Source organism: Rhopalosiphum maidis, chromosome 3, assembly GCF_003676215.2.
Source record: "Rhopalosiphum maidis isolate BTI-1 chromosome 3, ASM367621v3, whole genome shotgun sequence".
In the NCBI taxonomy this organism is placed as follows: domain Eukaryota; kingdom Metazoa; phylum Arthropoda; class Insecta; order Hemiptera; family Aphididae; genus Rhopalosiphum; species Rhopalosiphum maidis.
Window position 1 is genome coordinate 25908520 of NC_040879.1, and position 144179 is coordinate 26052698.

A 144179-nucleotide genomic window follows, 5' to 3' on the forward strand; every position below is an offset into this window, starting at 1 on the left:
ACATTTAGGAATATCTATAAATATATATATTTGCGTATGAGTATCCATTTGATAATCCTTTGTTATATTATTATTACATGGATATGTAATGTATATATAGTTTAATAGGTAAATTGTACACCCAACTAATAAGTAAGAAAAAAAATTTATCATTTTGATACATCATGAATACCTATATGCGAATAACATTTGATCGAGCAGAAAACTTAATAAACAAATTTTCAGATAATCGATAATGATATTGATATATGGTATCTATGTTATTAATTGACATCATAAATTTGTTTTTTTTTTTATTTAATTTTTTTTAGAGGAGCTAGGAGGAGGGCTAGTATATTCAAAATAAAGTGGTCTATATCCAGATTACTATTTAAATGGTCCTCAAATAAATATTTGAGAAGCAGTCTTAGCTCTCGGAACTAAGAAGCTCCCTCATTATTCGCCTGTTATTATTATTTATAATAATACTGAATAGACCTTGATAAGTTTAAAATATAACGAATGAACAAATTTTATATTAATGGATATAATTTTTAAGACGTTATTGTCTTACGAGAAATAATTATACGAAACACAGTTACAGTCATGGCCGTAATAATAATGATTAATAAAGGTACCTATATTATATACGCATCGTATGGTGAAACACGTTTTTATTAGCAAAATTAGTTTAATCTACTAAATTAAGAAATTATTAATATAAATATAAATTTGAATGTCATATATTATGTATATTGTATAATGTACATGGTATAGATACTATTCTTAGAAGTATAGAGGCTGTTCCAACGTTACGGCGTCACGTGTGTAAAGTTGGCCTCCCACAATGGCTAAACAATCATTCCAAACAAATTGTAAATTCTTAGAATTAAATTTAGAATATTCATCACTGCAGTGTCGTTTTTTGTATTCAATGATTTATCATTGTATATCAATTTAATACATTCATAAATCTTAATCGATTACAGTGTCTTATTAAATGATGAGAATATATACACTATATTATAGCAGATCAACAGATTGATTTCTATAATTTTTAGATTCTCAGAGGAGCGACGAATACATCGACTCTAAAAGATGTATTTTTCTGTGTATGTGTAACTAGTCGATAAAATGCTTCAATTTTAAATTTTAATGGTAGGTAGTTTTGAATAGAAAATTGGATCTAGAATGTACTTTAAAGAGATTAAAATTAGAAATTCTTTGTAATTTTTTTTATAATCAACCTCTCCCTCAAAAAAAAAAGTTAATGTATAACAGGAATTTTTATGTAAATTCAATTTTTAATTCAGAAACGAATAACTGTAGGTACTTGAACTTTTCATCAGATGTTTATATTATAATTTTCATATTTTATTAAATTTTATAATCTTTTTAAAGTTAGAATTTTGATGAGATTCGAGATTTCTAAATTGAATAAAAGATTTCTGATAAGTAATTCATATTGGAACCATTAAATCCATAATATATATATAAAGACAATAATAAATTAACCTAGTTTTACAGAAATATGTTATTACATTTTGAGTTACATAGGTCTATATAAGTATATAAGTTGATATGTGTTAAAAATATATATTATTATAATAATTAAATTATATTAATAATAAATGCAATATTTTTAGAAATTATTTTCTTGTATTTTATGGACATTCATAAAATTTTGAGATTTGTATGAACTAGAAGTCTTAGTCTTAATAATTATATTAAACGCATATAAAAAAATATATTAAATTATAGAGCTTAAAATAAGGAGCAAAAATATCATTGTATATAAAATACTATAAAATATAGCGAGCGGGTGCCCTTCCTTTCAAATTACGCCTATAGTGATATGTTTGAGAATTTCTGTCTAATGTGTTATACTCATATATTATACTTGTGTGCTATAATATAATAATGTATTGCAGGTAAGTACTATACATCCGACAACCGTACATGATTACAGTCAAATCAAATATTATTCGAACATGAGTATTATGACATGATTAACATGAAGCAGTACAGGAAATAAGACAATTTATCATATATTATTAAGAATGTTATTTAAATTTTTAATGATGATTGTCATAATACTTTATTTTCAAAGAAATAGTGAGCACATATATTTTGTATCGAAAATCTTCGGACTGAGAACCGTGTCTAGTGGTGTATACAATTCTCCCGTATACAATTTACAATTGACTATAATTATGATTATTGTGTGCTGCACCTATTCTATAAACTAATGTTCATTTAGTCTATTCGTTTGATGGCTACAAGTTAACTATTATAATTTGTTTTTACTTGCTGGAAATATTGGAAATGTAATAAATCGTATTCGTTTAATATAAACATAATAATAAAAACATCACGTTAATTTAATTTACATTATTTTCAATAATCCAAAGTGACTCAATTTACATTATCATTTATTATACACAATGCTATATAATAGGGGTGGGATTGGGTATAGGACACACAATATACGAGAAAACATATACTGTATGGTGACCCACGTTGTATGTATCTATACAGTATTTATATTAAGAATTATGATTATATTAGTACCTACTTACGATTCAGGAAAATTATGTTAATTTCGTTTTATTTTATTTATCTATTTAAAGGTTTATTGTGAAATAAATAAGAGTCTATCATTTACAAATTACGTTTGGGTGCCAGTAATGAATTTAGGTTTTTCTACTCAAATTTCATTAAACAAATAACTTCAAAATCAAATATTGTAATCTACACAAATATATTTGACAAAATAAAGATAAGATCTAAATTTGTAGTTCACAAAATAATAAAAGAACCCTTCTTAAAACTTAAAATACAAAACTATGTATACTCATTAAATTATCTTCCAAAAAATCTACACGGAAAACCAACATTTTCACCTTAGACGATTTTGTTGTAATGGAAGCAAACACAGCTTTTAAGTCTTTAAAAATGTATATAATATAAAGAGAAAATTCAAAAAAAGAAGGAACCATTGGTGTTTAATGGTGTTTCAAAAACCAATACAAGTATTGGATTTGCACTGATTATTGACAATATAATTCACACATACAAAATACCAACAATAAATAACATCATTAGCGTTGATGCCTTACCTATCAAATATTTAATCAAATTATCACCAAAATATTTGAAATATATTTAAATTTTTAATATATTTACGGAAACTCACTGACTCACTTAGCTCACTAAAGACTAGAGAGTATTCAGAACTTAAAAAACACAAACAATAAATCATAATAATAACGTCAATCTTCTTATTCTTCAAGTAAACAAATAACATTAACGTGGATACCAATAATAGCTATGTAGAAATATAGACGAGAATGAAAGAGTTAACTTAGCAATAAAATATGTAGTCAGTGACATTAATGTTGAAACCAAAAATATATTTTCAAAAAATTATCTAAAAAAAGTGACAATCAAATTAATTTCAAACCAATATGGTATAAAGAATAGTTTTCACTTAGAGAGACATAAATAAAAGAAATAAAACAGTCCATAGAAAAGTGGAAAACTTAACTATTTAACAAACCAATAAGGTTTAATTATAACATATTTAATAATAAATCTCACCTGGCTCACCTATAATTATTTAATGAACAAAACTTAGCTTTGCATAGTAAGCGGAACCGAAGAACGAAGTTTGAATGTATTCCAACATACCAACAAATGTACAACACACTAAAATGTATCAATGACACTATTATCCAACTTTAATACAATTATTTGAAAACAAATTATTGTACACTATTTTATAATTATTAGTGATATATTACATCTATATCCACAAGTTATTATGTACCCGCTCTCCCATTTCAGCTAATGACCTTTATAGTTGACAATAGCATAATTATAAATAATCTCATATTCTCAAACATACATCTAGCTTTCGTTACACCACTCAATATTTCGAAAGTATATTAACGTAAATTCAAATAATTTTTAGCATAATTTGAGTTTGCTGAATATTTTCAAAAAATTATATCTCTTATTATTTTGTATCGCTATTGTTTTTCATACACCACTTGTTTTTTGGAAGACTGCATAATAATTTTAAATTTTAATAAAATATTCCAAAGTAGAATAATTTTTTATACACACACAAATTACAAATTGAATTTCGAATGAGTAATTAATTTGTTCGATATAAGTATGTACAGCTTAGAAAATATTATAAATTATTTTATTTATACCTCATCAGTTCATCGCCGTATAATGTTGTAGGTAGGTACATTGCTTATTAAAATCTTAAATACTTATAAGTTATAACTAGGATTCCGAATTTCAATGTACAACTGTACAAGTCTTTTTTGAGTTATTAGTCGAGAACGTTCAAAGTTTATAATATGATTGAACTATTTTACAAGTAGGTACATATTACAAAAATTAAGCTTTTTTTTACATTTTGATGTTTTTCCTTTTTTTGAGCATTTTTGGTTAATTGAAAATATCATCTTAAACAATTTTGTTTTTATAATATTTCTATTAATAGGTTCTAAGATGTTTTTATTCGTATCTATTGTCAATCGTAAATATTAAAGTACTTATTATATTAATTTTTTTTAATGAAATAAAAATGCTCGTTTATTTTTAAAGGCATTACAACTTTATTGAGATTCAAAGATATTGTTATATTTTTTTATATTTTTCGGATAAATAATTAATTATTTGGTCAAAATTTGATTTTTGTATATCTAATAATTATTAGAACAGTATTCTGCTTAGGGACATAAAATTAAAAATAGTGGAAAACTTATAATTTTTTTTCAACAATGTTATTATACTTTTTGATATTCAGTGTTTATTGTTAAAATATAATAGCTATTAGTATATTTTATATAAGTATAAGCGCTCGTATAATTTTGTTTTATAGGTATAACAATTCATAAATAAGTAAGTACTTGCAGTTTATCTTGAAAATCATGTCTTGTCAATAAAGCGGACCATATACTTTTAAGTTATAGCGTGGTAGATATTAACATTTGGAAATATGGGAAAAGTATGAATAAGTCCGTGGCGGTAGCGTAAGGTGTAATGTCCTTTATTATATTATTCGTTCTTCAAGAGACGAACTTTCATCTAAAATATTATTATTATTAGGCGTAGTCAACAGTTATCATATTGATAATTGTGTTGAAATAATATAGAACGACAACAGCAAGAAAGGATATTTGAATAATGTATATGATATTAATAAAAATATAATGATAAAAACCAGAAAATCGTTTTAGGTAAATTTTATATAATATTTATATATATATTATATTTGAAAATATACACACATAGCTATTATTTCATATATATATATATACATTATACATATAAATTATAATAGTATAGAAAAATAACAATAACTCGATACTTGAAAAACATACGTACAATGTATTGATTTGTGCGATTTTTTGACATCGCATCTAGGCATTATACTTGTTCAAATATATATATTTATAGAGTTAAAAAAAAAATGTTATATTGTTCCTTGGCGGTGTCGATAATAAAATAATAATTTACGTAAAAAATAATGATTTTTCTTAAAATGTATATTAACTTATATCATAAACATAATATACTACATCATTTATGATATCTATTCTTATCATAGACTTATTATATTATTTAATAAAGATGTTATTATTAGTAAAATAAAAAAGAAAAAAATGTACACAACAACCTTACAGGAATAGTTTATAATATATTTAAATATACGCGTACGAAAATGTAATAAATAATAATAAAATTCTTCATAATAATAATAATAATAATAAGTTTAACAATACGGTGTTGATTTTTGTTTATCATAACATGCAAATTATTTCACCGTATCAATCAAAGCAATTGACATAGTTATATTTTAAGCTCGATAGAATTTCATAATACATACTTCATAATAATAATAATAATTATAATTATACATTATACATGGTAAGAAAAGCTCGATTACTAATTCGGCTAGAACGCGTTCAAAATTGGTGTAAAAATAAAATAAAAATAATGATAAAACTAGGTAAATAATATTATATACGTATAAATAATATATTAAACAACATGTGTTGACTACACAAAAAAAGGAAATGATAAAAAAATTACGTGTAACAATAATGATGTTTTATTTTTTTTTTTTTATCAAGTAGCTCGCAATCCCCGCGATCAATTCGATTATTTTTAAAATAATATTTACAATAATACACATTCAAGTGTACACAAATTTAATCTTTAATATAGTTATTATCGTTAATTTGTTTTAGTTAAAAAAAAAAAATTGTCGTTCGGCAGCTCAGTCTTTGCGATCGTATACAGTAGTAAAAACGACGGCTGTGAACACCATCATCTACTCATCGTCTTTGTTGTTGTTTCCGCACTCGGGTTTGAAATCAACTAAGGCGTGCAATTGTTGGGCACTATAGCTAAAAATAAAAACACGTATAAATACTTTTATTTTCAATCGGCGTTACTGAATTAATGCGACGAGACTAAAAGAACAATATAATAAGTTAACTTGTTGGCGAATATTAAGGGGTTGGTATAAAGCTCTAGGGATGCCACTGATTACCCATATATAGGAACTGTCTTACCACAGAATATTATAAAAATAACTTGTAGTTGTTTTATGTATACACACCTACTTTATACCTTAAGGTTAGGTTGAGTCTTAATTGGGGCTAGGGTCTTATCAATTTAAATTTAGTAAATTGGAATGAACTAAAAAATGAATAAAAAATAATGATCTCGATAGGGTGGCAGATGTCTTCCCCCATACACGCGTTTGTGTATAAGGCAATGCAGTATATTATATCAAAGAATATCGTTCGTATATACCTATAGGCTATAAGTAGATCTCTATCGATATAATAATAGTTTAAATTTATTTTTTTTTGATACCTATACACATATATTATACATGTTTATTATTTTCGTGTGTGTGAAAAAAAAAACAACAAACGAATTTTTTGTCACCAACCTTTCCGTACAAAATATATGGTTATATAAATTTATTTTAAATATAAATGTTTAGAAATTATATTGACGTAAGGTAATTTGATGTAAACTGAAAATCAAGTAAGAATACTCAATAATTGAGAATATCATAAATAAATACAATTTTACTTGAAGTTGAAAGGCATTAATTAATAATTATAAAGATTAAGAGAGTCATATAGAAAGAAAGTTATATAGAACGATTTACAAAACTGAATGATATTATAAGCATTATAGTAAGTATCGATAATGAACATTTCGTGATATTGAAAAGTACATTAAGTAATATATTTATTGACTATTGAATATTATTAATAGTATGAACGCCTAAAGCATATGTATGAAAATGCACTAGCGAATACATAGGATCTATCTAAATTACAAATATAATATATTATGGTATATTTGACATTTAATGTTGTAGTAATAAAATGTTTTTAATGCTAATATAAAATTAATAATTAATGTAGAACGTCTTTTAAATACCCATAACTCATAAGTTCAATAATTTTAGAATTTTCTGTCAGTAAAATATAACTATATAGTATAATAATAAAATATTGTCTTTCTATAGTTTATATTACACGTTTTTTGGACTGGATCTGCCTCTGTCGTCTATATATAAATAAAATTACAAAAAATATTTGTCTATTTTTAATAAAAAATTAACTAAAACAGCTATCTAAAAAATCTTAATCACATATATTATGTAACTTAAAAATTAGAAATAGGCGATTGTTTATTTATATTTGTAAGAATATTAAAAATGATAAATTTATTTCCATAAACAATCTATTTTTACTTTTAAGTTATTAGGAGTTTTTTCACGAGCAAATAATATGATTGCCAGTTGGACTGTATACTTAATATGTATAGTTAATTATAATAGCCACCTGTCAAGGTCGAAAACGTAATAAAAGTGATGATTTAGTCTTCATTTTAATTTATTTTTATTTAACAGCAAGCGCCAACCCCTTAAACATATAATTCTCGTATATTCCCATTAAAAACTACGCTCAGTTCCAAAGTTATATACGAAAAAAATTGTTAACAGCTATTATGCCATTGCAGCAGGGTCGCCAATCTATTTGTAATTGTGATTTCGTTTTTAAGAGTTTTAATAGATCTATACAATAAATTCAATCTGCGTGGCTCTTATATAGCTAAGTATCATAATATATTTACTTACCCAAGAAGGCTTTCGAGATCGCAAACGAATTTGTACACGTATCGTTTACCGGCCGTCTTATGTATGATGTTTTTGTCATAATAATACCTAAGACCACGGCTCAGTTTTTCGTAGTTCATTTTTGGTTTGTTCTTTCGCACGCCCCACCTGCGGGCCACCTCGTCCGGATCCGTAAGTTTAAATTCCCAGTCATCGCCCGTCCATGAAATGAACGCCTTACAGGCGCGATCTGTTAACAGCTCCAACAAAAACTGCCACAATTGTATGGGTCCGCTGCCGGTGAAACAAGGACCGCCATCTGTAACGAAAACGGTTTATATTATATATATTGCAGTGAATGTCAAGTGAAGTTTCTTGATATGAATTTTCAAGAACTTAAGTAAATAATATGTTTCATTTATACTTGAAGAAAAATAAATAATAGTTCCAGATAACAGTTTAAAATTAGTTCAACCCTTTAAAAAATATTTGATTTCATTCATGTTGTATGGTATATATAACAAATAATAATTTATTTTAGCATTTGAATAGTTAATTTTACTACCAGAATAACCGGGAAAAAAATAGTATTTTTGCGAATTAACCTATGTATGCGCTATGCTTAAAAAATGTTTTGAATAAAATATATATACACTCTATCGCAAAGAGCTCGTGGAGTTCTATATTACTCAAGGGGAACGACGTTTCTCTACCCTAAATTTTCGAGTCTGAATTATACGCCAAATGAATATATAGACGAACACGCAATAATTAATATGTTTACTACACAATAACGTTTTTAATGCACGTATATGTTTTTCTAAGAACAAACGTCGAAGAAATGTCTTGGAACTATGAGCATGAACATGAATTATTATAGTATATTATTAAACTATATAATATCATTACGTAGGCACAGCCGTCGTTGTATAACACGATGTTATAATAGAAGCACGCGAAAAAAGACGGGGCACTGGACCGCGGCAAACTGCAGTCGTAATGTTTGTTAGCTATAATCATGCTGTTGTGTCAAATCCCTCAAAATTACTGGTCCGTTTTTGAAATATATTTAAAAATAATAAAATTAGACCCACCACGTTAAGTTTAAAAAAAATTGTGTTGAATTCAAGACGGACAAAGTAATATTTTTCCAAATCCTGTAGTTACCTCAAAAAGATTTCCTACTGCTACATAAAAATACTTAAGATTGTATAAATAGTGCTCATTATACTAATGATCTTTTAACGTTATAATAATATAGTACGTCTATAAAAGGTCTGTTAAAAACCGTCCCAAAAACCACTCGGGATGTACCTTGGACGGTAAAACCATATTTTTTATTAACAAAAGTGAAGAATACTATAATATTAGTCGCAAAATATCGTTATCACGAGATTTTCCTAACAAATATAGCGTATGGTTTAAGCATATCAACTACTGCAGAAATTACTTACTTGGCGTATAACCGGTGATGAGCGGAGGAGCTTGTAACTGCAAACACGGTTTTATATCGACCGACATGTTGTTGTTGCCGCCGCCGGGCACCATCAAATGGTGCTGCTGCTGGTGTTGTTGTTGGACGTGCGGATTGTTATTGTTGTAATGGTGATGGTGGAGGTGTTGCTGCTGCTGCTGCTGTTGTTGGTGATGGTGTTGTTGCTGCTGTTGATGGCCGTGATGATGCTGTTGCTGCTGCTGTTGGTATTGCTGTTGTTGCTGGTGCATAAACTGCAGTTGCAGCGCCGAATCGGCACCGGCTGCAGCGGCGGCGGCTGCCCAGTGATCGACCGCGGCCAGTGCGGCGGCCGCTGTGGCAGCGGAGGTCTGATGAGCCGGCCCTGTCGTGGTGGTGGCACCGTTGGGCACGGTTTGTGCGGCAGACTGGGACGGCGGCACCGAAGAACCGGCGGTCAGATAAGGCGACGTAGTACCGCCGCCGGCGTCCAAGTACGGGCTGCCACTGGTCGTCGGGTACGGTTGCTGTTCGCCAGAATAGTTGTCCTGTTGTTGTTGCTGTATGTACCGGTGATCTGTAACGTCAATTCCGTTTTTGATTAAGCACCGCGTATTTTAATCAGATAATATTATTATAATGTATAGGTATTTAGGAACTGCCACTGCGGCGGGCTATAGTGACAATACGAGTCGTTGACCGTGATGGATTTATTTACACATTGTACAAAGTTGAGTTCAAGACGTCGTTTGTCGAGCTCGGCCCAATAACTCTAAACATTTCTGTACAGTATAGAGGGCATAATATCGTCGTGTTTGATGAATATAATAAAATGATACGGCGAGTCGATGATCGACACGACCAATTCGAATAAGATAAAGGGCACACAAAAGACGAATTAGCTATATAAACCCAGATCGAAGATACGGTCCATAAATCATTCGATATACCTGCAAATACCTATAGTAGCTACTGGATAATTTTTAAAAGGACAATACCTCACGACCTAATGGTGTGCGGATGTAATTTTCCAAGACATTATAATAATAATACCTAGGTGAATTATTGATTTCATATACATATATATATATATCTAACCTATAGGTTTACTATTCCGGTATTACACTAAAGTAATGTGTGTGAACGGATTATTATATTTGCAAAGCGTTTTCTGCAGAATTCATCATGAACAGTTCAAATCGCGTAGTATATTCACTTTGTCATAATATATTATTATGCACTTACTCTCTGGAAATTTACAAATTCCCTAGCTCTATACTCACGCACAAATTCAGTAATTTGTTTTTATTCGATCATCCAACGCTCATGAATGTGCACATAATATAATACCGATAGCGTAACCTGCCATTGTTCTTTAACATACGCACGCGTGTTACAGGACGATTTTATCACGCTGTCGTATAATGAGTTATTACTATACATCGTATATAGTGCTGGAAGTAAGTACTCTATCGTATTGTTATATAGTTTATTATATGCGCGTGGTGCTGTAGCAGGTATATTATAAGAGGTTGTAACCGCGAACACGGTTGAACACGAAATAGCGTTTATATTCTGGACACAGGACGAGGGCGTGGTTTAATGTAACTGCTGCTGATGAAGAAGCGAATTATATACATGTGTATATATAAACGTATTTTATGATGATTTTTGGGCAGGGCAGTGTATAAATAATAAGTTTACGCTCATACACATACACGCGAGTCGTGTATATACATCATACGTAGAGGCGTCGGAGGGGAGGGAAGAAAGAACGCTTAAGCAAACCGTGACGCGCGCGACTAGACAATAGACCGCGATGTATAAATATATATATATAAATGTGTATAGGTACTCTCCTGCTATTTTAGCGATGACGATTAAAAAACTTTATTTACGTTGTATTACGCGCACTAGCTCGTTATTGTATTGTTCTACGATACAATACAATATACCTATATATATATAGTTGGCCGTGTTCGACTACGTCCAATTATGAGTAGCTCGCGTGACCCCTCGTATAAAACGCGTACATGCGTTATATGTATGCGCGTTTACACTGATTCAAATTATATTATAGGAACGTCAATCGTATATAACAATCGTAAAAAAATCTATTCAAATGTTTTCCACGTAGTGATGATCTTAAGTATAAAATCCATCGAGGTCGATCAAATAATAATAACAATAATAATAAAAAATGGTGACAAAATATATTTTAAATATAATGTACTACGCAACGATCTGTAGGGCGCGTCGACAAGATACACCCGTTTAAATTTGAGTTATATAGTAGTTTATACATTTAGATCTGATATGTTAGAGGGTGGTTCTTGTGTCACGGGGGCGTATTTACTTGAGGCAGGGACCAGTGGTCCTACTCCACTCGTCGTGGGATATATGTATCGCACGCGTTATAATAAGAATTATTATTATCATAACCTACACGTTTATAAGAAATTGTTAAAGCGCACATTAGTGTTATTTCAATTTCATCAATCGTGTTAAATTATAATTAATGCGCATCAGCTTAATGCTCGTAATTATTGAATTGGCTTAATCTATAATGCGTATTAACGATTGCATACATAAATGCGGTATATAAAAATAGATTAATAATATATACTGCCATAAAATAACTTAGAGAATACTTGTGGAACATGGATATTTCAGTTAAAAAAATAGCAATAAAATGTATTGTTCTTCAATAAACTACAGTGATTTGGGATGACTATCTTGTTTTGACTTCTATCGCGGTATCTTATCGGTTATCGGAAACATTCATACGTGTAAATCGTGATGAAACGAACATAAATTATACAAGATGATTCATCAAGCATAATATGCTTATTTCCATGTTTATCTTTAACAATGAATTTAATTAAATCAAAATTTTTGAATTTATTTTATTTATTATTACCCATCTGCGGTAGATATTTCTATGATTCATTTATCTTTTACTAAGTCTATTTTTTAGGATCTTTTTATCACTTAAAAAACTTGAAAGAATATAATCAACCTATTAGAGATCTGATATGACGAGAGACTGAATCGTTAATCATAATAAACTCATAAATAATTATTAGAATCGGAAGAATTAGTACGAATAAGATTATGCCATAAAAATTCCAAAGACGCATTCAATTTCCATGATGTCATTATTTTTTTTTTTTATCGATATAAATATTTATCTATTTATCTATTTTATATTTTTTATTAAATTATGTAAACAAATTATACGATTATAGTTATCATATTATAGAAAATATAATCTAAACCGTTTTAGCCTTCTTCCCACAAGATTCACATCACGTGGTTTTTTTAAAAATATATGTACCGTATCCTGTGATGGGTGACTTACAATTGTTAATAATGCCGGATATAATGTATATATGATCAAAATTTAAGATCACTGTATTATAATATATTATATATATTATAAGATCTATAAATATGAATATTACGCTATAAATATATTATTGTATACGTAAAATGAGCTTAGGTATTAATGTCCGCGAGGAAAAAATGTGCATATGTATCGAAATGGCCAGAAGAAAACACATTATGGCCAAATATAAAAAAAGTCACCAAAACAAAAAACCATCATCCTGCAATATAATACTACGAGTCTTACAATGTACCACAGAATTATTTTTTGTAATGAATAACATTTTTCTATTTGCAAATTATATGCAATTTTTAATAGTATTCATACATTTACGTTATATAAATAGGTGAAAGGGCTAAGTAATGTATAAAATAAATAATAACCAAGTGTATAATGTATATCCATAGAATGATATTAAACCATTTTAATAGTCCATAATAGTTTTTAAAACCACCTCACACATAAAAAATAAAACACGTTTTGTACAGCGCGAACGTATTTAAAATTTAAAATTACGTTGAATTATGTATGTTCACAACAATCAAGACATAATTGACTTTAATTAGACAATACCGATTTAACCATACATAGTTAAATTCGACATTATAGAACTTGAGAAATACGACAGTGCGCGTAATCGGACTTAATGGAGTAATATATTAGGCACGACGTTTTCCATAAAGTTTTCGTCCAATCTAAATAAGCATTATTGCAGGTATTTGCAGGATCTAAACGTTTCCTAACCAACGGGGTAAAATAATTTGGTTTAAAATAAAGAAAACATCGCACATCGATATGGTACAATATTCTGAAATCTCATATTTTAAATATACATTTTTAAACGCACAGGGACGACTATATGGATTATTGATTTTAAAAATTATTTTCTGGGAAATTTTTACCAACCGACTACAACTTAAAAAAAAATGTAACTCATGTAATGTATATAAATTTATAATACACTCACTGGCTCGGTGCTGTTGCTGGTGGTGATAGTCTCTCTGCTGTTGGTATCTGTTTTGCTGCTGTTGCTGCATCAGCTGCTGTTGTTGTTGCTGTTGCTGTTGCTGCTGCTGCTGCTGCTGCTGCTGAATCAGAGGTATGGCGGTCGGCTGAGGCGCCGAGGGTTGCTGCGGATAGAGATCCGGGGGTGACGATACCGTCGACTCCATGGCGTTTTCGCCGCCGCCCGACACCATCAAACCGGAACCGGCGATGTTGTTGTCAGGCGTTGTGGAACCGCTGCCGCCGGTTTGGCTGGGCGGCGTGGTGGTCCCTAAGCTCGACGAGTAGGTGATCCCTGCGAAAAAGAAACGAACGACGTTTTAATACGTATATTCGTATTACTCGTGACGACAGTGTACGCCGCCGACGACGACGACGATTCCGGTCGATTACAATTCGTCACCTCTTCCGTTCGTCCGAACACGTATCGCTTAATACGTGAGCGTTGAACAACCACGAAACGTATACACAATGATGGTTTTACGATATTATATTATTACTATTAATATTATTATTATTATTATTATTATTACATTGACCATCGAACAGTTGTTTTTTTTTAACGGCTATTGTGCCGCGTAGAAAAATCACAAATATATATGGACAAGGTATAGGTACATATATACTGTATATAATGTGTGTGTGTATATATGTATATATACGCACACAAACGTACTGGGCCATGTAGAAATATATTATATATATATAATCGTAATAACGATGTGAAACAATGCTATGGACACTTTTACAAGGAGGGAGGGGATAATTATGACTACTACACACACTGTCATAATATAATATTATCATATTATATGTGTATGTACAACATAATAATATAATATACCCGATGGTAATGGTTGATAGGCTACATTATATTATGTAGAGGGACGTATATAATATTACGATATATAGATATACGCACACATACACACACACGATGTGCCTAAATATAATAATATAAATACACAATAAAGGGGGAGCTGCGGAAAGTCACGGTCATCGCCGCCGCCGCCGCCACCGAGCCATTATATTATTTAAAAATCGTTGCCACCGCGGCAGGCACGGCAAGTACTCACGGTACATTATTATTATGTATATATATATATATGCACATCTCACACACCGCGCGCGATATCCTGCTGCAGCAAGCCCATCCGCGTCGTCCTCGAATATATTTTATTATTATTATTATTATGTAATATAGCGATGGCGACGTGGAAATAAAAAATAATAAATATAATATATTATGTTCCGACTACATATTATCCTATGTGCAGCGTACCTATATATTATAATCTAAGATATACGCGTATAAGTGTACAAACCGTCACGTATATTTAATTATTGTATACCTACTTGACTGCATGCTGCAGAATATCAATAAGTCTGAGCCTATATGTATGTACACATAAAGTGCAGTAAATATATATATATCATAATATGTGCGCGATAACAAGACCACAAAACAATGGTGCCTATACAATACTATGTAGGTAGGTATATGTCATAATGCATTAAACTGTATCCAAACGTCATATATATATATATTAGTGTCCTATAATAATATTCCAGAGTATATATAATTTTTTTATATATTAAATATGTGCCATGTAATATAATAACTATACATGCTGTGTAATACGGTTCAATTTTTCTGTTATATATATATGTACGTATATAAGTACCTATTACTGATATTTCGACATCAATGTTATTGTTGATTGCCTGCTGCAGGCGATTGGGTGTGTTTATATACTATTTGGTGACAATAAATAGGTGTGCAGGCATGGTGGTCGCGGCGTTATTCGAATTTTAAATTAACAAAAACAAATACGTATATAATATAATCACGAAGACGCTTGTTACCAATATGGCAATATTATATAAATATATGCATATATAATATAGGTACAATCTTTAATATTTGTACATCTAACTCTCACACAGTTATCTATGCATGTATATTTATAAACACGGGACATATACTTCCTCAATATAAATGTATTAATTATCATTTTAAAATATATTATAAAATTATGAACAGGTATATATATATATATAATATACTAGTAGCTGTCAGTAGTACGTGTATCTATACTGTGTTCTGTTCTAACTTTTCAAGTATAAAAGAACTTTAAAAGAAAATTATTAAAAAATATTCAGTTTTGATAAAATGTCAAAATCATTAATCATAGTATGTATGACATATATCATTGTATAATAATGGGTATAATAAAACGCGGTAAAATTTATATAACACAAAACAAAAATATTATTTTACGATATCGACAAATCACAAAACTAAATAAGGTTGTAAACTAAATACAGTCTATAATATCTATGAATGTATTTTCAGTTATTTTTTTTTATTATTAAGCTGAACTTGTAAAATATATTCCCGATTTCTGATGGCGGGTATTAGGATTAAACGTGCATTATTGATAGCGAACCTTCAGTTTAGATTTAAAATCGTAACTCAAAATTAAACGGATACCTTGAACAAAAGCTAAATACCGTAAAATCAATTTCTGCGGAGTATACTCAAGGTTAAAACCGTGTACACCTATAGCTACATCAAATGATTTCGATGATCATAAGTTAATTCATGGAATACGAAAACGCCGAGGGAAAACGGATTTGTTTAGAAAAAAAAAATAAATAAAAAATGAGATACAACGAACGATTGATATCGCGAGACATTTATTATTATTTTAATCATTTCGCTCTGATTAGAATATAAAAACGATTTTAATTATTTATCGGGCCACTAAATATATATACCTATCTATACCCAGCAGGGTAAAACGGTAACAGATGATTAGAAAACCATTTGCATTTTGCATTGGTACTTGTTCATGCGCACAAAATATAGGCATCATCGTGCTGCAGCATGATGATGTAGGCATATATATCCTATGAAAATAAATACGCATCGCTTGCGCGTCGTTTTGCACAGGTCGGAATCGATTCCAAAATGGCTACGTAAAAAATATATTATAATGTCGTCTCGATTATTTTTTCATAGGTACCTATATACTTTATTTTAATTCACGGTTATTGTTGTTTTCTATGGCGTAGTAGCAGCAGTATACGCGATTCGTTGGACCGAATCGTTGATTTTTTTCTCCACCGTGTCGAAATTTATCATTTAGTCATTGTGTATGTGATGGGTTGGGTGCGGCGGTGAAAAATCGGTGTAAAAAAATCATCGGTGTGTAAAGTTAAAGCAGATAGGCCCGGAAGTGAGTTGTTCGACGACGATGACGACGACGACGACTACTATAATGTAATATACCGCTGCCGAGTGGGGTGGGCGCTGTGCAGTGATTGGTTGGTCGTTGTGCGACGCCTACTCGCCGCCCGACTAAACACGCGCGCTGATGTATATAAAATATTATATATTATACGCAGCGCAGGAGCGATACATTAACTATATACAAATATTATACGAAAACACACACATAATAATATATCGTATATTTGAAAACCCGCAAGCAATGTATTGTTACGATATGTAAATGTACGCGGCTGTATATAATATCTGCGGGACGGTGACGTTATATGTATAGGTATTATGTAACGATTGCCGTGCCGATAATTATGCAGATATAACGTGGTGGAGAAAAATTGCCGAATATCATTTAACACTATTTTCATATATTGTATTATTTTCTATACGATTTAATAGATACAAAGAAGTAGAATATGTACATATAATATAATAAAACATATCACGCGCGGTGGCAGGCAGGAAACGACAATATTATACATAAACCCTGCTGGGATGAGGTCCGATCGTACAATACACTACAGCATTATAATAAAATGTTTACTCATCCGCTACTATTTTCATTTTCGTATCGATACTTCTTGACCCGGATTATGAGGGTTTCATGTAGGAGTATTCTTATAAAAGGCAAAAAATCGTCTATCGTCTGATAAACAAAGAATAACTGCTACAACATATTCTATTCTTCAATATTGTATTTTACCAGTATTGTGTCTAATTTTCACGGACCTTAAAGCGATTTTGCTCCCCAAAAATAATATGCTCTTGGTTTGTTTCCGAGTATGTCGCACAGCTAAGAATTTTATGGTTATTATTATTGCCAAACGTCTAGGCGGGCGTCCGCCCTTTGAAATGAAATCTGAGCACGTACGTACCACGCGTCACACTGTCGGGGGGCAACGTCGCCGTCGTATAATATTCTAGGTGCTCTACGGGCGCACACGTGTCTCACACGGTACAGCGTTTATTGAATATCAATATCGGTCGAGCAGTTCTTAAAACATTAATCGAGAAAAAACGACAGTGACGCGCGTGCACAATATAATACAATTTATTATGAACGGGCGATCGGACGGATTAAACATTTTTTTTTTTTTTATTTTTAATTTCAAACTAACCGTTACGCGGTTTAATAATATATAGATATATTATTATTAATAACACCTAAGACAAAAAAAAAAAAACGGAAAGAAAGAAGAAAAAGACGTTACGAATATTAGCCGTTTATTAATCATATTAAACACGTGCTGCAGGCTGCAGGGGAGACCGACGACCAGCCGTCGTGGCTGTCGACGTTATCCAAAAGCAACAACAGAAGCCTGGAACAGCAGGTGTTTATATATATAATACACTACCTATATTATATACACAGCAGTAGAAGTACGTTAAGGAACCTACAAGTCTCCGGCGATTAAGCACGTGTATGTTGTATCTATAAAGACATTTATTCTATGTAGGTATGTAAACGATGACGCGCTTATAACAACATTAGGGTAGGTATATATTATATACCACACAGTTAACACGAGTATACAATGTAGTGTCAAACAATAATAAAATAAAACCCATTTCGAATTATACCATTTCCGGCCAAAATTCATGTAGACGACGCATTGTGGTGCGTGCTACTCTGCTATACCTGTAATACACGTATTGTATTCATCTTATGTTCGTCGGCGGACCATATAATGTGCGAAATATTCCGCCAACAATAATGATGAAAACAAGATAATAATAAACACTATAGATACAAAAGGTCAGTGGGTATATCGGTTAGATGGTACAATAAATGGGGTGGAAACATATAGGTGTCGTCCGGTAAAGCCACTCGTTCGTTATAAATCGTTTGTATTATTGTACTACCTATCAATATAAAGAAACGCTGTACACATTATAAAAATACTAATATATACGTATTGTGGAGAGGTCTTATTATATAGTATAATGACTGTACAGTGTAGGTACAACACACATGTGGTAGTAGGTACATTATTATAACATTACAACTTTATACAGTGTAAATTAATATAATATAGTGGTTTTAGGACACAAAGATGAAGGTATAGCGTCGTATTATTCGGTAAGTATATACGTATACATATAATATGCATTTTTAAATGTTCGTGCGTTATAGTATATATTTCAACATGGAACGTCTTTCACCCCATGTTATATATTATGTTATTGCGACGCACCTGTGACTGCTTGTTGCTCCCGTTTCCGTTGCGGAAACCCTCCTCCGCCTGCTGCACCCATCCGAGCAGTACACTTCATTTTACCCTTGTCTATAATACCATCGTCGCCCTCTTCGAGACGCGACGATTCCTTTCCGAGAAAACTTTTCTACATATACATATTATGCGTAGGTATATAACGTAATAAGAGCGTTGAATAAAACTCACTGTACGCGTTTACACGCCTTTTCGCATCGCCCGCAATCCGATTGAATGTATATATATATTATAATACAATATATGCGGAACGATATTTGACCAAATGAAACTATTTCCTATACTTAGATTATAGATAAAATTCGGCGTTCACCAAGAGAACGTTAATAAGTGGCTGGCTGACTATATTGCTGAGAGACAGCAGGTGGCTTTTAAACGCTACGAACTGCTGCTATCGCATCGTCCTCCAGCAGCAGCCAGACTACGACGACGGCGACGAAGGCGACTCTGCCACACGTCGTATATCTAACAGGTGGCCAACACCAGTCGTCTCGGTGGCACGAGCCACAGCCGTCGAATATAAAAAACAACCCGTGTATTTAACGTGCGTGCGCGCGTATAGGTACATGTATATATATATTAAACAGACTAGCTATCAATTAATTTCACGCATGTTCTTTAACAACAAAAAGCAGAAGACGAGAGAAAAAAAGCGGCGGTCTTTGGTCGTATAAACACAGCACGACAGTAGGTACAACATTTAGGTACATACGCACGTCCCTATACCGACACAATAAAATATCGTTATAATATTTTTACTCGCACACGTACAAACACATGCAATTTGCGATATATTCTATCGTTTCCCAATTCAGTATATATATATAGTAAACAACATGACAACGACAAGTGACGAAACAGTGACCTATAAATTTCACATCGAAAATCGAAAAAAATGTTCAGAACAGGTAAACATGTATAATGTTTTTGAATTTAAATGTGCGCGCCGGCACTCGCCTGCGACGCAAATCGAGAATGCGTACTTATATACTGTTACGGAAAATCATTCTCTATCCTCCGTGATGGTACCCAAATTATATATCCAAGTCCATCAAGATATGCAAACATATATTATTATCATAAAAGCGGTATCGAGAGCGGGCGATAAAACAAATCTAAACCGAGTATATTATTTATAAATATAGTATATATAGTACCATTTTTTAGAAAATATCTCCGTCGGTTGCCCGGAACGGACACGGTCATGTCATCGACCACGGCCGCGGCCGGGTGTAGCACCAGGTTGTTGTTGTTGTTGTTGTTGTTGTTGTTGTAATGGTTTTGGCTGTTGTATTGGTGGTGATAGGACGTGGACGACGCAGCGGCCGCGGCCGCCGTGACCACGAGATCGAAATAACCGGCGGCGTTGTCCAGCGCTGCGTTACCAGACGCAGATGAGCCGGCCGCGGTCGCGCAGCATTGGGTGGGCGATGACGCCAAGGGCTGTTGCTGGTGGTGGTGATTCCTGTGGTGCGCCGGGTGCTGCTGTTGGATGATGTGCTGTTGTTGTAGTAGCACCATCATTTGTCGGGTGATGTGCCGGTCGGCCGCCGGCACTGGACGGTGATGAGACGAGACTCGGTGGTCCGACGTGTATACCGAGAGTACGAAAAACGACGAGACGAGACGTGACGCAAACCGAACGAAAAGTGATACTGCGGTTATATCGTGCGCATAGGTTGTCTGCAGAACGAATTTCGGATTCGGCGAGATTATCACCCAACACGGTCGTCGACGTCGGCGATTCGAGAAAAACCGAAAAAAAAAATGTCACGACGTCCAGAACGAGAAGTGATGAAAAACGGCCAAGACCGACTACGAAAACACGATGATAGTATTATGTCGAAATAGAATACTGTTTCTTCCGGATGGGTAACGCGGACGAGACACAGTGATCAGACACGCAATGCGCCCCGCGACACGACAACCGTACTGAAGCGAATGAGCCGCAACTCTAGCAGTGGCGTGCGGTGGAGTGCGTGCGCGCGCGGCGCCCGGCGATACGCGTTTATCCCCACTGCCCGCCGGCAAACGTCGGCGGCGGGCGGGCCTGAACCCTCCGCGCTACCGCCCCACCATACCCCGCGTCACGGTCGTTTTCAGAGACTCCCGAGATCCAATGTTCCGACCAACAGAAATGGAAAAAACGGCGACTCTTCGAATACAATGATACATATTATATATTAGAATATATACACCTATAATACACGACAAATACACGCGCGTTACGACGGCATACACATATTATTATGTACCAACGTAAGGTGTTTGTAAATATTTGCAGGATACGACGAGCAATCGTCTGTCTATGTCAATGGATATTATCGCGGTCTATCGATGACGACCGTCAACGGATTATTGAAAAAAAAATTAACGAATAATAAACAATAATATATGGCAAAATGAGACGACGATACGCGCAAAACGTGTGTTATATAACAGTTTTTATCATATATATATATATTTGACCATAATTTACAGTTAAATGCGCGACAACTATATTAATATATAGTATTGTATTGTTGAAACTACTATAACTACGGTCGTATCCATTTCACTTGAGGTCAGTTATCTAACCATCATCTTGACACCCAAAATTTGTAGTATATGTTTTATTATAATAATTTAACTTCTATATACGCGCACGTCGACTTCGAAATACATCTATAGACTCATCGTGCTATATTGTATATATTATATGCGCGCTATATGTGCATCAGCTCTGTAAAATATTATGTACTATACGCTGCATGCTCAATTAACAAAACTCATCGTATACACCCCATAATCTTATTATTCGTATACATATGTGTAATATGTATAATAACATCCGTTAAGCATTAATAACGATAATGTGCACACTTTAAGTCGCTTGTTTAGTAGAATAGGTATTACAACACTTATTTAGCGTAAAGGTATTTACGAGTACATATAGGTCCTTTACGAGCGAAACAACATTAAAACTAGATATTATAATATTATGTAACCTATCCATAGAGCGCAGGTTTAATAAGGTATCTAATTATGTTAACCAGATGGCTATTTTTACAGACATAATAAGGCTAAATTGAAATTCAATGTTCGAACATATTTTCCATAATAAATCAATCAAAGCTCAACTCAATTACCTATACATTGTAATAAACATAATATACTATTATATTAGGAATTAAAGAATACAATACTTTACGTTTTAAAAATCTTAAATATGTTACATGAATACCGGAGTACATAAATACATTTTTCCTTTCTAAAATTGTAAGACTTCGGCTTTTATTATAAAGTTTATATTGTTTAGTAAATCGATTACCATACAATATGAGCTTGCATCAAGTGTATATTAAACAAGAAAAAAATTATTACGCACAATTTTAGAAGAAATAGTAGATACCGGAAATTTGTATGAATTGTTATATCAAGGCGATAACGTTCTATCGTGTTTTTATTTTAAAAAAAAGACATATATATATATATACTCATTTTGCGTCTATACGTTGCTATATAATTATTTAATCACTTATTTACGAAATACATATTTCAAACGTATTTCAACCAATATAATATAATATATATATTATATTATATAGTTATAGTACCAATACAAAACAATATTATTTTTACAATTTCACGTCTTAATTGTTTTTTTTTTCCATTCAAGACTACACTATTACAACTGCAATACCTAAATATGTATATAGGTATATATAATAACTAATAATACAAATATATACCAAGGCTGGTAACGCTGATGACGGTTCTTGTGTTGTTATACTACTAAACATATATAGACGTTGGTTTTATATTATTATAGTATAATAGAGTATAGGTACTCTAGAAGAATAATCGGAACTTCATTTATTGTATTCAAGTTTTAAGAGGAGGAGAAGAAGGAGGAGGTGGTATTGCTTGTTGTACATCCGGTGGGCGTGTAATATACGCGCGAGTCTTGTTCTTCTTAGCCCGTGCTATGCCATGTACCGCTTTTATTCTCGAGTAACTTGAAACCAAAGACGACAAGGACGGGCGTGCCATAACACGCCACCCTTTTGTGCGTGTCATTCATATTTTCTTTTGCGCGCGCGCCAAAAGCATGCAGCTGGGGCAGCTGTACTTTTTTTAGTAGGTGGTATATAGTCGTTAAGAAAACCGGAACTACCGGGTAGGTTTATGTAAGAGGAGGAACCTATATACCACCTAGTAGAAGCATTTTAGAGAAATGGGATTTTAAAACATTTTCGGTGTATAATAATTTGTTGTACAATAATATTATCACGTGCTCAAGTTTACCTTAGACGTCGCGACACACACACACACACACATATATAAATATAGGTTAGATTTGTCTTTTACTGCGGAGGAGCATTGAAACTTTATAATACCCGGAAAACGTGTATACGCAGTAAATATAATAGCGCTCGTTCGATCACACTATGTCATCGTACATAATATAGTGCGATACACATAATATTGTATATCATGACAATGCCTAATATCTATATAACGTACATTGCAGTCTCGATGATGCTCTTGCACATGATAGAAACGGTGGATATAACTGTGTTCGTATAGTAATAATGATCGTCAAGTGTTCGTCTGCAGTACTGTTCGGCCAGGTATATCATGATGAGCTCCCGTGGCGACGCAAGGGCTGTAATAAATATTGTGATCGCTCGTCTATACGCTGCTAACAGCGGGTGGCCGCCGTAAGTAGCCGTCCCCTCGATAAAAATGAAATAAAATTAAATGGGGCCCGGCATTACGCGGTTAAATACCGTTTATAAGCCGAAACTGGCCCAATTAATATTTAATATAAATATGTATAATATATAGTGCGCAACAATACGGTTTTTTTCTCTTTCTTGTCTATATTATTATTATTATTATTATTATGGTAATAAAATAACGCGATGACGTCGTCGACGACAGTATAAGTGCAATAGCTAATAACTACCCTTGATGTGTGTTATGTGGTCCACACTCGAAGTCTATATAATAATAATAATAATAAGATTTACACATACACACACATAAAGGTATATGTATAATTGTTCAATTCAACTGAAGAATAAGATGAGGTATATTGGAAATAATAATAAATGTTTACCTATACTATACGTATATACGGGATTATAGTAACGGCAATAACGTACCTGTTTCGTATTGTTGGTTATGATGGAGATTGCGATTACGATGGTTCAGTCGGTGTGGTGGCGATTGCAACCGGATATGCTGCGGTTCGGATGCAGCCGGTACAGGATAGGAAGAGAATAAACCACTGTTGTCGTCCACCTGATGTCTGTGTTGTTGATGTTGTACGAAATTTTCATGATAGAAATTTGAATTATTGCTATTGCCACTAGTGTTGTGTAACGACGATAAATGTTGATTGCCACCGCCGAACATGGGTATCGATGCAGCCCTATCGACGTCTGCGAAAATATAAATAAAAAATAATTTTTATACGTTCCTAAGAATATAATATATAAGTTTCTATTGATTGTGATGAATGGGGTACATAATATATTATACATTGATTACGATGTTAACATAATTATTTATTTACATATTAGGTATGACATATCGAGCGGATTATAGCGCGGTATCTACGACATCTATCTCGTAAATATATGATATATGTATATTATTTCATTGCATTTTCCTTAAAACTATATAATATTCGACACACCACCGTTTTTAAGGGTTAAAAATATTCAATTATACACGTGCGTATTATATAATATGTAGGTCATCGTCGGCGCACATTTTTACGTCACGACCACGACACAGTGCAGTGTTTACATTCAAAGGATATCCTGTCTGCTACGTCACATTTATAAATACCAACCACCATCACAGACTTAATATATAAATATAATGCCGCCATATAGGTTTGTTTACATTCAAAGGATATCCTGCTCACGATACAACGCCGAAACTACGTCACACCAACGGTGGTGGCAAAGCGTTGTGGCCGTTTTGCTAAAAGGATGATAGCGGTCAAAGGATATCCTGCTTATTACAACAGAACAGCCTTGGGCTAGCCCCCTTCTATAGCAAGGCAAGGCCGCGGATGGCCACAGAGCTTGCACCGCACACGTATCCCGCCGGATAAACGTTATTTTTTTTATTTATTTATTTTTTTTTTGTTCCTGTTTTATCCAGCTAGTGGTCGTAACGATATTATTATAGTTGAGTCAGTTTAACTACACTGACTGTACGGGTCGGACGGTCGCGAGACGCAAATTGCATCTAATTTTTTTCTTATAGTGTGATGGTGGTTTATCCAAATATATAATATAAAATATTAAAAAAATTTTTATTTTTTTTTATCACTCCGACACGGTTGTAACTGAATAATTTATTAACACAAAACTGATAACTCTTCTCACATAAAAATACATAGCGACGCGTACACCGCATATTGCAATATTTATCTTCAGATATTATTACAACGTATTATAATATAAAATGTACAATGTGACAGCTATATAGTATAGCTACAGCATAAACTATATATTATTATAGTATCATCGGTATCGTTTATTTATCGGTCTTTCAGTAACGTTCTCCGTCGGTATGCGGTAGTGGTTTTATCTACGAACCCTGTCATGTCAGTTTACCATACCCGGCACGTGTGTTAACCGTATGCATATTATGTATACAATAATCGCATCTCGTTTCCTAATCGGCATATTATTATATTATATACGCACTCTTCTTTCGGGTATTATATGTTATAGATAATATTGGACATTCGCGTCGTATTCGGTCTGATATACTCACACACACAAACACACACACACGCGCGAGCATACGCACATACATACATATGATACATATATATGGGTATGTATCCCACGCGACCGCGATATCGTAAATTCGTTACATCATCCGCCCCGAATGTAATATTTTTATATTATATATTTATATCTAATAACTATAATAACGTTTTATAATATAATTTTATTTATTATTATAATTGTATTAATATGTGCTTGGTTGTAATAAATTTATGATTTTTTTCTTCATACACATCATGCACGTTCGGATTGCACGAAATAATGTTTTTTATTATATTTTTTTTTATCGTCTAAACAATAGCCTATATATTATTGTTACACGTATATTATGTTTAAATTATGATTGTGTACGAGCAACCACTTTCAGCATTCAGTGTATATATTAAAATGCGATGACCGGAACTACGGCACTGCAGACACGAGGAATTTTTGTCGTTTGGTTCGCACGACACTGCTTTATATACAATAATATAATATTTCGGATAACATTTATTTAATACCAGTCACAATAATAGTTTATATATTAACACCACGCCGCACGTATTATAATACTGTTGTAAGCATAATAGATCCGCGACGCGACCCGCAATCGATTATTGTCGCAGTTATATACGCATTGCCCCAGAAATCGCGATTATTATTAAAGGTTAAACGACGGAAATCACTCACCTTTTTGCATCATTTCGAGATGTTCCCAGAGGATGTCGCCCAAAAACGGCGGCGCCTCGGCCACGAAACGTTCGCGTCCCATATTGCACAAGTGCCTGCCCTTCCGGGCATACAGCGGTCGGTTACCGCCGCTCGACGACGACACCAGCTCCTCGAACGGTTCGTCGTCGCCATCGTCCAGCTCTTTGTCCGGATCATTGTCATCGTCGTCGTTGCTGCTGCCCGGCGACTTGCTGCCACCGTTGCAGTTGCCGCTGCTGCGGAGGCGGCGGCGACCGCGCCGGACGCGTTCCCGGATCATTTGACTGCTGCGGCCCATGATCGTGGTGTTGGGACTGGCCGTGGTGAATTTCTGGAATTGAGACGTGCCGCACACAACGCGACGCAGTAACGGCGTCGGCGGTGGTTCGGGTACCGAGAACTCGCGGTAAGCCCACCAGAACCAATGCGCGGCCTGCGCCTCAGTCCACAGCCTAGGATCTGCAAAAAAAAAGAAAAAACGTTAAAAGTGATACTTAAAGTTTGTAATGATATTTTGTACGTTTTGCAAAATAAAACCTATCCGTATAGTGAATGATAATATCGACCAATAGTACTCACACTTCACGATGAGAACTGTTGCAGAACATATCCGATTTATTAAAGTAAAAATTAAATTATGTTTTGATCTAACATTATAACACCTATGATCTATACATTGTTTTATACTATAGAGATTTCGTCTTTGACTGTTAGTTATGAATTTATGATTATAAATACGCATATTGTTTGAGTGCATTATATAACGCTGTCACTTGTCTGCATATAATATGAGAACCTTGCTACAACAGAGCATTTTATAAGGTGGCTTCGACCAAATGGGGTAGTGATTTCTTATCTGCAGAATAATTGTTATCGTTAAACTCGAAACTGCATTTAAAGATAAAACACGATAGTGAATCGGCTTGTCTCGTGTTTACGACTCGAAAGAATAACGTAAGGTATATAGCTGCACATGGTTTGTCCAAATTAAACGAAATAAAAAAACATCAATATAATATGTAATCATTTAGATTATAATTAATTTAAAAATAAATAATAATATTGTCTTCACGAAAAATGACAAATTCGCATATGAGAAAGTATCATTAGAAGTACCACAATGAATATTACGTTATTATTATATATATTGAGCTATATAAATACCCAAACATTTACGATACAGATGATATATCTATATGACTTATTTATTTTATAATTGTAAATTCTGTCTGATGCTGCATGTACATCGTCGGTGCGAAATTCATTATAAATGCTCATAACCAAAACAGCTATTCACATTTCTCCTCATACGGTTCGAGTTATTGTGATAATTATAGCGACTATTAATTTAGACGTAAAACAAAACGGGATCATAAAAATTTGATATATTATTTACTTATTTTTCTAATCGAATATGAATACTTAATATCAAATTACTGTGTCACAGTATGTAAATGAAACGATCTATGAAGTATTTTATTATATATAATGAATGATAATAATAATTGATATAAAAAAAAAAAATCGTCAAAACAAAAGCAACTATTACCACCCTCTAATAGCAGCAATAATAATAATAATTTAACCGATGTACGCGCGCAATAACCCCTCTAGGTACGCATATTCAGCCCTCTGCAGTGGCCGTCCCACATATACGCAGTATATTCTAGATTATTACATATTATTATATATAGACACGCGGCGGTGGTGTCTAACGCTTCCACAATCATTTTCACATAATAAAAACTATAATATAGCCGCCACCATACTCGTGGTGCGTATCGGCAATGGTCGTTACGCTTTCCCTCTGCATATTATGTAAAAACGAAAATATATATAATACATATATAGAGGTATGTACGCGGTATAAATACAATAAAATTATATGTATATACGCTATATCGTTTTAGATTCTTTATCGAACGTAATTATTCTAAGAAAATAAAAAATAAGTTCTATTCTTCTTGTTACTGAAGAACGCACAAGATACATAAACCATTTTGTGTACATAATACAAAATGATATAAATATATATTATTTTCTACGATGTTTGTCGGAAGAACTAATGCTTGCTGGCATAACGATGTATTTTGAGCTTCGCGGGTGTAGTGGACTCGGCACGATCTTTTTATAATCGTATTATACATTAAATACACGATTCGTATATTTTGTAGTATGATTGTATATCGCGGTGTAACGCATATATTTACTGTACACCGTTTATACTTTATATTGTTATCTCATGTAGGAAGCGGTCGAAAACCTAAACGATTGATTTGGTACGAAGACGAACACAACGATAACGGAATGTTATACATTTTGAAAGTTCAATATTGGTAGTCGCGACGATGTGTGTAAGCCGTTCGCCGCGGGCCGACGCCAATTCCGCCGTGGGAACCACGGACATTATGGGGTCCGGCAAATGTATATTATTTTTCTACAAAATTTACACTTACTCGAGTCGAGTTCACACGCTATACTCTACACGACTACGGCAATGATGATGGCGTAATTAACCATACACGCACACACACACACACACACACACATTCACACCTCTTGTTTGTTTGAACCGCACCCAATATACGAAGGCAATAATTGTCATATATTTATACAATGTAAAAACTTAAATCTATCTATACGTTTGGGTTCAAGAGAAATCTAAAAAAAAAAAACATACAGTGACGTATATACTATGGTCTGTAGTCACACTTGGATATTATATATATTGCACCTACAGTACCTATTTATAATAGAATATTATGCATATTATTATGACTCCGTTGTGGGAACATAAGTTTCCGTAATATTAAGAAATATATATATATATATATATGTATATGTATATAAACGCAGGGTAAACACTTTAAATAAGTGTGTTTAATAAAAATGTATACAAAATTTTTTTAACAGTAAAGATGGTCTAAGTGTCTAACTATATTATTATAAATTAATAAATAATAAATTTATATTCTATATAATTGTATTAAATATCATATGTATTTAGATCAATTAAAACTTAAAAATGTGATTCGTTTTGTAAGTGATAGAAGAAAATGGGATCATTTATGTAGAGCACAATTGCGTATAGATTGTAATTCACGGTTCATCGACTATAATAAATCATTCAAACAAAAAAAATACTCAAAAATAAAATCAAGTTTGTAGAAAATCTAATACAATTGAATACATAAACATGCAGCGGGATATATTATTTTTAATATTACACAATTTAAATAACATACATGTCTGCAGTATAAAGTTCTTAAAGTTAATAATATATTATTTTAATTAATGTGAATTCGTTATTTACGAATGATATAGCATAATAAGAAGACACGTTAATATTTATTATACATGAAATACATTTTACATGACATGTGCTATAACTATAAGTTTATAACTTAAAAATAAAACTTAAATATTATATATAGTTCAAATTAAAATTAAAAACGGAAAACTCGATTATGCTATATATATATAATAATAGGTTTCAAATGTATCTATACCTCGAGTAAGTAAGGATACGATAAATTTAATTTCAATAATAAATCAAAATCATTGCAAACGACATAAATAAATTTTGAATTTCTATAGAAAATACTTTGATATGAACTTTGTTATTCATTTTCTAGCATCGTTAAACGTATTAAAAATGAAAATTTTGGTTGAACTTTAAACACTCATAAAAAATGAAGTCTTAATTTTGGGATTCTTTGCGTAAAACCATTATGTTAAAGGCATGCAAAAAAACATCATTGTAAAACCAGAAAATACTCTTAGCATTGCTCAGAATTTAAACAATTACAATAACTTAAAAACTATTTTTTTTGAGAGAACGGGGGGGCGATCGCCCCAATCGCCCCCCTCTAGATCCACCACTGTATAACTGAGATAAGAATACGGTAATTTGGTGCGTTTTGTAAGGAAGCTAATGATTTTATAATAGTGTAGCTTTTGATCATGAGATTATATCATGATTCATGAAGACTTCTAGATAATACGTAAATACGTTTTTCTTTTTTTTTAGGGTTTCTTCAGTATTTTTTCAATGAGATATAAAATTATAAAATCATTTTCATGTGTAAAATTATATATCTATCATTGAACGTCATACAATAAATAAATTTACTTAAACTTGAATATATATTATCATTACCTATTTTGATAGTTCATGTGAATTAAATATTTTAATACATTACAATTTAGTATTTACTAAAGATTTAAATGTTCATTACCTTTTGGGACATTCAACTTATGTCGTTCTTTTTCCCAAGATGCGAATGTAGCTTGCAAGGCTTCGGTCATTTTCTTATTTGTACCAGGTGTTAGAGGTGGTGGAACCAATTGTCCACCAGCACTATTTGTGCTGTTGGTGTTTACCGCTGACGGGGTTTGATCTAAACAAAAAATATTTATATAAATTATGTATTCAACAATTGATTTAATATTAATTATTGTAATGCGAATAACTAATTAATAACAATCTATAACTATCAATATTACAACAATCTTCTAATTATTAGAGAGGGATAATAAACGATGAATTAAAAATAAGTGAATCATAATGTATATGATACGTAATTAAATAAAATTATGTAAATTATATTTGTGATTAACTTATTTTATTTATTCAACGACACAATACGGGCTTTGGCCCAATTTACTTTTAGTACATTAAAATATAAATCTTTATTTGAAACATAAATTGTGAGAACATAATATGACTATACATTAGTAACAATAACAAATATAACATTTTTATGATTAAATACCCATATAATAACATTTTAAAAATACAGAAGTATTTACAATAACACTTATGACGGCTTAGTGGTTCATTTAAATTTTAAACCATCATTTTTCGAGAGAGTAGGAAGCAACAAAGGAAGTATTTGTAACGAGAAAACAGACAAGAACTTTAAAAGGGATTTTGGAGAGTATATAAGGTGTATAAATTTGTACACGATATAGTTTTGCTAAAATATTAAGATTAGCAATACGTCTGCGATTTGTATCAATATTACGTAGATGCTGAAGATCGACGAATATTATATAGATACAAGTAAGAAATTAAAATCTTAAAACACAACTAACACAGTAACACGATTTAAAAATGTGGTGAACTCACTCATGTAGATATAATAATATAATTATTTGTTGTTAGGTTCCTAAATAACAAAACTGTATTCTAATATTGGCTAACAAACAAACGGCGAAGGGCCTTCAAGGGAGACTATAGTTTAATATTGGCAGACTCACACTTGACAAAACTTAATAAGTTTTGATAGCAGGTTTTTTTATGCGGACTGGCATAAGACAGTAAACAAAACTTAGATCAGTTATAATTATAGTTATAATATATAATGGTAGTTAAAATAAATTAAATTTGTAATAATAATATTGTAATAAATTATAATAATTAATATTTTTATACTATAATAAGGTACTTCTCGTACCTATTGAACATTCTAAACATTTTAATCATTTATTTGTATAAAAGTTTTAATTGAATGGACGACCAATTTTGTTCGTTTTAAGTTTCATTCATTTTACTATTCACTCTGCTAACAATTTATTACGTTATTAAATATTAAGTAACAGGGATCGTAACGAGTCAACTACTCTATAGCCACATTACTAATATTACAACAATAAATGGCAAGGTATTGTAACAAAAATTACAGCAGCAGCCTTTTTATTGGACTTTTGTTAACTAGTTAAAACTCTTAAAGCAATGCCATTTACCGCGATGTAAAATAACCGTAGAACTCCATACTCACATTATTTAGATACGAAGAAATGTTTACCATAGAATAGGGACGTAAAAATTTATGTTGATTTTATATATTACGACTAATTTTACTTGGTTAATTTATTTTTCCAAAGTTACAAAATATTATGAAATGCTTTAATGATAATCGCAAATAATGGATAAATCATTTGTGATTCTGAAAATATGAACAAATTTTACAATTATTAAAATTAAAAATGTACCCACGATTCGTGGTCTCGTATTATACATACATTACAATGATTATTTGAATTTCTTTTAGATAAATATGCTTATTATCTTTGTATTTAATTTAAATTTAAATTAAACGATTTTTTTCTAAAAAATATTAAATATAATAATCAATTCTTAGCTTAGCTCTTAGCTTTTTATACCGGTTATAAATTATAATTATGTGAATTACGATAAGAAAGGATTAAAGAAACAATAAAACATAATATTTCACTCTCATTACAGCCGGACACTAGTCCGGTACCATTTAAACTCAATCATAAGTCATAACAATAAAATAATATTACGTTGCAAATAAACTGTTTTATTCTTGTTAATAATTAAATTAAATGAAGAATATTTATACGGAAATGTTTTACGTAAAACTGAATTGTATGAACCCATATATAACATACATATAAACACTACGTTATAATGAACCTCTTAAGTATAGGTACTAGGCTGAGGCATTGTGAGCGGTCGATGGACACACTTTTAAATAAATTTGGATTTCAAGCATCACTGATGATCGATAAAGATAATATAAATGTCCTCATAGATATACTTAATAATATACAGTGTATAAAATAAATTATATAGAAGAGAAGCTATAGTATGTGGTAAATACAAAATATACGGCTATATTATAATAACGTATTAATGTATAATAGTATACTGCATAAGGTATACATATAAAATTACAATTGGACAGCAAAGATGAACCAATAATGATGGTAAATAAAGTAGGAGTACACTATAATATATTATAAGCTGATGTTCGATACTGATGCAATTGAGACGTGTGCAAGCGTGTTACCTGTCACTGCGTGATCTATCCCTTTCTCCCTGTTGCAGCTTGACAATGGATAATAGGTGTACTTATGCACATTTTCTTGCGAGACAACAATAAACACGAGCGTATAATATACAAAACCCAACAACCTATATAATATATATACATACATACATCATCCATTACAATAATACGCAATTTACTTTTAGAGTAGGTAACTGTCCGTGTAAACATAAATTCCATTCAAACATTTTCTCGTGTTTCTTTCTTTTAGTGTATATTAACATTAATAATTAATACCGGAATTCAATGTAAACAATAAAAAGTATATATCTATTATAATAAGTAATAACCTTCGTTAAGTATTGAGATCCTAAGGAGTTTCACTAATATGTGTACTAAAAAAAAATAAAAATAAAAAATGAACCGAATAGCACGTCGTGCATGTGTGTTTTTTATATATTCTCATAATATACATTTCACTATAAGTATATATAAGTTATACAGGACTGTAATATATACGCTTTATATAATAATAATATTATCATGTGAACATGTGACTACCGACAGTCAATCTATATGAATTACGACGAATTCATCTAGTCATAATGTACGGCACTTCAGCACTTGTCGACGACGGTATATTCAGGAGCGGTGGCAGATTAAGTAATTTACAAGTAATAAATAGATGAACGAATAATGTATAGGACGATTATGCGGGTCACGACCCACACACTGTGATTAATAAATACGTACTAAGAGAAGGAAAAAAAAGGTCACCGTGGATAGTTGATTAAGACATTTAAAAATATAAGTAAATAGTCCAGTGGGGTCGAGCCGCGCGGGTTCTAGAGGGCAATATCACGTGTGTAATATATTAAAGTGTTGTTTAACAACAGAAATTGAGTAACGGCGAACCCAGATGAAAAGTTCAAGTCTATACTTCTGCTGGTAGCAACAAACTAATTCGTTTATAAATTTCCTACGTTATAGGACGCGATAGTTTTAGAATTTAGATTCTGAACTGTGATGATGCGAGGGAACTATATTATAATAGGTACAGTATTATCGGTTTTACACAATGACATGCATTTTTATTTTGTTTGGCGTTTTTTTTTTTTTTTTTGTCATCTCATTTGAAAAAATACTTTGTGAACAGTGAAATAGGTTACGCAGCAGTGCAGCACTTACTACAGTAACTTGATTTTTCTATCTGTTTGATTATTTATTTAGAATTTCCCAGTATTTTTCGAGGAAATCGTAAAAAAAAAAAATATATTCCAAGAAATGTAAACATACCTATTTAACATAAAATGATAATAAAAATAAAAATGTGGTGTATTTCATTATTGCACTTTATTTTTTGGTCATGTTGTTGTAACGTAATGCATAATATTATAAAAATAAATGCCTTATTAATTATATACGTTTAATATTATTATGAATATTACGTTCATTGATACTCTTAATAATTATTATTAACCAAGATGTAATTAATGTTTAAAATAATGAAGTATAAAAATTATCATAATCATAATTAATTAACATTCAACATATTATAATCATTTTCACTAGTAATTTTTTTTGTGTGTGTTGTTAGAGAATAATGTATTATTATTATAAACGCTTGAAAATAAGGACGTAGATAATGTTAGATTCTAACAGTTAGAATCATAAATAAAATATAAAAACGTAATTCGACTCGCTTGCTTAGCTCATTCGTTGGTGTCACCTCCAGGACGTGCATACATTACAATAATAAATAGTCGAATAGTAATGTTCACTTACAGGTCTTTAATTCCGGGTCAACATCGACATAGTCGTCGTATTCGTTATTATACCAATGCTTATTTTTCTGAAACTGTTGCATGTATTTATTTGGACTGGTTACGAAATTCGGTATAGTTTGTACTTTATAATATACGAATTTATTTATTAGAGAAAATTTAACTACGCCTGTCGCCATATCCAACCCAACAAGTTTGTCAACTTTTAAAGTGTTGTTTATAAGAATGCTTTACACGTAATTTAATTTTTAAGATACTAATTAATTTTAAAAAAAATCGATTTTTTGTGTTTAAATAAATTTTATATATCTAAATTAGTATATTTTAGATGTGATGTAAAACATAACAGTACAAACTAAACGTATAGAATACAATAATGTCTTCAAATAGCTTTTTAGAAAATTTTTGATAAATAAAAGTGAATATTTTATTGCCTAAAATTTACTATGAAATAAATAATATCTTTAATTAGAATTTTTAATTTTAAAAGAAAACCGAAACAGAACAGTGTAACAACCCTACGTAAATCATCCAAAATGTTCTATTATAGTGTGGGAAAATACATCAATAATACTCCCCTCTCATAATTAACATTTAACAACCACCTGTTTTGTATATACGTGAAGTATAGGTAGATACAAATAATATTAATTTGCTAGACATGGGCTTTTTCTCAGCACCCTATATTCACACGCACACGGGCATAATTGCGTGTCGCTTGACCGCTACTAGTCAACAGGTGCTAAAGGTTAACAGAAATTATTCATTTATTGCATTAGTGCAATATCACACAAGACAGTGCTTACTCGAAGGACTTTTATTAAGTATTTAAAATACCTAACGATAATTTTTTTTTTCAAATCGTTTCTAAAGTCTAAGCATATTTTTAAAACAATATTTTTCCCAATTCAACACGATTTTAATAATATACAATAACCGTTCCTATTTTATTTTGCCATTGACATAATTTGTTAACCAGCATAATATAATATGTCATAAAATGAACTCATTGTTTAAATAACTATAGTTTTTATGTGATAAGTGTATAATATTATTGTACGAATAGCAGAAACTAAGAAAATATATTTAACCAACGTAATAACTTATAACGTACAATACGTAATAGATTTAAAGAATTATATAATATTTTATGGAAAAAAAATTATCAAGTACTTATTTTATATTCTACTGAATATTTATAGTTGTTTTAAATTTCCAAGTGGAAACATTATTAAATCAACTATGAACGCTTTTTACCATACTTTCAAGCTTGGCTGGATGGTTGTATACATCTATATAATACCTGTGCTACAGTGACCATTAGACCGTATCATCCACTCGCCCACTCACAGTCGTCACAAAACAACAACGAATAGATAAAGATAGTTTGTTCACTGTTGGTGTTTGTGCACATGGGCGGCCATAAAATAATGTAACGATGAAGCCGTAATTACATTGGGGGGGAATAAATAGAACTGCTGCAGGTGCTCGCAATCGTGGGAACGTCGGACAAAAAAAAAAACAAAATATTCAAATTCAATAAAACGCCTATTGTAACTATGCGCGCATCTATGCGTATTATTTGCCGCGAATCGCAGTAAATTCAACGTGTATATTTGTATATGTAAATTAACGAGAAAAAACCCGTGTACCAATTTGGCGATGAATCAGAAACATATATACTATACATTAGTATATATACGAGAAATATAATATTAGCATATTATACCTATACTGTATTTATTTTAAATTATATAAACTCAATGATTAGGTGCAGCATCGTATATAGCTTTGCGTGACTACTGTTAGATTGATACGTATTTATGGAAAAATAAACATAATATATCTTAAATCGTGAAAAAATATGTTTCGTGTTGCTTTTCGTTATTTTTTTTTAAATTAATGATCTAAATCGATATATATAGGATATAATTAAGCAATAATAAGTATTATGATGAAAATAACTCTTTTTGATGCAATTGAATGGTGTATTTTAAGAGTTAACACTCTCTATCTCAAAAATCATTTATTTCAAGAAATATTTTTTTAAACATATATAAGCTATTACAAAACAACACAAAAAAAAATACTTTTATCGCTATATTTTCAAGTATGATATTAGTTTTTTAAAAATATGAGTAAATTTTGTACGCATTTTGATATTTATAAAAATAAAATTTCGAATAAATGCCTAATTAATAATTTATAACTCTCAAGTTATTTTTTAAGTATTTAAAGTTTAGAAGAGCAAAATACAAGGACCCACATTTTGTGGAGTACCTCTAGCTGTTAGAAATATATAAGGTAACACTATAACGTTAATTGAATAAATTATTAATTTTGTTATTAAATTCCTATTAGGAGCTGCTAATTCCCCTAATCCCCCCTTCATGAAAAAAAACAACAATTTTGTAGGAAACTATACATACATAAAAAAAAAAAAAATAGGAACTAGATACAAAAATTAATTTTAAATTTCAAAAAATATACCCTAAGTAACTAATAAAGTAATAACACTAATTATAAATACTAGTATAACAGTAAAACTTTATAATTGATCTAGTACTCCGATTTATTTTTGATTTTGTTTAGTTGATTATACCCTGTAGGTATTACAAATTATAATTATTATATATTTACGAATTTACCATAATAGGTAGTCGCTAGTATAGGTACTTTACAGTTAATCTAGACTGTACTTCTGAAGTTAATTAGGATGAATACATATCCGTAAATGGTCTTCTATGAGTATTATGGTATAACAACGTTGAAATAAAAATACGAAAATATCAAAGATAATAGTTTAAGTAAATAACAGTGGTTTTTATTGGATATTTTTAATATTACATTTGTAAACTTTAATTATATGCCATTATTGCTATTCCTTTTAAATATTAATAGTATGATACACAAATATACAATAGTTTTTTTGTCGTACTAAACAGCCTTAAACATTATAAGGAGACGGATGTGTCCTAAGGACCACTATTCTTTTCTATATTTCACTATTAACTTTAAATGTAAATCTATTATGCTCGACTAATACGGTTTCTCCTGTAAAAGAGAAACGCATTCTAAATCGAAATTTATTATTATACGAACAATGCTGAAACATACGATACTGATTAACTACTAAAATATAATTTAACTGTATTTTCAACATAATCTATGTACTATGTTTAGTTCTATTTAGGTATACTAAATACCTATTAAGGTTCATTAAATTGCTTTAATATAATATACCGTTACAATTAATTATTAAGAGGACATTAAACGTCCTAAGAAAATGCCACACACTACATACACACTATTTGAGAGGCTTGATATCGACAATTTTAATTAAATGTTTACAAAAAATAAACTTCAAATCTTCAACATAATATGTAAATACTATTTTAAAGTATGAACCTAATTTAAAAGTGGTCCCATGTCAAAACCATTGTTAGTTGTTGCGCAATAATTATGAGATTATAATGTATAGGAAAATGGTTTCGCGCGTAAAACAATTATTTGCGTTTTAGTCACAGTAAAAAAACCAAATGTACACATACAGTATATTTACTGCGTTATAGCCGTTATAGGGTTTTCATTTAATTAATTTAATTAAAAAAAAAAAAACATAGTGTTATTGTTTTGAAAACCATAGTCTTTCAAACTCGAGTAACTTTTTATGTGAGCGATATAAAAAAAAAAAAAACGCTACGGCACAGTCATAGAAATATTGCCCCGGTCATATCTGTACTCTCGTGTTATACACGATGTATAACATAAATTTGATTTCTCAAATACCTGCGTCTGTATGCGAGCCCGAGGGATAATCCTTGTTGCGCGAAACGGTTTTTCACAAATATTATTATATATATTTTATCGATACGCACTATACGTATTGTATACACTCGCCGAATGGTTTGTCACAATACAATATTAAATACAATAGGTATATAATATTTACGTCGACGCGTACGTTTGTCATTAATAACAACAATCGTCGATCGGTATAATATACTACACATAATAGGGACGACAGTTCATAAATTTCAATACGGAGGTTTAGGCACGAACGCTGGTTGCCGTGCTTATTGTAACGTCGCTGCCCGGGCACACAAACATGTTGCCCGATGTATGTATGTTTATTACGTAGCCCCGACAGGAAATGGTCAATAACAATATAAAAACGCTATCCGTCGTTATTCTCGGCACGTCACTATTAGTGAATATTATATATCTGCGCAAACCTCGCATATATATACGATTATAATATATTATGGTTAGTCACTGTGTATATGTAATGCATATATTCGGTCGCTACCGTTACGCATGTCAATGAGCGCATCGTGTGCTACGATTTGTCATTATAATTTACCGTCAATATCGTAGTGCGGTGTACGGAGATAGGTGTGTGTAATATTGTAAATGTATTTGTAATCCTAAAACAACGCGGTTTCGACGGATCGGTTGTAGGGACAACGTCGGGCCGATTTCGCGGACGTCCGACAGCGGATTCGTTCTATTGATACGTTACGGGTCTCGCGAGAACGAAATATATAATAAATAGGTACACCTATGTGAATATAGCGCAACCCGATTGCCGGACCTAAATAGACGGGCGCCATCTGCGTAGTAAACGCCTAACCAGATACCGACACACGGACAGAAAACAAACCGACAGGCAGCGTTGCGTGCGTAGATGGAGCGAAGCCTGATAGATGGCAGCACTATGTCGTCGTCGTCGCGGTACGCGCGTCACTCGCGAACACGGACAATAAAACACGTCGTTTACAACGATATTGTAATATTAAAATTTTGATTTTTACGTGGGTAGGTACATCGTGGATTTAGAAACCCGTCACGTGGACATGGCGGCAAACGACCGCTAATGATACGTACATACAACCGAAACTATACATGTAACTCATTCGCACGTTACGGTATTTTGACCTATGGCTTAAGTCTTATTCGGGCAGCTAGATTGGGTTATAAATGTATGCCTAATTTCCATATACATGGATAAAATATAATTATTTATAAATCGTAATGATCGTTTTGCCAGTGCTGTTTTTTAAACGATATTCGAGCTTTTATTAGTTTTTCGTTTTCGAGTAAAAAAAAAAATCGATCTATCGACTGCTTTTCGTCACTGCTGTGTATTTAGTGCCATGAATAAGAAAATGAACGCGATAAAAGTGCGATAATTTCGACACATTTTATACTTTACTACAGTTTACACATTGCAGTGTAGTATAAATATATTATAATACCGAAAAGACGTCAGTGAGATTTCTTATCTATACCTTTCGTAAGGACACAATGAAAACGCATTCGGCTTTGATCTCGAAGCAACGTGTGCCTTCATTGACGCCGTTTTTGTTATGAGGACGCTGCACACTCATAAATCATTATTGTCAAAACTGTACGAAAAATAAACTCGGACTACAATATAGTCAATGATAGTTGAGATTTTGTGAAGCCAGATTTATACACGTTACAATCGACAATATTTTCGTTGTAACTTTTTTATTTTCTCATCATCATTGATATAATAATATAAAAAAACTGTAAAAGTTCAAAAAATATAATAATAATGGATTTTAAAACAATGACAATTTGTTTTGTACTAGTTATACATACATAAAATAAATTAAACTACTAGTTTACGTTACAGTAAATATTGTCGTTTTAATAAATATCTATATATTTATTTACCCAGTATTTATTGTAGAATAATTGTTTTTCGTGCAAAACCTATTTTTGTTTATAAAATAATCTCGTAATTAAGCGTGACAATCAATAACGATACTGACATGGGACCATTGTCCATTTGTAAGTAGGGTGGTTTGAAGAAATATTTAAATATATTTAAGAATCAAAATTTTAATTTTGTCAAAAATATATTAAAATTGCCGATATTAAACCCTTTAATAAGCGGGTGTAGACTGTAGAGAGTTATATTCATTATTGACATATTTTTATAACATTAAAGAAAACAGCATATTTTGATAATCGTTTTTTTACGATTTTCCATAATTAAAATTTGTATTTGTATCTTAATATTTTTTTAAACGTTGATATTTGACTAAATATGTACATTATTCTACTATTTCTACTCATTATTCGACCGTTTTTAATTGTAATTTTAATTAAATGCCACGTTCGAAACACTCCTCCATTCCCTTATAACAGTTTCAAACGTACAAAACAATTTTTCTGTGTAAATATTATCAACGATATCTATGGGTAACACAACATAACTATAATTTGTAATTGTTAAACAAACAGATTGGTAGGTGTATCCTGTAATATTTAGATAGGTGAATAAGTAGATTTCAGTATACACTTTATATAGTTAATTAGTGTAAATATTTAAACATGAATCACTAAACCTACTTAAAATCGTTTATTTTTGTTACATAACATATATCAATATACTGAAAATGTTATCAAAGTTTAGTGCAAAGGTTTGGAATGTTCTGCTCAAATAATTCAATTGTTGGGTATATGGGTATAATATATAACATAATATTATATTAGGTATATAATATTGAGTGTATGATATATAATAATAAATTAGCATAAATATTATCAACGTTTTGAAAAAACTGACTTATTTTAAGCATATTTAAAAATATGCTAATTTAGAGCTAAAATATATCTGATCACGCAGAGGACTTTAAAATAAAAAATTCAGTGGTCGTCATAGGTATTATATTTTTAGAGATGTGCAATATGAAAAAATATTTTACAATATTGTACTTACAAATCGACTGAACATTTTTTTTTCTAATTCACCCGAAAATTATTTTCAAGTGGGGTAGTCAAATTAAAGTATCTACGTAATATTATTATTAAAATAACAATCTGTAAGTACCTATACCATCATATAGTTGGAGTATATAATGAACTTATAACCAGCCTAAAATTGCAGGGAGAGTAGATAAAGGGACTATTAAAATAAATTATAAATTATTAACTATAAATATTAACCTATATATTATACGATATAAATTATAAACTATCATATATTATTTAAAAATGATTAAGTTAATTGTTTAGCTCGAGGGGCAAACAATAAACACAGAGGAGACATTGTCCGCTCACCCAATTACTATACAGGTCTGGAATGAAAGGACGTGGGAGTAACAAGTACCTACTCTTTATATTTTTATATTAATATATTATATGTCTACCACTAATTTTACAAATTAATAATTACCCATCTATATATTTATAATATATTAAAATATACTATATAGCATAAGTATACTAATGCGTGTTTTTATGTCATAAAGTTTATGGATATATACGTTTATGAAATATACTGTTTCTCAATTTTTACTTTGACAATAATATCTTTAAAACTGGAATACTTATGCATAATTTACATTTAATAGGTCATAAAAAAGAATGGCAATGATTAAACACGGAAAAAAATATGAAACACTCTGTTACTTTCTATATTATATTATCAAATGTTACTCATTCAATAAAGTGTTAACTTATATCGTAAATATATGCATCGCCCGAAACCGGTAGGATTTGGTTATTTATATTTTCCATAACATAGGTTCACACAGGAACTTTTCTGTATTGAACCATGGTTAACAAATTGTAATTTCAATCTAAAAATGTTATATGTTTATCTCACATATAACTTAATTGATTTATAGCTTGATACATAAAATAAAGTTCTGGATATAATGTTTGACCGACTAAACACAGCAATAATATTGAGCATTTAATAATACTATTTGCAATACTAAATACTATAATAATAGTCATATACTTATACTATAAACGATTTATACTGCCGTTAGCAGAGAAAAAAATCTAGTGAAAATAATAGTTTTAATATATTAAGTACATACCTAAAGAGTTTTCTGGATCGGAAAGATCACTTAGCGATGGTACTTTTTGAAGCATATTACATCCTTCTGTTGTGTTATTACTGTAGTTGGTTGAGATGCTTTTATAATCTTGCAATGTGTTGGGTTCTTGTTTAATAACTACAAGTCCTCCGCAACTATTTTCACTAGTCACAGCTCCATTCATATCGTTTGTACTACTATTACTGTTCAACATGATTGTTGAAGATACAGATGATGGCATCATATTTGGGCTACTTTGAAAATCTTCACCTCCAGAAGACATGTCCTATAAACATAATTGATAATTTTTGATTAGAAATTATTATTTAAGTTATTTTTTATTTAATATTAATAATTTTAAATAGTATAATGCCTTTTTTAAATATAGATTATTCATCAATAAGTTATAAATTAACGATTTTTATGATAAATTAAAAATGTAATTCATAAGATTTTGCCTTAATTACTACATGTATATATCTTTATGTAATATTTAGTAAAATAACCGAATAGTCTTGTAAATGGTGAAAAATATATTGCTGTACAGTATAGTAGTGATAGTGGTTTTCAAACTGTACGTCGCGGCTCCCAGGGGCGTCGTCGGTTATTATATCAAGGGAGCGTCCGTAGTATAAACTAAAAATAAAATTGTAAAAAATTGTTTTTTATTATTATCATAATTCGTAAGGGAGCCGTATATTTGATTAAAAATCCAAAGGAGCCGTGGACCCAAAAAGGTTGAAAACCACTGTAGTAATGTACAAGTATTATAAGCTTATAAATGTAATAAATAGTTATATTAATAATCCTAATTTATTGTATCCTCCTGATCTAACATTGACTTGATAATTAATTCTATACTCCATCACTGTAAAAATCACAATGATTTAATGATTTTTAGGTTTGGTTTAGTACGTATTTACTATTGAGCTATTATGTGACGGCCTTTATTGGCTAGAAAACAATAATATAATAAATAGTAAATCTACCTAAGGACAAATAACAAAACAAATTCTTGTTTGAACACTTAAAAAACTATATATTTATTATTATTTATTAATTACTATATACGATTAATATTACATATGTAACATTTAATCACTGCGATCTTACATGTTTGATACAAATTTATATTATTTATTTATAATAATATGAGCATTTTTATTAATTTATACAATATATGAAAGCTGTTTTTCCACAAACATTTAAATAAATGTATGAAAGAAAAGTATGATTAAAATTATGTTGAACAAATATGTTATATTGATCAATGGTAATCAGTGGTTAAACGATCATAAATTACAAATGGTTTTTGACTGTTCAAAATAGGTAGTTTTAATTATATTATTATTTTGAATTTAATAAACTGTTTTATTTGTATGTTAATCCAATAATTTATATGATGCATATCGAAAGGATGGCACCACATCAATTTGTTATCTGTCTATCAAAATACGAGCAATAAAGCAAATTTATACTTTTTGTAGGACCAACATTGGTCTTCAGGTCAATATTTTATAGTTGATTGACCTATTATCGAATTAAAAGATGAAAATATTATCTGTAACGTAGCTTTGTATTTTTTTTTTTTTTATGTTTTAATTTCACTAAGAGGTTTAGGTATCTATTTCAAATAAATATAACTTATACATGCCGCATTACTTTAATAATAAGGTATTGAAAAAAATCAACGTTACAGCTCATATAATATCATCTCAACAGTTGATAGCGAACGAATAGCCAACTTTAAAATTTATATGGAGTTCAGAGGGTATAAAGTGACTCCTACAAAATTGTATAATAAAGAAAATCGTGTACAAAGATTTAAGAAATATACAATACAAAATTATAATACAATATTAATATAATTAAATTAAAATGGCTTAATGTTTAAAATAAAAATTTTTTTCATTAAATTGAAAAACAATTTGGTGTAATTATAATACAAAGTTTGATGTTATGAAAAATAATATTGTAGTACGTTTTATATAATTACTAGTGTTTACAATTCCCATCAAACTATTAACCACTATATTCTATGTGTGAACATTGTAAAGTATTTTTACTTATAAAAATTAAATCTTTACAGATAAATATTACAAATAATAAAGACTTAGGTAATTTACTTTTTCTAGTTTAGATTGTTTTTAAATATTGTTTACTGGTACTTAATTTTATATAATATAATAAAATTAATATAATTGGATAGATTTTAATTTTAATTGTTAGAATAAACAAAAAGTTCTAACTTTAAATTGATTTCACATTAAGGTAAAATATTATAATTTTCTTATACCTAAAAACATTAATCAAACAACGAAGTGAAAAAAAACGAGGGTAAAAAAACCTCAAAAATATGCGCGTGTTATATTTAAAAAATACACATATAATATATAATAAACATAAATATATATTATGATACTGATAATATATATAACATTAATCGATCAACAAGATTTATAGAGGTATGAACTACGAACTAATATTGTAGGTTAGTAAATAATTCGTAGTATAAACAATGGGTATATTAAGACTTGACGGACTAAATACATCATTATAAGATTAACCATAGCGGCGAAAAAAAATTAAAACAAAAGTGCTTTATGTTGTTGAATAATATAATTTTATGCATGTAAAATACACGCTCTCGACTCTTTAGTTATAATTATGTTGCAACATAAGCCTAATATGAATAATATCTATATAGGTAATTTAAGTTTATATATATTATAATACGGAGTACATAGCACTATAGAGACATTCGCCTACATAGCGCTCCAAAAATATTATGGTTGTTAATCCGTATTATTACCTACATTATGTGAATAATACTATATTGATATTTCTTCATGAAATTATATGGTACAGAATAAAAAAAAAGTAACAAACATAATAATTATTATACAGATATGTATATTATATTATGATATATAATAATAAACATTTCTATTAATTATTATATTATACATATTATACGCCATACGGTGTTGAATACTCTCATTGTAAAACAGAACGTTCTTATCACTATTTTTAGTTTATACATTTTATCATTCAAAAAATACTATTACAGACGCTCGTTTAATATTTTTTTTTTTAATACAACCTATAAAAATAATTTAGAATCTAATTTAGAATTATTTATACAACATTTAATAAAAACAAATTAATTTTATACTTTAATTTAACCTCAGTATACCTTTAAATTTACTATTTAAATTTTAATACAATTTTTTGATAGATTTTAGCATAAAATGTATTCTAATAAAATCGCTAGTGACCTAAACAGAACACGGATAGATTTTTTATGTATTTAATAAATATGTATTATTTATAACAGTCATTATTCAATATTCATTGATAGGATAGATAATGTAATAACCAATTCATAATAAATGTAAATTTAGTTTTAATGGTTATTACTTATTAGTGTTAGTTTTTTGCGATTCAGCATTTAATAAACTTATGATTTAAAGAATTATATTCTAGAAATGTATAATTACGTATATAATTTTCTGATTTTCATGTGTATCAAAATTGGTTAAATTTGTATACGCATTACTCATTACTTATTATTTAAATATATTTATAAACAAACAGCAATAAAAAAGTTAAAAAATATAAAATAAATAGGTACCTACAAAAATATTAAAGTAAAAGTAATATTATATAATAATAAAGTTATAACTAACAAATATTATACATTTATGATTATTTGGAAAAATTTGTAAGATGGTGTTTTTTTTTTATTAAAACCTAATAAATACCATAAAATATAAATACAAAATTGTGAAATTGGTTCGTAATTGTTATTAAAAATACTTTTCGAATAACATAACATGGTCAATGTATACATTTATACACTACTATATTCTACTATAAATAAAAAATATATAATTTTGTTATTATTTCAGTTTTAGTCCGTGGTGACACTTCATGTATCTGATATTTGGTTTTCTAAACGACCTATATTAGTTTTTTTTATAGATAAACTAGTAAAAAAATAAAAATAAGATAATTGAAATATTTTTTGTTAAAAACTGTTTTATAGGAAATGTTTTAAATAGTATTTTATATAGAAACACCAATAATTACAGATAATATAATATTATACAAATACAACAATAATACACTATTACGGTAAATAATTCTACTAGTACACATATGAGATAATTTTTATTTTTCGAAAAAAAAATGTTCCAATTAAAAAATTCCTTCCACAACGTATGCGCGAAATGCGAATGTCCCGACATTGCATAATTAGTGTGGTGTAAATTTAAACTTTCTAAAAAAATGTAAAAAGTCGACTCTAGGGGTATTTGATCGGTAGATCGAAACAAAATTAATTGTTTAAATTGGATGTAATTTTTCAGTCTAGACCATTGATTTTATTCATTAAAAACAATACGCGACGCGGGCCATAATATTAACATTATAATATTATATTATTCAAAATAGCGATAGTGATGATGATGATAATAATAATAATAAATGCACTACAAAGTCGTTTGGGATAATATTTCGATTAACCTGCGGCGCGCGGCGGTGGCTGCATGGTACCTGTCCGTTATCGCCGCCATATAAGCGCGTATATATATATATATATAACATTTAAGACACGAGGAACACAGGAGCGATTCCATTATGCATATTATACGTACAATATATATATATATATATTATACATACACATAATATCATTATGTATAGTGTGTCGTAGTGGAAGCATATTTAGTTGTATGTCGCGCTTGGTACAACTGTAGCAGCAGGTCGTATAATATACTATAATACATATATTATATTATACACATAGACGCGTTATTGTGTAGTGCGGTCAAATTCACCTTGCGTGTATTACACACACACACACACACACATACAACATACACACTCACTCACGCACGCGCTCTAGCACGTAAATAATATAAAATATTATATTATATATATATATATGTGTGTGTGTAATGATGATAATGATAATAATAATAAAATAATACACAAAAACGTTACACACGAAGAATATCGGGGGGGGGGGGGGAATTGAATAAAAAAAAAAGAAGGGATAGAACAAGGTCGGCGGACAACTACTACCAACTCTATGAATGAACAACAGCTGCCCCGCCGCCGCCGTCGTTGCTGCAGTGTGTGGGAACGTGTGCGTGCGAGTGCGCGTGCGCACGCTCTGTATACAGCGTGTGAAACGTGCGCACACACACACATACGCACACGCACACATGCAAAGGCAGAGAAAATAATGTAGAACACCGCGGTCGCCGCCTAGACCGTGGCCGCCGCCGCGTGTGTTCGGAGAGAGAGAACGCTGCTCTCATGAGCGCGGCGGCGGACCGCAGGCAAACGGGATGGTGAAAAAGAGCGTAGCGAACGGTCGAAGAGGAGGTGGAGGGGGTTCGGAGGCGATGCGTGCGAGTGCGTGCGAGAGCGGTGGCGGCGGCGGCGATGAATGAATGAACGTCGACGGCAACGACGACGACGGCAAGGAGTAGGCCGCCCCGAACCCGATGAATGAACGCGGCGAACGAACGACGAATGAATGAATGAATGAACGAAAAAAAAATACTCCTAGTTGGCCGCCGACCACCTGTGCATGTGTGTATGTGTGAATGTGTGTGTGCACAACGGAAGAGTGAAAATAAAACTATTCTCAATACGTTAAATTAATACATTAATATACAATTACCTACTCTATGCAGGTATAAACGATACTACCCGTCGGTGGTCGGATGCTCGGATAGAATTATCATCTCATATTATGTAATGAGCCGATTTTTTTTTCATTTTAAAAATATTTTGTCTAGCAAAAAAACGGTCGAAGCGACGAGATGACGACGACGAAATTAAACACGACCGAGTTGGTTATAATTATTAAACGGGACGCGGTCCGGTTTGATGGAAAGGACACGGCGGGACGTAATTGAAAAAAAATCCTAGTAGCAGAAACTACTGATGGGTCGTGAGGTCCCCTATAATAATATTATTATGACCGGTGTGCTCGGCGGCCTTTGGCCCCAGTTGATTCGGTTGCTGGGAACGAATTGATTTAATTGAATTACCACCACTGCTCGAGCCGAAGGAGCTTTGTCACTAAAATTAACCGAAAGAATGGATGAATAATATTATTATTAAACTGTGTAATAAAAGTGTGCGCACGAAAAGTAGGCGGATTGACGAAAATGGAAAAATGAGATAATTTTACAGTGAGTAATATAATATACACGATATAGTAGCAACGTATCGAATCAAAACTGTTGGTCAGCAAACACAAGCAAATTATTATATTTTTTTGTCTATTTTTTTTCTTTACTGTCATTGTTTGTATATTTTCAGTTTATTTAATAGCTAGTCCACAGTTCGTCGCTATTAATGATGACGAATGTGTTAAAATTATATTATTGTTTTAATCGTCTATAGAGTGGAAAAAAATTATATTAGTTTTAACACGTACGTTTAAAAAATATATATATATGTACATGATTAATATAACAGAAATTTCAAACACCATAACACGAAAAGTCAAAAGAGTAAAATAGGTTATCATCATACAAACTATACGACCACTATTACAGCATAATGAACAATCCTTGTATATAAAAACGGAGAAGAATACTGAGAAAACACATGTAACAGATATTAGACACCAACGGGCGTTTCATTTTACAAATAAGCTGGAAGACAGAAGTGGTGGCGCTCGTTCTTTATTATGCTTATGGTGATTAAAAACCTTGTTTTTTATTATAAACTATTGAAGATCAACTGTTCTGGATAGTGTAACCAAAAAACAGTTCTCAAATAAATTCCATAAAATAATAATGAAAAAAAAAATCTTCGATAAACGTATAATATGCTATCTAATATATTATAAACATACTGAGCAGAAAGAAATATTATCCAAACTAGTGAACAACAGTGTATATATTATACTAATAAATGAGAATAAAAATAATACATAATATTGCAACCAAGTTTACTCGTAGTTTACCCATGTTCTATAGTTCTAAACTTCTATATAATGTCTAATGATAGCCACGATAATAATATATTGTATACACATTTAATACGCATGCATAAGCTTATACATGTACATAGGTGGTGAATACTTATGTATATGTATGCTATGTATTCTAAAAATAGTACCCATCTTGATCATAACGAAACTACACACTATACAACACTATCGCTACCACCTCCAAAGCCCACGCTTAACTAACATAATAATTTAAATACTCCGTAGTTACTGTAACGTTTGGTGTTGGTTAGATAACGATTATTTAAAAAAAATATTATTATTTTAATCTATATATTTAACAAAAAATAAAAATAAACACCAAATTTTAAGAGATATTTTCGTTATCTGATAGTTTTATGTTTATATCTTAAAATAAAATATTTATTATTTTATAATTATTTTCAATTACATGCAGTTGCAGGAGTATCGTCACAGCGCCACCAGAATTTAAAGCGAGACTAAATAATGAAAATTCGACGGAACTTGGCTGCAATCCAACTGTAAACGTATATTATACAAGTGTGTGTGAGCAACGTTATTGCTGTTGCTATACAGATAGTCGCTCGTTATGTGTTTCACACAAGACTCGTTTTACATATTAATATAAACATTATTATATTATGATATTATAACAGGAATAATATAAGTGAAACTAATCTTAGGTGAATAGGTAATATAATTATGTAATATAACTAATAATACGATAAAAGGCTATTTGATAATAATATTATAAAGTTCTATATTATTATTAACTATGGAATGATCACAATTCCATTAACACGATTTCCAAGTAATAGGTATGATTTCGAGGGACTATCGAAGTGAACCGATTATTTTATAATCAATTAAAATAGAGAATCAAGTTTGTTTGAATATTACAATAATAGTATGTAATAAACGAATAACATAATATTAAAAGAGTTATTTTCATTGAACTGTACGATTTAGGAGAGTTAAATATTTTATATAAATAAAACGCAAACGCATATTGTGAACACTGCAGCATCAGCAAGCAGCATTACAACTATAGTCTGTAACAACGGCGGTGTCTGGTACTCTGGTTGTGTGTAGGAGTCGTTACCCAGTCATCACAGCTGTTTCTACTGAATAACCATCATCAACGCACCCTTTCACCACTGAAGATAAGAAATGTTATTTTTGTTTAATTTATAATTAAAATCTTTTTGTATTCATGGAATTTTATTTCAATCAAACTATCCACAATTTAAATTAAATAATAATAGTTATATAATATTATTGTTGAAGACAACATATATTAATATCACTTGAATTTTATAATATAAGAAACACTATTTCATTTGAGGATTCGAGGCATCGAATACTCTAATATAATATAATATATTCTGTCGTTCTTGGTACATATAAAATATTAAAATTTCATAGATATAACTATACGGTTTAAAACAATAACAAAATAACATGATTGAAATTCATGGGATTAACGATTATTGAATCCATCAAAATTCTATGAGATTTTAATATTCATTGCGTGTACAGCTCATGTAAACTACTCATCGTCCAGACATGTAAAACAAAGAAAATATAAAATACCCTTAGAGACCGAGATTATTCATGTACGTAACGTGTATATTAAAAGATCCATTCATTATTATTCACCGCCACCATTACTATCATCGTCCACCATCGACAACACCACCACCACCTCCGTCACAATGCATATAATAATAATAATACGTGTAGACACAAAATATGCTAATACATGGGTATTTTACAATAAAGATACCAATGACACCCTTGATCGAAAAATTGTTTAACATACCTTGGTAATATTATTCAGGCGAATTTGAAAAATGAAGAAAATAACAATCAATAAATTATACATACAACACCATGAGTACAATTATTATTTGTTGCGTAAAATTCTGGACTCTGATGAAATACGAATTATCAGTCAATCTATATTATTCAATTATTGGACCAAATACAAAATTACACGAGACAAAACTACGAGAATTGGAAATTACTACAGACAGCACAAACAATATATTTAAATTTTAAACTTCTTGGTATAGCAATTTCGTCAATTTTATTTCACAGCTACGTATCTACTAGGGTGATATAGATTGTGCTTATAAATATATTTATGTTTAAATAGATATATTCAAAATTAAATACATATATTCTAGCAACGTATAGAATATGATATACATTTTTTTTATGCATGATAATAACAAATGATTTTTTCTTTCGTCAGCGTTATTTTTATTATTAGTACCCAGTACCCACTTGATACACATAAACTGAAGATCTAAAGATTAAATGAGTCGCCCCCGACATCATAATTTCGTTTTTTTATTATTATTATTTTTTTTTTAACGAGTTAAATGTCGCTATTCTATAGTGATTGTTATTTAAAAAACCGGAAATGTCTTTTCTCGCGCCGGCGGAACACATTATTAGTATCATAGCCGTTGTAATAATAACAACAAGACATTATAATACTACAAGATTGTTGAAGAGACCGTAACGCCGCTGTTTTACTATTATAATATACTTAATATATAGGGATGGATGCGGCCGGTTTAGTTTAGTACCCTTCTGATAACAATAATAAATCTTTTTCACTCCCGCTTTTGATTTTTCTATATCATCTGTTGCGTTGCTACTGTCTACGTTGTTTTTATTGTCAACGCTAAAGAATCATCGTTCGTTTCCTTTGCTCATATTAATTTTTTTTTAAGAATCTAATAATAACAATCGTCAAAATAAGTGGCGTGTATACGTTGTTATTATTGTTATTCCTACAATACTTCCTGTAAGTAACGGTCAGGTGAATGAAGATAGAAAAACCGGATGCACACAGTACCATCAGCACCGGATGGACTATAGTCGCAGAAGTTAATATACATTTAGTCACGTAAATATTAAAATAATAATACAAATAACTTATTGAACATTATAATTTATAAAGTATTATCATGATTCATGATTATGAAACTTAGCAAAATGTATATTTTAAGAGTTGAGAAAAAATCCTTTATATTTTAAATTTTAACTTTTTAAACCAAATTTCTTTTATTCACTTTATTATTGATTTTTTAAATAATTATTTACAAAAATTAAACAATAAAAAGTTATTATTTTTTAATTGGCTTTTAAAAACTTGAAATAGAAAAATATTATTTTCCAACCTTCAAAATGAATTATTGTTATCTTAAAATGTATATTTTAAACCAAACTGGAAGTAGGAAGATTAGAATCCGACAAAATAATATATATAATATAATGATACATTATACATTAATTTGTTACAGTTTAATGTATGCAATGCATAGATATAAACTGTTTTAACTATTTTGTATCTGAATTAAAAATATTTTTGTAGAAATAGGTACATGTATCTAAACAATAGGTTCAGTGGTGGTACAATAACTAAACTTTATAATTGGGGTTAATGAGAACTATCCTTGAGAGAATCCTACATACCTGATGGTAAATAATTTATTAACAAGCTTAAGTTAATAATACTGAATGACAATAAAATATATGACCCATCTCGTTTCGTCACGTCAATATAGAATAATTAATCGAAATAATCACTCAAGCGTACACACACACACACACACACACACATATATATAATAAATAACGCAGTTATCACGCAATTACGCAAACTTCAACGGGTAACGAGAAAAATAACAAATTATAAAACTCAACTAACTTTACTCAACTACACAGAATAATGATGTATTATAAGTTATAAAGTTATAACAATACATTTTATAACAACGATATATTATTGAAATCTGATTCTGATCTGGGACCAGATTTCCTACATCTGACTTAAAAAAAAAAAAATAATCGCAAAGAAGTCATAAAATCAATACATATTTATCGATTTGCTCAGAACCATAATTGGTAAAAAATAAATTATTTATTCCTTATTGTATGACTAAATACAATGATATTATGGCATTGTTTAAATTCTATTACGAAAATAATTTTTTTTAATTGCCTTCAATATACGAGGACAATACTTATATTTAAATAATAAAGATAAGTCGCAATTGGACAATTCGATAATTACAAGCAAAATTACTTTATTAAATAAAGTTTGTAGTAGATAAAATAATGTAAATTAATATGATAAAATTGATCTCATATCAATGTATTTATAATTAATATTGAATATAATGATACTATTTAGTATTAATGCTCTTATAAATAATTGTTATTAGTGAAATACTAAAATCATTGGCAGGTTCAAAATAACATTGATAAAAAATAAGTATAATATAAAAGTTAATTTTAAAATTTACTGTGTAAATAAAAGCATATAATGAGAAGTACAATAAAAACACTTTAAATATTTAAATACTTATTAAAAGTTATACTTATGATTAGTATTCATTACTATTGATATATATATGCATGTATATTACATAGTTACTACCAACTAATAGAAACAATTATAAGTTTTTCGATCTTAAATTTCGGTAAACTTGTCTAAATTGTGAAGTATAAGCTACTCAACAGATAACCAGTTGTTGACTATCAATTTAAATAATCAAAATGAGTATGTACTTACTGAACGTAGAGAACAGGCGTCTACATCACACGTTAAATCTCTAGATAGTTCAGTATTTCTAGTCCATCGTTCTACGCTTTTACTATTACGAACTTTATTTGATGATGTCACAATATTTTCAATTATTCTCTGGTGTGGCAGGCACTGAGATTGTTGATGAGTCACTACTGGTGTTTTGTCACAGTCGAGCCAACTTTTAGTACCTAATTGATGTTGATGTTGTGCGTTCTCTGGATAAAAAGCTCGATCTGTGTCGTCGTCGTAATAGCACGACGAATAATGTTTGAAGTCTTCGTCAGAGTCCATACTACTCTAACCCGGTGTTAGCCACTGTTTTTAGTGACCACCGGTGGTATAATTATTCACCTGTTGAATAAAATAAAATTAGTACAACTATCGTATTAATGACTATTAATAATATAAGAATATAAGTTTAAAAAAAGTAACTGTTGAAAAGATTTGTAATAAAAAATAGTTAATTTTTGTTGGCATTTGAATATTGGAAAATGATCATTAAAATCTTTTCATTTATTACTGTGCACAATTTTATAAGGAAAACTTTTAAATAAGTAAAAGTATTAGAAGATTAAAAGGAATTACTACACTACTAATCCGATTACATAAATATACATATAACTTTCATAGACAAATAAAAGAATATACAAGATAAGTACATAAAAAACAAATGACCAAACACTTCGTATATTTTATAACCTATGAATATTAGATAAGTAAATAATTTAAAAACTTAGATATATATTAACTATCGAGTTTTCTGGTAAGATTTTATAACATTATACTGCTGCCTTGTGTTTTTAACAGTTTAATAAAAATAAAATTCAATAGCCTTACGTCGTTGTAAATGAATATAGAACACATTATTATACAAAGGGTATAAATATGGAAAATTGTGGTTTTTCTGTATTAGTCTTATGGGAAAACATGAAAGTATTATGTATCCCACTCTGTATATAATATAGAAAGGTAAAAAATGCCTTCATTGTCATTCAAATAAAACAATTTAAATATTTTCGTCATCGATAATGTATTATTGAGTATTTGAGTGTGTAATTATTATAATAAGAGTAACAGATCATATATTTTGGTATGCAACATTAGCGGTGCATTTGCGCAAACAAAATCAACAATCTATCAGCGGGTGCGAAACGCGTTGTGGGTTTTTTTTCGGCACAAAGAACTCGTCGCCGTCGCCTCTTGTAGTACACAATAAGTAATAAGCATAATATTCCAAAAACCACACGCACACATCCCTTTTTTACGCGGGCGGCTCGGTTAGCCATAACATTATTCTCCCACGAATCTCTCCTGTCTACCATCGCACACACACACACACACACACACACACACACATGCTCGGCTATATATATTAGTTTGCTTCTCCGCCCGCCCTTTCGTTCTCTGTGTATTTCTCCGACACACACGGTCGTCTCTCGTTTCTGTCCCCACCGACCCCGTCCCCGACGGGTTATCGTCACCGAACGAAAGAGACTAGGTCTACGACGACGACGATGGTGACGACCGGTTGCACACGCATGCACGCACGCACGCACGCACGCATGCACGTACAACGCGTAAGGAAAACGGCACTCCGCACTCTATATATATTATATATTATGGGCCTTCTGCTCTCCCTCGATTATAGTACACACACGTATAAAGTCTTCTCCTTACTAATAGGAGATATAGCTGAAAAGTAGTAGTACTAGTGGTGCAACTGTGTGGTGGTTGTAGTAGTGCATACTGCATAGTAAGTAAGTACGGGTACGCGCCATGGTTAAGTAACACGATACTTGAATGGGTGATATCGCTGTAGACGGCAGACACATGGAAAAAGAGAGAGAGAGAAGGGAGAGACAGAAACAGATAGAGTGAACGAGCAAGAGGACTTCGGCGGCGACGACACGGAGGGGTACAACACTACCCACCGAACGTAGTAGACGGATATTGTAAGGAAAAAAAAACGACACACGACGCCGTTTTTGTGCTGCTTCCCAGATGACGGTCGAGTGTGTGTATGTTTTATGTATGTGTAAACGTGTGTGTGTATGTGTGTAAAAGAGTAGATACTTGGCATGACAGCAGCACCAGCAGCAGCAGGTGTGCAGAAGGACGACTACGTCATCGGTTGTATATAATATTACAATGCTTATAGGTGGTACGTTCTAGGTGGTAGTATAGGAGATATATTATGCGATATATACGGGCATAATCTATTGGGACGAGTATAAGGGGCAAGGGTTTTTTATTTTTTGAACTATTGGATTTCACTCATAATATGTTTGAGTTTAGCACACCGACGAAGATTCCATTGATTAAAAGAAATAATAATAATAAAGAACAGTTTCATAGGCTTAAATTTGTTTAGTTGCTTTATCGATAATGTGCTGTTGTATAAAGTGGATGGTTTAATTAAAAGTTGAAGATAAAACTATAGTATTTCAATTATTTCGAGATAATAAGAATGGAGTAATTTTGAACAATCAAAACACAAACTATAACTATAGTTACCGTTGTAAATCGCAGAATGTTTTTAATTTATTTTTTTTATCTTTACTATGTACGTTTATATTAATAATTATAATATTAATAAACACACTTGTAATATATTTTTTTTACCTACGGTTTTCGTGAAATAATTAAATTTAATAATATTATTTAATGTTATATAAAGTGTACAAATCAAATATTAATTATTTTTCTAGCAATAACAGCAATCAATAAGTATCCTGTAAGCCTTTGATATTTTGTACATCGATAACCTAACCTAACCAACACTATCTTGTCCAAGTTTATTTTGTAATACTGTAAAAATAAGAGAATAATGCTTATACAAATATATTGAGCCTGAATGATTACTAACATTAATAAGTTAAATATAAGGAGAATGTTATCAGATACGAATAATTGAAATTATACTATTACCTTCCTCCAGTTGATCAGATGGCTCACGAGGACATATTTTCAAGAATTAATTATTTTAACGAAAAAAGACCAACCAAATGAAAACAATGGCCCTGAGGCCTATTAATGTTTTAAATATAAAGGTATAACTGTAGTTATATAATTTAGACGATTATCACAATAAATTATAGGATCTTAAAAATACATCCTCAAAGCCCAAAGTTCTATACATAATTCAATAAAAAAATTAAATAATTTGCTCAACTGCAAGTTAAAATATTTATGATAAATTTACCATGTAAATTATTTTTGTATGTACAAAAATATTACTGTATGCTTGACATAAAGAGGTATAAAGGTGATAAATATCTAATAATTTGAAAATACATGGTCTATTATGATACTTGCCATTTGTTTGGGATACACTATCTGGTAGTACATACACTAGATAGTAGATATACACTAGTTTAGTAGTGTACACTCGTGCTGTCGTAATAATAAAATATAGATAAGATAACTGATACAAGAGTTAATTATTTTGCTACGACCAACAAGGTGTAAGATGTTTTATCGCTTTAATGAACGGGTGGTTCATGTTATATTAAAAATACGTTCAATATTCAGCGTATGTGTTACGTATTATTTGTAATTTTTCTGTTTTCACCACAAACCACGATAGTAAATATTATAGCAACAAGAATGTGTAAAATGTATAGTATTCTAACGAATATTGATAAAAACGCTGTTTTAGTGTAATGATAAATTAAAATAACACAAGTTTGCCAAACTGTCAAAGTAGGTATTAGGTACTTTAAAAAATGTGAAATATGTTACCTATATAACTCGAATCAACTGTAATCTGTAGGGCAGCAATATACAACAGCAACAGATGAATATTCGAAACAAATAACAATAATAATATTGTTATGAAACGAATTGGCGACCGTCTCGTGTTGTCGCACTACCACGGACGGTGTAATATTTGATCAGGCGATTTCATTGTCAGCATTCGTATTGGCGAATTGTTCTTAATCACGGATTAACATTTTGCTACATACGTATGTATGTATTAATAAACACACTCGGTAGAAAAGAACGGATGGATTTCCAAAAAAACCGAACGGCTGCACAGAATCGGCGAGTGTATAATACATATATTATATGCCGATTTGATTTTTTACACCGATCGGAAGAGATTATAAAACGGTTAATTGAAATTACGAGAGTAAATCGAAACGTCGGGTGGCGAGACAAAATTTGAAAAAGAACCGGGCCGATGCGCGTGCGCGATAATAACCGCGCAACCGACAAGTGTATAATATTTTTATTATGTACGCTCGCTGAGGACACGCACGACACGCAACAATAGAGACGGCACGGCAAAGACTACAGGCACGACGGCGGCGAAACGATGAATGAGACGGACCACGGACGTCGTGTCATGGTAGCGGCGGCGGCGGCGGCGGCGGCGAGTATTGCTGTTGGCCGGCTTCCAGTCGTCGTCGTCGTCGTCGTCGCCGTTCTTCGGTCGAGCCGTGTGTGTGGTGGGGTTACGGAGAGCAGCAGTGTTTTAATAATAATAATAATAATAATGACGACGACGACGACGACGACGATGTAAGTTGTTGGTGTGTATAATACCATATTATATTATTACGTGTGTATAATAATAATAACGACGATGATAGTAATATACGCGTACGTACAACAGAAACGGCGATGACCGTTATCCGCCAGATGGCGGACCGCGCACGCAAACAGGTCTCTCGGAAACACGACACGCCGCCAAGCCCGGCATCGGCCGGCCGGCCTGGTCGACCACGGGATATCGCGTAATATTTTCGTTCCGGCGAAATGCGTAGCGTATATCCAACAGCTCTATGCGATTTCGGCGCACGCGCGGTACGCGCGAACCGATGTATGAATGAACGGACCGGCGGACGGTGGCCGCGGGTAAATCTCGTTGCGTAGGTACCAAAAAGCCATCGCGCCGATCCTGTAACCCGTTCGTTTAGGTCTGTCGGTCGTCGACGGTCCGGCCGATCTCGCATACAATTATTGTATATGTTCGCACCGTTATACACGCGGTTACAGACTTATAACTATTAACCAGCGTTTATTGTGTGTACTCGTATACTGTGTTCCGAAAGAATCACTGAATGCTGACCACAATTTTATATTTTAACTGGCTATTTACAATATTATAAAATTTGTGTAAAAGTATGAAACACGGCTGCTGTACTTTTATTACAAAACGTTATAGGTACGGCCGGCAGCAGGTATACGCATGTATAGCATTATAGCCATATAGGTACGACTGCGACAAGTACTAAACGTGTCGCATCCAATTCTATTGTATAGACAAATCGATTTTAAATTATATACAGAAGCATTTGTATACAATACATATGTGCACCGGAATTATACTTGCTTAAAATATATACCTTGGTATTGTTGTCGTATGCTAACGTTTTTATCACATTTCGATATGGTATATTAAATGTTTACGTACCATATACCATATTATAAATACTGTTTGGAATACAACTTGACCTTCTTCACTATATATATTGAATTATATAGTAAAATAGAATGCAACAAATGTGAATGAAAAAAATGGACATAGTGTGCGAAAAACCAGTAAAATAAAAAAGATACAAAGATGCCTACTGTGACATTGTGTCAGTAGGTATTACGCCGGGTAGGAATCCTGCTCATTCGCGTCAGCATTCAGCAAATGGTAGTGACCGCTAGACACTAGTCAATGTATTATTTATTATTGTATACATTTAAATTACCCATTTTAATTGAAAACAATTCTGATTTGACTTAGATTTACTAAATCATTTTTAGGACTATATTAAATCTTAAAGTAATTACTAAATACCTAAACTAAAAACAATTTATTTTCAAACATGTGTTTTTGAACTATGATTTTCAAACAAGTGACTTCCATTCAAACACGAAACATATGAAATTATGAACAGGTGATCCAAACCCTCGTAGTAGTCACTATAATATTAGAAGTTTGTTAAGCCAATAGGTACATTTCTTGCTTCTTTAATAATTTTTTAACAATTTTTTAATCTATCATAATAAAAATACAATATATATTTAATAAGTACAGCTGATAATAAAATATTGCTTTTTTATTTATAGGTTTTATAATTTATGATTAGTTTATAAATTTATAATAAGTAAAATGTATGGTTAATAATTATTATTAAATTACTTGATAGTAGGGTGGGGAATAATTGTGCCCATTTGAAAACATATATTTTTTAATTGGGTATTTAAATTTTATTTATGTGGAATTTTTGAGATCTAGACACTAATGTTGTTTTAGTAGTTTAGGAGGGGTCATTGGTTATATCTTCAGATGAAATTCCTTTAACTAGTTGATTTGTGTTGATGGTAAGATTAGAGTACAGGAGTCTGATGTTGTGTATTACTGATATGTTGGAAAAATAGGAATATTTAGGTGTGTAAATACGTATATATCATAATATATCATTCTGTGTAATATAATTAAATAAATAGAATAAGTAAGCTTTGATGATTTGATTTAGAATTTAAACTGAAAAATTTGGAGATTTTACTAATCCCTAAACTTGTATTACGTAGGTTCATAATGATTTGAAAAATAGCTTGCATATGAGTATTTTGTTATTTAAGTTTACGTGTTTAGATGTTAAAAATAACATTTTACTAAATAATTGTTATATATTTTATTTTATTTTATAGTCATTTAGTAGTCTTATTTTACTGCTAAATTTGAATTAAATTTGACAAGTACTTTGTTGCAGTGAGAGAGGATGGTGGTTAGAGTATAAAGAAAGACATTTTTTGAGTTGTAGAGTGAAATTGCAGTACATATTAAAAAATGTTAAAAAAAAACATATTGAAGAGATTTCTCAGTGGAAGATCTGAATTATAAATTAGTTATAATACAATTATTCGATTACATTTCTAAATCTGAATCAAAAAAGTAGAACAAAAAAATATTTATTTTACAAGGATTAGGACTCAATTTTTAACTTTGGTAGTTTGGTTTAGCTAGTTTGTACATTCTTAGAAATTCATAGACTTTTAAAATAAATGTTAATTGGAAAATGAAAACAACTAAAAATATTGGTAAAATATTACTTCTTAAAAATATTATTTTTATTTGATTTTAAGTACAATTTTAAGTTTGATAATATTTAGTAGAATATTCATTTGGAGTATTACCTATATATTTATTTTTAAAACAATTTATTGATACGTCATATTAAAATTTACAATATTTTCATAATTGAAACTAACAAATGTATGTTTTATCATTAAAAATAAAATAAATTCATTGAATAAATATATATAATTCTAGCAGCAATTACCTTTGTTTTTTTTATAAAATGTTGGATTTATAATTAATATACATTATTTTATTTAGTTGTATTATATTATCAAATCTTAAATATTTAACTTTTTAGAGTGGACTATGGTCTACTTTGACAAACTTGACACAATGACGCTGTCGTTGTATAGGTGATGTAATTGTGTATCTATAAGTAAACATAAAATTAACAATATCAGACGCAGAAATGCTTATGTAAATATTGCAATCTGTAATGTTTTCACTAGCTATTAATGGTACGAAGTACTAAAACGTTGTTGGTACCTATGTAGCATGAATAATTGACTTTAAAATGCCTAGACGCCTAGTAATAATTAGTAAATATATTTTAATAGTTGCGAAAAATACAAGAAAAGAAAGTGGCATCAAATTATTAGCAAATAATTTCTACCGATAAATGATATACTGATATTAAAAACCTATAATTAGTTATTTAATTATATAATTTCTCAATACTTATTAAATAATTATCTCTTAATAGTTGGTTCATATAATTATACACATAATTTTTAGGTATAACTATTGCCAATATCAGTTGTAATGAATTATATTGCGATTAATGACTAGATAGAAGATAGAAGTTCAACAAATTTTTTTAATTTATTGTTGAATTAAATAACACTGATGAATACTGAGAAAAAACAACTAATCTATTTTTATCTTCATGAAAAAATTATTTGTATATTATATTTAGAAACAAATTATAATTACCAATAAATTCTAATCACAATATGCAATATATAGTGCTATATATAGTACATACATGTTTACGAATATAGTATTTACTATTTTGAATATATAAGAAATGTAATGTATCTAAGGCTAATTATGTAGGTCATTTTTATACTGCAATATTTAAAAATCAAAAATGAGCAATTCAATTCAATTTTTTTATTTCATAACTTAAAGTTTCGATTATAGTAAAATTGACATCATATATGATACTAAAATATAAGTACTAAAAAGGTTAGGTTAAGCTAGGTTTTTTATTTATTTAAGGTAAAAAATTATTTTTGATAGTAATTTATAAAATTAGCAATATGCTTATTTCTTAAACCAAAAAATTGAATTCAAGTATAACAAATATAAAATCACGTGATAATTATTTTTAGGCATTTAAAATTTGCAACTGAATTTTTGTAATTATGTTAATTTTTTGAGGTTTTTTAGTTTATAGTTTCGTGTTACATTGAACTACTTGGCTTTTTATTACGAGGTTATTTCGTAATTAGTATATATTTAAAGAAAAAGTATAAAATATAAATTTATTTAATAAATAATTGTCATGTTATTTATGGTTGAAAAAACTATATAGGTGTTTTATAGGCGGAGCTAGGGGTTGTTAGGTACAATGTAACTGCACCCATAGGCGGGCGCGCATGAACTTTAAAATCAAATGGTGCTTTTTGTTAAATGTTGGCCTTTCAAGACTCCCATGTTATTCAGGCTGACTACCACATTTACTTTTTTTATACGATGAACTATACTTGTACATAACTGAAAATATTTTTATATCATCCAAAAAATAAGAGATGTAACAAATTAAAATAAAATCTCGATTTGTATAAGAAAATAAGAAAATACTATATTCATTATTCAATTTTTCTGAGTACACAAAACTGCGGGTCCTAAGAAATACAGGATTTGTTTTCAAGTTTTATATCAATACATTAATGTACATTTCTGTACACGACATAAGTATGAAAAAAAAGCGTGTACTCGACAAAGTACACAAGAACAAGAATGGCAATTAAAACTAATAAAATTGAATGCATAAATTGGTATACACATGGACCCTGATAAAAAATACTAACAAATATTATGGTAGTCAACCTGATACAAAGTAACATTTCTCTTACATAATATTATATTAAAATTCAATAATAATACATTTTTAGTTTACACGAGTATATTAAAATAATAATGATAAGACAATTATTTAAGGTAGACAAAATAAATACTGATAGGTAAATGTATCCTTGAATATTGCGTAAATATTTTTTTAGTTCTGTTATAATTATTTGTTGGTATCATTATAAAATAATAGGTATGGTGTAAAATATTGGATTATAATATTATTATTTTTAATTCTATTATTTATGGATGTGTTCAAAATTTACATTAATTTGATTCATTGTAATTCATTACAAGTATATTTTCTTAAACGTTTAAGAATACTAAACAATTAATAAAAGAACCCTCGATTTGTTGTAATATTAAAAGGGGTTCTATATAGGCAAATTTGATAAAGTAATACACCAACGCAATAGAGGCCAAAATAGTGATAGGTAATTTTAAAGATGTAAGTTTCAAGTTTTAAATGTTGTAGAATTATGAAATTTAATCTTAGTGTTGTTATTGATTTTGATTATGATGATTGATAAACACTTTATAAAAATATTTTTAGTTAAAAACAATTTGTAAACTCTAACTTAAATGCTTGAAAAAAAATATATTTTGACTAGTTATTTTTTAATTTTACCATGATAAATTTAAATGATTCGTTTTTGAATTTTCAAGCTTTTTATACAAGAACGAAATTTGTAGTGTACAGTGTACATTGTATACTGTACAAAAATAAAAAATAAAAACTTAAAAAAGTCGAAAATGTATAATACATAAATAGCACGAAAAAAACCACAATATTTTGAAGATTATTTTAAGTCTAATAAATGATAATATGAATATTCGATGAAAATGTTATGTCTATATATATTATTCATTTTTGAGTTATAATACACAATCAAAATCGATTTTGTTAAAAATCGGATTTGTGTAAAAATTCTTGGTTTTCCTAATTTTTTTTTTGATTATCTTAAAAACTGCTAGGAATATTTTACTTTTAAACCCCAAGTACCAACATGATCAAATTTTCTATCTTCAAAGTTGAAAATCTAAGTATTTTTTTAGAGGTCAAAAAAGTAGTGACAGATAAAAAAAACACTTTAAAAATCAATAGTTATCTACTCGTATATTCATCACTTCACTATCAGAATCTAAAATCACATTTTAAATATTTATAATGATTATTAAAATACGAATAAATAGATTCACGGAATCCAATGTCAAATTACTTATACCATTATATTTATAATCAATTATTGTACTTTACTACTTCTACTGTTGACCCATGTAATTTGTACTTTTAGATTATATTATTATTATGTCAATCGTTATAAATATTATTTTATTTGTAGATAGCATTATAGATATATATAAATCTATAAATTCTCACGACTCGTGTATAAACGAGGAATATTCGATATTCATAAACATACTCACCACAGATAGAAAATGTAACGTACTAGGTTTCTTATGTACGAATATATTTTAGTGTTTAGTACTTTTTATTCGTTATTCTCTATTGTCAGTATAAAAGTTGACTCAAAGAAAATGTCATCACCAGAATAGATATTCAACCGCAGATAATATTGAAAATAATTGAATTTATGACAAATAGTTTATTATTTGTGCGAATCATTTATTTGTTCATTTATATGTAAATTGACGATTATTCTTGTACTTGAATATATTTATTTAAATATTCAGTTACGCAGGAACCCGACTAAAAAAATGTTCAATATTTGCGAGAAAAAAAATAATAATATTTTTTATGTTTAATATTGATAATTTTTGTAATATTTTTCTTCACTTTATAAATTATACAGGGTGCTTATTTAAATAAATATTTAAAATTTAGATAAACATAATGGACACTTACTATATTGTAAATATATATAGACAAAATTTTAGTGCAAAGGCATTTATTCACGACAAATTTGCACCATATTATACTCAATATATTGTAATAACATATAATATCGTATGAGCATAATTATTACATAAAATTTTGCCGTAGTCGGGTATACGATGTAATAATATGACGTTGGTCTAGAATAGGTACACATATTTATATAGCCGAATAGAATCATTTTATATTTATATATTGTACTATATTTTGTATTATGTGTAGTAATATATATATAGTATTTGTTATAAGTTTAATTATATCTGGTCTTTAATATTAAAATTAGATATAGTCACTAATAAATACAGTCAAACTGATAGAAAAAATTGAATTTCATTAATTTGATTTACTATTACTTTATTATTTTTTTCTGTGAATATGTAATTTATGTTTATTAATAATGATGTAAATTATGTGATTCTTAGTACTTGAATTTTGAATAATAAGAAATATCTACTTAATATAGAAGTTTGTTCTATAATAATTTTATTTTTACTTTAGCTATATAATTTGTTAATATTTATGATTTTAATTTAATTACAAATGTTATTCAGTTCCCGCGAATAATGTTTTTAAATTATTAGAAAATAATGAATATCGTTTTTCATTAATGAAGTATGTAATTTTGTCCAAATTTTTATTTCAGATGTTTGAATGTTTTTTTAGATTTTTCTAGTTCCAGTATGAACTACTAATGAGGAATTTTCTTCCTGTTCAATTTTTCCTTCTCTTACCTTAAAATTTTTACTGTAAAATAATTAGCTTATTTTTATGATTTTGACGAAATTTATTTTTTTATTTCTATTAATGAAAACTTATGAGGAGGAACTTTGTATTATTTTCAAGCTTTTTGACCAAATGAAATTTTTTTAATGGAAATTGAAAAAAAAATTGTTTAAAAATAACTCAAAAACATTCAAAATAATTTAAACTATAAAATGTATAAAAAACGATAATATAAAAACTAGGTGAATATTTCAAGTTTCTACGATTATTTATTTTAGAATTACTAATTATAACAAAATAAAGAAATCAATTCTGTCGAAAAAAGCTTTTGCATGAAAATGCCCTTATTCTTTTCCTATTTTTCCCGGTTATTATAAGAAAAGTAGGTACTGGTAATTTTTGCTTTTGATTCCCAAATTTCTAACTAGATCCAATTGTCTCCCAGAAATCACCATTATCCAGTTTTGTTTAATTTTTTTCTACCCCGAAACTTTATGAAACTAAAAAAATATATATAAACTAAATAGGTAAAAAAATATCAATGTAAAAAATTATATCACTTTATCTAGAATTTAAAATGTATTTACATATTGATCTATAGATAAAAATAATTTATTTTTTTATTTTTTGTTTCAAATTTATTATCTACCCTTTCTTATAATATATATCAATCAATATTGCAAGTAGAACGTCCACAAAATATATAGTATCATTCATAAATATAATAGACGTTTTACTGCTAAATAACTAGCACACCGAGTCCATTTATGGCGCAGATAATACGACATTTTCTTTCAATTCCTGTTCTACTTTCGTTGACATATCTAGCTTGATTTCATTAATAATATATCTAGTTTCAGGCCAATTATTTTAATCCACATGATTTTTAAGTCGCGAGGATGCAACTAACGGGCGCTTATTGGAAATGGAATAATTCATATCTTGAACTCCCCAGACTGAATACATGCATCATCATAATAATTAAATAAACAAGTTGACCACTTTATTTAGTTTACTTATTATAAGTTAAATTATATAGTATAGTTATAGTATTTTCAAACATTTTAATATGACATTTACGTTTTTACATAGTAATATTATATAAACTAGCGCTATGACAATATTAATAATAAACAGTATATCTAATAATTGTGTTACTGTCTACGCCCACGCGTAAATCTGACAGTAACAAAATACACAAAACAACAATATGCGTAGTGCGCATTATTATTATGTATAGACATTATATAGGTCATTATATTATATTATATAATATACGCCGAGTATATCTAGAGCCCAGACATAATAACATGGCTTAAAGTATAAACAAAGACACAAAGTAGACATTTGTCCAGATAGATCTCCGTGAACATTTATTTGATTTATTTAATATTATACTTATGAACAACATATTTTTTTTCGATTTGTGACAAACAGAAAATGTTTTGGTTGATATCTGAATTATGAAGATAATAATATGAATGCAGAAAGGGATGAAAGAAGCCGCCACAGCGTTTAAAAATACTCTATAACCAAATATCGTATATTTAGTGCCGGTTATGTCTTGGAGGCCTATATAAAAAAAATTATATTTATATTATGGCGCATTAATTAAATATTTTTCTGTTTTTGATAAAATTAAAATGAATTTAAAAAAGAAAACATATAAATTCGGTACTTCATAATGTATCGTGTGTTCTTTTAAAATTTAAAGCAAGTCAAAACTCAAAAGTAGCGGTAAAACTGCATGACCATATAATAGTCTATAATAAACGGGTGTAGGTAATTTCTAATAATTATTTTTTTCTCGACCATTATTCAATAATATCGTTAGTAATTTATTTCCGTATACACAGTTAAAAATATCTAGGACATTAAAATTATTAGGTCTCTAATACAGCTTCGACATTGAGGCTTCGGTGCATTGGTGGCCGGTACATTACGTCCGCTGCACGGCTGCACCCCCGCTAACTCCAAAACTGGGTATGCTGAGAAATCTACTAATTTATCGAATTATTTTTCGTCTAATTATCCTGATACACTCTGTATCTACGCATACACACGTCAAAATATTATGTTTCTACGATGAATTAAACACATCGGCGTTTCTGTGGCACGTTTGAAAATAATAACAATATAAATAATACGATACACAATTAATGTAAGGCGGAAAAAACGCACGCGCGCGCAGACACACACACACACACACACGTACACACACACGCCAGGCACGCTTATACGCCCAAACTTATCGCACGTTTTAAACATAATATTTTTAGATCTAAAAGTAAGTACTCGTATAATAAGTAACGGCGAAGGCACAAAATCAGGTGCACATTGGCCATAACCAATCGCCGCCATGTTCGGGATACTCGCGTTCGTCACGGAAATGGCACTGATGATGTTGGAACCGGTGTATCAGACGTACAAGGGACTGGAGGCGACCGAGACGGGCGGCGAGGGACTCGACCCGGCCGAGTGGCGGCGGCTGCTCGTCCACTGGATCGTGTACGGGGCGTTCCGGGCGGTGGAGAGCCTGGCCCGGCCGTGGGTGCCGTTCTACAACGTGGTCAAAATTGGGGCCATCGTGTGGATGCGCGCAGGCGGCTCGGAGATGGTGTACCAGACGATCATCCGGCCGTTCCTGGCCGAAAACGAACCGGCCATCGACGAGTGGATAGACCAGATAAACCGCACTCGAGACACGGTGATGGCCGCCACATCGGTGCTCAGCGCCGCTGTCACCGCCGATCCGGACGCGGTCGACGATGGCGTGCCGGAGGACACGGTGCTGCCTGACCCGGTGCTCGTCACTTCGGCGCCAGTCGGTTCCGCGCCCGTAAGTCCAGCGCCCGCGGTCAGTCCCGAGGCGGAGGAAGTTAAAAAGCGGAAGAATAAATAATAAATGCTACATTTTCTTTTTTATCGTTGCCATAATACGTCTACATCGACCGTAAAAATAGTATGTACTAGTTATATGATAATAAAGTACGAACATCGTCTTTTATTTATACATACCTCGAATTCGATCCAAAACTCGAAAATATACGCATGTTTGTAGAATGGGATGCGCAAACTGCATATTATAGACAATCGTGTAACTTATACACTAAATACTAATACATATAATGTATACCGGATTTGCTTATACAAGAAAATTGTATAGTAATGACTTGCTGAACGTAAAGCGATTATAGCCTTTTACTTATCTATGACCTATGTATTATATACATTATACATAATACCTATTAATATGATAGCTATATTGACAGACCTTAGGCGTACTAAGCACTCGTAAATTTTCAATTAACCACCCGAAACTCACACTATACTTATTTATTAATATGGACACTTACAGTAAGTAAAGCAAGTTGTAGCATAGATTAAATATTAAACTAGTATTAAATAATAATAATATAATATATTTAATTTAAATAACATTTGTTCATCTATTATAGGTATACCTACTAATTTTATGAATCTAAACAGTTTGTATGTTTCAACGCGGTAATAATGTCAAACTATTGGATCGTTTTCAATAATTGTTGTATAACAATATACATTTCTTGAGATTTAAAGGGGATCTTAGTTTATTTTTTCAACTCTTATAGGTTGATATTGAGTGGCTAAGTGGCTTATAGTCTCACGCACATGCTTTGAAATTGTAATTTATGAAAATAGAATAATTTTGTTTATTTAATTGGTTGCCATTGGATATAGATTATATATTACTACTATACTAAATTTTTAGAAATAAGTATACAAATTTGTTATCAAAATAAATATTTTTATTTTAAAATCTAGGTATTATTATTTTTTTTTTGTTGTATAATTTTTACCCGGAATAAAACAATATTTTTCAAAACTGTTTTTCGGTATATTTTATTAAGTTTTAGGTTCTGAACTAAGTGAACAATATATTTATTTTACAATGATATATGTTTTTTATTTTTTTGTCTGTCATCACGTTTTGGAGTAGAAATAATGCTTTGATCTTCAGCCTCTCTTTGAAAAGAAAAATTCAGTTAGTTAGAATTTTGGGGGGGTTAGAAGTAAAAAATGTCCAGTTATTTTAAAAAGCGTTAGGAAAAACCCTAAAAAAAAGCATTTTTACGCATAATCAGTTTTTGACAAAATCGATTTTTTTATTTTGCTGTAACTCAAAAACGAATCATTGTAAAATGTAAATACTTGAAATTATCATCAAATGATTATATTATTGTTATCTATTTAAGATTAAATTTTTAATAAAACTTTTTTTAAGCTATTTATAGACAATTTAAATTTTCAATTGTTCTAATTTTTTTTTTTTTTGAAATGCCTATAAAAAAAATTTGGCAATTCAAAAAATCTTTAGAATTTAATATAAGTTATACTACGCTTATCGTAGTAAAAATAGCATTTAAAGTTCAAATGTTTACGAGATATATCAAAATCACGAAAATTTGAAAGGAATTTTGAAATTGAAAATTCGTAAAATGTTTGTGATTTATACTTAAGGTTAAAAAATCCAATAAAAGGTTATCCATAATTTTTCCTTCAAGTAACTGTAAAAAAAATTCTAGCGTCAATATAGTATAAAATTTATGAGGGTATGAAATTTAATTTTTTACGAAATCTCGTAAAATAACGATATATTACAATTTAAATATAGGTAATAATAATAAAATATATCCTACTAATTTCTCCAGTCTGACAAATCATCTCCGTTCAGAATAGTTTTTTAATACAATGATATCTGCCATTACGCATTCAAATTTAACACATCCATTAGTGACCTACTCTCCATCCCTATTAAACAGTAGAGCGATACCCACTTGCAGCTTACCCTTTTTACTTTTTTAAATGATCACAAACATTTTTAATTTAATACTCTACAGCAGAATATTTTTCGGGTATTTTATTACATAATAATTAAAATTCGGACGAGTAGTTAATAAGTTATAATTTTATAATTAGTAAGGTCCGGATTTGAATATATGCATTATTTTGTTAAATAAATTTTTTTAAATTAACGCTTTTCAAATACAAAATCTGTTTATTTTCATACATTAGAAAATTGAAAACTTAAACTTTATTTTACATTTTTTGGATTCCTTACAATTTTGGAGTTATATATTTATATCATCCTTTTTGACTTTTAGATCATATTTTACATTTTTAGTGCATATATAATATACGTGTTACGAGCAAAGTATAGGAAGTTGGACATGATTGTGTGCATATAGTGCTCAAATAAATTTGGGCACTATACTAGGTTAAATATTGAAAATATAAAAATTAAATAAAACGTCTAACTGGGTACTTAAGTACTTTAATAAACAAAAAAACGTGAAATAGACACTCCAAATATTGTAGTTACTTATTAATAGCTTTTAAATCTAATATTCATTGAATCATTTTTAGATTCCTACTATGAAATATTAATATCATTATATTGAATACTATATTAAACTCGGATCTTTACAATTATATTAGCATTGTTATTTCAACTTTAAAAATTATTGATAAACGAACACAGGGGCCTTCCCTGATAATATTGTATGTAAAAGTAATCATCGATTAAGCCCAAAAGACCAAACAGTGAAACAACAATGCTATAACATTTTAAAACTATAAAATTATATATATATATATAATTTATATGTTTGTTCGTATAATAAATTATTTAAGTTAGAAAGATACTATTGTGATTTTTACGCTTAAGGTAATGGAATTTCAAAATTAACATTATTTTTAGCAATGTTATTATGATTAGGATAAATTTCGATAATCACTGTTTACTGTTTAGATACAGATGATACAGTTAACTTATATTTACGGACTTTACACTTTTATTTTAGTAAAGTAGCTGGTTTACTGTTAATTTTAAATAATATGCAAAACAGAAGCAGAACAAACATAGACAGTGATGAATACAATAATATCAGCATAGTTCAAGGTTCAAGTGTTTATAGATTACTCCGTTTAGTATTTTTAACAATTAATTTTGTTTTATATTTTAGATATTCTAAAATAAATATTGAAACAAATAATTATTATTGCCGTCTATAGTTTATTTACAATTTATTTACAGTATACAACAGTGGCGTGCTGAACATTTTTCAGACTTGAGGCAAACCATAAAATTTGACCATTCGTTTTTTTGCTATTTTTTTTTTTTATTATTAAAAATTATAAATATTAATATGTTTTTGAAGCTATACGATCAAATAGGTCATATTCTTATAAAAAAACATCAACCATTATAAGATTATAAAACAGTATAATAGGTGCCGAGTTGCACACGATATATCTAATAACCCACCCCAAATGTTTTTCCTTGAGGAAATTGCCCAAGAAATGAATGTTCAGCACGCCACTGGTATCAACGTATAACATATAACAAATATATGAAATACCTATTTATATAATTATTAACATTATATTCACACTTTGACTGTAGTTTGAGAAAGAGTGTCGTTATTGTAAATTCTGCGTATAATTGTATAAACTAATTAGATTACTTCGATTTACCGGTTTAGGAATACGATTTTTGGCCGTACCCGCTACTCATTTCCCTCCAAAAATAAGATACTATATGTCTCCACTGTTCATTTTCCACCATTATTAAAATAATAAGTCATCTTATTATTACATATTTTCGAATAGGTATTTATCATTTTCTGACTTAAAATATTGTTTAATATATTTGTATAGATAGCTAGGTTAACATAAAGTATGCAATAAACTAAAATTAAAAATCACTGTATAGTAAATAAAGTATTATAAAATATACATTTTTTTTATAATAACTTAAAATTGAAATTAATTATACAAATTATAATCAATTTTAAAAATTTTTAATTACCCATGTTTTATTAATATTATGAATATTATATGGTGGATTCCGTTTAATTTGGGTACCGATGGTTATAACTTATACTATAAGTCTTATAGTATGGCTAAATGATTTATTAAATTTGGGAAATGGTGACGATTCTAATGTATCTATGTACATGAACAAGATATAAAAAAAAATACCGACTATTGTGAGCACTCGGTTTAGTTAATGTGGATACTTTTTACATTATTAAAGTTTAAGAGTTAAGACTCATTGTAATTTTTTAAATAATATGATGAAATGAATATCACATGTTCCGTTTATTGTCAACACTTTTATTTATAGACGCAACCAGTTATAATTCCGGAGAAGCTAATATTATATATGAGACAAAGAATTTAAATTTTACACATTCATTGCAGTGGACAGTGACCTATATTGAATGACGAGATACATTCGACGCCTACGTTTTTCTATACAGCAGAGCGGGTTTTTGGAATTTTTAAATTGTATTAATATTATTCTATCTACTTACCCACGATATCGCCGAAAGATGGTCTATAATCTTTAAGAATATGTGTTTTTTTCGTCTTACAAACGTATAACATAGCAAATTTGCTTTCTGTAGAATCAATGTTGTGTAATTGTGTTATTAACTTTAATATTGTAGCGAATTGATCTATTATCCGACTTGAAGGTCAGAACATTATCTATTATCTCTCATCGGTTTTTTTGCGATATTTTAATTTTTAAGCAAGTTATGAAAACACATACAAGTGTATTTGAATAATATTGCCGCCATAGAATTACCTCCATCTTATCATTACATTATTGTTACGACCATAGACATATTATATGCCTATGATTACGATCAATCATGTCGAATCGTCCAACAAGCAGCTATTGATATTTGATGATAAGAGGAGACGCTTTTTCTGCAGCAGCAGCAGCTGCCTCCGACATATTTTGTTGTCGTGTTGGCTTACTATCGTGATAAACGAATCATCTGTGTAACATTTATGTCCAACACTAAAATATTTTCTGTTTTGTTTTTACGATAACACTATTCTCTTGGAGAGAATAGATCCTATTCGAAAGTGTACGTTTTGAATAATATAAAATATCGTAGACCTACTTTTTCGGATAGTCAACAGTCAACCAAATAGTTCATTACTGATTGGTCTACTTTCGAACATAGCAATTATCTGCCGTTCGAAAAAAGTAATTATTTGTTAAATATCAAGTTAAATTAATTTTATGTAAGTAATACTTTTATTAAATATTAACATATTTATTAGGTAAGCATAATGTAGGTAATTAAAAATATGAAACTATGAAGCAATTCTTTTTTGGTTATCTTTTTATCTTTTTATTCACAAATAAATAATAATATCTGACTTAATATTTTCAGTTGAGATTTATATGTGAAAACTCATTTATTTAAATATATTATTAAGGTATTTAATTTTTATTTATTATTTCTTTGTACAAATTATTTAAATATATGTTTAGATCCAAACATATGTTTCTATTTAAAATTATGTTAAAGTTAAATTATTAAGACTTAAGACAAAAACGAAATTACCTTTTTATCTCTTGTGATTTAGTGTATTAACTTGTTGAATTATTGTATTTTTTTATTTGAAAAAAAATGCCTATAATGCATATAGGAATAAATTTAATACGTATTATTTATTACTAATAATTAGTAGCATATTTTTTTTGGGTTGGAGGGGGGGGGGTGTCCACGGTGTCTGGACACCCCCAAACCAAAAAAAAAAAAATTTAATATTTAATGTTGATAAATTTTGAAGGGAATTTAGCAGACAATAATATGTGATTTGATTTGTTTTTTTGACTAATTTAATATTATAACGAATCATATATTATTGTTTGCCAAATTCCCTTCAAAATTTATTGACATTAAATATTTAATTTTTTTTTTTTTTATATAAAGTAATAAATTATTTAGGAAGGAAAATAAATTTAGTTTTAAATAATGTACTTATTATCCTATTATATTTTTATTATTTATAAAACTGTTATTCTTGTAGCATCAATGGTATCGAATTTAACAAACAAAATACATTGTAATAATTATGTTTACAGTAGGTATTTTATACCTGTATCATTTAAATTACATAAAAATTACTACTTTCAATTAAATAAATAAAAATGTTTCATTACAATATTTGATGAGTATATTATGAGCTTTGTGGTAATAGATGTAACATAGAAATATTGCAACCAATTAACAAATAAATATATATCTATATTATCTGGACACCCCCCAAAAAAAAACATTCAAAATACACCACTGCTACTAATGGTATTATACATTAATATTAAAATTATAGGTATTTATTCCAATACATCAACAATTCTTAATCTTTTTTGTTAACAGATCTCCAAAAAATATCAATCAAAAAAATGTTGATGTGTCCAATAAGCTCTTAAATGACTTGAGTTCTTACAATTTGAGCACCACAGCATTACATAATTGTATTGTTTTAGAAATCTAATTTTTTAATTATACTGTAGAATTCTACAAATAAACTTCATAAATTATTAGTTAAGTAAAAATATAATGTCTAAGTAGGATACATTTGTAATACTTAAATAGTTAAATTAACTTCCTAGAATAGTATAATATGCAATTTTATTTATAAAATATTTAACCATAAAACAAATGTATTATTTATACATATTTTTACAATGAGTCTTAAAATAATGAATGTAGACTAGTGAAATAATTATAAAGTATTATGCTATTTATTAAAAAAAAAAATGGATAGGTACTAAATAAAACAATCTAAGCATATTATTTAATGTTATTAATTTTAATATATATTTATTTTAGTTTACAAAAATTATTCTTAGTAGATACTTACCTATTATTTTCATAATATTTATATAGGTATTTTTAGAGCGACTTTTATGTGCAAGTCTTTAGTTACATTAAATGCAAATATTAATGTTGTTTCTAAAATTATCATTTAGGTTTGTGTCAACATATGCTATTATGACGGTTGTGTATTTATTTTGGTTTCTTGCCTATGCTGCTACTCCATTGTTGATATAAAAAGACAGACATAATAATTACATGTCATCATCTACCATATATTATGAATAATGCTGTGTATAACCAATGATGATTATATAAAAATTATGTTTGTAAATACAAAAATAACTGAAACTCAAATTAACTGCTTTTATTTATTTACATGTTTATACTAAATGACCATACAAATATATTTTGTTATAAGCTAAACTCAGCAGACTTTGATGGCATAGTGTTGTTGTTACCATTATTGAATATCTTATAAATGTTATGTCTATAACAATTAAAAATATATTGAAATTATATTTTTTTTTAATTATAATAAACTATGTCATAATCTTAGACTAATATTTCAATTAAAACATAATAATTTTAATAGATTTTAAGATTAATAGTATAATGCGAATAACTCTTGAATACAAATCTCATAACTCATAAGTCTTTGAATAAATAGTAATGACTGAATATATGACACATTGACAAGCATTCCATTAGAAGCAACAAAAATATACATATTTTTTATTCAGGTTTTTATGCTATATCAGTATTATTCAAAAAAAATTCACAATATTACAACAGTTATATTATTTTAAAACAACAATTTTGGATTTCTTCTTTATAGTTTTTGATATGATTTATTAAAACATTTGTTTATTCATAAAAGTTGATTTATATAATTATTATTATTTTCTCAGGTAATTTTACTTAATTTATAACAAGATTTTTGAAGCTGAATATTTGGTATTTCATTATTTATTCATAAAAATGATAAAATTTTTGTTTTTGTATTTTAATAACAATATCACTATTATAATTTATATATTTATATTTTTTTGCAATCTTATTTTTCTATAAATATTTATAATATAAATAAATAATAATTACAATGTCTTTTTCTTACTAATAAAATTTAAAAAAATTTAAGAAACAGTTATTACTTATGTATTGTTATCATTAATATGTGTTTATTCTAAACATTCTATATAATATGGTATTTTATTTATTTTTCTGGCCATTTTTAAAGAATTATATGTACATGTAAACCACATGGATGTGGTGATAAACGTTACCTTTATTATATTTTATTTTTACGTGTGTTTCTTTAAGTACTCAATTGTTTGTGGTTAAGTACTCGTATGAAGATTTATAAAGTTCTTACTATGTTTAACAATTTGGTGAATCAATTGTCATTTTTAAAGTGTGTCATACTTTAAATTATTATTTAATTTTTCTTGATTCATCTTATTGACCAAAAAAAATAAAATAACATTTCAAAAATCTATCTTTATCTCAAACAGCACACAAAATACCTAGATAGACTACAACACGTGTACAAAATTGTATAATATATTTATTTAAATACATTTCTTTGCATTATATTAAACAAAAACATTAGTGTTTGGAATCTATTAAAATTTTAAAGTAACTAATAATATTTTTTCATTAGTATTATAAATAATTTATGAACTTTTTAATTTTTCATTGATTGTAATATGAATATCAACACTTGACCTCCAAACGAATTATCTTAGTCAGTTCTAGTAATCTGTTACTAATATTTTGTGATTATTTTGTATTTAATAGTAAAACCCTAAAATATTTATGTTTTATTCAATATTGTTCACTTTAAGATTAGTAATCAATTGTTTATTTAGATTTTTTGTTACTTGTCAAATCATTAATTATTAATTATTCTATTTTGAAGATAGATTATTATCAGCTAATAGACAATGAGTATTTACTATATAAAACATTATGTATGGTTTTTTTCATGAATATCTGAAAGGTTAAGAAAATAACAGATAAAATGTATTTTATATTTAAAAAGACACTACACCCGCTTGTGTTGTCTCCGTTTTACAGAAGTTTTACAGAAGAATATAGCAAAAATTGTTTTACATAGGATAGAACCACTTAGGCTATAGTGATAGTTAAGACTCCAAATTGATATATAATATAGTTGAGAACATTATTTTATTTTTTTGATATCAATTATACGAAAAAAGTTCTTATTGTTTCAAAACTTATTAATTTTGTTGTTTAAAATTTGAAAAAAAAATATTTTACTGCTTAAGTTCTCCTTTTTATAAGGTGAAAATTTCCTTCATTAGTTATGACTGTAGTCTGTAGTTTCCTTAGTTCTTTCTTATTGCGACAGAGTTTAGTAGGTTATGGTAAAAATGACTTATGGTTTATTTCAACAATTTTTTTTTTTTAAATAGCTATTATTTTAGAAATATACATTAAACTGTGTTAAAAATTAAAATATTATTTAAGTTGCAACCTTAAAGAGATAAATTTAGTTTTGGTTGATCTTTAGATTAGTTACAAAATAATAAGTCTGTTTTAAATTTCAGATTTTGTGATTGAACAATGTTTGCCCGTGTTACATTTTATCCGACACTTTTATATAATGTATTTATGGAAAAAGTAACACAGCGCAACTGGTATGATCGAATTGATGAAAATGTTATATTAGGTGCACTTCCATTCAGGAATATAAGCCAAAAAGTATGTATTAAATTTATCATTCACAGGGTCATACGCTGAAAAAAGTTTTGGGGGGTGTTTTTAAAAATTTGCAATTATTGAAAAATAGAACTTTTTTAATAAATATACAAACAAAATTTATAAAAATTAGGTACCTATACTTAAAATACTTTTTTTAATACAAACATTGATAAAACAAAATTGAATAAGTAAATAACCATGCAAAAACCCAAGTATTTCGGGCGGTGTTTGAACACCCAAAACACCCTCCCCCCTGTGTACATCCCTGATCATTTACCATAGCTATTCTAAAAATATGTGTATCACCTATTATTGATAAAATAATTAATACTGAATAAGTTATTTCAAATTATTATTTTTTTATTTTCTAATTTTATCTTAATGAATAATGCTTATTTATTGATTTCACTTTAAGTTATTGTCATCAGTATATTTATGAATTATATATATATAAACTTAGTTTTTTTCTAGTTAAATTATTATCTATTATTAAAAATAATAATATTTTTTGTAGTTAATTGATGAAGAAAATGTCAGATGTGTAATATCAATGAATGAATCATATGAACTAGAGCATTTTACACCTCAACCAGATGTAAGTTTATTAAACACTATAAAGTATGATTGGCCAAATTATATTTAAAAAATGTCTATAAATTCAAAAAATTATTTTAAAATATATTTGTTGTTTTTTTTTTTTATTCAAACATTTTAAATTAATTATTAATTGTAATAATTAAATTATTGTGTGATTAACTGATGAGTTGTTACTTATTACATATACATAGTTATAAGTTTTACGCTATAACTCATTAAAAATACGTAATTTAAAAAATAGAATATGATACCTAATAATAATAGATATTATACTTATTTATAAACATACTACATAAGTTATTACATAAAAGGAATAGCATTTTATGTTTTATATTAGTTTCATATTAGTACATGTATGATTGTAATGTATTATGTAATTTTTTGTTATGTAAAATTAATTTATAATGCTACATATTTAGAAGTAAGGTTCAATATAGTGATTCTTTTTACAGTAAATGCTCATTATCTTAAAATGTATTAGTGTTTTTGAAAATATTTTTTTTTTTACATAATTGAGGGTCTTAACAGAATAACATTTTTAATTTAGGTACACTCTGTAATAAATGAATTATATTTTTACTGATTATTTTTAAGGTTTTTGCTAATTCTAATGACAACGTATATATTTATTTTAATATAACTAAACAAAATCTTTTTGTTTATCTAATCTTATTTTTTTTTTAAATGTTTTCTTGACTTTATATCAACTACACTTAAATATAAAGAATTATAATTTTTGACATTTAAATATCAGATAACATTAGTATAGAAGTTTTCCAGGAAATATATTTAAATTATTACTTATAATTTATAAGATGAGCTGAGTAGTGTACCAACATTCTACGGAGTAACTTTAAATTCTTATAAGTTATAACTTATCGATTACTTATTTGAAATTTTATTTTTGTTTCATTTGCAAAAAAATATTTTGCTTGGGAATAGGAAATTGAAAATGTATGTTGTCATTAAGTAAGGAAACAATTTTTGTAACTTGTAATTTCAAATCATGTATAATTAATATTTTCATATAATATGTTAATTAATTTTTTTGAATGAGTGTTCACTGTTAAAATTATTTCTCAGTATAGTATATCTGTATCATTAATTAAGAGTTTTTTTTAATCTGCATTTGTTGTTCCACCTAACAAGAGCAGCAATTTATATTCTCATTAGCTTTATTAGTTTTAATTTAAAAGTGAATTTACCAAGTATTAAACTTTAAAGTAACACATAGCTTATTAAAGGTTTTTTTTATACAAATTTTTATATTAAAACTACATACATTTTTAAATTTGAATATTTAACACTGTTATTACAAGCTTCAAAATTAAAATATAAAAAAATCCTTAAACAAACAGTAAATGTTGTTACCTTTAAGTTTAAAATTGTTGGGAAATTCACTTTAATGCTAGACTAATTAAGCTAAACAAGAACTGTTGAACATACACTTTCTATATCATGCACTTATAAATATTATGTGGGTGAGGTATCTTCTTAAAGCTATGGATCATGCATTTGTTATATCTTTAAATTAATAAACAAAATGTTATGTACCAAACTTTCAAATTTAAATCTTGAACATTTATGTGAAATTGTTATTTAGGCAATTTAATCTAGAGTATGGGGGAGAAATATTTTTTAAATATCATAATGTTATATTTATATAAAATTAATTAAATTATTTTTCTCGGTGAACCTAATAAAAAATGTTTACAAATATAAATGTATCTTTAAAATGTTATTCCAATTAATAGGATTTCTGTATACCTTATATTGATAGCAAAATAATAATTGTTTATATCTAATTTTGATAGCTTGTACATATATTTTTGTTTAAGAATGTTCCTAGAATTATAGTTGTATAATATGTGATAAATAATAATATTTAAATCAATTCAAGTTATTTTTCACACTTTGGCTTATGAAAACTGAGTCGCCAGAATATTCATCAGTTACTGTTGTACACAATTTCTTTTACGTTAGTCTAGATTAACTTATGTGATGGCATTTGTCTGTCGAGTAGATGAACAACAATAATATAAAATATATATACAGTTATACTATGACATAAATGATGATGATTAAGTACATAAATCATAGTATTGTATCAATCGGACATTTAAAAATCAATTAGGAATTTTTAAAATGAAAGGAATTATGAATGATATATATACATACATTTTTATTTAAATGTCACATAGATACAAATTATTGGGTAATATCTATAATAAATTATCTGTACAATAATTTTAGTCTTCACTTCAACAATCTTAAAATGTAAAAAATTTAATTTAAAAAAAATGGTGATTATTTTTAATGTATAGTTGTATGTATTAATATAATTAAATAATACTATGTATGTATAACTAATTATATATCTATCTCTCAATGAATGTAAATAACTTTAATTTATTGTTTTTTAGAATTTAATATTGTATTTTTTCTAATATTTTGTTATAGTTTTTAGATTGATTTAATATATTATTAATTTAATTTACATTAAAAGTTTATTTTTAATTAGTATTTTATTATACTATATATCATGTAATTTCAATAACTTTTCTTATAAATTATAATGTATTAAAGGTTAATTACTAATTCAAACAAATGATTCATGAAAACTAATTTTGTGAAAAATCTTAATGATATGATATTAGTTTATTTAAATATTATTTTATGCGATAGATCCTTAAATTTTTTTTTGTGAAAAAAACCATTAATTTAGTTTTATTGTGACGATTCAGCTATTGATTTTAACTTTATTAGCATTATGATTTATGTATTAAAAGTATTAAGGTGCACTAAAATTAAATTGAATATTATAATATCATTTTAATAATATAAAATTATTTAATTTTAAAAGTGTTATTTGAAAGGATTGTTATATACTTAAATTTTAATAAATTTAGCACTAATAATTTTAACCTTGAAAAAATGTCATACATAGTCATTTATATACTAGTCTTTAGATCTTAAAATTTCTTATATTCATACCTTATTAGTTTATGTATGAAATATAAATTTCATCATTTTACAATAAGTGTCAAGAGGACACTATACTCACATAAGTTGTCTCCGTCTTACAAAATATGTGGAATATGGCAAAAACTGTTTTACAGGAGAAAGAGATGAAAAAGCTACAGTCAAAACTAAGAAAGGACATTTTCACCATAAAAAAAAGAGAAATTTGGCTGTGAAATAATTTTTTCACATTGGGACTACAAAAAAAAAAAAAAAATATATTCAAATTTTAAAAAGACAAAAATCATGGGTTTTGAAACAATAAGAACTATTTTTGTATTATTGATATCAAAAAACTAAAAACGATATTTCACAAATAATATTCTCAACTATATTAGATATCAATATGGAATCTTAATTATCACTACAGCCTAAGTGGTTCTATCCTGCACAAAACTGTTTTTGCTATGATTTACATGTGTGAGATGGAGACAATAAACGCAGATATAGAGTTCTCTTATGGAAGTAATTGATAAGCTATTGACTTATGTTACATTTAGAATGTCAATGTCAAATGATTAATTTTTACATTGAACTAAAAATATATTCTATTATGGATATTAATTTGAATTTCATTAACTTCTGTATGGTGATTTATTTTAGTGAAAGTGTACCATTAAAAGTTGTAAATGTTATGTTAATAATGATAGTAAACTTTTTTTCTACTATTTAACATTTATTCTTATTAAATTAATACATAATTAGTTTACTCTGTTTTAAATTCAATGCAACTTATTTTGAAATAATATTCCATACATTTATAAGTTACGCCCAAACATGTAATAAATAATAAAATTAAAAATTTGTTAGTTTAGTCTAGATTTCAAAAATCAATATTAAATAGTTTTTTTTTTATTCCAGGAATGGAAAAAAATGGGAGTAGAACATTGTCAGCTAAGTACAAAAGATATTTTTGAAACTCCGTCACATGAAAAATTAATTCAAGGTGTTTCAGTGATGGAAGCAGTTTCTAAAGATGGAAATACTGTGTATGTACATTGCAAGGCAGGTCGTACTCGTAGCGCGACTCTTGTTGGCTGTTATTTAATGTCTGTATGTATATAAAATACGTTTTAGTATTATCTTATTACTTTTATAAACTATTATGCAATTTTTAATTTATCATTGCTGTAATTTTTATTATTTATGTCTTTAGAAACATAATTGGACTCCTGAACAAGCAATTGAAAATATTGTATCTAAGCGACCTCATATTTGGTTACGAAACCAACAATTAGAGAGTCTCAAAAAATATTATGATGGTAATTAAAATAAAATTACGTAATAAATGATTTTATTAAAAATACATTCTTTTTATTTGGTATTTGAATAATTTTTATTATTTTCTTTAGCTGTGGTAAAAGAAAAATTTAATGCTTTCAAAATGGATAATAATTAAAACATCTACTCGCTATGACCAATAACAATCAATTTACTCGTTTTAGAATATTAACATTTCGAGTAATTAACAACATATCTTCATAACCACGGACATCACTAACATTAGATATTATAAGAGAGTATTATATAATTATAAGTTCAGGATTCAACTAGTAGTTATAATTCTAAACCTACTGTGTATTTCATTGCGTTGCTCAATCCTTTATTACATCTCTTGTTTTCCAAAGGTTCTAACATTATTTTTAATGACTATAATTATTATTATCACCTCTATTATTATTAATTTATATTATTCCTTTAAAGGTGAAGTGTTTATTTTTTCGATAGTCTGTGATAATTTTGCTATATTTTTTTTTTTGTTGTGTGTATTTAGTTATTTTTTTTCTTCAAAATTTTATTTGACATTCATTTAAATGAATTAGATTATGTTATTTTTTAAATCCCGTTACTAATATTGTATGTTATTTACCTTTTTAATTATTTTAGAGAAACTGATATGGTGTGTAGGGAGGAATTAGTTGGAAAAAGTAATATTTTAATGATGGGTACAATTTTAGAATCTGAATGAATGATAAACATTTTGTTTGTTGATAATACACCTATTTTTTTTATCATTCATTTTAATGAATATTCATTTTAGATTTGATTTTAAATTGTATTATTACTACTTAGAAGACTTATAATATATCCAATGACAATAATTTTTTATACATAGAATTAATTTTTATATAAGATATAACAATATCATAAAAACTATGTAATAATATATTTTGATTTATTATTCTAAGATTATTTTATATATTGTTGATAATTTCAAAACATTTTTCTTTTCAAATACTCATTTTTACTTAGTTATTATTGAGTCATAGAAAAATGCATATTATTTGTGTATATTTCTGTTAATACTTCAATTAAGAGATTTTGAAATTATTTTCCTGGTAAAAAATTATAAGATTTTTTGCTATTATACTGACGTACAGCACATATTATTTATTTTCGTTTAATCTTAAAATTAAATTTTTTTTTTAGTGTAAACGATTTATCTCAAAAATATTTGCTATTTTACAAGCTGACTAAATGTTAACTATGTACTAACTAGGAAGAAATTGATTTATAATAATTTAACTGGGTGTTTGTTTTATTTTAAGTAGAAATATACTTATAAACAACAATTTTTGTATTCTTTAAGAAAAATGTTAAATTTTTATTGTCAAACAACTTAAATATTTTAAGATCCAATTAGTAAACTTAGTATACTCATTATTGAATATACATTATCACAATAGTTACTCTGTTTTGAAAATACAACTACCTATAAATGTATTTTATATATTTTATTTATCTTATTTCATTTAGTTTATTAATAGTAAATTAATTTTAAGTTGTAACGTACAAATATGTTAATGTTAATTATTTAAATGGGTGAGAGAAAATTATATTATAGAAAATTTAAATACCAAAAAATGTTCTAGGTACTTTTTAGTTATTGTTGAAATTTATCAACTAGACAATAATCTTGTACCTTATGTTCAACTATCTATTATTATTGCTAATATTATGTTGTGTTTATTTGTTAACAAAATGTTTGATTATTGTTGGAAATAATTGTATGCTAAAGATGAAAGTATTTATGGAGTTCTTTAAATTATAATTTATTGTCAATGTTACTTCTCAAAGGCTAAAAATAGAATTATAAGTGGAATGTGCAATTAATGAAATTATATTTTCAATGTGGAGTTTTATTATTTAATTATCCAAACGTAAAATGTATAAGGTTCTTATTTTGCTTGATATTAATATTGGTGTAAGAAGTATTAAATAAACTTAAAAAAGTTAAACTAACAGCATGTATATCTAAAATCTACATTAAGAACAATAAACAACAATGTACATTTTCAAGCTACAAAGGGGATATACTTTGATATTGGCCATCTATTAAAAAAATTAAAATAATATAATGGAAGTGTTTAATATTTAAAAAACTTTAAGAAGTTTTTAATATGTATAAAACTTATATTATACTTATAAAACTTATAAAACACATATTATATATTTAAATAAATTAGGTACATAAATGTTTAATTGAGCAACAGAAAATTTCACTTTGTGATTAATCTATACATTATCTACCTTAATTACTATACCAATCCAAATCTAAACTAATTAATATATTATTTATAAAATTAACAAATTTAGTTTATAATACTCATGTATTATGAATATGCAACATTGGCTGTATTTTCTAGACCTTTGGATAGATTGTCAGTTGGTCAAACCAAAATGTTCATAATATATAATATGGTTGTTAAATACATAATAATATTTAATAATAATTAGGTATACATATTAAGAGTATTATTTCAAACCCATAGTGTTGTTTTTGATTGAATTACACTGTTAAGCAAAACACACAATTATTGTTATTTTATTTTTTATTACAAGTTAATCTCAATACTTGTTTTTTTTAGTAGTTTTAATTAAAAAATTATTAAATATAATTTAAAAAAAACTCGGTTTTAGATATACAGATTCCTGTTGTTGTAATTGCATAAGTTAAAGGTAATTGTTATAACTATGGCTTTAGTAATAATTTCTTACTTGTCTCTCATTATACAAGTTTAATAATTAAAATAATATGCTTAAGTAGCTACGCAGAGACGATCTCGGAACAAAATTGTAGGGGGTATAGTCTGAAAAATTTTCGATTAGAATTTTAAATTTCAAATTTTTGATAACTAATAAATTACTTTTAGTTATATAAATACTATACATTTTTAATTTCTTTATTATCTTATGTTTCAATTTTTAGTTTCAGTTAAATTTGAAGTAAGAAATGCTAAAAATATCTTATTTATTATTTTTAATTCATATTAGAATAAAATAAAGTCAACTAACATATAGAACAGGTAGTTATTTTAATTTATCATTAATTACTTATTATTAAATTATCATAAAATGAAAAAAAAATTGTTATAATAAGTGCCTCAATTTATTTTTGTATACACGCAAAAGTATTTATTTCTATTATAATTACTTGTATCAATTATATTCAATTTCTATTTGCTTCTAACTTTTCTGTGAGTGCTTTGAGTTTATACAATGCATTTTTCATATATATAATTGAAACTATAAAATCAAATGTTATTTTTTAAAACAAAGCTAATGATTGGTTTTTAGTATTTTTATCACGAAAGTGGTTACGTCTAAAATATTCACTGTTGTAAATTAATAATACCTACGAATAAATAATTAATATAATAAAATATATTGTCAATAATAATAAAAATAATATATAGATAAATAATATCAAGTTTTAAATGATACAAGCTTAATAAAAAGTCAAGTCTACTAATTTGATTATCTATACTATTATATAAAGATAAGTCGTTTTTTGACGTTAGGGGTAATCTTTGGATCTACTGAATCGATTTTGAAAATTGTTTTACTAATAGAAAGCCACATTCTTTGTGAGTGTCATAGGCATAAATTTATCCGATAAAATTGATTATTAATTACAAAATTAAATCAAAACAAAAAAATATATCTAAATTAGTTAGATATATTTTTAGTATCCTAGCAACCTCTTAGAAGAAATAACAAACAGTTATTAAACAATTAAAAAAATTTTATATGTATCATTATATATAGCTATATAAAAACCCCCTTTTACCTCCTTAGAGGTCGAATTTTGAAAAATCCTTTTTTAGTGCGACCCTACATTGCTTAAAGAACCTCTGTAATAAATTTCAAGTCTCTAGATCCAGCGGTTCGGTCTGGGAGTTGATGAGTGAATTACTAAATAGATAAAAAAAAAAAAGTAAATAGATTACTTTAGAGTCCAGAGGAGGCCAAATTTCTTGATAAAGTTATACTAAGAAATGAGAATATGTTTTTCCTCGGTGGTGTCATAAAAATATATGCAATTATTGTATAGGGTCGACTGGAATTTTAGATATAGATATATCGCTATATAAGAATTTGGGGTGCGACATCATACGTTCTCGATGCATTCCAAAACTACTCAACTGATTTTTATAAATTTATGATCAATGTGTGTAATTTTGTCTCCGTCATAAGATAGGTTAATTTTTATCCGGAATAATGACCTCAATATATTACATCTTTATTATGTTTAGGGCTATGCGATTAATCGATTATTTGAATAATAGACTATTTTTAACGAATGATACATAATCGGTTAATCGGTTAAAAAAATGCAATGCTGGGCGGGACAGTTATGTAAAGTTGATATGTCGGAAATATCATCTATAGTCTATACACCAAATTAGAAAACCAAAAATAGTTTTTATCCTCATGCTAAATGTTAGCATTAGGCAACTAAACTTATCTAACACGCGGATGCATTTTTTACGGGTAACGAAGTGCACGGGGACAGCTAGTTATTTATAAAATATAAAAATTCTTGTAGGTAAACAGGGCTTGTAAGTTTATATAGCCTCGATTATATTATAATCGTCTATAAATAGTTGTAGCAAAAATTCAAATATATGGTGAAATGTCAAATGACCAGAGGCAAGTTTTAAATGAAAAATTAAAATTTACTACTCATGGTACTTTTTAAGTCCCAGTAAAACAGAATCGAATAAGATATGAAGCTTATCGATGATAGACATTGATGGTATATATTTTTGTTATTCATTTTACTGGCTTTAAATGGGTGCTCCAAAATAATTGGACTTCTTTCCGCCGTGACATTAGGTTGTTATATTGTACAGATTCTCGGAGTCTTGCTTTGTTTTTGCGGCTCATAACCTGTTACGGAAATATATTGAGTTTAAATAATATTAAGATTTTAACAGTTTATTTAATTTTTCTCTCTTCGTTTTAAAACAATTTAGCTTAATTCAGACAAAAATAATTTTCGTTCTGCCAACTGAAAATCAAATATTGCTAAGTGGTGAGGGGGGAGGGTGTTTCTATGGATACGTCACTGCCTAAAATTTGTGTTGAAAAAGTGACAAAAGTTAAATTTTTTACAGATAGCATATATTAACATCATTTCAGGATTTTATTTTGTTTTTTAAAACCAATAATAATATATTTTATGCAAATTTAGCGATATATGTATAAAACTTAATATTAATTAGAATAAATAGATGAAGACTCTCCTATAAGCATAACGTTGTATTGATGTAATTTTTAATTTTAACCAAAAGAAAATAAATATAAGTGGTTTAAATTAATTGTACCCAATATAGCAGTATAGTATTAGTTCATAATTTATAAGTATTATAAATAATAAAACATAATATGTTGTTTAATGTTTGTGTATTTTAATAACTATTCATAAACGTAAATGTGTATGTCAGTATCAGTACCTATGTGAAATTTGAATACGATATAGATATGTACATAGCTACCTATCTACGGACGTAGATAATTTAAAGTAGGCATGCTAAAATCATAATTCAAAATAAAGAAACAAATTATCTAATCTGATAGGTCTATTTATTAAAATATAAGTTAATTAATAACGAAGGTAGGTACACATCCGCGGGGTCAAGCGACTTATATTGTATTTAGATAGGTCATTGTACATGGTTATTTAGTTAATACGTACAGGTAGGTAGGTGGAAAATATGTACTCGCACCGCGCATGCTGACATTTTTAAAATCACGTTTTCTTATTAGGCACATATAGCTTACACATATACCTTCCTTTCGAGTAGGCACCAATTTACTTATAAAGTGATGGTTTTTGTTTTTAGATATTATCCACTGAACTGACACCATCAGAAGCCATTAAAAACAACTTTTTTTTTTTGTTATTGATCACGGCCGATTAAGAATATTAACAGCGCTCGCACCTAATACAACCAACTAAATAATGATATTCCCAAGAAGATTAATCGCTTATAGACGCGAGCCCCAATATGCACCAGACCGCTGCTGATGCTGTCGTCATTGCATAAACCAGAAACCGCTCCTAACAAATAAAATAGAAATTCGGTACCAGCTATACCTAACAATCTATAGTATGAGTGTAATATAGGGGATTCGGAAGAGGAAACGAATCAAGTCTTGGACCAGATTTTCTTGTTTTTTTTTGTTAATTTTTATTTTATATACGATATACCTGTATTTTTTTATTATTATCATTTTGTATTAGAAATACTTATCTATGTGCAGCTCGACTGAAATAATAAATATATAACTGAAAAATGTTCAATGAAAATAACATTATTGCGATTTGTGATCTTTTGATACATTACATTATTTTATGCATTCCTTGGTCAACCCCTTTCAAACGTCTTTAGTATTTATACGTAAATATAAGAAATACGTTTAATCTCTTAAAATTCTAGTTTTTCTTACTCACTGTTTAGTGAAAAAAGATCTAAAATGTAGATATAAGGTAGTTAACACTAGTTTGTGTTAATTATTTAAAAAAATACTCAAATTTACTAATTAAATAAGTAAATTTAATATTTCATGTGACATTTAAAAATAGTTATAAATAATGCAACGTGTAATCAACTGTGTATTTATTTTTCAAAAAGTGGTTCTATATTAGCCACTTGCAATCCTTTTAACCGGATTGGTCGTTGCAACAATATGGGTAAGTATTTGTAGTCCTCAAAAAATGAAAAAATAAAGCATATTTTCTCTTATATATTAATTACTTCATTAGAGTTGCAGCAGTTATACTTTGTATACTCTAAATATTAAATGCAGTTTATTATATTATAAAATATGGTTATCGTTCTCAACCTTTTAGTATTATAATACGATATTTGATAAACCATTGTTATTTCTCATAAAGTCATAATATTATGATTATTTATATTTTTAGTACTACTTACTTTTTCAATGTTTTTAAATTATAAAATGTATCATATCATAATATTAGGTTATTTTAGGTTTTCTTTATTATATACAAACAATTTTTAAAATAGTTTCTATAATTACTATAAAAACAAATATTAGAATTCTTTTGTAAAATAGGTAAAAAAGGGCTTCACATATCAGATGAAGTCATAAAGGTTATGGGTTATGAAAAACCGAAAAAAGATAAACAGTACAATAGGTAATACAATCTGAGAAATTAATAATCAAAAACGCAAAGTATGCAACAACAAAAAATTTATTGTAAAAAAAACAACAATTATAGAAAAAGAACAAGCAGTCCTGTATATTTAGATATTGATATATGATAGAAATAATTTGATATTGTAATATTTCGTTTTTTAAAAATGAAAAGTGTAAGTCTACAAACACTTTCTGCTGCCACGGAGAAGTTAAATTTCCTGAAAATAATGCATATCCATAAGAATTTAAAGATTTATTGAACGGTGATAGTGATATTAATAAAATGTTTTATAAAATATTATTTTATAATAATTTATTTATGCGTGGTCAATTATACGTTGCATTTTCACGACGTTAAAGTTGTGAGATAATCAGTTACTGTAAGTTCATATTCTCATAATTAAAAATAAATCAATTGAAAATATTGTATTTGATAAGGTGATAGAAATATTTATATTATTTTTTATTTGAACTATAAATTCTCAATTGGAAAAAAAAAGATTAAAAGAGGGTTGGTGAGTAAAGCGATCTGTAAAAAGTAGAGCTCTCTAGATTCAACATAAAATATTATAATTTTTTTTTTATTTATTGATGATTATTTTTTTGCCTTTGTTTAGTAAACGTTAATAGTTAAGGAAAATAACTGTGTCAAAGTAGGTATATATCTATATGACTATACACCTATGCATATTGCATAGTATAATATTTGTGAATCATTATTTTTGCTCATAATATCAGATTTTATTAACATATTTATATTTTATAGTTATACGAACCTATTAATTTGACGATAATAAGAAGTAAATATGTATAGGTATAAACAAAATTCAAGTACTCACTTTCTTATCTTTTATAGTCGTAGGTGACATCTATGATGTACATACAGAAATATCTGAGTTAATTGTTCAATTAAATTTAGATAATAACTAATAAGCACTTAATAGGTGCCTGTATTTATAAGTTATATACGTCTACCAGAAATTAAATGAAACTATATTGGTTGTATTTCATAAATCCATGACTTATACTATAATGCACTTAGCATGACTGGTCGATTTAATTGTTATGTGTAATTACTAATTTGTTAGTTAAACATGTGATATTGTAATATATTTGTTTTGAAAATTATTAAAGATGACAGACAGACAATATAGACTATAGTTAATAGTTGCACAATCATTACCTATTAGTCACATTATATATTAGTATTACCTATTACAACTAAATGAATATTATGTCCATCGTATTACGAAACTGCAATTAAATATACTTTTGTATCTATAATTTATTCAGGTATTATAGATTTAGGAGTTGAATATAGTATTATAACATTAAAAATTACATACCTGCCTATGCCTATCTTAATTTTAGAAAAGCGTTGTAAAAACAATTCCACGATCATCGTCGATTTTGAACGGGAAAAAGTAATATACCTACCTATTACTGTGTGGTGTATGGACTAGTCACCTTCATTACAGATTTGGAAACTAGGTCAAGTAGACAAATTTCTATGATAAAACTAATTAAGCTGCAATATAATAATTATTGATAAAAATATTGAACAAATCTACGAAATAAAATGATCATGGGTATTTTAACTAAAAACTATTTGGAATGATCTTATTTATGTTACAATAATAATGATACAATAACGTAGTCGATGTGTTTAAAATGTTTAGTCACATTGACCACATAAAAATTGACAGTAGGTAGTAGGTACTAAGTATATTGAAACTCCTACCTATCCATGTGCATTGTGCATAAGGCAGAGATTCTGTAAAATATCTAGAAGAAAGTCAAATATTTGGTAGTAAACAGATCGGTGGGGGCCTTGGCCCTACATGGGGCACATAAGTATATAAATAATATATACTATATGCACATACATATTTTCAGGTACTCAAAAGTGTTGTGCCTGTAAAAATTATTATAAAATGTGGATATAGATTTTACTATGTGGTATATTACTATATTAGGTATATTTTATTATCACGAAGAGATATTATAAAGCGTATGTAGTAGAGCTACAACGATTATTATGAATTTACGATTGTAGTATTGTACCCATGTATCTTGATTATTGGCTATTAAGATAGCGAATTATATATACTAATATATAACATAATAATTCTAATATCATACTTACATTTTTCACGAGAATCGATAAAATAATATAAATTTAAATTTAAATGCATATAAACTTTAAGACATACATAGATTTAAATTTATAAAAATAGTATCATTTAAATTTTTGTTTAAAATGTAATTATTTATACATTTAATTATTATTAATTTTAAGTATGATAATATGAATTTGCCCGAATTGGGGTATATCCTACTTTAGAGTTGTTTTTGATTATATGGATAGCTAAAAACACGTGAAGAAATTTTTGTTTTTCTTTTCAATTCGTTAAAAATGACCAATTATCTTTTAAATATCGTCTGTAGTGCGAGGAAAGTCCAAATAAACGCATAGCACTTCGACCGGATCGATAATTTTTTGTAGCACGGTAGGGAGGGTACATGTCCCTGGTTCGGTTTCCCTATCGACGAACGCCCATAAATAAACTACAGAGAACCATAATACCTATAAACTTATTTTTATTATGGCCCATTATAATTAATTTTTATCCACGTTTCCAATAAGAGTTAATTTCGGAAAATTATTAAAGAATTAAAATCAACTGATTCGGTTATAAAGTTATTACACAAGTAACTTTTAAACTTAATTTTAACTTTCTAGTTAGTCTGTGGACTGTGATCAGTTATTATTTATTACTTTATTTCCCAATATTAGTTCATAAAGTACTAAATAGTACTTAATAAATAACAAAATGTCACTTCTTGTTAAAGTAGTTACTTATTAATTTTATTGAGCATGATAATACAGTCATTAAATGCACATTTTTATTCACATTTACAACCACGATCAAATGTTCCAAAAACATGTTTTTTACAGAAATTTTTTATTAAAAAAAACAGGTTTTTCTCAACTCGGGTCAATGCTTTATTTAATGATGACATATTATGATCTGCCTTATCAATCATAAGATTAAAACGTTGGGTGCCTATTCCTATAAATATGCACATTTTATGCATACTAATTTGTATAATAATAATAATAATAATAGTTATGAATATTTATTTAATTAGTACACATCTAGATGAATGCGTGAGTGCTTTTAAGTTATATTCTTGTTTGTATGTACCATGTACGTTGTTGAGAATTAATTGTCCGTGAACAATAAATGCAGTATATTATTGTACATATTAATAGATAATTTTGTTTAATTATATAATACTATACATGTCATTGTTTGTTTTCGCATATAATATTATTATAAATAAATATAATTTAATATAATCCAATGTCTTTAATAAACATACCTATAGCCTATAGGCGTTACAAGCCTGCCTAAAACAGGCTTTTTACATGATGTGTATTGCTCAATAGCCAACAAGGTATAATACTATTTGTTGGTTATAAAAAATTATAACTAATTTGTTTAGATATATTAGATATACGACTACGCACTACTAGTTATTTTTAGTCTCTCGATGTTTATACCCTAATATAATATAAAATGTGTAAGATATTGAAATAAAATACTTATTTCTCTACAGTAATAGATATTATGTTGAATTTCCTCGGTTAACATAATCAGTGATCAATACATGCTGTAGTTTAATTTTCCTAACATTTAACTATTTAAGTACTGATTAGTTAGATATATTTGAATATGTTATACAATATTATTATTATCACTACAGCGAAGATGTCATATTATAATGTGTACACTTTAAAAAGAAAAATACACATATTCACACGTGACTTTATAGTTGAACTACATACTAGAAAATTAAATGATAATATGCTTCAACACACTTTCAATTATTAGCTCGTATGCTATATATAAATGACCTTTCAAGAATCATTGATTTTGAAATTTTACCTGATAAATACAAAAATAGCTGCCAACAAATTGCCCTTTTATCTTTATCTGTCTACTGTCTACAATTCGTTATCGACAAAATGTTCAACAGCCACTACATTAACTGTACGGGACCGATCAGTTTTTACGTCGATCGCCACAATAAATTGTTTCTCATCGCAAAATGCGCTAAAAATTAAATAAATAATATAAATAAATAATAATATTAAAAAATATTGTTGAAAATAATGCTAGTATTGGGCTTTGGTACTCATCTGTAAACTGCCTACGGGCGCCTGTAGTTGTTACCCAAATGCATCGTTCTGCACGATTTTTCTCAAAATCGCCTCAGGTGGGTATATAAATAATACAGCGTTAACCCTTAGTGAACGATAATACTGTGTGCTCAGCGGCGTAAATTTATGATATAGATGATCGGGTGGGTGGGCATCACATTTTTTTTTATGATTATCATTATTTGATACGACAGTCGCAGTGGTTATTGCAGTTGGGTGCACAATTTTTTTTTATATTTGCCCGCAAATGACTTATGCAGCTAAAACTTGTTGACCTCCATAATATCATATACCGCCGGCTCAACTATTCGCTACAAACACCAGGATCTTTTAGGCGCATGGTACATCGAACAGATCGTCCAGATCGGTGTCAACTCATGACTTCATTGTCGCCACTGCGTGAGGTATCGCGGCAAATAGTTGTGCAGTAGATCCAAGTATATTTTATTGTTGGTGATGTTAAAAAACCACGAGTACAACATGTGTGTGATTGTGCATACACATTTAGGGAATATGATGCGAGGACATCGAGATAAGTTATCCTCCCTAATTTGAGTCGTCTTTCATATACCTATCACGGCCGTAGAGGCGTTTACACGGCGCTAAATATACTATCATTACGACACGTCGTTCTATTGTGCTGTCGACAGCGACGACCGCGGGCGGCTGACGAATTCAGACCGAAATAATATTATATAGTTAATATCCGATTCACACACGCCAAGACAGCGAGATGACAGCGGCGGCGAAATAAATCGTATCCATTTACACGATAGGCGTTGGTGGTATGATAGTTAAATGTTTTTAATTAACTAAAATTCACAGATTCATCGAGTCTTGAGGTAAATATTAATACCATTAAAAAATACCTTTAGGCACATGATATGGAATATTACTTATTGTAGATAAATTGCAAAACGATATAGCCTATGGGATAGGGGTACAATAATAGTTTAAGCTTTAGTTCACAGTTGAACTCGGTTAGGTTTGAAATTGAAGTGGTACAAAGGTGGTTCAAAATTGAACTGTAGTTTACAACAGGTTGGCTCAATGTGAGCGGTAGGTTACGGTGGCTCAGGATCAGTTTAGTCGAGTGGAAACACGGTTTAAGATAATACTATCTTAAATCGTGAGTGGAAGTGATAATTATTCTATTAATATAGAATAATATGCAATTAATAATTTGATTGATAATGTTTAATAATGTAGTACTGGTTCTATTTTTTGTACCTACTTTCTTTAATGTTTATGAGAAAATGGCTAAAAGAGCCCAAAATTTTACCCAAAATAAAAAAAAATGGATATTACATTATGTTGATAAAAATAAAATGTACTTGAATGCAAAAAATCAGATGTGAATACAAATGGGTGAGTTCTATTTTAATAATAAACTAAATAAACTTATATTATTATTAAGGCTGGGATTTGTATGTAATACATTTTTTTATTAAAACATGATAATTTAAGTATTGCAAATGATAAATTCATTTCACGTGATTTGCAATAAAATAAAACATATTTTATTTTACATATTTCGTCATAAATTCATATTTTAACATTATTTGTAAAATTTCAGCATTTTTTTTACATATTTTGTTTACATTTTCGTTTTTTTTTTTATTTTATATTACATATTTTGGCCATTTTAATTATATATATGTACATATTATTGGTTTTTTATTACATATAAATCCCAGCCTTAATTATTATATAGTATTCATCTACAATAATACAAAAAATATATATATTGAATATCATATAATGAAATTCAAAACTTGGGAGAAGATCGAGCAGGAGTTCAATGCTTCAAGTAATGGAGAATATCGTTTTGCCCAAGTTTTTAAGAAGAAATGGGAAAACGTGAAGAAAAGGGCAAAGGAAAAAACAGCTGAGGAAAAACATAAGATTATTACTACTGGTGGAGGTCCTGCAACTTCAATAAAATACAATGATGAGGAAAAAAGAGTGATTAAAATTATAGGAGAAGAACGTGTATCTGGATCGAAATTTGAATTTGATTGTGACAATGGTATAATGTATTCGCATTATTGTTAAATTTATATATTTATAATAATAACTTATTTATTATTGTTCCCCTAGCCTTATATCATTCATACATAGATAATGAGGAATGGATAGGCCATCGCCATTACCTATAATAAATATCCACGGGATAGCGTCCCAAAGTTAAGGTATATCCTCCATCGATACCAAAGTTATATCAATAGTAACCATAGGTGCTCGTTCCGACTTATTAGTTATGTAGACATGGTATGAAACGTTGCCAGTCTATGTAAATATTGCGATAATATAAATAAACAAATAGCGATGACTGATGAGATACTCTTACGTGACGTTGTTGCACTGTGGATGTTCTGTAAAGTGTGAATTGACGGCCTTTACTATCTCTCATAAAGGTTTATAAATAAAATAGATAATAACGAAAATCAATATTTGCGATTTGAAGGTTTAACATAAATAAATTGGAGTTTAAACATATAAATTTAAAATGTATCTACATAAAGCAGAGAATTTACATGCAGCTATGTCGCCTGCCGTGTTTAATGTTGATCTCGTCCCAACTCTGGGAATTTTCTGGTAGATCATGGTTAAAGAACGACACCATGATTACCTTGACCAATCAAAAAACGATAAGAGCCACACGGAACGACAGACAACGTATCTGTAAACCCGATTTAAGTGTAAATTATTCTTTGTAAAAAAAAAATTAATTTTATTCATGGTATAAAAAATAAAAATAAATATTATTTTGTAGCTTATCATTCGGCACATTCGGCAACGCGCAAAAAGGCTGATCCTTTCTATAATATTAATCGTAATTATTTTATAAGTGTTATAAAATATATCAAAAGGTGAAGACTGTTGAAGGAATAAAAGGCCTAGACACGAAGCGACTGATACATATACGCATTTCACATTAAATCTATGATGTAAGTTTTTAGTTATACCGTCCAATATAGGTTTATTATACTTTAATTATAATTATAATTTTATAATTACTATATATATATATTATAATACTATATAATAATTATTAAAATGTTAATACTCTATTAAATAATCGTAAACATTTAAGACACAACATTGTTATTTAAGAATTAATTTCCTTTTTTTAAAATTATTATTTTTTATCAATTCCACTGATCTGGAAGTACAGACGAAATCATAGACAATTAGTTATACGTTACTATAGCAGTATAACTTGACTGGTATATATATTTTATAAGCAATTAGTGTAAGTAAAAACTAAAAATTATACAAAAATAATGATATATACAAAATGTTTTTATTTTAATTAAGTAATCGGCATACTTTCTTCACATGAATTATTATATTATGTACAATATTGAATATTGATTTGTTACATACGTTTTGAATACATTTTCAATATTAAACAGCAAAATACTTTTAAAATAAATCGTAAGAATGAATAAACGAAAACATTTTCAAATGTAGGAATTTCGATATAGAAAAATATAAAATGTTCAAACCCTAAAAAATATCGTCAGATAATCGCCCGATTTTCCGTTCACATATTATACGTGATACATATATGTATTATGTACGTGGATATATATATATATATACTCGTATACCTATATTACTTATATGGCTATACTTATATATATATATATATATATATATATATATTACCATTTATATAGAACGTAAATAATATATATAATATATTGTATACATATTATATACAGGAAAAACTATTGGACGTTTGTCGTCCCACCGTGACACGTCGCGTCGACCTATAATTTAAGCCCGTTAGACTTTCATCCCCCAACGGATCACCGGCTTTCGCCCTAGGATAGTAGGATCAATCGTATATATATATATAATAATGTTTTTATTGAATGTCACCAATTCAAGACGTCTAATAAAAACATCAAGAGCATAATATATTGTGGTTTGAGAATTGGTATATGGGTTATTCTGTCTCATTACTGTCCACCATTTAAGATTAAATTACTACTTCCAAAATCCTGCTGACAGACCTTTAAATCACAACGAAATCACATGCGTATTTACTCCTGTAAAGACGTCCATAGTGTAATTTTTAAATGTGAAGCTTCAAAGTGGAGAAAACTCAATACAATATATGATTTGATAATCACTTAATAGTGTAATATTATTATATCACCCGTTTATGTGAGACTGAATATTTTATGGAAATTAATAAAAAGTCTTATTTATATATGTTCTTTAATCCCTATTGAAATCCATAAATATAGGTCATTCAATACTTTGATTGTCTAGAATTTAAAATTCAGAATTACATATAAATTTAGTAAAAGAGTAGTTGAAATATTAATATATATATATATATTTAATACTTAATAGTTCTGCGTTTTGTTTTTAAGTTTACGATTTTAATATTTTTTGAACATTAGACCACGGATAAAAAATGTAGTCGAACAATGAACAGATCACAATCCAAAAGAACCACAATTTTAAATTACCAATAGATTAACAACTCAATTATAAGCCACCGAAATGGATAAAAAATAAATCTCGATGGACCCAATAAATATAATATTTGAAAACTTAAAAAGCCGCTCTCTACGATATAATATTATATATTTATACATAGATAATAAAATAAATACCCACTTACCTGCAGAGTTACATAAAATCGATCATGTCAACAGATATAACCTGTCAAACGTTTTGTTCTATACCAGATCAAGATAAATTGAACATGCATATCATCTTATTTGTTTTGCATAATAATTCCTTATAAGAAAGAAAGAAAAAACAAAACAAAACACTACTTATATTAAATAATACTGTTGGTATAATGTATTATGTAAATATTTTATTCACGACAATAACTTTATACTTTTATACCTATCCTATATAAATAATTTATCTATCTAAATAAAGAGCTATTAGATGAGATATTTATTTATTTATTATTTTACTATTTTTAATATAATGTAGGTACGCGTTGTGTATAAGAAATGTTCACTAAACAGTTTAATATACCTTTATGTAAGAAACTACGCGTCGGCGTTGCTAATATGCTGAAAATAATTTTTACTAAGGACATTTTAAAACCGTTTTTCATTCTTTTAAATCGTATAATCTGTTTTGGAATTTGATGGGTGCTTTTTGTTTGTAGACGAATGGAGCTTTGATGCGTTTTATTCGTTTGTCGTTTTTCCACTTGTCATGCGACCTCATCTCGATCAATAGCAAAAACCCTGAATATAAAAAAGTCGATTAGTGTTGTATGTAAGATTATGTGATATAGGTATTATTTTATATCTAGTGGAAATTGAAGGAAAATGTGCCTGTTACGATCTATATTATACATATTAATATTATATATTTATACGATTACCTTATCTATATAGCCCATGGGTATCAATAATTGCGTACCTGCTAAAATCGAGCCGATCGCCAGCACATAAAACGCTCCTTGTAAAGTTTTCATGGACATGGCTATGGTCAACTGCTTATCGTCATCTTCTTGTTGGGGCTCTGATCCTTCTAGTACCGGCTCTATGACCACAGACGCCGCGTCAAATTTTTCCGATCCCATCAGCTTGTCATTGAGTTTCTGGTACTCTTCTTCGGTGATTTTTGATAAAATACCGCCCTCGAACAGTCGCATCAACCTAAATAATATTTGAAATTATAATTATGTTATAACCAACGTGTTATTTTGTACAAATATATGTTATAGGTAGGTACACGTTTTCGTACGAATTTCCTGCCCAATTTATATTAAAAACATATTTTTATATAGCTTTTCAGCATTATGATATAAATAGAGTGTTTCATTTAACGTAAGTATTCATAATTTTAGAAAACACTAATATTTCTGAAAATATTTATTTTACTTAATTAGTCGTTATAAAATAAAAAAAAATATGTTTTTACTATTTTCATCGTAATCATTTTTAAGTTTTTAATGTTTTGAATGATTACAATATACATTTTTAGGCAGAATATTATTCAAAGTATTTTGGTTATTAAAATTAAATTCAGACAATTATCTTAATATCTTATGTTTTAGTTTTATAAACTTATTATATAACTTTATTAGTACATTTTTGATGAGTGGAGTACCATTTTACCACTCTACGAGATACATCTTTACAATTCAACTTCACTCGTCTAAACTTTAAATATTTTAACTCCAAAATTAGATTTTTATGAATAGAAAAACTACAAGAATATATTTTTAAAAACAATAATAGTTTTTGAAATAATTGAGTATCTTGTTAAATGGATCACTTGGTACACATGTTGTTCGCGTATATACGTAGGACAGAGCCTAATAATGCAATTATCCTGAATCTTGATTATCGGTTACAGGTAGAACTTCGAAACACCATTCAATTATATAGTGTAATGCTGTATTGTGACTACGATTAATGAATTATTATAATTAGTGTATTAAATGCGTTTAAAACGTATATATGAAAAATGTTACTTTACACGTCGTCAAAATTATCTCTGTAGGGGCACGCTCGTTGAAATGCTATAGCCGAATATCTTGTGTTTAGCTTTTCGCTTAGATGAAAATGTTGGGCACCTGCGTATAAACAAAAACATATTATATTTATGCATTTTAAACGAGTAGCTACATACATATATCTCGTGTAATTTATAGGTGTAAAAATGTCGTATATAGGTAAAGGAATTTTAGGGAAAGCTCTTAAAAAAACCCATTATTATGAGTTATGAACTCATATTATTGTTACTTTTATACTTAATATAAAAGTAGCAATAACTCAAATATAGGTTAAACATTTTAACCGTTAAATTAATATGTTTTTATTAAATGTAAATTATAAATTTACATAAAAAACTATACACTATGCCTTAAACACACGCAAAAGAATATTTATGATAAATTATCAAAACAACAAATAAAATTGTATACATAACATAAATATATATAAAAATACGAAATTTAAATCACTTGTGGATCTTTCTGCAATTTTTAAATGTTTCTATTACAAATAAAAGGCATTAACTTCCACCGCGATCCATAAATTCATAATTTATACAGGTAAATCGACAAGAGGACGACATACATAATATTATATTTCCTTTTTAAGGGGTTTTATATTGGCAATTTGAATATAATTTTGACGAAAATTAAAATTTTAAGAATATATTTTTAATACCAAATAATTCCAAGTGACTTACAAGTAGTTCAGTGTAAGTATACAATAGTTGGTTGTTGATTGTATAAATTATGATATAATATTGAAAAATAGTTTTACGTGTAAAAAAAAATTTAAAGCACCATAATGTGAGAATGTGAGATACGCTGAAGTTATGATTAATAAACCAAATGTATAAACGATAAATATACAATATTTAATATCGTGTCGTAGCATTTTTATTTTTTATTTATCATCAAAATGAAACAAGTAAATATCTAATTATCATTTTGAAATCATTATTTTTGTGTTTTTAGACAATTTTTTTCATATTAACGATTTACAAAAAATAAACACTGACACAGAAAAAATTGTCTCATGTGTCGTATTTAGGTAAATTTGGTATTTCGACTATAACTATATTGTATGACGAGTGAAACACAGTTGCGGACGCTTTACCTTTTTCACAATGTGATTACGGACTGTCACTATATGTGATAAAAGATATTGTTTTGTACCCAACAAATCACACGATTGTGGACACAATTTAAGTGTAACGTTATCAAGTTGTGCGACGCAGTCTACCGAGACCAGGGATTATAAATTTTATGATCGTTTTATCTCGTATGGATAACTCATGTGAGGATTGACTACTCCACGGTTTAAGATAAACTATAAACCTTCTATATGCTATATGTTAAGTATATCTTAAACCGTGAACCACACAATATTAATAACAATAATAATGATAATGTTGATACAAATTATGAGTGATAATATTAATGTATATAATCACATTGACGTCGTGTTATAATCTAGAGTATTATGATTACGAAAAAAGTTTAATATCAAAAAACTACAGTATTAGAAATATTGTACAAATTAAAATAAGAATCGTTTGATATACCCATTTAAATTTATATTTTTTTCCTCTATAATGATAACTAATTGTTTTTAAATATCGTAACATGTTTTTGTAATTTTTATAACCGTTATAAGTTATAACTCATTTTATTAATACTCTGCATTAACACTCATTTAATAAGCTCAGAATTTCCATATTATCGAAGCATTATTTATAAGTTTGGCAACATTTGTTTGCAATCGTGTCGTTTTCGGCCGTCTACTATTATACTGTAACCGTCCGTAATTGTGTTAATAAAAAGGTCGCCTCGATAAGAACCGTCCACAATCATATTATTTTGATGTAGGTATTATCGGCATTGTCCGAGTGGTTGCGTTTTTCGCGCAAAACAGTTATCACAAACAATTCATGGGCGTGTGGCATGCTCTCGACGCAACCGTGATCACTTCATAATTAAACGTTAATCGTTATTGTATATCTATTATCTATGCGGCGTGCTTAATTATATTATCTGTAGCGGCTTTAATATCTTCGTTAAATAGTGTGAATAATAATATTCATTCATCTTGTGTCACACATAATTGTTGGTGTCTTACCAAATCGTTTGATATCGTAGTAGAACGTCTCTCGACCTCCTATAACGGCGTAATTCTTGTTGTCCCTGACTAATTGCATTCCTTTCTCGGTAGACCCTATAAGATATTCTCGTTGACGGGTCACGAGCTGTGACAACTCTTCGTATACTCCAGTGCCGTTCTAAACGTTTCGCGCGGTTAAGTATGCAATTGATATAAATATGTATATTATGTGTGCGCATGTATTTCTGAGTGTCTGTATGTGTATACATTTTAATTAATTGTTAGGTACACGATGAGTATACACAATAATATAATAATATTTCAGTCGAGTATTCATCAAAAGTGCGTACATAACATAAACGAATGCATATTCTTACTTCCAACATTGCTTGCGAGGCGCTTTGAACTTCGACCAATAGTTGAAGGCCGGAATCACGCATAGCTTCCGACAGTTCATTTAATGTATTGATAGGCGGTTCTGTCAACGATAAAAGAATTATTTGAAGACATTAAACATGACGTATTCTAACTACAATACCGGGAGCACATTTTTTGGTTATTTTTTTTAATAAAACAATATTTACTTATTTATATTGTTATATAGTATTATTAATCATATATACTCATATTATTTAAGTACAGTAAACATTTGTTTATTTTATAGAAGATAGTTCAAATTCAAAATTATGGTTAAATAGTCATAAAAAAAGTAATTAAAAATAATTACCTTTTGGTGGTCTTGCTAGTATTGACGTTAGACTAGCTGAATACATGTCGCCAATCACGTATGTAACTGATAACATTAATAAACCAGCGACAAATCGGATTTTATTATTTTCTGATGGAATAATTGCAGCTGTTAGGATAGTTATCAATCAATAGTTAGACAATTTTAAAAGAAATAATATATAAAAAATATTATCAACGTTATGAATGTTATGATAATATGGTTCAGTTGAGCGCAAGGAAAGACTTTCGAAAACCATTAGAAATGTGAAAGAGGAAGTGGTTTTTAAATTTAAACTGTTTAAAGTATTTGGGTATTTTTATTATTATTGGGGAAAATTAGGTTAATCACATATTGTTAATGTACATATTATTGTTAAATGATTAAATAATTTTTCTTAAAATAGCTCTTGGAACAGTAGTTCCCAACCTAATTTGTTCTAATGTAAATTTTCAAAAATTTCACGGCCCCTGCCCTTAAATTAAAGCTTAGAAGATCTTTTTTTTTATCTTAGTGATACCTTATATACAACTAATGACTTATTTCTTTTTTTCCATCATTTTGAAAATAAAATATAAGTCAACTTAACAATTAATAATATTATTTTTATATTTTTGAATACAATTTAATTTTAATTTTAAATATTATAAGTAATATATATTACGAATTATATTTGGATTCCATTATCCATTATCGAAGGTCGACAAATAGCTGTAAGCCGTGCGAATTAAACTTCGAACCTATCAATATTGTAGTTACCTGCAAAGAGGTCAATCATTATAAAATATTCATAAAATTGTTATCGATGGGTGATCGTCCGAAAATTAATTTATTGTTTTCAATTTGTTTCCACTTAAACAATATACCTACAATATAAAAAAAAGTAACAACTAATTAATAACAATCGTCAGTGAGTTATTATCATATCATTGTCACTGATTTAAGATACAAGAATAATGAATAATGATTGATAATTTTCATCCTGTAATCATGATAATATAGACCTAAGTTCCAAGGTGTTAGAGCTCTTTTACAGTCTATACGTCACAGAAAATATATCAACAGATAGGTCCAATGTTATCTTCTAAAATTCCAAATTATATTATGACTATGTAATTATCAAAAACGTTTAAACATCATTGATATTATCAAGTATAAAAGTTATTTGTGTAATATTTATGTTGATAATTTACTGCAGTAAAATTAATAACCATTAAAATTTAATTTAAGCTTATAAATATATTTTCATCGTTTATTTGAGTACATTTAATGAAAATATTCACATCCAGAGCAATTAGTTCTTTTGGACCACCCTAAATGCGGCTCTGCTAAGTATACGTATATTTTATTTAAACTATGAAAAGTATAGTAATTGACCAACCTGCAGAGGTACGTAGTTATTTAAACACAATGGCGAATAATCCGACAATTATTATTGTTTTCTAAAATAAATTTCTATTGACATATTAAACAAGCCCATGGGGATCCTGTAAGCCCTTCGCTACACTGCCTATGCTACACACCACTGAACGATTGATATTTAAATCAGTTTGACAGGGATACAAAATTATTTAAAATTGATTATACAATATGATTTTATTTAATTACTGAACATCATAATGTACATAGATTGTATAAAATTACGTCAGCGGTTCACAGCAAATTTTTGAATTTTTCTATATGTTGGATTATGTATAGGTGCAATTATTTTTTTTTTGTTTAAAAGACTAATAGAAATCCTAGGCCACCGAACATATGTTATCCGCGATATTATTAGCAGAGAAACGTTTTCATTCAGAAAAGTGTATATTAAATGTTCCTTTCACGTGATAAAAACGGAATACGATGACTGCAGGCAATATGATGTATTATAATATAATAGTTCTATTGTGCCGCTTTTTGTTCCAATTTTGCACTTCATTTTTATTACTTTCATTGAACGCTCACGTACCAACCTAATACCTATATATATATATGTGTATGTGTGTTTATGTGTTAACTGTCAACGTCAAATAGACAACCATGCCGATAAGTGACAATAAGACATTGAAACGGAATCGACCGATATATATCTATACGGAGACAGTTAGTGTCTTTGACTGGTTTCTTAATCTCTCAGTAGATTAAAGAAATTATTTGCCTAAAAAATTGACGGATAACATGTATTTTAATTTATTTTACATCAAACGAATTATGTTTGAAAATACCAGATTTTATTTATATCTATAAAAATATTATGTTGCAAAGTTTTCTAATTATTGTTGACACTTTAAACATACGAATATGAAGTCTGAGAAAATCTATTTGTACACAGCATTAGCCATAATATTATTATATGCCTATATAGTTTATAATATTGTGTTTAATACCCTGCAAACTATTATACAGGGTCGTTATAAAATATAATACAAGTATATGGTAGTATAATACCGAGTACCGGTGGTATGCATAAAATGATGGGCATAACCGTTTTTGACCAAACCGAAAAGCTTATTATTTATTTTATATTATACGTCATATAGAACGGTATTAAAAATATAAATACATATTATGTAATATATTTGTTTAGCTAAAAAAGAAAGGGTATGATTTTGGTCAAAAAGGGTCTTGCCTATACAAAATGACGTAATAGATTTATTTCTATTTATACAATATACTAATATACATATTATAAATATAAATTGATACTTTAAAGCGCATATTTAAAATTGTTAAAACAAATGGTTATAGTTATATTACTGAAGTTTAGCGTCTATTAAAATATAAGCTTACAGTTAAACTGACAACGTGATGCATGCATATTAAATAAGCGTATAATGTAATTTCATAATAGTTAATGTAATACATTACCCTGTTGTAAAAACACAGTAACAGACCACCATACGCACTTCCAATATAACATAGATTTTCCTTGGGGATGGCCATCAGTCGTGTCGACCAATATATAAAGTATTGGACCAGAAAAAATTACTGTTATCAATATCAATGGCCAGACCTAAACAATCCAAGTACACCTATGAGTAGATGAAACTACTGATAATTTGTATTCTATTACGTAGATATAATATTATAGTTGTGGGTATAATCGTTTTTCTAATCACCGTTGTACGAAGCATATTATAACTATAAGTCAGTTATATACTTTTATCATGGTTTGTAAAAAGTATGTTATTACAGTTTTCTATTTAATATAGTTTAGTGTTCGTTGTATGAAATATAATAAAATAAATCAATTTTATTAAGGCGTGGTATCGAGACTATAGTTTTTTGTGGAGTAGACAATTCGTTTCCTTGTCTTAATTTAAAGTTTGCTTTAGCTCCATCCCCCTTTTTGGTTAAAATATAGTTGAAAATATTATATCAAAACCACTTAGTAGTACATTAATAATATTTATAAAATAATATTCATAGTATAGGTATACATCAATATAATATTTACCTCGTGTGTTTTTTTTTCAGAATATTCAGATTAAAGATTTCTAATATTTTGGTTTTATATATATATTTTTTATTGAGTGATATATGCTAAACAGGATTGATCACTAACTATACGCATCCCCTTTTTTCCAATAATACAATTGTTCAAAATCTGATTTTTGAAATATTTAAATATACTTTAAAATTGTTTGCATTACTTAAAGGAGTGTTCTGTGAAAGTGCAAATTTTTATTTTTCAAAAGAGAACTCCCGTTTGTACATTGTACTATAAATTATTTTACAATACATTTTTTTGAAAATTTTAACGTATAAAAATTAAGTTTCGAACGAGTAGTTTTTAAATTATTTAACTTTGTGTACTAATGATAATAGGCCTATGATAATGGATTTAGAAGACACGGGGACTATAGTAATTTGAACATTTTACTAATTAATATTTATCTATTAAAATGTATAATTTTTAAAAATATTACAGTATAATCAAAATTAAATCCAACATTATTCTATTTTATATTATTGTAAAATCATTTTTAAAGATGATTATACTTATGATAAACATTTTAATAAATGAAGCTCTACTCTTTCAAATGTTGAATAAGCCAGATAAACATTTTCAAAAAAACTAATTACTAAACTATTAAAGTAAAAAAAAAAATGGAAGAGATACTCTTTAAGTAGTACAACAATTCTTAAAAATTTCAAAATATGATCTTTAAGTTTGCTATTTAAAAATTCCAAATATGTATTAGAATTTGAATATTATCATTATTAAATAAAAAAAAATTTCGAATATGTTTGATGAATTATCTTATATAATATAAGAATACAATTCGTATTTTAATATAATGCGTATTATGATGTATAACTTACCGACCAATGAAATGGTCTTATGAGTGAAAATGCTTCGTTTAAACGCCCAGGTGCGTGTGTCAAGAAAGCTTCATTGTCAACTAATGTAAGGAATGAAAAATCCACAACCAAATTGCGCTCGTATGTTATAGATAAATCTCCGACGAACCAATCTGCTTCCTTTAGTATTCAATAATTTCATAATTATAATAATTTGTTGGGTCTAGATTATTAAGATTTAAGAGGACGTCACACAAATCATCTAGTTTGTTATCTTTGTCTTTCGCGTGGATAAGTTATACAACAAAAAACTAAACTTACATAAACTTGATAAGACTGTGTTTTATAGTCATAACCGTAATATAGTGTATAACATCACAATTCTCAAATTTGAAATTACTAATATAAGTGTCTATATATACTGCTATTAAAAAATAATTTTCCTATCAACACTGATATGAACATTTAAAAATGGACTAATGCGAGTCTGTCCCTGGGATATCCTGTCTTTGAAACGCTGCTTGAACCACAATTGTATTTACGATAAAACATAATATATCAAATGTAAAAATTAGTTTTTATAACATATATATGTCTTGTGCTTAAGAGGTATGTAAAACTAATACTCCCTAAAATGTAGTTTAGTTATAAATTATCTTGTCATAATAATTATCCATAACAAAATTTTTCTAACTTTGAATGACAAAGATAACAAACTTAAATTTTATGATAATAATTGGATCAAAGTATCAAAGTATAAAAAAACAATTTTCTTTGCTTAGAAGTTAGAATATCTAAATACATAATATAATGGTTTTAATAATTATAATATGATTGTGTCACCGGTTTTTGCCAAAAATTCATTTTTTATTTTTCATCGAATTAGAAAAAAAGTCATTCCTTTTTCTGCCAGTTATAAATTAAAGAATTTTAAAGTTTGAGAACCCTCACTTAAAGATTTAATAATATTATATTTTTTAGTAATTATAATGTGTATATAGGTATACACTATACAGTCAAATAATAATTGTACCCCTACAGCTATTTAAATCATTACGCACGACGTTTATCAAGTTATCATACAAGTATTTACAATAATATTATAAATATATTATAACTGTACCGACAAAATTAAGTCAAACAATATTATTTTATCATGACACTTATTAGTTATCTTAAACTTTTCTTAGACTTATGTTTATTATGGTTTATTTTGAGATGTACTATATATAATATATCTTATATACCTACAGGGTTTTTATCCCCATGCATCTTTATCTACGTAAAAAATATTATATTACCCAATCTGTCTCTGTTATTATACTGAAACTTTATGGATTTGTTAGAATTTATAGTGTTGAGTAGTTATCACTGATCAGTGGACAGTATGTGTGATATATTTTAATGTAAGATAAGAACAATTTTGTCCGAAAAAATAATTAGTAATAAACGCAGACCCACAAATTAAAATTAATAATTTTAAATATAGTAAAGCGTCCAAAGATAAAAAAAGTATCTTGGTGTCTTGGTGATATATTAACTAACTATGCAAGGCAAAAGTATTCACAAAAATAAATTTTGAAAGTGAAGTGTTGAACACGAAAAATGAACTTAATCACGATACTTACTTTAAATTCTTTAATTTATAACTGGCGGAAAACGGAAAGCCCATTTTTGGTAGAAACCGATGACACTCAAATTATTATACCTATGACATTAGTTAAAAATAAAACTATAAAAACAATTTATTGTGCATACCCTTTGCCAAATTAAACCCAATACTCCTTGCATTGATGATCCGTGATCGAGTCCTGATCCTTGTGTACGATCAGGAGGATCGATGTATCTGAATCTGTGTATATAATTATACCATAATAATTTTTAGTGGGAAATGTCTTATTGTTAATGGATTTAATTAAACGTTTGAATGAATATATACTGGAAATGAAGCTTGTCGGCCAATAGATTTATGAGTTTATCGTCACGTCCACCCTCTACTCGGAAACTGTCGTTCAGATATTCGACGAATGTCCATGGCGGCTTCTACGAATAAGACATAATCAATTAAAACAGTTTTTAAATTACATAAGGATAAATTGGAAAATAGTGATCAAGCTGAGTATAGTCTGCAATTTTTATACTTCGTATTTCTTTAACGATCAATACACGTTAAAAATTAAAAAAATATTTGTATGTTGTCTATACAATTAAATGTATATACAAACCGTAAAGAAATGAAATATTTTGACTACACATTTATGTACATCGCTTGTGATTAAGTTTTTTAAGTATATATTTTTACTGTTATAGATAGGTATACTGATTTAAGGTGGCACGCTTTTATAGTTTTCGTGAATTTATGTATGGAAATATTCAATGCTCATGACTCTTGTATAATTTTAGTTTATTTATAACGCGTACATGTAAAACTGGAACGTTGAAATATCTGCCTTCGAAGTTCTTGTACACTTTTTTGGGTGGTGGTAACAGCGGAAACCTTACCAACCCATCCATTGCTGACCACCAATTTACCATTTTCAATGTTGATCCATATCCGGGTCTAGCAGTGGCCTGACTGTAATAAATCTGGTAGCTAAAATACATTAACGGAGATATTCATTATAGATAGTCTGCAATGAATCGAATGAACATCATACGTATGCGGTTCAAGATATTATAGTTTAAAGTATATGTATATAAATAGGTTCAAACCTATTGGCGAAGGGTTGTAGGGATAACTGAGAGGCGGTCGACTCTAGGTTTTTTATGGATGGTGGGTAGGTGGGTAGATAATGGCCAACGAATAATGATTTAGTATTTACTACGATAGGTAGTTAAAAATATAACAGTAAATGCGTTTATTAGGTTTTTAGGTGGGTGGGTTGATACCTTAGCGGATTATTGAACTATAGCTTCCAAAAAATTGCAAGTTTGCCACGCCATTGGTTTAATCTTACGACTATATGCGAGATACAATATTTAGGTAATATTATGTTATACGAGTTAGGTACCGTGCATGAGAAAAACACGCCGATTTTCTACTAACGCGTGTTTAAATTAAATTAAAACTGTACTGTATATACATTATACGATGCGAATATGTCAGGGGATGAGATCCCTAAATTTATTTTTCAATTTTATTGCAATAACTCCGCTGCACCGCCCATTAGATAATGTGCGTCTTGGGAAAAAGTTATGTTGTTGATATCTTTCTCCTTAGCAGCAGTCTGCCGGCTGGGGGTCTCTGTGACCCGAAAGTCGGAGCTTATAGGGTGGAAGAACTGGTGTAACGATATTGTTATTATTATTGATGAGAAGACTGCCACACTCACAATCCCGGTCTGGGACTGGTGATGACGCACACGCGCATCGCCTCCAATATATCAGCTTTGAACGTTCGACTGACGGGCGACCGTAACCATAAGAACACGTACACGACGTTCCGAGACATCAAGTTACTTCTACGGATCTGCGTGAAAAACAAAAAATTGCCGTCGCATTATAAATCGAGTAAATGGTAAATATTTGTATGTATATTGACATTACTGCCGACAGCAAGTTTTCCATGAGCGCAGACGTCGATAGTACTATATAAGATGTGTGATGTCCATCGGCTACAGCACGACGGATATTAACCAACAGCTAAATTTTTAAAACAATAAATTATTGTTTATACATTTTTAATTTATTGAATGTATACTTTGAATACGAAACTACATAAATATTGGTATAACGCGATCGGGATATAGAAAAAAATCAATGATGTATAATATATTATACATTTAAAGTTTACACCAGTAACAAAGACATTTATCATACTTATATTATATTATTGTATATTATTACTGGCAAGCAATAATGATATAGAAGCATGTTTATTATCAATAATTAGCCATTCACTCAAGTATTGCATTTGTATAAGTATTTAGTATTGCTGTATAAAATACGATGCACGGATAGCTTGTTGTATGGAGGGCAATTATATTATATTGTTTTATTATAGTGATGGATAACGATAGAATACTTTGAATTGTAGGTACCATACATTTTAAACTGGGTCAATAGGATAATGAATATTCATTAATATTATAAAAAAAATATATGTATGTATACAATATAGATACGTCAAGTTATTTTAGTAAAATTGTGATAAAAACAAACACAATGGAAATCATTCATTATACTACAATAAACAATTTAATCTAATGAAAATACACATCACGTACATAATATATATATATATATAGTTTTTTTGCGCACTTGGCATGAAAATTATATGGGGTGATACTGATTTATAGAGAGCACAATCACTCACATTTTTCTGTTTTATAGTACATATTTTATTTAAATTCTGATTTTTTAAATTTTTAAGTATATTTCTACACCATCATATCTTCAAATAAACGAAGTTCGTTTACCATTTAAAGATTGTTCTGTATCAATGTGAACTTCTTTTAAAAAATTAAAACATCTATTTTTATAAATTTTAAGTAAATAATTTTTCAAAAAATGTCGATTCATACAAAGAAAAAATTTGAACAAGTAGTTTCCGATTTATTGAACTTGATGTATAATAATAATAATATATTTTCAAACAATATTATTATTAGTATAATAGGATTAAATATGAGTATTTGAAAATTATAGTTATTAATAATAATACATATATTATATGCATTAGCATTTAAATATAATTTAACTATTAAACTATAGATATGGTTTTTCATATGTATTTTAGATTTGGTATTATATTATTATTAGTTGGTACATAAGTTTAATAATTCAGAATCTACTCGTATTTAAATCAAATTTTGATTTTTGATGTATAAATAAATGCAACAACAGTTTCAAAAATATAATGTATTGAACAATTTACAGAAAAAATGTGATTTTGACTTTAAAAAAAGAATTGTGTTTCTTTAAATACATAATATAAAAATCTAAGTATCTGAAAAAAGGTCTTAGAGTATACAAAAATTTTCAAAAATTAAAATGCATATAGTTATGCGGGTAACCAATATTGATGAATAACCTGTTTACATACGTACTGTAACATTCATTTCATTCTATATATAAATTAGACATTATAAATACACACTATAGAGTTTATCAACATAAAATCAACACTCTACTCCTTCAAAAAAAGTTATGTATTAAAAAAATAATACATGGCATTTATCATCAACACGAGCAAACTCAAAGAAACATTTAATTAATAACAACTACTATACAATAAATCATTTAGTAAATTATCAATTAAAATATATAACAAACTATGTTATAGAGTTCTAAGCCTTACTACGTGTCTTTTTAATGATGATAATCTCTTGCAATAGTAAATAGAAGGAATACAAGGAATTTAAATCCTTCTATATGGATGACTAATTAGGCGTACTACGTTACATATGGAGTACATATGACACATTAGTGTACTTTTAGTAGGTTTATACTGTTTTAGGTCTGTAGGCATAGTATAAGATATTTTATACTTACATTTATTTCAATGTAAATTAGGATGAAAAGTTTTATCGAGTTTATTTCGACAAAAATAAATTGTACAAATGTGTATAGTAAAAAAAAAATACTAAAAAATTGTTATAACTTGTTATAGGTACTACCTACTGTATTAGGTACCCATATTGATTATAGCTGTAATAACGTTCAAAATCGCTTACGCGGCATGCCCCATATAGTTTCTATTAGCCCTATATTTGTCTGTATATTATTTAGTATACATAATATTATGTTACCGATTGTACGTGATCCTCGGTCAATAAAGCATGGTGAGTCGTTGTTACACCCCTTCCGTGTAGGGACTTAATTGTATTACTCAGGAAATCGGCAGCAGCATCTTTATGAATAAATATACAATATTATATACACATAATACGTATTAAAGAGATTACAAGTTACAACATTATGTAATATAAATATACATAATGCAATATTGATAAACTATACAATTCATTTATATTAAATTCATTCATTTATGTAATATTATATAATTCAATGTTTATAATAATAAATCGTTTTATAATGTCTAGTAGAAGTATTTCTATATAAAATGTATTTCATATTAATATTAATAATTAGTTGAATTAAACTTTAGGAAAAGCGTTGTGAATATAAAAACAAAATACCCGAATCGTCGAATCTTAATCCAATAGGATTAAAAATATTATCATATTTTATAAGTTTGTTTACAACTTGTTTAAATAATAATAATATACCATCGAAAATTAAATAGGTATTATTATTACCACTTATTATTATTATTATCACCCCTCAAAACTACTTGTTTAACGTTATCGTAACACAATAATGATGTTTAATATTATTACGAGGCGAGACTTGCGTGCGTCTGCATAATGGTCGATCTTAATCATTTCGTAGGTCGAAGAGTCATACATTTTTTATAATACCTAATAAACATCATTGTGTCAGACCGCTTTACCGCGGTATATATTATTATAAATTCTTTTAGATTGAACAGATCCATGAATGAACATTACACTGCAGCATGATACGCCAAACATGCTCACCGCTTTTATTTTCGCAGTTATATCGTAATTATTCAAAATTTGATTTTTGAAATTTTTAAATATACTACTTTTACAGTAATACATAAAGAAAATATTTTCGAATTCTCTAGATTTTTTATTTTTTTTATAAGAAGTGTTCCGAGGAGATACAAATGTGAACAAATTTATATTTTTTAAACGAATACTTTTGTTTACTAGATACTAGATACATTATCTAGCAGATAAATTTTTTTTAAATATTGATGTATTAAAATCAAATTTTTTAATGAGTAGTTTTTGAATCATTTAACTATTAAGGATAATAGGACCATATGGATTTGGGAAATATGAATGCCTTGGTGATTTGATTATTTTATAACTAATATTTATCTATCAACATTTAAAATTGTAATAAAAAAAACCTAAGTTTAATTAACAGTTATTTCACGGTAAGTAAGGAGGTTCTCATGTAAAAAACAGAAGTATTTATCGGTACAAGACACTACTTAAGCAGTACAAAATATTTCACAAATTCGAAAACGTAGTATTTATGTATATATTTTAAACATTAAGAAACCAGAATTTGAGTGAATTTATTATTAAATGAAAAGGAGAGGTGTTAATTTATTAGTGTTAATCACTATTATGCCATGTAACGGATTATATGCTCGTTAAGCATAATACCACGTATCATAAAAAAACATCGTATCGCGTTGAAAAACATGCATTCGGGCTCTGAATAATTGCAGTTCATGATAACATATTATATTTATATAGTCGATATAGCCACATTCTTCCATATTATTATAATATTATTGTTGTACTTTTACTATACATATAGTTGTTATAAATTGCGGTATGGTATATAGAAATCTGTGATTACAGTATATGTATATTATTATATATATACGTGCATACTCTCGACACCCGAGTGAACGGCCAAAGTGCAGTCGACCGTCATGGCCTCGACGATGTCGCGGATCGCGTTCGTCAAGTTCCCGTAATCGAGGTTGCGCCACCCGCCGTCGCCGACGACAGCTCGCCTTTGACGACGCCAAATGTTCGAGTGGTCGTCTCGTTCTGGAATCACCATCGTCGCTGGGCACAAGACAATATACATAATATATATAATGTATATGTTATACTCGTACATTGCCGACGACGGCACGGACACGGTCAGTATACGACACACAAACCCACTTCATATACGTACCCAGCACGACGGCGAACACCGTCAGAGCGAGCACGCACCGTTCTGCTGCGGCCATGCCTCTGCGGAAAGTGAAGCGTGTGCGGTTTTCGTTCTTCTTTCGTCCTCTGCCGCTCATCTCTTTCACACGACAAAGACGACGGGTGGTGTACTACCGATCGTCATCGCCGCCACCGCGCGCGGGTTTACCGCCGCAACGAGACACACGTCCATATTTCATTGCAACCCCTATTACCGTGTCACGGGTACGAAAATATAATAAAACAATAATACTCTCGAAATGCGCGCGCGCTCGCACACACACACACAAAATATATAAATAAGTAAAATATTTACGACGAGTGCACGAGCGGAATATTGTGTTGCCGCGTCCAACACACACACTCACTCACTCACTCGCGAGCGCACGCCATATTATATCTATAATAATACTTGACTAGTTAAATACCTGTAATTTATATATATACAATGTAATGTCTGTGTGCGAGGTTAAATATCGCCTGCAGTCTGTCAGTATTGTATACATTATTAATATTAAACATAATATATAATATAATGGCCATGAGTCTAGCGAGTCGTCGTGTGTGTGTACGCGGCGTTTCGATAGCCGCGTGCGATTCACATTATTATTATACGGTTATTAATAATTTTCAGTTTTTCCTCGTTTGAAAATCGCCGTCGTGCACGCGTACGCAGTGTACCTTCGTAATATTATATAATATTGATAGACGTAGTCGCGTGTCATCGTCGCCGTAACGTACGATGACCAGTGTAGACCGCGTCACATTGAAAAAAGAATTTAAGCCACCCGCCGCCCTCGCGTATGTATAGTTATTCCCGAGATTTAGCCATTACTATATATCGTTTACTATAATAATGCCGATGACTCGATAGTGTGTTGCGCTCGAGTACCATATTCAGAACGTACAATACAACATAATAATAATAATAAAATGTTATGTGTAGGCGCGTCGTGTTATTGTTGTTTCTGCTGCAGCAGTTGTGTTCCGCAGCAAACGCGTCCCCAAACTTTTTGCGCTTTTTCATTTCGATAAAGCATCGGCACTCGCATTTCGGCGATGTCTCCATCATATCGACATGTCACACGCACAATTATACGAGTAGGTATATATACCACTGTAATATATTAATATATATATATATATATACAGTAGTAAGTGTACACGGTGTATATAGTATATTTCGAATAAATATATTATTAAAATATAAACTCTGGCTTTTAGGCGTGGTCACGATTTCGTGATCCGACGCGATGTTGTGCGATTTCATTTTTTTTTTCTCAGCACATCGGTCCGTATATCCCTATTACATGTATATATATATTCAGGCGTATTATTATAAACATATACATACACATCATTATTATACTGCAACCGATGCCTATATATGTATACATATATATCGATGTACGCATATACATGTATGTATATATGTGTATAAATGCCACACGAAAATTACCGTATCAACCTACATACATGTATATAATATTATACGTGTTTACGCCAACGTGTATGTGTGTGAGTGCTTATAATATATATACAATAAGTAATAACAATGTATAACAACGCGCGATACAATAGTGCGTAGAGAAATATGTGTAACACGACACGAATTCGTCGTACGCCGCGATTATATGTGTGTGTGTGTGTGTGTGTATGTGTGGAGGTATGAGCGTATGTGAGTGTGTACGATATATACATATTATATATATGCCGTATATACCCGAGCAGAAAAAAAAAGCGTCGGCGGTGGTAACTTTGGTCGCTGCAATGCGACGGGATAGGAGGGAGGGAGACGGTGTGGAACTGTGTGCGGTAGGAGGGGTGAGAGGCAATAATCTCGTGATTTGTTATATTTCGTGGTTTTCGCGCGCGTGTAAAGGGATGGTTTTTTTTGTGCGAGCACGCACGTCCCTTCTATTTCAGCTCTATACCACCACACCTCTATGTCTGTACTTACACACAGCACACACACACACACACACACATATGTATATATACAATACAATGCTATTCTATATATATACGCGTATATATTATAATAGTGAGATTTCCCGCAGTCATATTATTATTATTATTATTATTACTATTACGGTATAGAAACTCGCCCTTCGTCTGATGACGTAGGTATATATATATACGCACACATATACCTATCTACCGATATATATATATAAAGTAGTCACTCACCGCCCTTGCCAAGGTGCGCGTGTTTCACGCAAACGAATAGTAGTAATAATAATAATAATAATAATAATCATGTTATAGGTAGGTACTGTTAATATAATATATATATATAGTAATATTCCATCTACCGTCGTCGTCGCCGCACAGACTGCTGCCGGTACTAATGAGTTTTCCCTCTCCGTCATTTTCCACGTTTCGCGCATGCGTACTGTTGCAAAAACGCGTGACAAAATTAATATGTACACAGGTATATGCATTATTATGTAATACCCGTGTAAGAATTATTGCGTTACCTGTAATCACCCGCCCACCCATCACTAGTCCATCAGACCACAGACCACTCAGGTCTAGTTTTTTTTTACCCCTCGAACGGCTTGTACAGTATATAATATAATGGTCTATGCGCGTATTGCGTAGGTACCACACCAATATACGTTTATATTTATTCGTTCATCGACACTTTGTTTTCTCTCTATACATAGTAATAATAATAATATATAGGCACAATATTATAATACGCGCACATTATTAAGAAATCGAGTGGGCTCAATAAGTCGCCCAACGTTTTTCGATGAAACATAATACACAACATACACACACGCATATATAAATACACACAGACACACACACACATGTGGTATACCTATACCTAGGTATCCATATTATACTTATAAACAATTTGTGGCCGCGGTTTTCGCCCACCTCCCTTTCCACCGCATGTGGATTCAAATCGATGTCATTAAAATGTATTCACAGTATTATACCGTACCCGATTATAAATGTATATAATATTATAATAGTATAATGTATATACCGAGACGGGACAAGACGGAATCGTATAATAATATGTTATATTGTACAATAGTTGTCGAGTAAGGAAAAAAAATTAGCATCTTCCTATACACAATGTATATTGTATGCATTATATCATCGGTACACAGCACAAAAGCGTGTGTATAATTATACTATTTTCACTGCAGGTAGTTGACGGGAAATTTTCTTTTCCTTCGCGGAGGAGGTCGTTTCAAATTATTACCATTTCAACTTTAATTATACCACAGAATACAGCATATATACGAGCACGTGCATATTATAATAATTGAACGACGTCTGCTACGGCGACGGCGGTGCAACTGTAGTTTTCTTCGATTGCAACGCTCATACATTATGTACATGCTTACATATATTATGTATATATAATATAAATGCATGTAACATGGTGGCCACTTTCGTATAGCGTACCTATGTACTCGTATATAATATGTATAATGTACGATTATTAATCGTATACCTCACATATGGCTCGAGTGTCTTATAGTAAAATGGCTTCTGAAGCCGTTATAATATATATATATATTATACATAGATAGGTACAGCGTCATAATACACTAATTGCTGGGTGCAGCATCTGAATACGATTTTCTTGTACACCTATACATATATAAGCGATGTGGTCTCCCGAAGCATCCACACTCGTACCACCTTTAATCTATGTACTTTTATACACGTGAAAAAAATCTAATGAGAATAACAATAATAATAATAATAATAATAATAAAACAACGCTGTAAAACGTTTCGGCGACCGCTAGTGCGTATATAGTTGTGCATGTACGTGGACTGTGATGTTTAATGTTGTGTAATTACTAATTAGGAGACAGACCGCCGAATGGTCGTAGGTATGTATGATGTATATACGGGCGGCGGGATTAAAAAACGATTAAAATGATTGCCGGTTGCTGCGCGTCACATATTTATATATACGCACACACACAGACATATAATATGTATAAAGTCCTGGCTGAGAGGTCTGCAGTGCTGATGGGTTATGGATGGCCGCATGGTATAGGCAGGTACGTCCCACGGATGTGTAATTATATTACACCGCACTCGGAGAGAATAAAAACAAAGAAATAAAATTAAACAAAAATAAATATAGTTTGATTTCTGTGTGTGAGTGTGTGTGTGTACGAAGAAAAAAACAGTCGATGGCGATGCGGTTGTTTTTGGGGTTTGTCGATTAAAGTGGTGTTTTTTTTTACCTTTCCTTAACTCTACTAATCGGGGTTTGGGCGTGGCTGCAGGTTTTCTGCGCGATAATTATTACCGTGAACAGAAATGAACGCCGCGCGGCTGACGCAACGTAATAATAATTATAATAATATTGTAGCTCGCATAGAAGTTTCATTGTGGAGGTATACGAAGCCAACGAATAGGTATACGTACGTACACACATGCATATGCCCAGTTATCGTTTTGTTTCAATAATATATTTATATGTATATGCGCCTAGCGTTTATAGAGTGGTACGTGGAATGTTTTTTTTCCATACAGAGTTTAGACGCGATAAACACAATAAAGGCTATAAAAAATATTTAGAAAAAAAAACTTTTTCTCCATACCACAGTCGTTGCCGCGGGCGTACGATTTATAATTAAAACGAAGGGAAATAACGATAATGACGATTGTATCGAACGAACGCGCGTGCCCTCCACAACAGACCACAATAATATAGGTATATAATATTATATATATTGTATAGATATATATGTAATGTATTATATAGAATAGTATTATGGTTCGAAAACGTACATATACATATTATATTATTTTCATGCATTATACGATTTAATATTATGCATACATCAATACATGCGCCTAGTGTATACATATTATATATATATATATATACACCTACCTATACAGATACGCTCGACGTCGATATCTGCCAAATCAATTCACTCTTGTCGGCATTATACACAACCACATGATGTATGCATATATAGACTATACAAATTATTATAATAAAGGATATCATTAAAATATATTATATAAAATAATGATTTTGAATTCCGTAACGAATATTTATTACGCCTATTTTTCGTATTCATCAATTTTAAAATATAGACGCAAATAAATAACTATATTATTGATAGATGCTTGTAATTTAAATATAAACAATTTATATATTATGATTTGGATATGATGAGAACTTGCGATTACTATTTTGAAATCTCCGATTCGTCTTCAATGTAATTACTTGAATACTTGATTGATAATATTGATGAACATCATTGTTTAAATCAGTGGTCAGTGGTCGGTATCTGGTTTAAACAATTTAATACGGCTCGCTTCAAAATGACAATTAAATTAAATATTTTAAAATATTTCCTTAAATCTATACATTTTATATCTATAAATAATAATTTAATGATTGAATTGTATTTTATTCATTGTTTATCGGTCTTATATTACGTCAAGAGGTATACGATTTTTGAAAGAAAAATGAGAAGATATTTCCATGCTTAAAAATGAAGTTTGGATTTCTAAACGGGCGTTTTTTATTGACATATTGAAGTATGTGAATGAATTTAATATAAAACTAAAAGGCAAAAATTAACTTATTTCTGATATATTATATATGGTCTCATATATTAAATAAATCTTTTGAAGTATAGTTGAGACTCATCTTGAAAAAATCAACTAACACATTTTTCTGCTTGTAAAAATCTTTTTGAATTGTCAACATTTTCATTTTCATCATTTAAATTTGTTAAATCTATTTCAAGATTTCATTACGAATTTAATAATCGCTTTCGAGATTTTAAACGATTTTCACAATATTTTAAATTATTCACCAATCCATTTAAATAATATAATATTGAAGTTGAAGTTGCAGTTCTTGTTGAGCTTTAAATGAAAATAAATGGAATAATAAATTTCCAGTCCCAAAATATTCTTATAAACACATTTAAACAATCACCTTTAAATTATTACACTGAACTTACATAATCATTTTTAAAAAGTAAAAATATAGCTGCAAAATATGATTGTATATTTGCATCCACATATGTGTGCGAGCAGGCTGTTTCTTACATGAAAACAAATTAAAAACCCACACCAATTACACAGATGACCATCTCGGTATCTCCACCATATGCTTAGAGTATCCATAAGTAATTTTGATGTGGAAGTCGAAAAATTAGTAAATGCTATTCAACAGCAAAAATCACATTAAGTTGTAATTTCATTATTCTCTAATTTATAACTGTTTAACTGTTACAATCAACATTTTTTAAATAAGTCAAAAAAGATTTAGATAGATATTCGGTATTTCCTATTTTGATAGATATGTATACAATTCTATTAGTATTTACGTATATAATTGAAAACTAATACCGGCAGGTATAATGGTATACAAACAAGTAGGTATAATGTGAAAACTTTTCAAATGAATCATTAAATTTAATCTATTTTGTGTAAGTTTTATACCTAAATAGCCTCAATTAATTTATTAATTATTATAAGTGGTATAGGTAAGTATATATTTATTCATTTAATATATAATGTAGTTTAATAAAGGTATACAACAAAATTTGTTACTGTTATAGATATCCTGAAGTTAGGTACGTTAAGATAAAAAGTATCATAAAATTTGGCGTACTATAGCCTATATGTTATGTTTAATTAATTTCATTAAGAAAATAATAAATTATATATTTTATTACATATATAAATTATTTATAACTCAAGTATCATGAATACAATAAACATAAAGCTAACAATTTAAATTAAAATCCTAATTCTATAGTAATGTGAAATTGGTAATAATGAGAACATAGATTTATAATATTTCGGGGTAAATATATTCACAATATTGAGAACAGTCTACTTAAAGTGTCATCGAAAATATTTAAAAAAAAAGTTATTTGATATATGCAAGACTTAGAAATTTATAAAAAGAACAATTTCATTTTTTAGATTATTAATTATTATATTTGTCATTAGATGCAATATATCTTACATATTATATGATATGTAAATATAAATTAACAAAAAAAAAAATAATTTCTATAAGATTTGTAATTCAAATAATACAAATTTCTATTCAAAAATCAAAATTTGAACCCAATACATGACGGTTTTTTATTTTTTAACTAAGCTTAAAATGCGTTGTGTATCATTAACCAAACTTTTGAAATAATCTCTGGAACATAATGCGTTTAGTGAATCGCCTAGTATAATATTTATTGCCATAAGAGTGGGGGTACCGTACTTAAAGAAAACAAAATATAGGGGATGAAATATGCCAATGAAAATAAATTATGGGATGGAGTATCCCTCTACTTCGACCACTACAGTTAATAATAGTAAAACAAAATGTCTGAATAGAAAACAGTGAACTTAGTTTTAGATAATTTGCAAATTAACACTTAAAAATTGGTTTTAATAATCGTAACTAAAATATTTTATTAATCACTCTAAAGTTTTTTATTTTTAAGTTTTATATTTTATTTATAAAAATCATGTGCTTTAGTTTAAAACGGTACAAAAATATATGTAAAGTTGCTTATGTAGTTTACGGAAAAATAAAAATACACAATATTCTATACTCTTCACGCTAATCGTTGGTTGTTAAGTGCAAGCTGGCAAACTGCGAACATAATATATTAATATGTAGGCCAGCCATTCAGGTATAAAAATTCATATATCTATACATTGTAATCTATTAGATTTCGAAGTATACAGTAGTGAAAATAAAAACGAAAGCTTTGAACACTGTAATCAACGGCTCACGACTAATGCATTAGTGTAATACTGATTATAGTATGATTTAACTCGTAATCATGTGACATGGTATTTATATTATGTATATGATAAGTGATAACAATATGGACATCGAACAAACCTCATACGATTATATTACTATATAATGTCACATTGAGGTTTATAGTAGTATCCCATTAATGACCAATGCGATAAGTACCTACCTAGGTACCTAGCACAGTAGTTCTTGTGTAATATATCGAAATTCAATGGTTTCTCTCGGGGGAATAAACAAAAGTAATCAGTAACTGTCAATAAGTCAGGGACGACATACGTACAAGGGCAACTGTTCATTGATATAATATATTTAAGCAAGAGTGCCCACTCGCGAAATCCTGGTTTCCCGGCGGCCCTATATCTAGTTATCTAGATCCCATCCCTGTACTCGTGGATTACATTATGTTATACGGGATTTAATATACGTATAACAATAATGTATAATATATTATTAAATGTCATATAATCCATATAATTAAACGAAACAACGAGGTTTGCTTTCAGTGATAAATGTTACAATGAATTCCGTTGCAAAAATATATTATGGATTATTCCTATATTACTATGTATGAATGTATGATATACTCTCGTGTGGAATATTTTGAAACAATATATGAAAATATACAAATAAATAACAATAATGTTTTCAAAAATTTAAAAAAATTGTATCATAATTACTTTAATAATAGGTATATAGTAGAGCAACTTCACCTTTTTTTTCTTTACTAAAAAAAATATGTAATCGCGTGTGAATAGTGTGTTAGTGTTAGGTAATGTACTGATGTCTGATAAGTTGGGCGTTGGGCGTATGGTAATTTCGTAGTTAATCGCAATTTGAAAAATCCCAGTGATGCTTTTAAAAATAATGTGATTTTAGTATATTTATTTTCATTATCAATGTAATTCAAGTTATTTTTGAAAAGCCATCAGCGTGGTTAAAAACGATTAAAGGTAGGTAACTCACATAGAATTAAAAAAAATATTTAATGAAAAAATTTAAAAAAAATCTAAATATTTCGACAATTATTTTAGATCTGGAAAATTCTAATACAGATATTTATCAAAAATCGACGTTATGAAAATATTTCAGTGTATTTCAGTTTTCATTGGTTATTAAGAAAAGTAAAGAGATTTTTTACTGTGTTCCTCCTAAGTACCAGTTAAATCAAATTGGCTACTAGAGACAACCCTTGAAGTTATTGGTTATTGGTTAACCTTAAGGCATCTTCAGATACACAAAATAATACACACACACACACACACACACATTCGTCATTGTAAAGTCAATAGATTTTTCGGTTCACTTAGAGTCTGAAAAACCCAGAATAACTTGATTGCTGCACGGTGGCATAATAAATATAGAAAAAAAATTGCGACCATTGAAATTATCAAGTAAATAGGTATAATTAGAATATAATTTAACATATTATATTATATTTTACGATTAAAATACCAAGTTTCAGTAACTTTGAAAAATAATCACAAATCGCATTAGTTATGCACGTTATACCGTTGAAATATTATTATGTAAACACGAGTTCTGACACACTGTGCTGGTCGGAAAATGCGTATAATATATGTATGTTTGAGGCATAAATATATTATATCATACATGGTATACATACAATGCACGTGGTTATAAAACGATATTAAAGTTTTTAATCAAACAGTTTCGTGTTAAATCAATTATGATATATTATGCATGTAGATATTTTACGCCCGTACACTGCAGTGGTTGTGTTTATATACACAGGGGAAAAAAAGATAATAATAATAATAATAATAATAATAATAGTAATAATATTAATAAAACGAAACTCGACGTTTGTTTTGGTTTTCGCGCACACCCACGTTCCTCTATGTATATAGTAAATATACGCGTATATACGTATATATGTTGTATATAATACTCGCGCGTTTAAATATACGGGGTGTGTGTGTTGTTTACAAGAAGAAGGGGGTGAATTGTTAAAATACAATATAAAAGCTCGGCGACCCTATCCCCTTAATTTTACCACATGGGTGCGTCGTTGCATCGTTGCAGACAATTGAATATTTCCTCGAGCGATTGTTATTATTATTTTTTTTTTTTATGTCGCGCGACAGACGCGGTCAGACGAACAACACGAAATCTCCGATGAGCCGACTGGTATATTCATTAAAATATTATAATTATTATTATAATATCGCGCGTCTGGACCTTAAGAGTCGGCGTACGTATATACGAACGTACCGCAGATCGTCAATAAATTGAAAATAGAATTGATTATTTTTTTATTTAAAATTTAGAACCTTCTTCTTTTCCGTCCCCGGCGATGATCACTACCCCGCACCAGACGAACGACAATAACCCGAATAATAATAACAATAATAATCTGAATAATCATAATATTATTATCATTGTTACAGTTATAGTATCCATATTATATTATACCACTATGGTTGTGCGGCGACGCGACTTGCGGCGAGCGTTTTAGCGGCACGGCGTCGGCACCACAGGAAATGTTCGATCCGCCACGCTACGGTACGCGCGTATCACAATAACACAGTAATAATAATAATAATAATAATAATGTCCCCGGCGTCTTTTATACACACACAACACGCATATTATATATATAAATACGCACGGAGTATATTATACATATTGTTGTTGTACATTATATCAGTGCGTCTGCGTGTTCGGCGCAATTACGCGCGCGTACACTGAACACGCTGCGCGCGTCACCGGCGATTATATTGTTATAATATTATTATTGTTGCTCGTATTGTATTCAGTAATATATATTATATATGTGAATGTGCGTATAAATGGGAATTATTATCATATACACACACATATATATATATATATATATGTTTATGTAATTGTCGTAATTATTATTGCCTAGTGCACCGTCAACGACAAAATGCTCGCCTATATATATATATATAATATGATAATAAGAATAGAAAGGTAACCTATTATATTAATCGTACGTGCAAGCGCAATTTGCTGGACGCGAATAAATAACAATTGCGCAAATAGGAATATTATATATTATAATAATACGATAATAATTCTAAATTCACTCATATATACATCATATAATATCACGTTAACTCGGCGCTTATCCTTCACGCGGTATGCACATCGTGCTTATGGGTATTATATTTTATATACATGAAAACCTAGGTACCGTTTCTTGTATTAAATTGCAGTGCGAGGTGTATTATAGCTGATATACATACTGGGCAAGCGTGTCCCGATCGATTATTTTTGTCTTTTCTATATTCCTGTAGGTCGACTACTTTATACTGTTTATTCCATTCGCTTGACTTATAGAAAAAATGTCATTAGCTTTTCCTACGTGTTCAGTATAGGAACAACTATGATAGGTACAACACATTGCCGTACAATAATATGGTAAAAACTGTAATCGCTATATAAAGTAGCTACTTTTTAGAAAGAATAAATTATAACTAATATAACACGTAATGCGTTAGGTTTTATTTGAACGGCATAAAATGTACCTATACCTAATACATTATAGGACAGTAAAAAGTAGCTATTTTAAATAAATTATGTTCTTAAACATAAAACCATCCGTTTTTTACATATCGTATTATTTAATTAAAGAGATAAAAATAAATTAAGTTTTGAGTTGTAAATGTTAAACTGTTATTTTCTGGTTGGGATTGAAACAGGTGCTTGCTATTGAAACTGGAACTGTAGTTCGAGGATTTTTCTTTATGCGATTTGTTAGCCCCGTCTGGGCACTTATGTAACCTCGGTCAGTTAGAGCTGAAAAGATATTTATTATTTTTTCATTAGGTCCAGCCCGAGTACAAACTACAGATATAAAATAATTTTATTTCTTCTATCATCCGGTCCTGTCCCAAAATAATAGAGCCGGACCGGACCTCTACCAACATATATACGTATATCCATTACGTGTGCTACCACGGAGTACCAGTAATGATAATATTATTATTATTATTATATAAAGGATATAAGTAGGCTTAACTGTATATAGTTCTGTTATATATCCGGTCGTCGTTTCAGTTAATATATTATTATTATAATATGCATAATATAGCACGGACGGAAATCCAATTGAATCCCAGGAGTGAAGGGGGGTATGACGTTTTAAGTACACTGAACAAACCGCGAGGGGCTTTGAGACCTCCCCCTCACTCACCGGGTTACATGTCAATATTATACAATAATTTAAAAACTGAACACCACTCTAATCGCCACCGCAGTGATACGCGTGGCGAGATATATAATATAAATAATAACAACAACAACGATAATAATGATAATAATTCAATGTCATAATACAGTTCAAAAGAGTCAAATTGTTTTCTTGACACCATGCTGTGGTATTTTAATAAGCTATATAGCTGGTACCTATGTATACATCATGTATGCGTTTATTAACTAAATTATGTGAAAAGTCTTTAATTTGTTTTAACTGTCTTCGTGTTCTATCATTTCAAATTATATAGTCGATCATCGGTCGGAAATATGGTAAACATAATATTTGAGGTTCACACACTTTGGGTCAGCTAAAATAATCTATTCGTAAAAATCAAACTAATCTACAAGATATATTATAAAACTCATTATACATATTTTAGTAATTCTGAAGGTATCCCACATTTACATAATCTTGTGTGATATATAGTCTCAACACTGTAGATTCGATTATATATTTTTTTTCGCGTAAATGTCAAAACACATTATCTATCGTTTTCGATTTCGACAACACAAAATAATAATAATAAAACATTTTTTCAATAAAACGATTTTCGAGATCAAAACTTGGAATACGTTTGAGTTATAAATACCCTCTATTTATCCCCTAATACAACTTTTTATTAAAAACTATTATGCAAATCGAGATATTTTATTTCGAGTTATAAAGTTTTTAATACAAAATGTGCGGTTGAATCGTCAGGAAATGAGTTTCGTTTGGAATAGTTTTCAAAAAGAATGATTCATCGTCATTTTAAAAATTAAAATAATAATATAATATACAGCTCTACCCGAGTGGCTGTGAGTTCACGTGCCAAAGTATGGCCTGTGTCCTGTTTCATTTATTTTTATTATCCCGAGCTACTTGAAAGTAGACTTTAATGTATTCAATTTATTATATATGCATATACATAATATATTTAGACATGTGCACCTGACAGATGACAATACAAATATTTTTAAGACGAATTTTATGATGATTACAAAACACATCAATATTTTCAGACGTGTAGGCATTATTTTAAATGGCAATCGATTTGAAGTATCTTACACCGAACTATATTTATAATAGATTTTAATCTTAATAAATTACTTTTCCGTCCGGCAAAGTCAAAATAATTGAAATAAGTTTTTTAAATATATTTCCGTGACGAATCAACATAGCGTACTTACTCAAATTCAATCAACTGACAACTGAATATAATATATATATTCGGTGCGCCAATGCGATTTTTAAACACGAAATTCGTGAGCGAAATAATTAACCCATACCTAACTGGCGGCGGTTAAACCATTTATTGATTCTGGCCTTTATATATAGGTATAACTAAACAAGACTGGATTAAAAATATTTGGACCCCCACAGAGTCAGTCCAAGTTTTTTACATTTTTCAATACAGGTTCCTTTCAAAACAATAATCCCAGATGAGTGTATATATATATATATATTATATTAAATAAGTTTTATAATATTTTTATAATTAAAATGTACGTTGAAACGCTAGCGGGACACCTGAAATGTAAATCGAGCCTCATATATATATAAGGTAATATAGGTAATAGCTGATATGAGTGGCATAACCATACCATAATACAAGTTTTAATGTTGTTGTGTACTTGTATATAGTACTAAAGCGTATAATAATATATGAAATTGTGTGCGATAAAAGTTTTAATATATTTGCGAACTGTCACAATATAATAATATCCGTATAAATACGTTCATTGATACTTTACGACCTTTATCAATATTATTAATCTTAATTATATTACATCAATACGCGATTTTTTATTCCCAGAAAGAAAATAAAATAATTAAGGCGTTCCGCGTCATACATTATGCGCAGAGTTTGGTCTGTATATTATGAATGTATATGTTGTATAGTACGTATATAATATAAATATAATAAGTATATACTAAAAGTCTATATGCATTGGATATTGCGTAATAATTATTATTCACATACCTATAAACATGATATTAAACAATACCATACACTAAACAGTAATATATTATTCACACTTGAATTAATATTTGAACATTGAAAAAAAAAAAATACTTATTCTCTCGATGTTTCACGTTGGAAAAAAATCGTATATAGAAGAACACTTCACCGCCGCGGAACAACTATATATACATTGTATCGCGTTGCGCAGTACATGCACATAAACAATTGGTAATGTACGTTGGCTGTGTTTATTTTTGGTGATAAATAATGTATCGGTGTACACTTATCGACGAACAACTGGGTCAAAAGACCCGACATGTCGTATCCACGGTACAATACCTAATGCAAGTAGTGTAGCAGCGTTATAATAATATTAATAATAATAATAGAGTCGCGCATAAGTGAAACAAGTTTGTGCGAAACAACGAGACGAAATTTAGGTCAACCGAAGCTACATAATGTATTATATTATATATATTATATATGCGATGAGATAGAATCGTCGTTTTTCACGAGCATCGTATAGAAAAGCTGTCGCACGGGACAATAAAAATTTATACACACACATATATATATATGCGGTCGATGCGGTTTAGTGTTTGTTTCAGATTAATTTTTTATTCCGTATATATGAATACGAATACAATAATACACACACCAGTTTTCGTGTGGGCGCATATATTATACGCGTTATAATATATTATTATGCGTGCACCCGCCAAATGTGTATACAAAGGTATGTATATGAAAAACCCATGAACTTTCGTCAGTCCTTATAATTCTATGTTATTAAATTAATATATATATACACATATTATATAGTCGTAGAATTTTTCGCAGATTTTAAAATGCGGAACAGCCGCGTTTAGTCCAACGGTCCGCGGTTATTGATACATATATATATATATATTTTTATTGAAGAGTCCATAATTAAGGCATCAACATCAAGGCGTCAAGGTCATTGGTCTATACAATTACGTTCACATTGACATTTTAATAACGATTATTTGCTTAACCGTGTATAACCATGATGGTATTTACAAATGTTGGGTTAACAGTCATATATTTTATTTTTTCGATTAGGTTATTCACCATGATACCTGTATACCTATATTGTCTCTTTTAAATTTTGGTGTCGATGTCGACGACGGATATTCAGAAGCTGTGAAATGAGTTGGTTTTGTGTTCCCCGAGAGTTTATATACTATATACAGTCATAAGGGACGGTTAAGAATGTTTTTTTTTTTTTTTACGAAGAACACTCTGCAGCCAATGTGTTGAACACCCACAATCAAACACATAGTCTAGTCCTAGCTAGGTCACCCTCTATTCGTCATCGCTAAAAACACACACACACACACATATGAATGTATATACATATGCGTGTAAATAATGAATTCTAAACAGTGTGTTATGGGTACAACAGCAGTGCTACGCATAATATATTGTATATACGCGATGTCGATTTGTCTCTAGAGCGGCACGAAAGAACGCACTGAAAAAGCTTCGGACGAATATATAATATAAATAAATAACAACATTGTACGCGTCGCGGACTGTTGCGGCGCGCGTTGTTGTATCAATAAAAAGCGGTATCGCAATATACGTATAGGTACATCGTGTGCCGTGTAAACACTGTAAACATCATATCGTCAATGTTTTCGCAGTGTAGATATTCGTGCACGGACGCCGTGGCGCCGATTTCTATTCTTTTTTCCATTTCTTTTCTTCGGCAATACATATTTGTACATATATACAAGGGCAAACCAAACTTTGAGGTATTCGCCGTATCCACCCTTATAAATTATTCGTTAAAATGTTTTGTATCCCCAATATGACCGAATATACTGTATTCCCGCAGATATCTAAAACTTTCAGTCGAGTTCGATCGAAAACCATATAGCGTATCCCTGTGCGTGTATGTACTCACACACTCACACACACACACACATACACATATATGTCGTATATATATTATAAACCATCAGTATCCGATTCTTAATATAACTCTACATTATTGCACGCGGTGACATTGCGCACGGACTCCATGTATAATTGATCGTCGGTCGGCCGTCGATTGGTGTGTAACGGAAAGGACTGCGGATAGGTATTGAAATATTATTATTATAATATGCGGATCGGAGAAAAGTTTTTCGTCGAACAATATACAGGTTAGGTATTATAACCGCACCAAAAAATATTTTTCGTATTATTCAAAACAGAACAATTAAAATGTGTACCTGTTGTATATACGTATAGTATGCGGTAACGTTTTCAGCTGTTATTACCGGCTTATATTTTCCTTTGTTTGTACTGCGGTATACCTATTACCTATACATTTTCATCAATTATTAATTTCAATAAAAAGGGTAGCCTGAATTCTTGTTTGTAATCAAAATCAATAATAATTTTCGTATACGGTCTACGGTAATTGGTCACCACAAATTGATAATAATTTATATAGCAATATATAAATAATTAAAAAAAACGCAGAATTCACGGTGGTATATAGGCATAGTTATGCAATATCAAAGTGATAAATAATTTAAAACACTGGCTCATGTATACATTATACTTGGTTTCAATTTGTACGTTGCCGGCATATTTGTATACAGATAACTAATTTAAATAACTATACTAATAATATATCGGTAAGTATAATAATATAATATACTAACCCGTCTACTATATTATGGTCACAAATTTATAGTGTATTGCCTCAGATCGATGAGTCTGAATCACCCAGCAAGCGCCTACGCGAACCCGATGAAAACTGTATAGTATTAACTGTGGAGAACCATTTTATTTGTATTGCATGCGAGTGTAATTTTTCAGTAGGACTCGACAATTGACATTAGTATACATACATAATATATTATATAGGTTAGTTACAAACAAACATACAAACAAATGCGTTTGTATACTTCAATATTGTGTATATTTACCTATATAAAGTGGATGACTGCGTTTTCCGGTGTTGATCATATTATATAACTTTATGAGCTTACTCTGTACAATATATATATATATATATTATATAATTGGTAAGTGACATTTTATGTTTAACTTGTAGACGAAATGTAATTATGGACATAAACAAGTTAAGTTTAATTTTACTCGTTTAACTTATTATAATTTTTAATTTGATTGATTTTTATTGATATTAACTTAATATTTAACGAGTTATCTTTAATCATTGCAAACTCAAGTTCCATTTCGTATTAAATATAAATAAAATGATTATTAATGGGATTGAATAGGAAAGGAAAATAAAAATTAAATTTTAGATTCTGAGTGACCTATGTATTGATTTTACAATGATATGTGTTTTATTTTTTATGTCTGTGTACACAATACGTTATACGTAGTCGATAAAATGCTTCAATTTTAACTTTGGTGGTGGTATTGGATAAAAAATTGAATTTTACTCATACTTTATACAGGTCAAAATTAAAAATTTCTAGTACTTTTTTTTTTAAATCGGGAAAAATAAATGAAAAATTAAGGAAAAATGGGATTTTTTACACAAATCCAATATATTATTATTAAAATAATTGTTTTGTAACCATGGTTACCAACAAATAGAATGTCTTCGCTCAGAATTGTTTATCATCGTATACGATAGGTTAACATTGAATTAAAATGTAATAAAATCCATTAAAGTGATTAACTCATTAATGAGTTTCATTCGATACTCAACGTTCATGTATGAATTATACAATCAAAATAATTTATTTTTAACATCATATAAATATATAATTGAAAATAAAGCGAATATTGAAAAATATTGACCTAACTAAATTATTTAAAACTATTTAACTTTAAACTTCTTTAAATTATTTTTATTAACTTAACTTATTTTAGTAAAATATAATTTTTTCTGAGTTTCATATAGTTGTAATTCTTTAAAAAATGTTTTTATTGTTTCTTTGGAGCTTTATGTCTGGGTAAAAATACGAAAGGCTGATCAATAGATATTAGAAAATATTTTATAAATTAAAGAATATTATTTAGTCTATTTTTATAACTTATAATATTATAAATGTTAACATACCTATTCGATTATGCTAAACTTTGGATTTTTTTATGTAATTTCAAAAAATAATTTTTTATGATAAAATAAAATTATACGAAATGCCTAAAGTTTGTTAATAATTGAATCAATAATATTTAAGTTATAGTTACTATTATTTTAGACATGGTTATATTATCGTATAGGAATGTATGGCTATATAATAATTATAGTACCTAAAATACCATCTTATACACCGATACTGGTGTTTTAAACTAAAATATTTACAGTGACTTACTAGATGTTTGGTATATTATATAGTATTTAGTATCACTGAATAAATATTTTGAGCAATAGGTACGTATATATTTCCAGCATTCCAAGTTTAAATATTAATTGTTGAGCATAGTTTAGCAGTTTAGCTATTTAATGGAGTATTGATGATAATAATCTATTTTTTATTAGAGACTATTAGTGTTGGTATTTTAAACTATTGAAAACCTATATTAATCCTATATTTAATTAGATATAGGTAATGTAGGTGAATGGAAAATGTAAGCGTTTTCGGTTATTTCTGCTACATCTATAATCGAGTAATTCCACAAATTAATCAATTTATGTCACAGTTTAAATCATGCGAGTTTTAGTAGTCAAATCTAGGAATAGGCACTACTATTCGATCTCCCACCACAGTGAAGTGTGTATTTTAACGAATTATGATTTAAATTGATATTCATGTCGAATTTCATTAACGCTTGTATAATATTAATATTCAGTAGCTATACAGAATTATTAAGCAAATCTAAGGCGTAAGTCACTATGTATATATAGTGGGCAGGAATCGAAAAACTTACGTTAATTATAATATTATATTGATCTAGTATTTGTCTATATAGTCACGGTTTTGTGATTAATTATTATATATTATATGATACAATAAGTGGTTATAATATATGATATAATATTATCGAAATATCAGATGGAATGATAGATGACAAGTGAATAATGATAGTAAGAGTGGACAACGCATTATAAAGCAATAGTAAAAATAAATGCTAATGTAAGTTGTAAACTCACAATAGTTCTGATGTTCAAATATATAGATTTTTTTTGTTTCATATAGGACAGAAATAAAACACTGGTATTGGAACTTTATTTTGACACCGTTCGCAATAATAACCACATTCTGCGTGATAAATAAAACTTTGTATTCTTTAGAAAAAATTGTTTTCATATTATTCTACGCAAGCATATTGATTTTCAAATAATCTAAATTGACGCTGCAGTGTAATATTTTTAATTTATTTTCACCCGTCACTTTTTCATTTCAAATAGTTTTTCAGTATAGTTGGATACAATTATTTCCTTTTGTCTCTTTTTTTTTTAAACAAAAGATTGTAACCAATAATGAAAATTCCTCTTTACATTGCATTTTTGTTAAGAGTTAGACAACAAATGCCAACAATTCTCTGCAATGCTCTCTAGTCATAAATTATTATTTCATCCGTTTAAGATAAAAAAAAAAAAGTTTTAAAAATTAAATAAGATTAAAAATAAAACGTATTTTCGCAATATAAAGAGATAACGTTTCTTTATCCTATTATATCCCGGGTCGTAAAAACCAGTATAAGTTTTCCAATGATATATTTATATATATATATATATATACACGTAATATTGTCAGGAAAATGACAAATTTATTGTAATTTTAATTGTTATGCAGATTTCGTATTTGAACAGGGATGTTCGAAGAATTTTTGTTGTCTAACTTCGTGATCCGTTCACTGGATTCTTGGATGTAATTGTACCGTCCGAAGCTTATGCATTTTTCATGTTAGGCCCGAATACGCTGATTTGATATTCCTTATCGACTTCCGGGCTTTCAAATAATATACTGTGGCCAACAAACTAGCTAAATCGATCGTTTCGTCCTTGGACAATAGGTGTACCTATATAATATATTTGGTTTGTTTAGTGAGAAATGTCCTTCGACATTCAAACTGTACCTTTAGGTTAGATACCTACCTATTACAATACTACGCATTGCCATGCCAATTTATAAACATACAAAATCCATTACAGACGACGAATAGTTGATAATAATATATATGAACGTAAATATTATTACACGTTTATACAATTATATTTTGCACTCGACGTTATGATAATTAAATAAGTGAGTGTATTTGTGCTTAATGTGTTCATATATATAATACGATTTATTAATTGTTACTCTACTTTTTATAACTTATTTTTAAATATTTATTTTGAAAATATTTTTTTTTTGATTTCAATGAAAACGCATTTAAAAATGTTAAATCAATCAAACACTAAGTAAGAGTTTCTCGAGAGCAGTAATGTCAATTTTTAAATTTAATTGAAAACAATGACGATAAAAAATAGTTTTTGAATGCTGATAGGTACATGTATTTTAAATAATATACCTTCAGTTTTATCTAATGGAAAAATTAGATATCCTAGCAATTATATTAATTTAAAATATAAAGTCTGACTCCAATAACGCGGAGAATTTTTCAATAAGATATCTGAGTAGATCTAATTTTATTAGTTTTTGATTATTTTCGCTCGTGAATGATGATAATAATTTTTATAAAATGGCTACTTTATCCTCCAAAAATTAGCTGGTTTTATAAATATAAAACGGTAAGTATAGTTATATTTACTACTTCGGCTATAATAATATTATACAATATTGTATAGTATATAGTCGTATTATTACTGATATTCTGTATTGTAATTTACATTAAATTATAATATTATACACATATATAATAAAGAATTAAAGTGACTTTACAAGATAGATATTTTGATTATACGATCAATAAAACAGGAACTCAATTATCAATTATATTTTTACTTTTTTTTATACTTTCCCTATGCATAATAGATACAAAGTAATAAAACATTATAATAACGTTTATATTTATTATTATAATATTATAATGATTGAAATTGCATCGAGTTAATGTATGACAATTTAATATTACCATAGACCGTGTAGTTAATTTTATGTTTTATAATATTACGCATATTATTATTACAATATTATATTATTATAAATAAAATATACGGATCTATAGTCGTGCGCGCTGTTATTTACCTAATTAGGTATACGCGCGTATTTTTCGAATGAAGTTAAATTAAAAACTTTCTGTCACGAGCCACACACACACGCGCGTATAATTTATAGGCCTATAATGCATGACGTGTAATGTGTTTTGTGTTTTCCAAATTCAATTTGATAAAAATAATTTGAAATTGAATTGCATAGTAACATTTTTCACTATAGCAGTACTTACCCTTATCCTTTGAGTATTATTATAGGTAAACCAAAAAGGTTGAAATACAACGAAATACGAACATACTAATAATTGTCGATGCACTATAATAATATAACTAAAACAATATTATATTATTTCTGGTGTATGTGATAACAAAGTTGTGTATATTATACATTCCATTAAAACAAATTTACACGATTAAATGTTGTAACGCTATAGTCAAATGTTATATGCAATTGCAGTGCACAACTTTAGGTCCTGTTTCATGTATAAATTAGGTACATGCGTAAATATATATGTACATTATATGATATATTATAGTTTTACAGCTTAAAATTTAAATACAGGTAATATAAAGTTCGTATATTATCAACTAAAAATCGCAATAACAATTTAAAGCAATATCAATTATAAGTGTGCATATATTATCCATATATATATATATATATATTCGTAGCTACTTCATTTATGGGTGTCGTTTTAATGGAAAAAATTGTACCTACATGCACGTTTTCGTATAGGAGGTATATTATACGTAATGTATTATATTCGTATAAATATTCTAATGAACATAAACCGTAAAATAATGAGTTAAAAATGTTAAATCGACGATAAAAACGCACATCAAACGAACACGATCGTATAAACCTATATATATACAATATTATGAACATACTATACATAGGTATAGTACGTCATATTAATATAAATATGATATAAAATGCGGTTTCATAGATGTAGTACTATTAGATCGCGATGAAAAAAAAAAATAATACTAAAATCAACCAAATAGGAAAAAATACTCGCGGTAATTTTTATGTATTTTTTTCTTCCCGAATTGTGCACCGTCTTATACGAATGAACGCACTTAAACGACGTGACATATTTTTCACTCAGACGTTAAACGGTCAAAATCGTACGTATAAATATGAAGATTACTTTTTTTTCATTTATTTATTTTATACGTATATACAATATAATATATAATATGTTTTACGATCGCCGCGTGTTTCTCTTTCGGTAATAAATCGTATACGCGAGCCCAACCCGTTTATTTGTTGCCCGTGCCGCGCGAGGCGGCAGAGGGAAACTAACTACACACACAAACACACAAACACACAAACACACACACATACACATACACTCATACATAGCGCGTATACATACTGATTTGCATTTTAATTAATCCTCCTATTCTTTGTATTTTATTTATTTTTTATTTTATTTTTTTTTTCAACTACTAAAAATTCTCGCCAATCGTTATATGTACGTTCTGTTGGCTGCTCCCGTTCAGCCCCCTCTATAACGCCGCTGCACCATCGCAGCACGCTAACCGTTTACAACTTTTTTTTTTATTATTACTACTACTATTATTATTATTATTATTATTATTACTACTATTATTACTATTATTATTATTTCACTAGGTCTCCTCCCCTCCGCCACAGCAGCAACCACCACCCCCGTCATCTCCTCTTCCTCTTCTTACCCCGGCATCACCTTTTTGGATGGGCACTTTGGGGCAACACGTACAATGGCCGTCGCCATCGCGTTACCTTCGGTTTAATAACACAGCACGCGCGTGTGTTACGCGTAGCCGTTGCCCCTCCCGTATAATATATAATACCTTGCGAGTATATATATATATATATATATTATACGTTTATAACATAATAATAATATATAAAATATATATTACACATATATAACACGTTAGGTTGCTGCCTAGTGCTGTTACCTAGCTATGTACGCGCGTTGCCCCTCTCATTTCCGCACCGACATCAACTGCGGCCATATTAAATAATTATATATACAGGTACATTTTACAATTAGATCATCGTCGTTATTAAAATAATAATAATGTGCTGGAAAACACTATAATATATTTTTCTATAATTCCGCGCCACCGTACGATACGTGCAGCGTTTTCAGTTCATATTATTATGTGGGTAGTGCGCTTAAAATAATAATGTATATACCTTTATGTACACCTAACCAACGCACGCATTGATTTGCTATCTGAGGCGGACGTCGCCCACACCCACATTTTAAAGGGTTTGACATTGGCCATTTTGACACGAGTTCGGCTAAATTAAAATTATAAACCTTAATATACTTAAATACTTTTTCAAAGTAACGTTTTTCAAGTGGTCCTGTGTCAGTTACCTGTATACCGTTGTTGCTTGTCACGTGATTACATAGATTGTATATATAGAAAAACGGTTTCGTGCGAATACAAATCACTTTAGCTGGCTCCTATCGTTGCGATTCAAGTCCGTGCCCTATACCTAAGGAATAATGTATATACGGTGTCAACGAATCGTTACAAGCCCTGTTAGGATAGAAAATTACAAAGAAGATTATATATATTTTGCTGTGTTGTAGCGTTTTTAATTTTTTGATATTACTCATACAAAAAAAGTTATTATTGCGTTGATCCATAGTGTTTTTTTTTTATGTATTTTCAAACTTAAGTACTTATTTTACATTAATGATGCAAAAAAAAATATATGTGTATAAAACAACGACGCTGCAGAAAATATTTTCTTTTATTTATATCGTGTACTTATATAAATTTGATTACTCAACTATGGCTGTGCGCACAGTCCCAGTATAGTTCATTTCGTGCTGAACGCTTTTCACAAATAATTTATGGGCGTGGTGGCGTACTATCAACGCGTAAATACTTTGAGACTATATTATTCGTTTTAATTTTTGCAACGTTTCTGAACGTCAAAAATCAAATACAACGAAAACGATCGAATAATATAACACGGTGATTTGGAAATTCGCCCGTCTAAGCTATTTATGTTATTGTAATATTTATGGAATATATGAGCTATATTATATTATAACGCAGACCGATCGCGTCGCGTTCCTAGACTAAAACCGACGATGATCGGATCGAAACGTTTATTTTTAAACATTTATCCGTTTATATATTATATACACATAAAATACATATAGAAAAGAATCCTACGTAAAAAAAAAAAAATCAAAATGTGGCAGGGATTATCGCCGTGTATGGAACCGCGCGTATATTATATGTACTGATGCAGCAGTGACGGTATGGACCGCGTGCCTGGAGAAACACGATAACGCCTCCACGGTTGCCGAGCAATAATATACGTGGGCGGATGAGAAGTTATAATATATTTTAAAACGAGCTTCCTTTCCCTATATACGCAGCGGCTTAAACGAAAGAAAAAAGTCGTGATGGTTATGGCGATGGTTATACCGCACGACAATATATAATAACGAGTAAAATAGAATAGCGATCGGCCGTGTCGTTATAATACACCATAACATCGCTACTACATATACATTACCTACCTACTTATTCGATAATTATTTGCATCACGATGAGGTTATTATAATATAATATATAATAATGTTATTATATATACATATTATGCACGTTATAAGCTTGTATATATGATGCTATGTTATGTACAACCTGCAGCTATGGAATATTTCTTTATAGACCGCGTGCCATTATATCTGAATTGGTAAAATGTCCAGCCATTATAATAAACTTTGGCACTTTGCAGTTTGCACTTAGAGTTGCCATGCCGTGTTCAATAAGTATATAGGTCATATTTTAGATTTGAGAACGATGCATCATTTTTTACTCCGCCCGAGCAAAAGTCACTTAAAGTATTAATAAACCATAATATTTACCATTATATTATATTACATTTGTAACTATATTTTATATCATATTGTATTTGAATATTTCCACATGCCAAAAGCCAAAGGATAAAATCCCTTATTTAGTATAATATAGTACTTCCTTAATCTATATAATCGAAAGTTGAATACAAAAATATTTTTGTTTATCATATTTTATAGACTATAAGGAGTTATTAAGATGTTATTTTTAATTTAAATTATACTTTATACGCATATAGCAACAAAATATTCTAAACTAAGGGAAAACAAAAATACAATACGTACAAACATCAGAAAAATACAAAATATTATAAAAAAAAAAATAGAAAATCGTTACTGAATATAAACTAAGTATTGAACATAATATGATATTCTATAGTAGAAAAGAATATCCAACAAATCCGTACGTAACCTGTGGAGTAACCCTGTCAGTCAATCACACGCTGACAGTATGTCACAACTTTCAAGTAAATGGAAGAACTCAACAAATTTAAAATACCTACATCTTAGAGACGATTCTGGTCCAAATCCAAAATATAACCAACAAAATTTAATGTTCTTGAAAAAATAACTAAATTATATAACATAAGGAGTATAAAAATAAAATAATATTTTTGTTATTAATTGTAAAAAACTAATAACCTATGAAGCCGAAGTTAAAAATGTATAAATTTCATAGAGCGTCACTTAAATTTCACAAAATATTTAAAAAACAATATACATAATTTCATAATATAAAAATAAATAATACATTAGAATTATATTATAATATCCATAGTTATAAATTATAATATTTGGGATAACTTTAAATTAAGAATAATACATAGTTAAGAGAAAATATATTTGTGTTATTTATTAGATGTTTATTTATTAAATGTAATATCTTATAAAGTTATAACTATTTGACAACTTATTAAATATAATTTTAAATATATTGCCGAAAGACCGCTGCAGGTGTACAAAAAATACTGAAATGATACCGAGGTTCGGGGGTTCGGCCATTTATTTCGTTACATTATGTTGTTGAAATTACTAGCTGTTATACCCACTATCTAAATATCTACATATAATAAATGTGTGTAGTATGATGCTACTGATACAGTGTTTGATGGAATGTTCTATGTTTATAAATACATTTTGAAGATGTGATGGATAAAATTTAAGTCGATAATTTATTATGGTATAGTACTTATTGTTTACCGAGTATAAGTAACTAATGATATAAGTACTAATTAAGTCAAACGTTTCAATTTTTTTTTTTTGATTTTGTAATAATTTATAAATTTGTATGATTGAACTTTAAATTTGTGTAAGACATCAATATATAAATATATCACACGTAGTGGGATCTATCCCTTACACAAACCGTAATTACGCCCCTTCATGATGGTACCTTCATCGACTATCTGTTAAGAATAACATAAATACAACGCGTGATCGGTAATAATCGATTATATAGGTTTGCTCTCATTTTTCGGTACTTCAGTTTGCTTAATGTTATGTTTAAAAATATGTAAAAAAAAAAAGAAGTTATTCGCTCAAATTAATTATCTTTCATATGATTCATAATACTTCAAAAGTGAAAATTTTATGTTGGATTTTTTAATTTTTTAATTTTTTAAAGTAATTTCATTCATTTTTAGTGCATGCTTATTATATATATGTACACATTTTTCAAGTTTTTATAGCGTAAAATTAGGTAATACAAAATATTTTTACATGAAATGTTAGGTTTAATAAAACGCTCACAATTAATAGGTATAAATTAATTTAGCGAAAAATTTAATATGAGTTTTATATATTTTTGTTTGCTTAGAATGAACAATACGACTCCAAGATGGTATTGATTATACTGATTAAAACAATTTTTAGTATTTTGCTATTCATTTTTTAATCTTTGAATATTATTAAAATATGTATTAAATAAATTTAGTATAGTTTTAATTGACGTTATTGCAGTCAAAGCCCATATTTTTAAGACATTTTCTGCTATTTGCGAGGTCGCATTTGTTGATAGTTTTCAATGCGTCGTATTATTCATTGGTCTTAATAATAAATGAGAAAGATTTTGAAATTTTGTGCACAGCATATTATATTTTAACGAAAATTGCAACGCTTTACGAAAAGCCGTTAAAAATAATAACAATTTCTCTGTATTTTTTTGGGAAAATTCATTTCTTTTTTTATGAAAACCATACCAATCTACAAATGATATGAAAAAAAAACGATGTTTTCGAAATATTATCAGTGTCTACTTGAGACAGTAGACTCAGAGATTATGGAGGGTCAATACTCTCAATATATAGGTATGAAACTTTTACCACCCCAA

General features: G+C 28.9%; 4 protein-coding genes across 7 annotated transcripts; 2 read left to right on the forward strand and 2 right to left on the reverse strand.

Annotated features, from left to right (window-relative positions):
- Positions 1-5696: 5696 nt before the first annotated feature.
- On the reverse strand, positions 5697-59379 carry LOC113557281 (ETS-like protein pointed). Its single transcript, XM_026962721.1, has 10 exons — positions 58799-59379; positions 55043-55408; positions 43452-43737; positions 31244-31405; positions 26985-27464; positions 24666-24944; positions 13958-14290; positions 9604-10179; positions 8171-8468; positions 5697-6410 (listed from the first exon to the last, which is right to left on the reverse strand). The coding sequence occupies exons 2-10, from the start codon at positions 55346-55348 to the stop codon at positions 6335-6337; spliced, it is 2796 nt and encodes a 931-aa protein (XP_026818522.1). The 5' UTR covers positions 55349-55408; positions 58799-59379; the 3' UTR covers positions 5697-6334.
- A 9844-nt stretch (positions 59380-69223) lies between these two features.
- LOC113557866 (HVA22-like protein k) lies at positions 69224-69736 on the forward strand. Its single transcript, XM_026963408.1, has one exon. The coding sequence runs from the start codon at positions 69224-69226 to the stop codon at positions 69734-69736; it is 513 nt and encodes a 170-aa protein (XP_026819209.1).
- A 4875-nt stretch (positions 69737-74611) lies between these two features.
- Positions 74612-90404, forward strand: LOC113555956 (phosphatidylglycerophosphatase and protein-tyrosine phosphatase 1). Of its 3 annotated transcripts, none has more exons than XM_026960605.1 (6): positions 74612-74916; positions 79076-79229; positions 79744-79824; positions 83709-83900; positions 84004-84109; positions 89978-90404. In XM_026960605.1, the coding sequence occupies exons 2-6, from the start codon at positions 79092-79094 to the stop codon at positions 89989-89991; spliced, it is 531 nt and encodes a 176-aa protein (XP_026816406.1). In that variant the 5' UTR covers positions 74612-74916; positions 79076-79091; the 3' UTR covers positions 89992-90404. The 3 variants fall into 3 exon arrangements, with proteins under 3 accessions (XP_026816406.1, XP_026816404.1, XP_026816405.1); XM_026960603.1 differs by lacking the exon at positions 89978-90404 and adding an exon at positions 84200-84605; XM_026960604.1 differs by lacking the exon at positions 89978-90404 and adding an exon at positions 84200-84605 and having other exon boundaries at positions 74612-74878.
- Positions 90405-100473: 10069 nt separating this feature from the next.
- LOC113556438 (ionotropic receptor 40a) lies at positions 100474-133621 on the reverse strand. 2 transcript variants are annotated; one of them, XM_026961380.1, is made up of 17 exons: positions 133543-133621; positions 116869-117093; positions 116574-116753; positions 114885-114985; positions 112681-112776; positions 112467-112603; positions 111556-111727; positions 111074-111177; positions 110893-110986; positions 109156-109314; positions 107698-107842; positions 104848-104976; positions 104498-104598; positions 104139-104298; positions 102004-102100; positions 100939-101177; positions 100474-100760 (listed from the first exon to the last, which is right to left on the reverse strand). In XM_026961380.1, the coding sequence occupies exons 2-17, from the start codon at positions 116981-116983 to the stop codon at positions 100621-100623; spliced, it is 2169 nt and encodes a 722-aa protein (XP_026817181.1). In that variant the 5' UTR covers positions 116984-117093; positions 133543-133621; the 3' UTR covers positions 100474-100620. The 2 variants fall into 2 exon arrangements, with proteins under 2 accessions (XP_026817181.1, XP_026817182.1); XM_026961381.1 differs by lacking the exons at positions 116574-116753; positions 116869-117093 and having other exon boundaries at positions 133543-133602.
- Between the last annotated feature and the right edge of the window lie 10558 nt (positions 133622-144179).

What these genes read in the sequence shown, in the direction of transcription:
- LOC113557281 (XM_026962721.1), bottom strand. Translation starts at nt 55,348, where the DNA reads ATGGACTCTGACGAAGACTTCAAACATTATTCGTCGTGCTATTACGAC. An exon ending in CGATCCAGAAAACTCTTTAG is followed by an intron (nt 31,406 to 43,451) that starts GTATGTACTTAA and finishes TTTTTTGTTTAG; the next exon opens with ATCAAACCCCGTCAGCGGTA. An exon ending in TAAGTTGAATGTCCCAAAAG is followed by an intron (nt 27,465 to 31,243) that starts GTAATGAACATT and finishes TTTTTTTTGCAG; the next exon opens with ATCCTAGGCTGTGGACTGAG.
- LOC113557866 (XM_026963408.1), top strand. Translation starts at nt 69,224, where the DNA reads ATGGCACTGATGATGTTGGAACCGGTGTATCAGACGTACAAGGGACTG.
- LOC113555956 (XM_026960603.1), top strand. Translation starts at nt 79,092, where the DNA reads ATGTTTGCCCGTGTTACATTTTATCCGACACTTTTATATAATGTATTT. An exon ending in TCAGGAATATAAGCCAAAAA is followed by an intron (nt 79,230 to 79,743) that starts GTATGTATTAAA and finishes TATTTTTTGTAG; the next exon opens with TTAATTGATGAAGAAAATGT. An exon ending in TCTCAAAAAATATTATGATG is followed by an intron (nt 84,110 to 84,199) that starts GTAATTAAAATA and finishes TATTTTCTTTAG; the next exon opens with CTGTGGTAAAAGAAAAATTT.
- LOC113556438 (XM_026961380.1), bottom strand. Translation starts at nt 116,983, where the DNA reads ATGAGCGGCAGAGGACGAAAGAAGAACGAAAACCGCACACGCTTCACT. An exon ending in ACCAGTCCCAGACCGGGATT is followed by an intron (nt 111,728 to 112,466) that starts GTGAGTGTGGCA and finishes AATGTATTTTAG; the next exon opens with CTACCAGATTTATTACAGTC. An exon ending in TGGGTTTAATTTGGCAAAGG is followed by an intron (nt 109,315 to 110,892) that starts GTATGCACAATA and finishes TGAATACTAAAG; the next exon opens with GAAGCAGATTGGTTCGTCGG.